General features: G+C 53.6%; 3 protein-coding genes and 1 pseudogene across 7 annotated transcripts; 3 read left to right on the top strand and 1 right to left on the bottom strand.

Moving 5' to 3' along the window:
• Window positions 1–8,222: 8,222 nt before the first annotated feature.
• Window positions 8,223–33,350, top strand: GLIS2 (GLIS family zinc finger 2). The gene is made up of 7 exons (XM_066275064.1): window positions 8,223–8,710; window positions 26,560–26,796; window positions 28,039–28,211; window positions 28,709–28,885; window positions 28,967–29,100; window positions 29,193–29,311; window positions 30,528–33,350. The coding sequence occupies exons 2-7, from the start codon at window positions 26,625–26,627 to the stop codon at window positions 31,325–31,327; spliced, it is 1,575 nt and encodes a 524-aa protein (XP_066131161.1). The 5' UTR covers window positions 8,223–8,710; window positions 26,560–26,624; the 3' UTR covers window positions 31,328–33,350.
• A 736-nt stretch (window positions 33,351–34,086) lies between these two features.
• LOC136334611 (mitochondrial import inner membrane translocase subunit TIM16) lies at window positions 34,087–117,511 on the bottom strand. Of its 5 annotated transcripts, none has more exons than XM_066275061.1 (31): window positions 117,315–117,501; window positions 113,378–113,474; window positions 111,709–111,783; window positions 106,248–106,318; window positions 105,601–105,784; window positions 103,309–103,385; window positions 91,929–91,979; window positions 82,198–82,284; window positions 81,658–81,740; window positions 60,139–60,193; window positions 59,564–59,621; window positions 59,311–59,456; window positions 59,140–59,232; window positions 58,844–58,984; window positions 57,510–57,636; window positions 56,993–57,168; window positions 56,415–56,523; window positions 56,217–56,303; window positions 55,990–56,132; window positions 55,812–55,916; window positions 55,649–55,734; window positions 54,717–54,858; window positions 54,523–54,612; window positions 52,955–53,071; window positions 52,570–52,705; window positions 52,086–52,177; window positions 51,515–51,601; window positions 36,361–36,445; window positions 35,389–35,525; window positions 34,947–35,071; window positions 34,087–34,236 (listed from the first exon to the last, which is right to left on the bottom strand). In XM_066275061.1, the coding sequence occupies exons 1-30, from the start codon at window positions 117,372–117,374 to the stop codon at window positions 34,988–34,990; spliced, it is 3,081 nt and encodes a 1,026-aa protein (XP_066131158.1). In that variant the 5' UTR covers window positions 117,375–117,501; the 3' UTR covers window positions 34,087–34,236; window positions 34,947–34,987. The 5 variants fall into 5 exon arrangements, with proteins under 5 accessions (XP_066131158.1, XP_066131156.1, XP_066131157.1 ...); XM_066275059.1 differs by having other exon boundaries at window positions 34,947–35,012; window positions 117,315–117,500; XM_066275060.1 differs by having other exon boundaries at window positions 34,947–35,012; window positions 58,853–58,984; window positions 117,315–117,500.
• VASN (vasorin) lies at window positions 65,971–77,367 on the top strand. Its single transcript, XM_066275058.1, has 2 exons — window positions 65,971–66,098; window positions 74,298–77,367. The coding sequence occupies exon 2, from the start codon at window positions 74,308–74,310 to the stop codon at window positions 76,309–76,311; it is 2,004 nt and encodes a 667-aa protein (XP_066131155.1). The 5' UTR covers window positions 65,971–66,098; window positions 74,298–74,307; the 3' UTR covers window positions 76,312–77,367.
• A 1,758-nt stretch (window positions 117,512–119,269) lies between the features above and the next one.
• On the top strand, window positions 119,270–119,357 carry LOC136336857 (small nucleolar RNA U3; annotated as a pseudogene).
• Window positions 119,358–123,091: the final 3,734 nt, after the last annotated feature.

Genomic DNA, 123,091 nt, shown 5'->3' with positions numbered 1-123,091 from the left:
TTGCCTGGTCAAGGCACATATGGGAGTTGATGCTTCCTGCTCCTCCCCCCTTCTCTCTCTCTCTCTCTCTCTCTCTCTCTCCCCTCTCTATAATGAATAAATAAAATCTTTAAAAAAATGGTTAAGAATTTAAGTCCTGGCCAGGTAGCTCATTAGAACATCCTTCCAGTGGGTTCCATCCTTGTTCAGGCACATACAAGAATCAACCAATGAATGTATAAGTAAGTGGAACAACACATCGATGTATGTCCCCCACATCCTCTCTCTTTAAAATCAATAAAAGAAAAAGAATAAATAGAGTTTAAAAAGGAAGGAATTTCAAGATGATGATGGGAGAACACTGAGCCCCAAAAGTGTGAGTCCTTCTAAGTATACCAGGCAGGTAGGACTGCACAGGTGAGGGTCATGAAGCTGACCCCGATGAAAGCACTCAGGGGCTCTTCTAGGGGCAGAGAAGCCAGAACCCCACCTCCAATGACACCCACCCCCACCACTCAGCCCAGGAGCTTCACCTCCATACTCACAACAAGGGCTGGCCTCCAGAACTTCAGGCCCTCCAGGACCAGTCTCTTGAGGGTCAGGTGAGTCTCATAGGGAGAGTGTGTCCCAAACCTGAATGACCCAGCTGGCCCCTGGGTCTGTGCCTCCTGGGCACTCTCAGTCCTGGGCCCTTCAGGCAGATGGGCAGGATCTTAAGGGGTAGGCCAGGCCCAGAAGGGGCCTCACACTGACTTGAGCTCTCCTTCCTACTGGTGCAGGGTATGAGGAGCAGCCAGGGCTGCTTCCCAGAATAAACAACACCCCACCCTTAGTCTGCCCCAGCCCTGCAGGCATGGCAAGCCAGCAGGCACCACTAGACAACATCAACTGGAGAGACACTCACCAGGCCACCAGCTCAAGGTTAATAAGTCATCCTGATCTCACTCCCTCCACATGCTGGCCCCACTCACAGTGGGTTGCAGGCTTCCTTAATAACAGTAGCTACTGTTTGTTGTACTGCTCTTTCTTCCCCACCAGGTGTTGGTGGAAGTGCTTTGTGTACCCTCTCCACTGAGCCTCACATAGCCTATGATAGCCATGAGGATCACATAGCCTGTAATAGGCATGAGGGAAACTAAGGTTCAGAGAGATCTAATGGCTGGGCTAAGTTCAAAGGTTAGAGTTTAGGGTCTGCTGCCATTCATTTATCCTGGTTTGTCATCTCTACTATGTGTGCAATGTACGTTTTAAGGCTCACTTCTTCATGTTTACTCTCAGCTCCTCGAATAGAATAAAGGCTCTGGAAAGACAGAAACTGTGCTATACTGCCGAGTTTCCTGCTGGAGCTAGCATTGTACACACAAGAGCCGAGTGTGTGTGAATGAGTAAGACACTCCCCTTCTGAATACTAACAGGCAAGGGATCCCCACTAGACTGAGAGATCTCTTTGAGGACATGGATGGGGTTGCCTAACCCTAGGCACACAGTAGACACTTAGTAAATGTTGTTGAATGAACATATAACAGCTTAATAAGCATCTGTTGAATAAATGAGAATCTAGGAAATGTTCAATAAATTAGGGGACACGATTCAGTCCCCAAAATACGTCTATCAGCAGTTTTCTTTTTCTTTTTTGAGAGAGAGAGAAAAAAAGAGACAGACAGACTGACTGACAAACAAGGACAGACAGGAAGGGAGAGAGATAAAAAGTATCAATGTATAGTTGCAGCAGTTAGTTGTTCATTGATTGGTTTCTCATATGTGCCTAGACTAGGGAGCTCCAGCTGAGCCAGTGACTTCTTTTTTTTTTTTTATAAGTTTATTTATTTATTTATTTTTAATTTATTTATTCATTTTTAGAGAGGAGAGAGAGAGGGAGAGACAGAGAGAGAAGGGGGGAGGAGCTGGAAGCATCAACTCCCATATGTGCCTTGACCAGGCGAGCCCAGGGTTTCGAACTGGCGACCTCAGCATTCCCAGGTCGATGCTTTATCCACTGCACCACCACAGGTCAGGCGAGCCAGTGACTTCTTGCTCAAGCCAGCAACCTTGAGCTCAAGCCAGCAACCTTGAACTTCAAGCCAGTGACCTTTGGGCTCCAAGTCAGCAACCTTTGGGCTCAAGCCAGCAACCATAGATATGATCCCATGCCTAAGCTGGCGACACACACTCAGGCTGGTGAGCCTACACTCAAGCCAGCAACCTTGGGGTTTCAAACCTGGGTCCTCAGCGTCCTAGGCCAGTGGTTCTCAAACTTTTTGAAGTTGGGGCACACTTAAAATCCTACAAATAATTGTAGGCACACTATATACTAATTTCTGTGAAATGTTATAATAATTAAGTCAAATATTAAAGAAAAAATATATAAAGTCCAAGCATGCTTTTATGGTAAGTAAAAGAAATAAATACGACAAAATTAAATTTATTCTGACATTAAAATACATTTTTTTTTTCAGAGACAGAGAGAGAGTCAGAGAGAGGAATAGACAGGGAGAGACAGACAGGAATGGAAAGATGAGAAGCATCAATCATTAGTTGTTGTTTTTTTTTTTAGATTTTTTTTTTTATTTATTCATTATAGAGAGGAGAGAGAGAGAGAGAGAGAAGGGGGGAGGAGCAGGAAGCATCAACTCCCATATGTGCCTTGACCAGGCAAGCCCAGGGCTTTGAACCGGCGACCTCAGCGTTTCCAGGTTGACGCTTTATCCACTGCGCCACCACAGGTCAGGCACAAAAAACATTTTTATGTTACATTTTTTGAATTATGCTTCTTAGAATTTGTAAAAAAGAGGGGTTCAAAAATAAAATAACGACAAAAAAGTTATCTTTTTATATATATATAGATACATTCTTAGTAAGATTTAGTAAATTCAGCAGGTCCTGGTGCAAATGTGTTAAGTTTTTTCGTTCTTGTGTTTCTGAGAAACATGAGCCTGATGTGTTCTAGTGATTTCTTCAATGTTTGGGCATATATTTGAAAGGCAAACTCTCATTTCCTCATTAATACATTGAAGAATTCCTCTCTTTTTACTCTTAATTGTGTTGAGTGCAGAAAACCCCCACCATACATATCATCTTAACGTTACACCAAACAAAGGATAGAAAAAACTTGCCTCCAGTCTTTCCAGGGAACATAGGGGGTAGTGTAAACAATCCAGCACCACAGCTTAACAGCCTTTTGCAACCTAATCAGGCAAGTGAGGTGGGGGGTTGGGCAGACTGTTAGCTTACAGCCAATTCCCCACACCTCTGTCCCCCCAAAATCTAAACTCCAAAAACCCTGTTGGTTTTTTGGTCCCCAGCAGGCACATATTTCTCTGGAATACCATAGGGTGCACCTAGAAATCTTCTAGGGTGTGCCAGTGCGCCCTGGCACACACTTTGAGAACCACTGTCCTAGGCCAACGCTCTATCCACTGTGCCACCACCTGGTCAGGCTATCAGCAATTTTCTTAGCTCAGGCTACTATAACAGAACACCATAGCGTGGAGGGCTTAACTAACACACAATTACTTCTCACAGTTCTGGAGGCTGGAAAGTCCAAGTTCAAAGTGCTGGCATAGCCACTTCCTTGTGAAGGCTTCTTTCTTGCTTACATTGGCCACCTCGCTGTGTCACATCTGAGAAAGAGAGAGAGAGAGAGAGCCTAGCTCTTCTCCTCTTCTAGGGTACTGATTCTATCATGGGGACTCTATGCTCATGACCTCTTTTAAACCTAATTGCTCCTGAAGGCTCCACATGCAAATAGTTACATTGGGGGAATAGGGCTTCAACCTATGAATTTGGAGAGGACACAAACATTCAGTTCATAACAGCAATATTTTTTTATAACAGCAATATTATGAAGCATATATTATATTCCAGATCCCAGGCAGAACTCTGCAAGGGGAGTGACAAGGCAGATAATGTTGTATTCTACTTCTTAGGGAATTTAGGGTCTAACAGGAGAGGCAGTCCCTAACACATAGGAAGGAGCAGGTAGCAAAGATGGCTGCTCAGAGGAAGAACTCTGAAGAGAGGGAACTCAGCATGATGGTGGGAAAGGAGGACATCTCTCTTCATCCACCTTTTACTAAAAAGGAGGAAGTCACACCTGGGCTGACTGCTATAGTAGATGTTGCCTCCTGGAAAAGCCAAGGCCCCTGAAGTCCTCTCTCAAAGCCTGGGCCTCTTGGATGTCCTGCAACCCCACCCTGCCAGTTATCTGATGCCAAGGGACATAGCAGATTATAACACAAACTTTGGAATCAGGCTGACTGCGATTGCAGTATGGACAATGACTCTTAGTAGCTTCTAAGAACTTGACCAAATTACTTAAGCTCTGTGCCTCAGTATCCTGCTCTGTAAAATAGCAATAATAATAGGACCCATCCTCAGGGTTGTTATGGATATAATGAGAGTAAAACATCTGCCCCGGAATGGTTGGCTGAGCAGTAGAGCATGGGCCAGCATGTGGAAGTCCCAGGTTCAATTCCCTGTCAGGGCGCAGAGGAGAAGCGGCCATCTGTTTCTTCACTCCTTTCCCTCCCTGTTTACTCTCTCCCCCTTCCTCCAGCAGCCATGGCTCAAATGGTTTGAGCAAGTTGGCCCCAGGCACTGAGGATGGCATCATGGCCTCACCTCAGGCAGTAAAATAGCTTGGTTGCCAAGCAACCAAGCAGCAGCCCCAGATGGGCAGAGCATCGCCTGGTGGAGGGCAGGCCAGGTGGATCTCAGTTGGGGTGCTTGCAGGAGTCTGTCTCCCTGCCTCCCCAGTTCTCACTTAATTTTAAAAAAAAGAAAATAATGTAAAACATCTGGCCTGACCTGTGATGGTGTAGTAGATAAAGCTTTGACTTGGAATGCTGAGGTCACAGGTTCAAAACCCTGGGCTTGCCTGGTCAGGGCACATATGGGAGTTGGTGCTTCCTGCTCCTTCTCGACTCTACTCTCTAAAATGAATAAATAAATAAATAATTTTTTTTTCTTCTGAATTGAGAAGCAGGGGAGGCAGAGAGATAGACTCCCGCATGTGCCATACTGGGATCTACCAGGCAAGCCCACTAGGGGGTGATGCTCCATTGCAATCGGAGCCATTCTAGCACCTGAGGTAGAGGCCATGGAGCCATCCTCAGCGCCCAGTGAGCTCTAATGGAGCCTTGGCTGCGGGAGGGGAAGTGAGAGACAGAGAGGAAGGAGAGGGGGAAGGCTGGAGAAACAGATGGGCGCTTCTCCTGTGTGCCTTGGCTGGGAATCGAACCCAGGACCTACCTACACTGGGTTGATGCTCTACCACTGAGCAAACCGGCCAAGGCCGAATAAATAAAATCTTAAAAAAAAATGTTTTTTTTAAAGAAAGCAGAACATCTGGTACAGATAAAGAACTGGTCCGGCTGAGAATTGGGGGTTTCTGGTTAGGTCAACTCCAGCAAGATTATAGCATTCTTCACTCTTGTTGGATTTGCAGGATCCAATTTAGAAGTTTATTTACAGCTAAGGGAACACTAGCTGGGTCCTGGAATTGACCAGTTTAGGATCGGGATTGACACCTGGTAGTGATCACTAATATAAATTGAGTATGAACCTCATTTAATCTTCAAAGCAACCTCAGAAAAAAGATGCTATTCACCATCCCAGCAGGGGAATGCCAAGTCAGATTTCTCACTGCAAACAACCTGCTTGTGCATGAAAACAAGTGTCTATAGAAAACAATGAGAAAGGTCCTCAAGGGTGAGAGGTTCCTTATGGTCAAGTCCCCTTTATGGCTCAGAAATTATTAGATTCCCTGGTTACTGGATTTAGCCCCATGAGAGCAAGGTCAACTTAAGTTGTCACTCTTTGTCTCACTGTAGCACAGTACCTGGCATCCTGCAAACACTTGGTAAGCACTTTTTTTTTTTTTTTTGTGGGAGAGACAGAGAGTCAGAGAGAGGGACAGATAGGGACAGACAGACAGGAAGGGAGAGAGATGAGAAACATCAGTTCTTTGTTGTGGTTCCTTAGTTGTTCATCGATTGATTCCTCATATGTGCCTTGACCCCGAGTAACCTTGGGCTCAAGCTGGTGAATCTTGCTCAAACCACATGAGCTCACGCTCAAGCTGGCGACCTCTGGGTCTCAAACCTGGGTCTTGACATCCCAGTCCTACGCTCTATCCACTGCGCCACCGCCTGGTCAGGCGGTAAGCACTTTTACTTATTTATTTATTACAGAGACAGAGAGTGAGTCAGAGAGAGGGATAGACAGGGACGGAGAGAGATGAGAAGCATCAATCATTAGTTTTTCATTGTGCGTTGCAATACCTTAGTTGTTCATTGATTGCTTTCTCATATGTGCCTTGACCATGGGCCTTCAGCAGACCGAGTAACCCCTTGCTGGAGCCAGCGACCTTGGGTTCAAGCTGGTGGGCTTTTCCTCAAACCAGATGAACCCGCACTCAAGCTGGCGACCTCGGGGTCTCGAACCTGGGTCCTCTGCATCCCAGTCCAATGCTCTATCCACTGCGCCACCGCCTGGTTAGGCCGGTAAGCACTTTTAATGGATATAAAATTAGCCATCCTAGCCCGATAACTGGGTTGGTTACAGCATCCTCCATATACGTAAGGGGTTCCATCCCTGGTTAGGGCACATACAGGAATTGATCGATATTTCTGTCTCTCGCCCATTCTCTCTCTCTAAAAATCAATAAATAACCTTAAAAAAATTAGCCCCTGTGTACCTTTTCCATACACCTGGATTCCCCGGTGACTGCAGCCTGGCCTGGCAGAGATCAATCAGACTTTGAGACATCGTGGGCTGAATTTCTGCGATCCGGGACGCCGGGAGGGGGCGCTCTACGTCGCTCAGCCTCTGCCCCTCCCCAGGCACCGGATGGTCAGTGGACCCGCAGTGTCGGCCCTTAACAGTCCCCTCATGGGAGGCGCTAGGTCGTGAAGCTAGCCTTCCCGCGGGGCCCATCTGCCGGGTAATGTTTAACCCGACCTCACTCCACATTATCCACAGGAGGGAAACCCGGGTGGGGGTAGGGTCACTTCCAAATCACCTTCCAGGCCTAGGGGCTTTTCATGTATCATCCAACAGTTGATGAAGACCTACTCTGTGTCCCGCAACAGTCATGAGCACCTACTAAGTACCTATTTGCCCAAAATATAATGAGCATGTACTGCGCGTCCGTTCAACAGTTCATGAGCACCTACTATGTCCCAAGCACTGTGCCAGGCGCTGGGGATGTTGAGTGCTCCGTCGAGGATGCGCCATTAAATAAGCGAATGAAGGCAAGAAGGCGGAATTATTCCCGAAGGCAGATAGATGCCTTACCTATAGAAGGTGCTTTTTGTCTGCTGGACTCCTTAAGACCAACTGCGTAGCAGCAGGGTTGGCCAAAAGCAGCAAGGCTCTTTTTGAACCAAGGGTTGCCACCAGATAGCAAGCAACAAGACGATAACTGGGCGGGAGGTCCAGATTGGCCCAAAACAAAACACTCAAAAACGCCGATCGGGTTTCAACATCAGGAGGTAAAATCTGCTTAGTGGGAGCAGGTTACGGGCTTTCTCACTCACGTCTATCCACTCATTCTATTTTCTAACCCGCACTGCGCTGGGCGCTGAGTGGTCAGGTGCAATCAAAGACCTCACGGCGCATCAGCTTGAGGACGCAGGTTGCCCCAAAAGCTGGGACCAAGACCGGTGCCGAGCGGAAGCCCGGACTGCTCCAGGCCGGACCTGGTCTTTATTCTACTGTGAGAGAAACTGAGGCCGACGGAAAGGTGGGGGGACCAACCCAGCGTCGGACGAGAGGCGCTGAGCCGGGCCTCGAACCGCGGACTCCACTGCCCCGAATCGGGAGCTGCCCGCGCGTTCCTGGAATAGGGCTGGGCGGAGAAATCAGGGCGGGTAGAGAGGCATTCTTGCCGCGCTCCCCGCCACGCGGGACTGCGGGGGCCTGCCCAAGGTGACCCCGCGGGAGGGAGGCGATGGGCCCCGCCCCCTCCTTCATCTTCCTGGTTTTCGGGGCTTATCCTCCAGGCCCGCACGTCTTCCCTCAGTCCACTGCGAGCCCGCCCCCTCCCCGGGCTTCCCCGAAGGCGGGACGTCCCTCCTCCCCTCGCCAGCACCGGGCCACCTCCAGGCCGTGTCCTAGCGCTGCCCTCGGACTGGGGGCGGGGCCCCGAGGGGGTGGGGGATCCAAGGATGGGGCTGAGCAGGACGCGAACTGCCCGGCTGCGGCCCCGCGCCCCTACCCTCCCTCCGGGCGCCCGCTCCCCGCCGCCTCGCTGCCCTCTGTCCTCCCCTCCCCCGGCCCAGCGCCCGCGAGCGGCCGCCCCCTCCCCCAGACGCTCACGCCCCGCCTGGCAGCTGGCGCCCCGGGCCTGGGGCCGCGGCGGCGAGAGGGGTTTGCTGGGAGGGCTGGAGGGAAGCAGCAGTGGAGGGAGGAGGGAGGGCGGCCGCCCCCCGCGCCCCTCCTCCTCCCCCTCCTCCGCAACCCGCGGGTCCCTCCTCCCGCCGCCTCCCTCCGCCCTCCTCCCTCCCTCTGTAAGACATCCCGGCCCGGCCCGGCCGCCGCGGCCACCTTCCCCGCCGGAGCTGCAGATGTGGCGGAGCGGCCGGGTGCCGGGCGGCCGTGCCAGGGGAGCCCGCGCCCCGTGAGCCTCGCGCCCCGGCCCCCGCCCGCCCCGGCCCCTCCCCCGCTCACCCCTACCGCCCCCCGACCGCCGGAGCCCGCAGCCGGGAGCCCGACCGCCCCCGCCGCCGAGGTAGGAAACCTCTGGGCGTCACGTCTTGGAGACGGGGACCGGGCGGGGGGACTGGTCTGTCGCGCGGGGGCTGCGGGGCTCGAGGGTCGCCTCCCCCTACCGTGTCCGTGCCTCGCCCCGGGCCATTGTGAGCCCTCGCCGGGGCCCCTGCGCTCGCTCCCTCGCTCGCTGGCTTGCGCGCTCCCTCCCTCGCCGGCTCCCTGGCCCCCCGGTCCCGTTCCTCCGTCTCTCAGTCTTTCCCCCCTCCTACCCTCTCTCCGTTCCGAGGCCGGGCCGAGCCGCGGCCGGGCCCGGGGCGGGATCAAACTTCGGCGGGGAAGTTGGGCGGCCGCAGTGGGGGCGCGCTGCAGGGTGAGAGGGGGCCCCTCGGAGCCTGGGCAAGAAGTTGCCTGGGGCTGCTGTGGAGCCATCCCTTCCCACGGCTGCGATCGGGCTGTTTCTAAAACGGGGTTTGAAAGGTGTCTCCTCCCTTGTCCCTGAAAGTCTCCCCCACTGCTGCCCCTGGTTAGACCCGGCCCTTCCTTGAGCAAGGGAGGGAGGCGTTCCTGAGGTTCAGGACCGGGGTGCTGCTGCGTTTGGACTGGTAACAGAGTCCTGTCCAGCACTTGTTCCTCCCCTGCTGTCTGGGTGCAAGTGGAGGAAGAGTAGGGAGGGTAGGGGTACCCAACCAGCCTAGGAAAGGTCTGGAGGGGCTGAGGCAGGTGCATCTGGAAGGAGGGAAATGCCTGTGCCTTGCTTCCCCCCCTGTCCCCTGGGATGGGGCTGGAATCCAGGCTGGCACCTGGAGGCCTTGGCATACTGCCCTGCCAGCCGGGTACTCAGGCCACAGCAGGGCAGCATGCCGCCTGTCGCCTGTCCAGGAGGGCCTGCCTGGCCTGGCTGCCCAGGGCAGCTATGGTTGCAGGGAGCTACCCGGCCCTGCCCTGGGGCCTGGGAAGCGGGAAGGGATCCTGGGAGGAGCCCTGGGCCCCCAGCCATCTCAACCCAGGATCTTGGCTCTGAAGGGAATGCTTGACACTGAAGGGGCAGCCAGGCAGCCCCAGACCTGGCCAAGGCTTGGGCTCCCGTGGTTCTCGGTCTGGGCTAGAGACAGGGCCTGAGCTGCGGTCGTGGGAGGCAGCCATCCTGAGGGTCCTACATGCCTGGCCCTGGCATCCTGGAGGGAAGGTGGAGCTTAACAGGCAGCTAGGGAAGACAACTCCCCAGCGTGTCCCCCAGGGCCTTTCTCAGCCCCCAGGCTCAGGAGAGGGGACACCACCTCCTTAAGTCGGCCCACCTGCCCAGCCCTCCCCCAGCCCCATGCCAGGGGCCACAGTGCCACAGCTGTTACAGCCCAGCACATATGTCCCTCCCCTTGACCTCCTCGCCTTCCCTCTTTCCTCCTTCCCCCTCTGGGCCACAGCTGGGCCTCCCAGCTGGCCTCTCCTGTCCTGGAGAAGGGGCTGCACCTGAGGGTCCTTTTCAGGACATCCCCTTCTGAGCTTCAGCCCACCCCATTTCACAGCCTACCCCGAGCTCACTTGGCCCTGTCAATAGCCACCAAGCAGGAAGCAATGCCAGGGGTTTGGGGCACCATTTATGGGGGGTTGGGGATCCCTTGGAAGCAGCCCTGTTTTCCTCAGCCTCTTCTCCTCCCCCTCTTTTCCGGAGCTGCCATTAGTACTGACCCTCTGACCCCCCATGCCTGCCCACCATTCCCTGTCTGTGACCTTTAACCTTCAGTGTTAAATCCCTCCAGCTGGGGCTCTTCGGCCCCTGAGTGACCCTGGCGCAGGCCTCCTGGGGGGGGTTCTCCCTCCTGGCTCTCTACATAGGGACACCTGCCAGTCCCTCCCTCACTGATGGGGAAGGGTGCCCCAGGAAGCCAGACAGTGAGTCACCCCACTTCTAGGCACCACCACTTTAGGGTCAGTGGCTTTGGGGGATACACTGTAACTGGGCCACAGCCTGGAGGCTGAGTAGGAAAAGCCCCCACCTAGGAGTCTGACTAACTGGAATTGAGCCCTGGCTGAGCCACCAACTCCCAGGAGTCGTTAAGCCAGGCTCCTCCCCTTTCTGGGCCTCAGTTTCCTCATCTGTCAAACCAAGGGGTCAGACAAGGTGAACTTCCTGAGCTCCAGAGTCCATGAGAAGACTTGGAGGGGGGTGTTGAGAGGGAGGTAAGGCCAACAAAAGCTAACTCTCAATTGTCCGTGGGTGGAGCCAGTATGAATAACTGGATGCCGCAGACATCCAAAAACCTCATTTTAAACAATCGTGTGAACCGCATTCCCCCCCCCCCCCCCAAGCTTTTGTTGTTTCTAAAAAGCCCAGCTGCAAGTGAGTAGCCACAGCCGTGTCTTCTCCTGCCTGGGCTCCCCTGGCCGCCTCACTGGGAGTGCCCATGAAGGGTGAGAGGTGAACTGACCTGAACGAGACAGAGCTGGCCAGGGCCTCACCTGGGGCCTGTAAGGAGGCCCAGATCCCTCTCAGGCCCACCATGGGGCCACCACTTTTCTCTACCACACTCCCCCTTCCCTTCCCTGGCCTGGCCTTGGCCCTGGCCCTGGGTGGTGGGAGTGTCTTCTGCCACATAATCCTCCCAGGGTCTGAGCTGCGGTGTAGAAGGAAGAATGTGTTTTCTTGATATTTTCCCATGTGGGTTTCCATCTACCAAGACTGGCCTGGAATCCCAGTTTCCCACTTAGGCAGGGGGGCTGGGATGGGTGCTGGGCAGAGTTTGGGGGAATCCCAGGATGAGCGAGGGTGGTGGAAGCTGTGACAGGGTGACCAGATGTGGGATGTGGGAGGTGTTTGGGGGGGGGTGCCCCTGATGCCAGAGGCGGGGTGGGTAGGGTGGGGTGGGGCAGGGAAGACTGCTGCTTCCCCCTCCTCTCCAGTGGGGGATGCTTCCCAGGTTCCTGTGTCCCGGGGAAACAAGCTGAAGAGGCCCCTTACCCAAGGGGGAAATTTGGGTTATAGTGGAGAGGCCCAAGCTAGGTGGAATCTATTCAGGGTTATTATTGTCATTGTATATATATTTCACATAGATGGCTAAGGCCAGAAGGGTGACCCCTGGAGGGCACTGGATGATACTCCCTTAACCCAGACAAGCACCCTTCTCAGAGGTGGAGCATCACTGGCTGGTGAGGGGCTCTCCGGGTGGATTCCCCCTCACCAGCCCCACCAGAGTTGCTGCCCCATCCAAGGCCCCTGAAAAGGTCCTAGGAGAGGCTGAGGCCCAGACATGTGTCTGAAGGCTTGCCTCTGTGAGAATGCCAGGACACCTTGCCCCAGCCTGCTGCCAGCTCGGGTATGAGGGACCACAGTTCCTTCAAGGCTTTTGGGACACATCTGCCCAGAATTTCCCAGGTAGATACCTCAGCCCCACCCTGGAGAATTCTAATTCAGGTGTGGCCAAGGAGGGACTCCTATTGTCCACCAGGACCGCTAGTGCTTGATGGTCAGCCAGGGTTGGGGCAACTGTTTGATGCTCCTATGTAGCTCCCTAAACCTCTGCTGTCTCTGCAACTAATAAAAATGCCATCTTAGGTCCCCAGGGAGGGGGGTGGGGGTGAAGTGGCTCAGGGAGAGAGCAGCATGGGTGGAATGCCCAGTAACAACTCTCTGAAAAAATCAACAAGGCTTTTCAATTATTTGTCACTTGAAATTGCTACCTTAATCCTGTGAGAGAAATCCGTTCATCCATCCCTAATAGACAAATGAAGAAACTGAAGCTCAGGATGGAAAAGGGCCAGTGGCATCGGGAGGCCCTTGTTCCCTGGGGTCTGCTATGGCTGGGGTGGTGGCGTCTGATGGCCAGTTCCCCAGCCTGGGATGAGAAGGGAGGTGGGGTGGGTAGGGTGGGGTGGGGGACCCTGAGCTGGCCCCAGCAGCTGTGCACACCAGGCCCCAAGCATCCATCTTTTCCCTGCTCTGACCCTCTGGCCTCCACTCCAGACCTGTTTAGGGGAGAGGCAAGGCCTGGCCCTTTTTCCCCTTCTAGCTCTGGGAGCTTCCATATATCTGGTCCCTGCGGCGCCCCAGAGATCTGACTGTCTGTCCTAGCTGGGATATTTCTCCCCGCTCCCTTAGGCTGGGTAGCATGGAGGGCGTGGCTCTAGGCATCTTGACTGGGGGAGCTCTGGCCTCCCGTGCCCCCTCCCAGATAGGTTGAAGGGTTCTGATTACTTGCTGGCTAGGCTGGGAGGGGTTTGATTCTTTTTGTTGTTGAATTTATTAGGGTGACACTAGTTATTATATAGGCTTCAGGGGCTTGATTCTATAGCACATCTCTGTGCACCATATTGTGCGAGAAGTGATTCTAATGGGGGGAGGGGAGCTTCCGGTCTGTTCCAGATGCCCCTGGTGGGGAATAGGAAGGGACTGAGGATCTTCTAGGCCGTAACTGAGGGGTTGGCTGGGCCTGTCTCCTCAGGCCCTTTGTCTGCACTGCCTAAGAAGCCAGGTGGTACTTGCCACAGGGAGGACCTGATGTTCAAGTATGGGACGTGCGCACATGAACTCCCACCTTGGCAGATGACTGCCTGGGGTGAGGACTCAGACCCAGCTCTTGGCCCCCTCCTCCAATCATGGCAGAAGGGGGTCCCAGGCGATTGCTGTGCTGCGTGAGTCAGCCCTGGGTGCCCCCAGGAAAACAGTCCTGCCAGCTGGTAGAGGGTTGCCACCATTTGCACAGTGTGCTCACAGGCTGGCACCCCCCTGGGACCCTGGGGGCAAGGAGGCTGCCTGTAGGCACTGGTGGAGGGAAACGGAGGCTCAGAGGTTTGAGAGGTTTTCCCAGGGCCACTTAGGGTCAGGAAGGGAAAGAGGGGGACTAGAGCCTAGAGCTGTCTGGCCCTGACCCCTGAAATGTCAGTTCAGCCTGGGAATCCCCCCAGCTCCACTCCTGCCCCCCCATCCACTGCCTGGGCGTGACATGGGGGACAGCTGTGTCTGGAGAAAGCCTCCCTCTCCTACTCCCAAGTCCACTTGGGTCTGGCTGGGAAGTCCCAGCCTGCCTTAGCCATTTCTCTTCTGGGGACACTTCCTCCTTACATCCAGAGCCCCCTACCCCCACTCCAACCCTTCCAGGCCGACTGACCCCAGCTCTGATGTCCTCCTCCCCCACGGTTGTGGGCTCTCCATTGTTCTGTCTGTTCTAAAGTCCTTCCACCCCAGTACTGCTGGCTGTCTGCCTTTCAGCCCCATGCTCCTCCAGGTCAAGCGCCCAGAGCTACCTCAGGATCCCTAGTAGTCACCCTGTGTGGTCCTGTGGACCCTGGGTCCCAAGAGCCCGAAGCAGGCCTGGCACGGCATGCTGTTTCCTTTTGGGTTTGGAGGCTGCCCCCAGCTTCTGGACTTGCTTTGCTGCCTGGAGTGGACAAGCAGAGGAGGGTGGGGCGGCTGATAAGAAGGGCATGGCGTAGAGTCCCTGCCCGTCCAGCTGTCCTAGGGTAGGCTCCGCCATTGCTCGGTAGGAGCGGCAGGAGATGTGGCTGGGGGAACTGGGCCCTTCTGGTTGTCCCAACTGATCAGGGCGAATCTGGCAGCCCCACCCTATCCTCTGCTAGGTCCCTAGCCCTGGATGGGGAGGAGGAAGCATCTGTGTCAGGGCACAGGCCCTGTCTCTCACCTTGACCTTGGGCAGGCCACTGCCTTCTTTGGGCTTTAAGTCCCTCCAGACCTGCCCATCTCACCTGGCTGGTGGTACCACAGATAGATTCAGTCACTCAGCCAACATTCACTCAGGGCCACGTCCCCGGGAAAAGTAAAGGGCAGTGGTGCTGTTAGGGGCGTGGTCGGGAAGCTTGAGCTCCAGCCCTGCTCTAAGCCAGCTCCCTCCTTTCATCACGCTGGGGGAGGCCCGGTTTGTGGTCCTGCCGCCAGCACTTTGTATCGCTGCCAGGTCATGCTGGTGAGAGGAGTGGGCTGTGTGGGGGCTGTGGGAGAGCAGGTGGTGGTCTGTTCGAGGCCTTCTTTTCAACACCCCCAGAAGACTCAGAGCTGCCTGGGGCCCCAGAGATATCCCTGTCTGCTCTGGGTCTCCCTCCTTGGAAAGAGGTTCTGAATGCCCGGTGCAGGGGGTGAAAACCAGGGGCTGAAGGTTGGGGGCAGTGAATGTGACTGTGTGCAGCACTGGGCACGCAGGGCATGCTCATGTGCTGGTGACATTAGTGATATATTAGTGAGGACCTGGACCCAAGGTGAGTAGCAGGCAGCACTGGGCTGTTTGTTGCAAGACTAGGGATGCTGCCCTCAGCGTGTAGAAACAGTGCCAGGTGCCCTGCTCAGCTCTCAGGCTCCTGGAAGAACAGCTCACGTACAGCTGCAAGAGGCTGAATCAGGGAAGACTTGCTAAAGGAGGGCGTATTGGGGGGTGACAGCTGGAGGAGATTCTGGGGGCCTGGAAAGGAATAAAGCAGGAGCTGGCACCTAAGAGGTGAGCCCCAGGCTCTTGGGAGGCAGGGAATCTTGAGAAAGAAGTGTTGCAGAGGAGAGTCTGGGCTGAAAGGATGTGGCACTTTCTGTGCAGAACACTCCGTGGCTCCCGAGTGCTCCCAAGTCTTGGCCCAGCCTCCCCCTTGGGCCTCCTCTTCTGCATGACAGACAGCTTCGCTGTGGGTTAGTTGGGGCCATACCCCCAGGTCTCTGTAGCATTGAGCCTAGAAAGAGGGTGGGCTTTGGACCTGGAGGTGAATCCCAATTGGCTACTTAAAGCTCTGTGACCTTGGCAGATGCTTGACTACCCCGAGCCTCGGTGTCCTCATCTGGAAGATGGGGAGAATTGCACCTAATTGGCAGGGTGGTGAGGATGAATGGAGATGGTGAACGGGAGGCAGGCTGGCCAGTACAGCCTGCAGAACTTGTTAGGACCCAACACTCCCTCTTGCTTCACCCCATGTCCATGTGGCTGACTTGGATCTGCACCCCCACTCAGCAGGAGCAGCTCACCCCTAACACGATTTCTCTGTTGCCAGTGGCTCCCCCTCTGAAGTTGATGTCCTTCATTCTCACTCATCTATGCCCCCCCTCCCAGAACTGAGTGGAGGGCCTGGCGTTGGAATGCATGACTGCAGGATGGGGTAAATGAGGCTGGGAAGGAAAGGCCAAAGTCCAGAGCCTCCCTTGCCTGCATCCCCTCCCGCTGGGACTTGGCAGGTGCTGCTGTTCAGTAGGCCTGGTGCCTGTCTTGTGGTGATGAGGGGGTGTCAAAGGCCTCATGCCGGCTCCCCACCATAAGCTAAGACTCCTGGGTTCTGGGTTCCAGACTCTGACTTTGATTGCCTGCCATGTCCTGTGAGTCCCGTGTATGTCTGTGCACAGGTGTGACACATACGCATGTGCCTGTATGTCTGGGGGTGCTGGGGTGCTGTCCATGTCCTGTGGCACACTGACCAGCCTGTGCTGGCCCCAGAGAGCTCTGGAGGAGGGCCCAGCCCTGCTGCCCACTGAGAGTGGCCGTGCTGCCTGTGTCCAGGCCTGGCTGGGTGTGTGTCCTCTCCGGCTACCCAGTGCGGGCCCCTCCCAGGGATTTGGGCAGCCTGGGCCCAGCCCTTCCCTCCCAACCCGCTGGTCGGTGGGTGGGTTGGTGGGCGGGCTGGCGTGGGGGCTGCTTGGCTGCTCCCCACTGGCTGAGGCCCAGGTGCAGGCAGTGCTCACAACCCCGCATACCACCTCCCCCCAAGCTGGGCAGACAGGAAAATACCAGACATAGTTGTGCAAAGGTGGCTGCAGGCGGGCAGGCGGCAAGGGGTGGGGGCTGCACGAGGGCCCTAGAGCCACCAGGTCCAGAGGAGACTCGGTGCCAGGCCACACACATCTGTGTGAGTGGGCAACTGTGGGCCAGGGCCCATGTGAAGCACAGCCCCCAGCTTGGTGTCACCCTGCTGGTGGTGGGGAAGGAAGTGCATCTGCGAAGCTAGTGCTGGTGTGGGGGGGCAGCCGCATGCCTTCCAGCGTCAGTGCTGCCTGAACTCTCTGGGAGACTTTGGCAGGCCACGTTACTGTGTGGGGCACCCCCAGCCTGGAGCCAGGAACAAGAATCCTCAGGGCTACCAGCTGCTGGCACCTCCGGTGTGCCAGGCACCTGGCCAGGCAAGTCCTGCTGGATGCCCTGAAGCCCGACTGTGCCTGGTGAGCCTGCCTCTTATTGTGGTGCCTGTTCTGGTTAAGGAAACCAAGGCTCAGAGTGGGTGATAGGGTCCCGTCTAAGACCCCCACAGCCAGGGACGGGGGCACAGAGGACTGGAACCAGGTAGCCTGGCTCTGCGTAGCACAGTCTTGGGTGCTGGCCAGCTGGGGCCTTTCCCGAGACCCTCATAAACCTAGAGCAGAGAGCTTAGCCCTGGCTGCGTCAGCTGGGGGTGCTTGCACGCCCCCCAGGGCCCAGGTCTGCCCTCCCACAGGATCTGGGAAGGCCCAGGGTGCTGGCTGAGCACCCATCTTATGATGGGGGTGGGGCCTGTCTTTGGAGCAAGAGGTTCCCAGGGAAGGTGAACCCTATACTCTTCCAGGAAGTGCTGCCTGTGCTGGCCCCTCTCCTGGGACCTGCTGGGCAGAGGCCTCAGGATAAGCCCCGCCCCTTCATCCTGGGAGGAGGCCTGCTTCTTCCAGAGCTGCTCAGAACCTCTCCAGGGCCTCCTGGTGTTCTTTCTTTGATGCAGTCAGGCTCTGGAAGGTGACTGTGGTATCCGTGGTCATTCCACGGGACAACAGAGGCCTGAGGCTCTCTGAGGGGCACACAGTTGTTTAGTTACACTCTAAACCGAAGCCCAGATGGATGTAAGACTATATAGTATCTGTGGGTACAGGGGGAGGACCAGCCCCCCCCCGCTCAGCTGTCCTTACAGCTCTAGACTGCCAAGGAGAACTTAGCAGTGGTAATAGTTCATTCAACAAGTTTATGCCTGACTGCTGGAGGCACAGTGATAGAGCGTCAACCTGGGATGCTGAGGTCCCAGGTTCAAAACCCCAAGGTTGCTGGCTTGAGCGTGGTATCACCAACATGATCCCATGATTGCTGACTTGAGCCCAAAAGTCACTGGCTTGAAGCCCAAGGTTGCTGGCTTGAGCAAGGAGTCACTGGCTCAGCTGGAGCCCCCATGGCCCCCCATCAAGGCATGTATGAGAGGCAAATGAACAACTAAAGTACTGCAACAATGAGTTGATGCTTCTCATCTCTCTGTTCCTCTCTCTCCCTCTGTCTCTCTCTAAAAAAGAAAAAAACCATGGCCCTGGCCGGTTTACTCAGTGGATAGAGCGTCGGCCCAGCATGCAGTCATTCTGTGTTCAATCCCAGTCAGGGCACACATGAGAAGTGACCATCTGCATCTCTTCCCCTCCCTCTCTCCCTTCTCTCTCCCTCTCTTGCAGCCAGTGGCTCGATTGGTTCCAGCACTGGTCCCAGACAGGGGTTGCCGGGTGGATCCTGTCAGGCGCACACAGTAGTCTGTCTGTCTCCCCTCCTCTCATTTAAAAAAAACAAAACACAAAAAAACACAACCCCACACGGTTGATGAAGTACCTACTATGCACCTGGTACTGTTCTAGGTTCTGAATATTGCGAAGAGTGGGAAACGATAAGTAATCATTGGATGTGCATTGTTGCATTGGTTTCTCCCCAAACCCAATGGGAATGGCTTATTACTATCATTATCATCCCATTTTAGAGATGAGGACCCTGAGGTGACTTGCAGTAAGTCCCGTGGGCAGGAAGCGGGCAGAGCCATATTGGAGACCCGTGGGCAGGAAGCGGCAGAGCCGTGTTGGAGACCCAGGTGGTCTACCCCATACTTAGAGCCCTCCATGTGCCCTGCTGCCTGGTCTGGAAGGGGGGCCCCTGCCCCTTGCCCTGCTGCTTGGCTGCCGTGGAGGGCGGAGCTCTTAGAGCAGGGTGGAGCTGCAGTGGTTCCCAGGAATGCAGGGCTGTGGGCCCTTTGCTTTGGCAGCAGATCTGCCTACAGTTCTCCAAGCCTCCCTGTGGCCACCCCCCAGCCAGCCTCTGCAGCGCCCACCCACTGCCTGCCGCCCCTCCTGGGCTCTGTACCGAGCTCCAGCAAAGCTCTGCGTAGGAAGTGGGTGCCAAGGCAGAGCCCTCAGCGGCCGCTCCCCAAGTCCCCGGGCACAAGAGAGGCTAATGTTGAACACAGCTTTTGGAATCACCTGCCTTGAAACCCAGCTCTGCCACAGACAGACTGTGTGACCCTGACAGGTTGTTTGATCTCCTTGAGCTTCAGTTTTTGCATCTGTAAAACGGAGACGAAAGAGCATCTGCCGTAACAAGTGCTAGCACATTCCCTGGTTATTAACAACAGGCTGTTGGTACTGTTATCCTATTAATATTCACCCGTGGCTTTAGTCCTGGGCTTGCTACCCACTGTGAACCTGGGGCAGTGGTCTCCCTCTCTGGGCCTCAGTTTCCCCATTTGTAAGAACAGTGTGTTGACAGTGATGGCCCCAGTCACCAGGCATGGGGGCACCCGTGGAACATAGGGGAGGCCAGGGACTTGCTCCTTTTCAGTCTCTATCACAAAAGCCACATATGTTTTTGAGAGTTGTATCTTGGGCCCTTGTCCCTAAGTCCTAAACTGGATGAGCCATAGCTGACCACAGTGTAGTTCAGGGCTACTCTGGGATTAAGAGGTGTCATTCATGTTGCCCTTGACAACACTGCTGCACCGGTGGTCAGGCAGCTGGCTCTGTGCTGTGGTGGGGTGGGCAGGGAAAGCCCCCACCTGACAGGGCCCCACCCTCCATGCTTCTGCTAAGGAGACCCTGAGTGCTTCTCAGGGTGGGTGTGTGGAGCTCCCCTCTACCCACACAGGTACCCGTCCAGGCTGAGGGCCAGCTTGCTGTCCTCCCCCAAGCAGGGAAGGCGGGACTTTATCTAGAGGAGATTCCAGCCTGCTCCTGTTAGCCTGGTGACCTCAAGCCTTAGTTTCTCCATCTGAACAACAGGGGAAGTGATACATCTCACAACAGGGGTTTCAGAGCTCAGAGGATTCATGGACACACAGTTCATGAACAGTAGGTGTTTAGTGGATGTCGACCCCCCTTTCTGTGTGCCATCCACCCCAGCCATAGGGCCCTGGCGGAGACTGCCTTTTGGGGGGCTCAGTTGCCCATGTGTCAGCCTGCATGGTGCTTGTTTGCTTGTGGGGTGGGGGGCGTTGCCAGGTAGGCCAGGCCAAGGGTGGGTGAGGGGGGGTACTTGGTGGGCCCTGCAGCTGGGGGCCCGTTGCTGGCCACAGGCAGCATACAATAGCAGCCATTGTCTTGGCCCCGGCGGCAGGGAGGGTGCAGTGGGGCGGGGTGCAATGTGAGGGCCAGCAGAGCCCACCCCCGGGTGACCCCCGCCCCACCCCCGCCACCTCGGTGGTCCCCTGCACCGCCTTGCCCTCCCCTCCCTCCACTCTAATTAGTTCCTTTCATAGCTGGATCCCCAGCTCTGTACCCAGCAGTACGACCACCTCAGCGGCCTCCCAGCCTAGCATCCCACCCACCAGGAGCCTCACAACCCGGCACCAGCAGGGCCAAGTTGTGTCCCCTCGGAGCCAGCCAGCCTGAACTGAGCCAGGCATTCCACAGCCTGGCTCCTGGGGGACGGACTCCCCGCTGCACCCAAGGGGTGCCTGCTGGTGCCCGCACTGGGCTGTAGGAGACTTGTGGCCCCCACCTATTGCAGGCCCCACCACCGGTTAAGAAACTTACCTGCACCCTCAGAGCAAAATAGTTCTCCACCGTCTAAATCGGGTGATGGCTGGCTGGCCGGCCTCTGGGGGTTATCCCAGCTCCAGGCCCAGGGTTCCAGGCCCAGTTGTCCTCTTGGCCTCCAGACAGCATAACTCTGGCTCTCACCCACCCCCCTTCACCTGCCTAGGAACAAAGAGCAGAGCCTGAGCCCAGGACTGGCCTCTGCCTGGGGGATGGGGGTTAGGGGGGTGAAAGAGGACACTGAGGTTGGCCAAGGAGTGGGGTCACAGGTGTTTTCCCCTTGGAGTGGGGCCACCATTGGGAGGGAAATCGGGGTGAGGCCAGCCTGGAGGTGGGGGTGCTGGGAGCTGAGGGCCTTGGGGGTGGCTCCTCCTCCCTTTCCCAGGAATGGGGAGGCTGGGCCTCTAGCTCAGCTCTGGTTTCCATCAGAATGGACCCCTGGGCAGAACCCAAGGGCCGGAAGTGGGGGGAACTCTAGGGGGTAGGGTGCTGGAATCCCCCCTCCCCTGTGCCCAGCCCCACCCAGGGAAACAGGTTTCTCGTAGGGGCCCTCCCTTGTTCTGGATTGAGGCACTATCTCCTTCAGGTCTTCAGAACCAGGTGACCCAGGGCCCAGGGCTCCCCTTTCCCCCTCTGGCCTGGGGGAGGGTAGTGGGGCAGGTGCCAAAGAATGTCACTTGGGCATTGACACCAATGAGAGTCAGTGTCACTTTGAATTCTCAGTTCCAAACTATTGTGCTTTCATGGTCCCCTTCTCTGGAAGGTTGGGTTGGGGGTGGGGGGTGGTGGCTGGGGAGGTTTGTGGCCCTAGGCCAGCCAAGGACCAGGCCACCAGCCCTTCCTGGCTCCTGAATTCTTAATCAGCATAAATATTTACTTCCTTCCTCTCCTTCCAGGCTCCTAGCACAGAGGAGCTTCAGGGAGGTTGGAAGGGGCCTGTGTCTAAAAATAAACAGGTGGAGGGACAAGCAGACGCACAGACAGACAGAGGTAACTGGGGGGTGGGTCAGGCAGAGGGCTGCCCCTCCCCAGCCAGGAGGACAGTGGAGGGGGCCCAGGTCTCTCCATCACTGTCATTCACTCACCTGCCCGCTTGGATCTGGAGCTCCAGGACAGGGTGGCAGCCTGGCCTCAGCCCCCCTTGCATCGCTGGGAGCTCTTGGCCCATGCACGGCCTGGGGTGCAAATCCAAACAGATCTGCTGACTCTCACCTGATAGAGTTTAACAGGGACAGGTAAAATCACAGACTTGGGTCCCGTGGCCAAGTGCAGCCAACTGTGCTCTGATAATGTAGTCCCCCTCCTTAGGCTCAGACTAATGTAAGCCACGTGCTGCTGGTGGGGTCTTAGGATATGTTCCCAGAGGCTGAGGGTCCTAAATGAGGGAGGGGACCGCCTTATTTCTTGTGTGCTTGGAGGGTCTTGGCAAAAGTGGAGCTTGTTCAGGGATACACATGAACCAAGACTGTTTAAAGTTGCTGAGGGGCGGCACTGACCAGATAGCTGGTTGTAGAGCATTGTTCCAGTACGCGAAGGTTGCAGGTTCAATCCCCGGTCAGGGCACATACAGGAACAGATTAGTGTTTCTGCCTCTCTAAAATCAACCAATAAATTTAAAAGATATATCTGGCTCAGTGGATAGAACGTCAGTCTGGCATATGGACGTTCTGGGTTCAGTTCCCAGTCAGGGCGCACAGGAAAAGCAACCATCTGCTTCTTCCCCGTTCCCTTTCCCCTTTCTCTCCCTCTGCCCCTCCCACAGCCAGTGGCTAGATTGGTTTGAGAGTGGCCCTGAGGACAGCTCCACTGGAGTGTCAGCCTCGGGTGCTAAAAATAGCTTGGTACTAGAGCATCAGCCCATAATGGGGTTGCTAGGTGGGTCCCAGGAGGGGCGCATGTGGGAGTCTGCCTCACTATCTTGCCTTCCTTTCACCTTAGAAAAAAATTATACATCTATCCATATGTTAAAGCAGTGGTTCTCAAACTTTTTGAAGTTGGGGTGCATTTAAAATTTTACAAATAATTGTAGGCGCACTATATACAGATTTCTGAGAAATGTTTTTTTTTTTTTTTTTTTATTCATTATAGAGAGGAGAGAGAAGGGGGAGAGAGAGAGAGACAGAGAGGGAGGGAGAGAGGAGAGAGAGAAGGGGGGAGGAGCTGGAAGCATCAACTCCCATATGTGCCTTGACCAGGCAAGCCCAGGGTTTCGAACCGGTGACCTCAGCATTTCCAGGTCGATGCTTTACCCACTGCGCCACCACAGGTCAGGCTGAGAAATATGTTTTAATAATTAAGTCAAATATTTAAAAAGTCCAAGCATGCTTTTATGGTAAGTAAACAAAATAAATACAAAATTAAATTTATTCTGACATTAAAAAACATTTTTATGTTACATTTTTTGAGTTATGCTTTTTAGAATTCGTAAAAAAGAGGGGTTCAAAAATAAAATAACAACAAAAAAGTTATCTTTATATATATATATATATATATATATATATATATATATATATAGATACATTCTTAGTAAAATTAGTAAATCTGGCAGGTCTCGGTGTGAATGTGTTAAGTTTTTTCATTCTTGTGTTTCTGAGAAACATGAGCCTGATGTGTCTTAGCAATTTCTTCAATGTTTGGGCATATATGTGAAAGGCAAACTCTCATTTCCTCATCAATACATTGAAGAATTCCTCTCTTTTTACTCTTAATTGTGTTGAGTGCAGAAAACCCCCACCATACCTATCATCTTAACTTTACACCAAACAAAGGATAGAAGAAACTTGCCTCTAGCCTTTTCGGGGAACATGGAGGGTAGTGTAAACAAGTCAGCACCACAACCTAACAGCCTTTTGCAACTTAGTCAGGCAAGTGAGGTGGGGGGTTTGGGCAGACTATCAGCTTACAGCCAATTCCCCACAACTCTGTCCCCCAAAAATCTAAACTCAAAAAACCCTGTTGGTTTTTTGGTCCCCAACAGGCACATATTTCTCTGGAATACCATAGAGCAGTGGTCCCCAACCTTTTTTGGGCCACAGACCGGTTTAATGTCAGAAAATATTTTCACGGACTGGCCTTTAGGGTGGGACAGATCAGGTGTCCCCAAACTACGGCCCGCGGGCCGCATGTGGCCCCCTGAGGCCATTTATCCTGCCCCCCTCCGCATTTCCGGAAGGGGCACCTCTTTCATTGTTGGTCAGTGAGAGGAGCACTGTATGTGGCGGCCCTCCAACGGTCTGAGGGACAGTGAACTGGCCCCCTGTGTAAAAAGTTTGGGGACCCCTGAATGTGACTGAGACAAGCGTCAAGAGTGAGTCTTAGCCTGACCTGTGGTGGCGCAGTGGATAAAGCGTCGACCTGGAAATGCTGAGGTCGCTGGTTCGAAACCCTGGGCTTGCCTGGTCAAGGCACATATGGGAGTTGATGCTTCTAGCTCCTCCCCACCTTCTCTCTCTGTCTCTCTCTCCTCTCCCTCTTCCTTTCTCTCTCCTCTCTAAAATGAATAAATAAAATAAAATAAAAAATAAAAAAAGATTAAAAAAAAAAAGTGAGTCTTAGGTGGATGTAACAGAGGGAATCTGGTAATTAAAAAAAAATAAAACATTGTTTAGACTTAAATATAAATAAAACGGAAATAATGTAAGTTATTCTTTTTCTGCAGACCACTACCAAATGGCCCTCGGACTGGTACCGGTCCGTACCCCGGGGGTTGGAGACCACTGCCATAGGACACACCTGGAAATCTTCTAGGGCGTACCAGTGTACCCTGGCATGCACTTTGAGAACCACGGTGTTACAGGCTCTGGCCATATAGCTTAGTTAGTTAGAGCGTTGTCCTACCCAAAGGTTGCTTGTTCAATCCCCAGTCAGGGCACATACAGGAACAGATCATTGTTTCTCTCTGTCTCTCTCTCCCCCTTCCTCTCTCTCTAAAATCAGTAAGTTAAAAAAAAGTAAAAATATGTTAAATAAATAAAGTTGCTGAGGGGCTTGACGTGGAGAAAACATGAGTGGGGAATAGAGGCTGTCCTCCTATGTCCTGTTTCATGGAGAGAGCTCCAGACATCTCTCTATGTATCTGGTCAACACTGCCACCCAAGGAGACACACCAGTCCAGTGAAACAAAGTCTTTTACCAAGTGGTGGTTATGGGGATATTCTTTTTTTCTTTTTTTTTTTTTTTACAGAGACAGAGAGAGTCAGAGAGAGGGATAGACAGGGACAGACAGACAAGAATGGAGAGATGAGAAGCATCAATCATCAGTTTTTTGTTGTGACATCTTAGTTGCTCATTGATTGCTTTCTCATATGTGACTTGCCTGGGGGCTACAGCAGACCGAGTAACCCCTTGCTCGAGCCAGTAACCTTGGGTCCAAGCTGGTGAGCCTTGCTCAAGCCAGATGAGCCCGCACTCAAGCTGGCAACCTCGGGGTCTCGAACCTGGGTCCTCCACATCCCAGCCCAACGCTCTATCCACCGCACCACTGCCTGTCAAGTGGGGGTATTCTTATTATTTTGTTTTTAATTTATTGATTGATTTAGAGAGATAGAGAAACATCTATTTGTTGTTATACTTAAGCATTCATTGGTTGATTCCTGTATGTGCCTTGACCAGGGATTGAACCTGCAATCTTGGTGTAGCGGGATGATGCTATAATCAACTGAGCTACCTGGCAGGGCGTTCTAGGGATGTTATTAAATTGTGAGAACCTGGATTTGGTGAATGGAAGGGTGTAACTCAATGTTGGCCTGTTTAGTAGATTGATGTTCGGGATATAATCCTCTCAATTAACAAATGCAAGGAAACAGCCTGACCTGTGGTGGTGCAGTGGACAAATGCAAGGAAACGGTGTGACTGACCCTCCAACGTGGAAAGATTGCTGTAGTAAGAAAAGTTTGAAATTGAAATGAAGAGTTAACCGTGCTCTTGGGTCTTTTTTTCTTTTTTATAGGGACAGAGAGAGAGTCAGAGAGAGGGATAGATAGGGACAGACAGACAGGAACAGAGAGAGATGAGAAGCATCAATCATCAGTTTTTCATTGCGACACCTTAGTTGTTCATTGATTGCTTTCTCATTTCTCATATGTGCCTTGACCGTGGGACTACAGCAGACGGAGCGACCCCTTGCTCGAGCCAGCGACCTTGGGCTCAAGCTGGTGAGCTTTGCTCAAACCAGATGAGCCTGCGCTCAAGCTGGCGACCCTGGGGTCTTGAACCTGGGTCCTCCGCATCCCAGTCCAATGCTCTATCCACTGCGCCACCGCCTGGTTAGGCTCTTGGGTCATTTTTATATGAAGAAAACTACACCATTGAGAGATTCTAAGAAAATGGTGAAAATTCCAGCATAAGAACTCATAATAATATAATATCATCACCAATAGAAAATGACATATGCATATATTTTACTAACCACCTGAGCTGGAGCTGCTCCAATTTCCTCCAGCCCTGCCCCTGGCTGGCCTGGCTGGGCCACAGCCCCCAGCTGCCCCCTGGTGGTTGCACAGAGCCCTCTGGCTCCCCACTTCTAAGGGCACCTCCTCTCCTCCTGACCTTACCTGAGAGGCAAGGCCACCTGTCTGCACCCCCGCACCTTGGGGTCAGGCTTTGCTCGGCTTTGCCTAGCAAGCTATCAGCCTGTGTCCTCAGCTGACCACAGATTCCTATGGGGCCCAGCACAGTGGGCGCTGGGCAGTCAGTAGCTGAGGACTACTAATGGCCACGAGAATAGTTATAGCTCCTCTGGCCTGGTTTTGGGTCTTTTGGCTCAAACCAGGCATGACTTGCCACTCAGTCAGAAATGACCTTTCAGACTTGGCTGGTTATTTCCAGGGAGATCTGGCCTTGAATCTGGTAGTTCTACCACTTCCTAGCTCTGTGACCTTAGTCAGGGTTTCTAAAACTCAGTGTCACGGCAAACAGACTCTTTGAGCTTTGCCTCCCAGAAAAGCTTGTGGGAAGTGGACATAGAAGCTCTGAGTAGGTGGTTGGCTGTCTTCATGATACACTTCACCAGGCCACTCAGAGGGTCTCCTCACTTGGGGAGGCAGCCTTCACACTGCTAGACACCCACTGCCTACCTCCCCCGTTGGCTGTAATGAGTGCCACCTAAGGAGGGCCTGGGGTCGCAGTGTCACAGCACAGCTCCTGTCCTCCCCTAGGTTCTTGCCTGAGACCCAGCTTGGGAGTTCCCACTACCTGCCGCCAGCCCCAGCCCCCCATCACTATGCACTCCTTGGACGAGCCGCTCGACCTGAAGCTGAGCATCACCAAGCTCCGCGCGGCGAGAGAAAAGCGGGAGAGGACGCTGAGTGTCGTCCGGCACCGAGCTCTACACAGGGAGCTTGGTGTGGTGGACGACAGCCCCACCCCGGGCTCCCCGGGCTCCCCACCCTCAGGTATGACACTGGGGCTGGGCAACCGGTCCCAGGCCCAGATGGAGCCGTGGTAGCATCCTGTCCAAGGTGTGTTCACCAGGACATGGCTGCAGCCCTTCACAGCTTCCGGCTTAGGGTGCTCCCACACTCTGGCCATTCATCCTTCCAGTCGTTTATTTTTGGGGTTGGTCCCCAGGAGGAGGGAAATGACCTGTCCATTTACAAAGCTGGAACAGCAGAGCCAGGATTTTTTTTTTTTTTTAACTTTTCTGAAGTTGGAAATGGGGAGGCAGTCAGATAGACTCCCGGCATGCGCCTGACCGGGATCCACCCGGCATGCCCACCAGGGGGCGATGCTCTGCCCATCTGGGGCGTCGCTCTGTTGCAACCAGAACCATTCTGGCGCCTGAGGCAGAGGCCATAGAGCCATCCCCAGTGCGGGGCCAACTTTGCTCCAATGGAGCCTTGGCTGCGGGAGGAGAAGAGAGAGAGAGAGAGGAAGGAGAGGGGGAGGGGTGGAGAAGCAGATGGGCGCTTCTCCTGTGTGCCCTGGCCGGGAATCGAACCTGGGACTCCTGCACGCCAGGCCGACGCTCTACTACTGAGCCAACCGGCCAGGGCCCAGAGCCAGGATTTAAATTGAGGCCTCTGGGGAAATTTGGAGTGGCTGATAAGGGGGAGCAGGGTTTACATGTAATAACAAAAGGCCCTGAGACCCAACTCCTGGGCTTTGAGGCAGTGTGGGCAGCTGGCCTGGTCAGTTGTGATTGGGGTCCCCGCCCAGCAAGTGTTTCTCAGGATGCTCAGGGCCCAGGTACTCTCCTCTCCCTCTAGTGCACCTGAAAACCAGATCTGCCACTCTGAGCTGGAAGGCTTTAGAAGTAGCCCAGTCCAGACCTCCCATTTTATAGAAGGGATCACTAAGGCAGAAGGGGCTTGCCAATGTGATGGGAAGCTGGGGCCCTGGCTTCAGGCTCCTAGTCAGTTACTCATGTGTACTAGGTCATTCCATCTGTAAAATGGGAACTTGGCACTTCTCATGTCAACTGATGGCCAAGTTCCCATGATGGCAGAGGTCACACCTGTCACTTGGACAGGCTGTTGCTCAGATCTGTTCAGCTGAGATCACCGGAGGCCCTGGGGTGGTTAGGGAGGTGGTGTGGCTGGGTCCACTGCCAGGGTCATGAATTAGGGTTCAGAGGTCAGAGGGCTGGGCCACCAGGACTCCTAGCTTAGCTCTCCTGAATTGTGCCTCTCTTTTAGGCTTCCTGCTGAACCCTAAGTTCCCCGAGAAGGTGGAGGGACGCTTTTCAGCAGCCCCTCTGGTAGACCTCAGCTTGTCACCATCATCAGGGCTGGACTCTCCCAATGGCAGCAGCTCGCTGTCCCCTGAGCGCCAAGGCAACGGTGACCTGTCCACAGTCCCCACTGCCCCGGTAAGGAGAGGATGTGGGTTCTGGAGAGAGAAGGTGTATTAGTTTCCTGGGGCTACTGTAACAGAACCCCAAATTGCGTGGCTTAAAACAATAGAAATGTTTTATTTTCACTCTTCTGGAAGCTGAAGTCCGAAATCAAGGTGTCGACAGGGTTGGTTTTTCTGAAGGCTCTAGAAAAGAATGCATTCTTGCCTTGTAACTACATCACTTCAATCTTTGCCTGTTGTCACATGGCCTCTTTCTCTCTGTGTGTCTCTGTGTCCCAGTCTCCTTTCTTTTATGAAAACTGGTTACTGGATTTAGGGCCGCCCTATGTAGACCACCCTCCTAAATTTATCACATCTGCAAAGACCTTATTTTCAATTAAGGTCACACGCACAGGCACCGAGGGTTAGGACTAGGACATAACACTGGGGGGACACAACCCACAGACGGAGTCTGGGCCTGCTGGCCCCGCAGGGCACTGACCAGCTCTGCCCCTCGCCCTCTCCTCCCAGGATTTCCAGCCGCTGCGCTATCTGGACAGCGTCCCCAGCTCCTTCCAATTCTTCCTGCCTCTGGGCTCCGGGGGGGCCCTGCACCTACCTGCTTCCTCCTTCCTCACCCCCGCCAAGGACAAGTGCCTCTCGCCAGAGCTACCCCTGCCTAAGCAGCTTGTTTGTCGCTGGGCCAAGGTGAGTGGGGGCCAGGAAGAGTGGGGAAGGACCTGGGGCAGGTGGCCCCACATGGGCTCAGAACCCTCCCCGGCCCCACAGTGTAACCAGCTCTTCGAGCTCCTGCAAGATTTGGTGGATCACGTCAACGACTACCACGTCAAACCCGAGAAGGATGCGGGGTACTGCTGCCACTGGGAAGGCTGCGCCCGTCACGGCCGGGGCTTCAACGCCAGGTGAGGGAGGGCGAGAGCCAGCGGGAGGGCAGGCGGGAGGGGGCCGGGGTGTCCAGCGAGCTGAGCCGTGCTCCGTGCCCTCCCTGGAGCAGGTACAAGATGCTCATCCACATCCGCACACACACCAACGAGAAGCCGCACCGCTGCCCCACCTGTAGCAAGAGCTTCTCCCGCCTGGAGAACCTGAAGATCCACAACCGGTCGCACACAGGTGAGCAGTGCAGCTGGAGGGCCGCGGTGGAGCGCCCGGCCATCCGCAGGCATCCGCGAGATGAGGGACGCACCCCGTTGTGGGCTGGTCCCTCTGAGCGCCACCTGCGGGAGAAGCCTCTCCTGTGGCTCAGACCCCAGTGTACGGGAGCACAGACAGGTCCCTCCGCCCTCGGCGTGACGTTTGTGAGACTGCCTGACTGATGCCACCAGGGTCTGTGGCCAGGGTGTCTGTTTCACTTTCACCATACCCCAGCACACAGTAGGGCCAGCACTGGCCCACAGAGCCACACAACTGATTTTAAATTTCCTAATTGCCGCATTGAAGTACAAAGAAACAGGTGAAATGAACTGTAATCATACATTTTCTTGAGCCCAGTAAATTCAAGGTGTTACCATTTCAAATTTAAAATGTATATCAATAAGACTTTGAAATTCTTCATTTCATATGGAGTCTGCAGAATCACAGTGCATCTCTTTTTTTTTTTTTTTTTTAATATATATTTTTTTTTTTTTATTTATTCATTTTAGAGAGGAGAGGGAGAGAGAGAGAGAGAGAGAGAGAGAGAGAGAGGGAGGGAGAGAGAGAGAAGGGGGGAGGAGCTGGAAGCATCAACTCCCATATGTGCCTTGACCAGGCAAGCCCAGGGTTTTGAACTGGCGACCTCAGCATTTCCAGGTCGACGCTTTATCCACTGCGCCACCACAGGTCAGGCCACAGTGCATCTCAGTTTGGACTAGCCACACTTCAAAGGCCCCCATTCTCAAGCGGCTCCATCCTAGTCAGCGCAGGAGCAGGTGGTTAGTGAATCTGGAGCCATTCTGCTGAGTAAGATTTGCAACATAATGGGCAGTCAGCATCCATGCAATGCTCACTGTCGGCTTGCCCCTAGTAGGGGCTTTAAGGAAGTCTATAATTACGTCGACCGGTCGGGCTGGTTGCCGTGCAATTTGAGCCGTAGTACTAAGGCCAAGGGCACAGTCAGTTCCCAGGGGTTCTGGGGATGACCAGCTGGCTTCTTAGTGGCTGTGCTCTGCTGCCCCCACCTGGGGTTAGATCTCATGCCAGGTGCTGAGGCCACTGAGCTGCAAATGGGACCATCTGTATTTTCAAGGAGATCTTGGTCTGGGATGAGGGGTCTGGGTGCTGCCAAGTAGCTGGTGGGTAAGGGCAGGACACTGGGCTGAAAGACCCCTCACACCAGCCCCTCCCACAGGTGAGAAGCCCTACGTGTGCCCGTATGAAGGCTGCAACAAGCGCTACTCCAACTCAAGTGACCGCTTCAAGCACACTCGAACCCACTACGTGGACAAGCCCTACTACTGCAAGATGCCCGGCTGCCACAAGCGCTACACGGACCCCAGCTCACTGCGCAAGCACATCAAGGCCCACGGCCACTTCGTGTCCCATGAGCAGCAAGAGCTCCTGCAACTGCGCCCGCCCCCCAAACCGCCACTGCCTGCCCCTGACGGCAGCCCCTACGTCAGTGGGGCCCAGATCATCATCCCCAACCCGGCTGCCCTCTTTGGAGGCCCTGGCCTGCCCGGCCTGCCCCTGCCCCTGGCCCCCGGCCCCCTTGACCTCAGTGCCCTGGCCTGTGGCAGTGGTGGGGGTGGTGCAAGTAGGGCGGGCATGGGCCATGGGCTACCAGGCCCTGTCCTGCCCCTCAATCTGGCCAAGAGCCCGCTGCTGCCCTCACCTTTTGGGGCTGGTGGACTAGGCCTGCCTGTGGTTTCCCTTCTGGCTGGCTCCACAGGGAGCAAGGCCGAGGGGGAGAAAGGGCGTGGGGCAGTGCCAGCCAGGGCCCTGGGCCTGGAGGGACACAAGACCCCCCTGGAGAGGACTGAGAGTGGCCGCGCCCGGCCCAGCCCTGAAGGACTGCCCCTGCTGCCAGGCACCGTGCTGGACCTGTCCACAGGCATCAATTCAGCAGCCAGCAGCCCAGAAGCACTGACCCCTGGCTGGGTGGTCATCCCACCGGGCTCTGTGCTGCTCAAACCAGCTGTGGTGAACTGAACCCACCCCAGGGACAGCTACCTGAAGCTCCTGGCCCTGCCCTGACGAACGGAAACTATTCTGCGAAATAGCAATAATGTCCTCCTGCCCCCGGAGCCTGGTTGGCTGTATCCCCTTGGCAGCCCCACCCCAGACAAGCTGGGCGGTAAGGATGGTGCTAGGTCATCGCTGGTGTCCCAGGCTCCCAGTGGCCAGAGAGACCTGAGTTTCTGGGTGCTGAGGCCTTGCTTACCTCTAGCCCTCAGTGTCCCTGCCCTGTTCTCCACCCTGGTGCCTCCCTTGTCTAGTGGCCAATCTGGGCAGGTCACCCTCCTTCCCTTCCTTGTCTACTTGCCAGCCACATCCTAGCAGTGGGGGCAGGTGGGGTGGCATCTGCCTTCTGCTGACCCAGGGCTCCTGCACCCCTTCATGTGGTGAGCTGTGATGAGGAGCCCCGGGACTGTTGCTCTACTCCTCCCCTCCTGCCTAGCCTCGCCAGGCCCCTGCTCTGGGGGCCCTTGGACCCCCTTCCCTCTGAGCCACCCCCTCAGAGGGCAAACCAGACAGACGCTGGCCCCCACAAAGCCACAGGAAGAGCCACCTTCTCCTTATGACAAGGTGCCTCCTGATCAGAGAGGGAGGCCTGCTCCACCCACTGCCCTCTGCCCCCTCACCACCTACCTACCCGTCCAAGCAGCCAGCACTGTCCCAGGGTCAGCCCCTTCTCTGGGTTGGACGATGCTCTCCAAAGTGAGGGGACAGCTGACTCAGCTGCCCCTTTACCACTGGCCTCCTCCCTCTACCTTTCACTCCCCTGGAGTGTGGGGAGGGGAGGTGCCAAGACCTCTGGCCCACCTGGCTCAGGGAACAGGTGGGGTGGGCCTGGCCTGGGGCAGTATCTGCCCTGCACTAGGGGCTGCAAAAACCTGTAGGCCCGCAGGAGGCTGGCTCGGGGATGACCCCAGGTTGGGACACAACTCTTGTTCTGAGGGTGCCAAGTCAGTACCAGCACAACACAGGCTAGGGAGGGCTACAGGGCAGTGCTAGGTACAGGTTTCCAGAGGGCGTGGACTGAGGCACTGGGCTTGGAGGGCAGTGGAGCAGTGGCGAGTGGCCGCGGGAGGCCCAGCCCCTCCACCTGGGAGGGGGAGTTTGTTGGAAGGAGCCTGGACTTGAGATGTGCTGTTTCCTCTGGCTTTTCCCCAGTCCTAGAGGGGCTCCCCCACCCCCAAACACACACCTCTCCCCTCGCCTCCCAGGGCCCAGAATAAGCCAAGGGTGTTGGTGCTCCACATGCCCCCTGCTTGACCCTGGGGAGTGGGCTCTCCCACAGGTCCCTGGGGGTGCAGCATGTGCTTCCCCTCCCCTGAGCCCTCACTGTGCCCTGAGGTGGCCAGGTGCAGTCTGGGAGGCTCTAGCCTAGCTTTCCGGAGCGGTGGCTCCTAGGCCTGCCCTGTTCCTGGCCTCAGTGAGCAAGCCTGCCCTTTTCCTGGCGGTAAAACAAGGGAGCTGCAGGGCAGCAGTGGGGTTCTTAGCAGCTCTGTAGTTCCAGAGTACCCCCTTGCTGTTCCTCTGAGCAGCTCTGCTGACACCTCCCCCTTTCCTGGACTGCCCTTCTGTCCCAGAGGGGTCACCCTGACCCAGACCGCCCTAACGGGGCCCGGCAATGCTGGCTCTGCCTCTCGCAGGGGCTGTGAGCAAAGCAGGAAGGAGCTGGTCTCCTTTCTTCGGGCCCCATTCAGGACCCAGGCACCCGCCCCATGAAGGGCCTCAGGCCTAAGTCCCCTGTTGGGGAATAAAGGGTTTGAGATTCAAGCCCAGGGAGCAGAGGAACAGGGCACTGGAAGGTGACATTAGCTCAGCATGTGACTCAGTGATAGACCAGGCTCAAGAGGGCTGGTGTACGTGTTGTTGGTTTGTTGTTGCACATTCCAGGATATCAGTATTTTAACAGGTTCTAAGTGCCTTTCTATCGTAGCTTATGTTTTTCCTCCTCTTGGCTCCACTGCTGTTAGCATAGAGTAAAAAAAAAAAAAAGAGATAAGCTAATGACTATAACAATATATTCCTCCATGTGAGAGGAAGTTTATAAAGAAACAATAAAAGTGAGTTGCAAAGATGGTTTCTGCCTTGGACATGCCAGAAACTGGGCCACCCAACAAGAAACTGCTTCCGACCGCCCTGTGTCTGGCTCTGGGGTCACCCGCCCAGTCTGCAGCACCCAGGGCTTTCTCCCAACCCTGTGGGTGCCACCACCTCTCCACCTGCTGCTGAAAGGGAAGGGTGGGAGGGGCAGGTGCTGAGGGAGCAGGCGTGCCGGGAGCTGAAGCACAAGATTTTGGACAAGGGTCAGACAGGCACAGGTCCTTGTCCTGCCAGTGCCCTGCTGAGTGGCTTTCCCTTGGGAAGACACGGCTCCCAGGCCTCGGTGAAGGGAGAGGCTTCTCTTCCCAGCCACACACAGCATTTTGCCCAAATCACTGACATGCTCAAGTCAAAACCAGCTGTGGAGGAGCAACCTGTGACAGCTTGGAGGCTCAGGGCTCCATCACCTGGTGGTAAGGGAAGGGGCAGGCCTGAGGCTGGTGATGCCAAAGGAGGGCCTGGTACTGTGCTGTGACCAGGAGTGGCCATGTCTGGTACATGACAGAACTTGGCCAGTTCTCCATGGGCAGGCAGGGCCCATGCGGGCTGGCTGGCTTCTCGCCAAACTTACACCCCAGCCCAGCCCCCAGCTGGCAGGAAGAGCAGCTGGAATCTGGATGTGCACACTTGGGAAATGCGGAAAAGACATTTATTGCCGAGCTATAAATTAGAGGCAGGGGGTGGGAGGAGTCAAGTGGTCACGTTTGGGGCCTCTGCTCTTTCTCTCTGTTTTCCTGGGCCTGGATTCGGAGCTCTTCTTCGAGGCGCTCCTTCGCTCGGACCACCTGGGGAAGGAGTTACAAACAGCTAGGTTGGGCGGCCTGCACAAGATAGTCCAGTTCCAAGCTGTGAGTCCTGGACGACTGTGCCGGTCTAGCGCCCGGGGTGGGAAGGGTGGCTTGGCAGCTTCCCCCGCGGGAGGGGGGGCAGAGCCCAGGGCACATATGGACTGTCGTCCAGAATCTCAGAACTGCTTCTGGCAATCCACCAGCTAATAATGGTCCTCTTCCCTCAAAGCCAGGCTGCCGCAGGGCTCGGGCTGATGGCCCAACAGTGACAGTTTAGGGGGGCCAACCTGAGGTTGGGGAACTAGGAAAAGGCTCACACACCTTTCTTTTTCTTCTTTCCCAAGTGAGAGGAGGGGAGACAGACAGACTGGGATCCACCCCGCAACCCCCATCTGGGGCCATGCTCACAACTGAGCTATTTTTAGAACCTGAGGTGCAGGCTCCACAGAGCCATCCTCAGTGCCCAGGGCCAAGGCGCTTGAATCTATCTGAGGGGGAAGCCGTGTCTGAAGTGGAGTGGGGGGTGAAGGAGGAGGAGGGCTGGAGAAGTAGATGACCGTTTCTCCTGTGTGCCCTGACTAGGGTTGAACCCAAGACATCCACACACTGGGCTACCCAGCCAGGGCCACTGCACACCTTTCTACCTGCCAAGCTCTGAACTGCCTGGAACATGGCTTGCCCTCCTCCCAGCAGCAAAGACCACTCACCTTTGACTGCAGGTAGAAGGAGCCGCCCACAGATTTATCGTTCACCTTGAACAGGTGTTGGTAGTTCTGCAGAGGAGGGGAGACGGTGAGAGGTGTGCAGTCTCGGGATTACAGAGGCGGGGGAGCTAGGAGATGACAAGGAAGGAAAGCGAAAGGGCTCGACTCCTCCACCCTGCGAGCCTGCAACTCAACACAGGCAGCCACTGCAACTGCTAAGGGGCAGAGGGGTGGACAGGCACGCCCGGAGAGGGGTTTGGCTATGCCACCAACTGCTCTATGCCTCTGCTACTGCCTGCCCTGGGCCTAACACTACCAAGGGACACTGGCTCCCACAAGTCAGAATCCCAGCTGGATGTAGCCAAAGCCTCACCCCAGCCCTTCCTGCCAGGCCTCCCTCCCTCTTGCCCATGCTGTCGGCCTGCCTCCCTACTTGTGGCCTCACCTTCTGGATCTCCTCGGGGTTCAGCTTGGAGACATTGAGAATCTGCTGGGCCTCCTGGAGGCTGAGGCCAGAGAGGTTAGAGGCGGCTGCAGACTGGTGTCCGGCACGTCCCCGGGCGTCAGCTGCTGCCCGGCTGGCTGTGTGGACACGCGGATTAGTGCTCGGCCCTCAGCAGCCCAGAACTCCCTTGCCCTCCTGTGGGTGGCTCACCCCTGACGGGCAGGACAGGAGGAAGGACACACGGAGGCAGCGGCGGCTAGAGGACGCTTCTCCAGCAGTGCTTTCTTTGGGAAGGGGGGCAGTACGAGGACAGATACGCTCCATGGGGGCAGGTTCTGGTCCCCAAACCTGGAGCCTAGACCACGAGATTACCTGTCCCTCTTCTCTCCACTGCCCTCTCACTGGGCACACAGGAAGCTGAGCATCTTTGGGCTACCAAGGGGAGCAGAGTGGAGTTGTGGACAGGGAGTGACAGCAATAGCTCTGTCAAGGCTTGCTGCTCACTGGTCACTTAGGCCACCAAAGCAGGCTGCCTTGGGTGACCACTTCCCTGTCAATGACCCTAGAATCAGAAGCTAGTATACTTTTTCTTAAAGGATCAGAGAGTAAGCGGTTTAGGGTTTGCAGGCCAATTAGTCCATGCTGAATTACTAAACTCTGCCTTATAAACAGCCAGAGGGCATAGCTGCGTTCCAATGAAACTTTCCACCTACAGACACAGATGGCCAGGTAGGCCAGTTTGCCAACCCTTGCCTGGATGCTTCTGTCAACCAGGTTGCTCTTTTATGGGAATGCCCCCAAGTCTAGTACTGCTCCCCACCATGGGAAGTGACATAAGCCACCCAAGCTGCCAGAGCCCCAGCCCAGAGTTCCTGCATTCACAACTGCCCAGCATGAGGGGCCCATGGCTATGGGGGAAATCCGACATGGGCAGGAACTCCCATGCCAGGGGGAGACAGGGGCCAAGCTTACCTGCAAACTCCTGCCGCAGCGCCCGGGCAAAGGCCCTGCCCACCACCTGTGCCCCCATCACAATGATCTGGGCCAGGTACTTGGCCTATGGGCAAAGCAGGCATCTGGTTAGCAGGCGTCGGCCCCTAGAGATGGACCCTGGAAACGGCTGCTGAGGGTAACGCCTCGGAGAGTTAAGGTTATGAAGCACAGAGCAGCAGCCACCAGCCTCTTCAATGAAAAGCGGCTCTGGGACGCTTCAGGGAATCGCGAGGTAGAGGGTAAAGGATAAACCAGCTTGAATCCACACAGGCAGATGGGGCTCTCCCCTGGCCTCTGAAAGAGGCAAACGAGCCAAGGCAAAGTGGCAGCTACAGAGCACAGAAGCCAACGGCTTCAGGAATAATACTGTGGCCTAGAGCCAGAACTGGGGACCAGTCCCAGACTCACCACTAACTCACTCTGCCACCCGAACCAATGAGGGCACTTTCTGTGCTTCTGAGATCAGCTGATCCAACCTTCATTCTACTGATGAGGAAACGGAGCCATTCTAATTCTTGCAACACTATTTAAGTGTGCTCCGTTCAACACAACAAAACAGCAGAACCACTCTGCACCTCCCGAGAGTGAGAGCCCACAGGGCAGGCATTTAGCCAAAACGTATCAAGGGCCAAGTGGTGAGAGAGAGGACTGGTCACCTGTTCCTCCACCGGCTTGCTCCTTCATTCACTCACGCACTGAGAGGGAACACTCACAGACTACAGAGACACGTGGGCCCCTGCCCTCAGAGATCTGGTGGGGAAACCCTCCACGGCAGTGCCGTGTGGTAGTTTTCTACACCGAGAGCAGCTGGTCATATACCACAGAGGCAAGCAAGGAGTCAGTCTACTAAGCGTATGACCAGAGGTGTGGAGAGGCCACAGACAGAGACCAGGAGTGAAATGGAGACACTGGGAGACAATGGCATTTCTACTGGGACAGGTTTTGAAGGGCAGACAGAATTATGATGGGAATACTAGGGATTCTTAGGCAGAGGGACCAGGGGGAGCCAAAACTGGGAGAAAGCGCAAGAAATGTCTGGGTAGCAGCCAGGAATCTAGAGGACTTGAGTGGTTAGAGACCAGGAAGGCGGCTGGGATGGGCAAAGGAGCAGAGGTCCCATATAGCCAGCACATGTGAAAACGACCATGCATGTGAGACGGTACACAGGTGGGCGCGTGGAGGATGCCAGGAGAATGCTCACTGCGGGCCAACGCTGTTCACGGGGCACATCCAGCAGTTCCCTTGTTCTCTGTACTTTTCTGTCACTAGATTTCCTATATGTCAATAAGTACCAACTGAGCCAGGGTGCCAGGCACCATGCCAAATACATTCTATTTCTTGTGTCATTTAACCACAACTTAAGACTCTGAGGCACGCCTGATCAGGCGGTGGCGCAGTGGATAGAGCGTCAAACTGGGACGTGGAGGATCCCGGTTCGAGACCTCGAGGTCTCCAGCTTGAGCGCAGGCTCATCTGGTTTTTTTTTTTTTAATTTTTATTTTTATTTATTCATTTTAGAGAGGAGAGACAGAGAGAGAGAGGAGAGACAGAGAGAGAGAAGGGGGAGGAGCTGGAAGCATCAACTCCCATATGTGCCTTGACCAGGCAAGCCCAGGGTTTCGAACCGGCGACCTCAGCATTTCCAGGTCGATGCTTTATCCACTGCGCCACCACAGGTCAGGCAGGCCCATCTGGTTTGAGCAAAGCTCACCAGCTTGAGCCCAAGGTCAGTGGCTTGAGCAAGGGGTCACTCGGTCTACTGTAGCCCCACGGTCAAGGCACATATGAGAAATCAATGAACAACTAAGGAGCAGCAACGAAGAATTGATGTTTCTCATCTCTCTCCCTTCCTATCTGTCTGTCCCTCTAACTCTCTCTCTCTCTGTCTCTGCCACAAAAATAAAATAAATTAAAAAATTAAAAAAAAAAGATTCTGAGGCACAAAAAACAAAAACAAAACAAAACAAAGACACTGAGGTACAGAGGTGTTCGTGATCATCCCCAGACACAGAGATGGTACTCGAGGAAGGTGGGCGGGGATCACAAAGCCAGTGCTACATGCCATGGCATCCCTAAGCTGCCCACCTTACACAGGGTTCTGGAGTCTGGATTCCACTGGAATTTGACAAGACCCTCTTTGGCCTCTGGGTTGGAACCCAGACTCCAGAACTGGCTTTGTTAGGCCTCCAACGACCCTGCTCTTCCCTAATGGGTGTGGCAGGACATGATTCTGGGCCATTAGTTGGGAATTAATAAATGGAAGTGGGTTTGGATTTCACAAGTGGGTGGAAATTTCAAAGTCCCGTGTTTCACACTAGAAACCAAAGCTCGGTAAAGATTCCTGTAATCACAGAAAGGGCAGGGCTGCAGCCAGCTGCCTCATGGAGTAAAGATGAATAATGGACAAAATGCTGATTGGGAAGCCTCAACGGACCCCCCAACCCTGCCTAAAGCCACTCACAAGTGGGGCAGGAAGCTCTGGGCTAAATTGCTGGTGGTGTCTGAGCAATGGAGTGGCTGGCAGGCCACAAGGTGACTCCAGAGGGTTCCCTAAGCTTGGCACACCCTCAACCCTCTCAACACACCTTCCTCTGCTGCCACATGCCCTAGTGCAGGGGTTGGGAAACTTTTTGGCTGAGAGAGCCATGAATGCCACATATTTTAAAATGTAATTCCAGCCCTGGCCGGTTGGCTCAGCGGTGGAGCGTCGGCCTGGAGTGCGGGGGACCCGGGTTTGATTCCCGGCCAGGGCACATAGGAGAAATGCCCATTTGCTTCTCCACCCCCCCTCCTTCCTCTCTGTCTCTCTCTTCCCCTCCCGCAGCCAAGGCTCCATTGGACAAAGATGGCCCGGACGCTGGGGATGGCTCCTTGGCCTCTGCCCCAGGCGCTGGAGTGGCTCTGGTCTCGGCAGAGCGAAGCCCCAGAGGGGCAGAGCATTGCCCCCTGGTGGGCAGAGCGTCGCCCCCTGGTGGGTAGAGCGTCGCCCCCTGGTGGGTGTGCCAGGTGGATCCTGGTTGGGCGCATGCAGGAGTCTGTCTCTCCCTGTTTCCAGCTTCAGAAAAAAAAAAAATACAAAAAAATATATAATTCCATGAGAGCCATACAATGACCCATGTACGTTACACATTATCCAATAAAAATTTGATGTTGTCCCAGAGGACAGCTGTGATTAGCTCCAGCCACCCACAACCATGAGCAGTAGGAAACGAATGGATTGTAATACATGAGAATGTTCATATATATATATATATATATATATATATATATATATATGGGTTTTTTTTTGTATTTTTCCGAAGCTGGAAACGGGGAGGCAGTCAGACAGACTTCCGCATGCGCCCGACCGGGATCCACCCGGCATGTCCACCAGGGGGTGATGCTCTGCCCATCTTGGGGCGTTGCTCTGCCGCAATCAGAGCCATTCTAGCGCCTGAGGCAGAGGCCACAGAGCCATCCTCAGTGCCCGGGCAAACTTTGCTCCAGTGGAGCCTTGGCTGCAGGAGAGGAAGAGAGAGAGAGGAAGGAGAGGGGGAGGGGTAGAGAAGCAGATGGGCGCTTCTCCTGTGTGCCCTGGCCGAGAATCGAACCCAGGACTCCTGCATGCCAGGCTGACACTTTACCACTGAGCCAACCGGCCAGGGCCTGTTTTATATTTTTAACATTATTATTATTTTTTTTTTCTGAAGTTGGAAACAGGGAGGCAGTCAGACAGACTCCTGCATGCGCCCAACCGGGATCCACCTGGCATTCCCACCAGGGGGCGATGCTCTGCCCATCAGGGGCGTTGCTCTGTTGCAACCACAGAGCCATCCTCAGTGCCCAGGCCAACTTTGCTCCAATGGAGCCTTGGCTGCGGGAGGGGAAGAGAGAGACAGAGAGGAAGGAGAGGGGGAGGGGTGGAGAAGCAGATGGGCGCTTCTGTGTGCCCTGGCCGGGAATCAAACCCAGGACTCCTGCATGCCAGGCCAATGCTCTACCACTGAGCCAACCGGCCAGGGCCCGTTATTATTATTATTATTTTTTAAATTTTATTTATTCATTTTAGAGAGGAGAGATAAAGGGAGAGAGACAGAGAGGGAGAGAGAGAGAAGAGAGAGAGAAGGTGGGGAGGAGCTGGAAGCATCAACTCCCATATGTGCCTTGACCAGGCAAGCCCAGGGTTTCGAACCGGCGACCTCAGCATTTCCAGGTCGATGCTTTATCCACTGCACCACCACAGGTCAGGCTCCGTTATTATTTTTTTATTTTATTTTTTTCTTTTTCTTTTTTCTGAAGCTGGAAACAGGGAGAGACAGTCAGACAGACTCCCGCATGCGCCCGACCGGGATCCACCCGGCACGCCCACCAGGGGCGACGCTCTGCCCATCCTGGGCGTCGCCATGTTGCGACCAGAGCCACTCTAGCGCCTGAGGCAGAGGCCACAGAGCCATCCCCAGCGCCCGGGCCATCTTTGCTCCAATGGAGCCTTGGCTGCGGGAGGGGAAGAGAGAGACAGAGAGGAAAGCGCGGCGGAGGGGTGGAGAAGCAAATGGGCGCTTCTCCTGTGTGCCCTGGCCGGGAATCGAACCCGGGTCCTCCGCACGCTAGGCCGACGCTCTACCGCTGAGCCAACCGGCCAGGGCTCGTTATTATTTTTTTAATTAAAGATTTGTCTGCGAGCCAGATGCAGTCATCAAAAGAGCCACATCTGGCTCGCTCACGAGCCATAGGTTCCCAACCCCTGCCCTAGTGCAACCCATCATACCACCTTGAACTCACCAGTTAACTTCTCTGCCTACGGTGGTAATTGTTGCTAAATAATGAATGTTAAGAAAAAGGCTGGGCCCTGGCCAGTTGGCTCAGCGGTAGAGCATTGGCCTGGTGAGTGGAAATCTCAGGTTCGATTCCTGGTGAGGGCACACAGAAGTGCCCATTTGCTTCTCCACCTTTCCCCCTCTCCTTCCTCTCTATCTCTCTCTTTCCCTCCAGCAGCCAAGGCTCCACTGGAGCAAAGTTGGCCAGGGCACTGAGGATGGCTCCACGGCCTCCACCTCAGGCACTAGAATGGCTCTGGTTGCAGCGGAGCAACGCCCCCTGGTGGGCATGCCAGGTGGATCCCAGTCGGGTGCATGCGGGAGTCTTGTCTATCTGCCACCCTCGGCTTCTCACTTCAAAAAATACAAAAAGAAAAAGATAAAAGAAAAAGGCTGTAACCTGACCAGGCAGTGGCACAGTGTATAGAGCGTCAGACTGGGATGCAGAGGACCCCGGTTCGAAACCCCAACGTTGCGAGCTTGAGCGTGGGATCATAGATATGACCCCATGGTTGCAAGCCCAAGGGTCACTGGCTTGAAGCCCAAGGCTTGAGGTCGCTGCCTTGAGCAAGGGGTCACTGGCTCATCTGGAGCCTTCCAGTCAAGGCACATATGAGAAAGCAATCAATGAACAACTAAGGTACCGCAACTATGAGTTGAAGCTTCTCCTCTCTCTCCCTTCCTGTCTCTCTGTCCATCTGTCTCTCTCACAAAAAAAAAAAAAAAAGGCAGCTATAACTGGGCAACTCCCCCAACCATCTCTCCCTAACCATCCCTGCAGGCTTCAAACCAAAGTGGCATGGTAGCCCCACAGTTCTAGTTATCAGAACTCCATGGATGCGGGAAGGCCAGACTGGCCTGCAAAGTTTCAGGGGCCACACCCCTGGCCAAGGTAGCTGCCTGGTTAGCTGATTGAGGGTATCAAGGTTCCTGTGACAGTCATCTTCCAGGGTAGGCAGTATGGTATAGTGGTCATACAGGCAAGCTCTGGGATCACCTGCGTACAAATCCCAGCGGAGTGTCCTGGACAAGTTCTCGATCTCCCTGAGCCTCTGGTTCCTCCCCTACAATGGGGCTGCCAGACGAATGAAATGAAGTCATGTTTGTAAAGTGCCTGGCACAGAGCCTGATCGCACAGTAGATGCTCAATAAATGTTGGTTTTCACTTATTACTATTTTTTGTTTCACAAAACTTGACAATGGCCAGTCACTATGGAGCAACCAAGCTTCTCTCAACAAAGCAGTTCATTTGACAGAGGCTTACTCAGGGGAGAAGGCTGCAAAAAGCTGGGCCACACTTGCAACGTGCAATAAAAAACTAATGATTGATGCTTCTCATCTCTCTCCATTCCTGTCTGTCTGTCCCTGTCTATCCCTCTCTCTGACTCTCTCTCTGTCTCTGTAAGAAATAAAAAAAACAAAAAAAAAAACAAAGCCTGACCAGGCGGTGGCGCAGTGGATAGAGCGTTGGACTGGGATGCAGAGGATCCAGGTTCGAGACTCCGAGGTTGCCAGCTTGAGCGCGGGCTCGTCTGGTTTGAGCAGAAGCTCACCAGCTTGAACCCAAGGTCGCTGGCTCAAGCAAGGGGTTACTCGGTCTGCTGAAGGCCCGTGGTCAAGGCACATATGAGAAAGCAATCAATGAACAACTAAGGTGTTGCAACGCGCAATGAAAAACTAATGATTGATGCTTCTCATCTGTCTCCATTCCTGTCTGTCTGTCCCTGTCTATCCCTCTCTCTGACTCACTCTCTGTCTCTGTAAAATAAATAGCCTGACCTGTGGTGGCGCAGTGGATAAAGCGTCGACCTGGAAATGCTGAGGTCGCTGGTTCGAAACCCTGGGCTTGCCTGGTCAAGGCACATATGAGTTGATGCTTCCAGCTCCTCCCCCCCTTCTCTCTCTCCGTCTCTTCTCTCTCTCCCCTCTCTAAAATGAATAAAAAATAATAATAATAAAAAAATAAATAGAAAAAAAAAAAAAAGCTGGGCCACACTCCCAGGGGTCTCAGAAGCAGTGAGAAGAGTGAGAATGCAGTTTTAGAACTGGGCTCACGTAACCTGGAATCCCTGCTCTGCTGCTGCCTTTTTTTTTTTTTTCCAAGAGAGACACAGACAGGAAGGGAGGGAGATGACAAGCATCAACTCGTAGTTACTCCACTTTAGTTGTTCTTTGATTGTTTTCTTATACATGCCTTGACTGGGGGGCTCCAGCCGAGCCAGTGACCCCTTGCTCAAGCCAGTGACCTTGGTCTCAAGCCAGCAATCTTTGGACTCAAGCCAGCGACCATGGGGTCATGTCTGTGATCCCACGCTCAGGCTGGTGACCTCGGGGTTTCGAACCAGGTTCTTCAGCATCCCGGGTCAACACTCTATCCAACGCACCACCACCTGGTCAGGCCCAGCTTTGCTTCTTGTTAGCTGTGTGGACCTAGGCAAATTACTCGACCTCTCTGAATTTCTTATCTGCAAAATGGGGAAAATAATACCCTCCTTACAGGAGAGCTGTAAGGCTCTCAGCAGACAATACATGTAAGACCAAGAGGACACAGACAGTGGCAAGTGGCCGATCCAGAGCAGCTCAACAGCTGCCTGTGCTTCTGAACCAGATCCTGCTTGGTGTTAAATGGTCTGGAGATCAGGAGTGTAGCCAAGCCTCTCATCCACCTATTCAGAACCCAGACACCTGCTGAGCATCACCTGTGGGTCAACTATGCTCAGAGTAGAGGACTGACAGAAAGCAGAGTTCTGCCAGCTACAGCCACCACAGGTGATAAAGACAGCCACCACTGGCTGAGGCCTCTACCAGAAAGCCCTGAAACATCCCATAGTCCATGGACTGACGCTTGGGCCTAAAGACCCTGGGCTAGAGCAACTGGCTGACACAGCATCCAACTTCAGGCCTAGCTGACAAGGAGCACAGGTCAGAGCCACAGGACTCTGAGTCTGGGACCCATGCGGATAGTACACATGCTTTCTCATCTGGGAAGCACTGTGCCCTAATGCAGGACCAAAGCTCCATGGCTGGCGCAAAGGGAGACATGCTGGGGGCCAGGGAGCACTCAGGAATGTGGTTTATCCCACATCAAAAGCAACAAGAAGGGAGCCTGGCTTTCAGACAGACGGATGTGCAATGCTTCCTTCAAGGAATAGTTACAGGCCCTCAGGCTGGTGGGCAGCAAAAGCCACTGAGATTCACCCTCTTCTCAAGGACACACGGAGGTAGGAAGGGAGCTCTGTTCATGCAGGGCCCCTGTAAACAGCTGTTGGTATCACAATGAGGCAGGAGGGAGGTCAGGACCACAACTACAGTGGTACCTTGAGATACGATCAGACCAACATACAATTTTTTTTTAAAGATACGAGCTGCAGCCCTAGCCGGTTGGCTCAGTGGTAGAGCGTCGGCCTGGCATGCAGAAGTCCTGGGTTTGATTCCCGGCCAAGGCACACAGAAGAAGCGCCCATCAGCTTCTCCACCCCTCCCCCTCTCCTTCCTCTCTGTCTCTCTCTTCCCCTCCCACAGCGAGGCTCCATTGGAGCAAAGATGGCCCGGGAGCTGGGGATGGCTCCTTGGCCTATGCCCCAGGCGCAACAGAGCCACGCCCCAGAGGGGCAGAGTGTCGCCCCCTGGTGGGCGTGCCAGGTGGATCCCAGTTGGGCGCACGCGGGATTCTGTCTGACTCTCCCCGTTTCCAGCTTCAGAAAAAAAAAAAAAAAAAAAAATTAAAGATACGAGCTGCGACTCCGTATTTTTGTTCAAGATCTGAGCGAAATTCTGAGATACAAGTCGTGATTCGGGAAGCTGATGCTAGTTTTTGTGGTTTAATTTTAGGTAAAGAAAGTGCAGTTTTAGTTTTTTTGTTTGTTTTTGTTTTTTACAGAGACAAAGAGAGTCAGATAGAGGGATAGATAGGGACAGACAGGAACGAAGAGAGATGAGAAGCATCAATCATTAGTTTTTCATTGCGAAACCTTAGTTGTTCATTAATTGCTTTCTCATATGTGCCTTAACTGTGGGGCTACAGCAGACCGAGTAACTTCTTGCTCAAGCCAGCAACCTTGGGTCCAAGCTGGCGAGCTTTGCTCAAACCGCGCTCAAGCTAGCAACCTTGGGGTCTCAAACTTGGGTCCTCCGCATCCCAGTCCGACGCTCTATCCACTGTACCACCCCCTGGTCAGGGTTTTAGTTTTGTTTAAAGTAAAGAAAATGCAGCCTGACCTGTGGTGGTGCAGAGGATAAATCTTCAGCCTGGAACGCCTAAGGTTGCTGGTTCGAAACCCTGGGCTTCCCTGGTCAAGGCACATACAATAAGCAATGAACAACTAAGATTAAGCAACTATGAGTTGATACTTCCCATTCCATGCTCCCCTCTCTCTCCTGTCTCTGTAAAATCAATAAATAAAGTATTAAAAAAAAAGAAAAGAAAATGCAGTTTTAGATAACATTTAGCGTTAAGAAAGTGCAGTTTTAGTTTCCGTGTCTACAGTGCCTGCATCCCTTCCTCCCTCCCTCCTCTTCCGCCATTCACCTCCGTTAGCCACACTCGTCTGTCTCCAAGGTAAGAATACAGTACTAAATAACACTTTTTTCTTTTATTTCATATATTTTGTTATGCATTGGTAAAGTATACATGTGTGTTTCTTAATTAAAAACGTCTTTTTTCATAATTTAGGATGGTTTGGGGATGTTTCACAGGGCTGGAACGGAGTAAATCTATTTAGGTTTTTTAAATGGGAGAAATTTGTTTGATATACAAATTGACTGACTTACAAGCTCGGTTACGGAACAAATTAAAGTCGTATCTCAAGGTACCACTGTATTACATTTGCCATGGTTATGGGTGGGCTAGGCCTGTGGCTGGTGCAGCAGGAGCCTGATATGTATTTGAATGAATGTTACACTTAACCAAGTCCCCATCAGCTCTGCTTTAGCCAAACTGAAGTCTCATCATCTCTAAGCCCCTGGACAGAATTTCCAAATGCCTCCCATTCCTTCTGCTGAAGGAGGGCTCTAGTCCAGCGGTTTTTAACTGCTGCTATGCAAACCAGTGGTTAAAAACCACTGCTCTAGCCATCCCCCAAAATATACATAATTCTCCATCTCCATCGCCTCCAAATTCAATCTATTCCCCAGCTCTGCCCAGCTACAAATGAGAGGTTCCTTTTCTCGTCACCTCTCTCAACCATCTACTCCTAGATCAGCTCCCCTACTTCTTTACCTGAAATGTCTGCATCTCTGAATTCACACACCGTATAAGTCATTCTTCTAAAGTGCAAAATTAAGTGCTTTCTAGTGTATTTACAGAGCTTTGCAACTAGTTCCAGAACATTTTCATCACCCTGCCAAATATACTCTATACTCATTAACCTTGAATTATCCTCCCTTCTACTCCAACAGTGTCAAAATCCAACATCTTCAAGACTAAGTCATCCCCCAAATGAAACATATCCAGACTCCTCACATTTCTACTCTCTCTTAGTACTCTTTCTTTTCCTAATAATATACTGTCATATTGCCTTAATTTACAGTCTGGCCTGCCTTCTCCTATAGCAGTGCTCCCCAACCTTTTTTGGGCCACGGACCGGTTTAATGTCAGAAAATATTTTCACTGACCGGCCTTTAGGGTGGGATGGATAAATGCACAAAATAAAATGATGCGACCGGCGTAAAAACTGTGGTATTTTAAATATAATTGTCGAACTTATGAGACAAGCGTCAAGAGTGAGTCTTAGACGGATGTAACAGAGGAAATCTGGTCATTTTTTAAAAATAAAACACTGTTCAGCCCTGGCCGGTTGGCTCAGTGGTAGAGCATCGGCCTGGCATGTGGGAGTCCTGGGTTCGATTCCCAGCTAGGGCACACAGGAGAGGCACCCATCTGCTCCTCCCCCCCTCCCCCTCTCCTTCCTCTCTGTCTCTCTCTTCCCCTCCCGCAGGCAAGGCTCCATTGGAGCCAAAGTTGGCCCAGGCGCTGAGGATGGCTCCATGGCCTCTGCCTCAGGCCCTAGAGTGGCTCTGGTTGCAACAGAGAGACGCCCCAGATGGGCAGAGCATTGCCCCCTGGTAGGCGTGCCGGGTGGATCCCGGTCGGGCGCATGCAGGAGTCTGTCTGACTGCCTCTCCATTTCCAACTTCAGAAAAATACAAAAAAATAAAAAATAAAAAACCAAAACATTATTCAGACTTAAATATAAATAAAATGGAAATAATGTAAGTTATTTATTCTTTCTCTGCGTACTGGTACCAAATGGCCCAAGGACCGATACCGGTCTGCGGCCCGGGGGTTGGGGACCACTGTCCTATAGGACACAAATTCCTCCAGCAGGCGTCACCAAACTACGGCCCTCGGGCCGCAATGTGGACCCCTGAGGCCATTTATCCAGCCCCCATTGCACTTCTGGAAGGGGCACCTCTTTCACTGGTGGTCAGTGAGAGGACCACTGTATTTGGCAGCCCTCCAATGGTCTGAGGGACAGTGAACTGGCCCCCTGTGTAAAAAGTTTGGAGACCCCTGCTTCAGAGTCACTTTTACTCAACCCTTAAGGGTAGCTCAGAGTCACATGTGGGAGTATGTGTGAAGGACCTAGTACAGGGAGGGATCATCATAGACTTCAACCTATTACAAGACAGGAATAACGCGATGGGAAACATTGAGTCTCAGGACATAGAAGGAGCTGGGCTCAAGACTTCTCTGACACTTGTGGGATGCGTGACCCCGGAGGAGTCAAAATCTCAGAGCTTCAGGTTCCTTCTCTGTGAGATGGGGCGGTGAGAGCACTGACTTTATAAGTACTAAATGAAAATCTACATAAAATCTCAGCTCTGGCTCTTATGTTATCTTTACCATTGTCAGTTAGGAAGCGGCTCCCTGAACCTTGCATCGATCACTTGGGGAACTTACATATACAGAACCTCCGGGGTAGAGCTCCAAGTGAACTGACACAGCCAGTATGGACTGACTCTAGGTGCCAATGGTACCGCAGAAACGCTCAGTTTTCAGTGTCGCAGGGCCTGGTCCAAGCCCCAGCCAGTTCTGCCATTTTAGTGAGAAAGTCTCAGAGCCCATTTCGCCAGCTTTCAAATGGGGGCAATAGGGTGACACCATCAACTACCCCCGGGCCAGAGCAGGGGCTCATGGGTCGGGCCAGTCTCCACCTCAGGCTGTTCGCACATGGACTAGCGCACACGGCGATCACATCTGCTGGGCATTTTCCGGCCGACCAGATCCGCCTTGCCATCCAGCCAGTAGGCTCTCCCTCACTCGAGGCCGCCAGCGGCTACCTTGCCCTCGCCCGCTTCCCGTCGGGCATGTAAGGGGAATGGGGCGCCAGCAGCCCGGCCGAAACCCGCCGCTCCCACCCGGAACGGCCTCCCTTCCCCGGGCAGCTCGACTCAGGCCTCACCATTGCGGCCGCTCTGCCTCGGGGTACTCACTGCTGCTTCCAGGTCCCGCGGCCCCGGCTCAAGGGCGGCCGGTGGGTCAAAGGTCAAGGGAGGCTACCGAGAGCGCGTGCGCTATGCCGCGCTGGGCATGCGCACAGCCTCGATCCAGAGGGGCGGAGCGCCAGTGGTTATGCACAAGACATGGGCGGAGTTGGAGGCGGTTCCGCCTCGGAAGATAACCAGAGGCGGGCGCGGGTGATGGGCGGTCCCAGGACCCTCTAGCCTTCTAGCTAAACCTGGTGCGCTGGTTTTATTTTATTTTATTTATAGAAATAGAGAGCCAGAGAGAAGGATAGACAGAGAGAGACGAGAAGCATCAGTCATCAGTTTTTCGTTCGGATACCTTAGTTGTTCATTGATTGCTCTCCCGTATGTGTTGACCGTGGGCCTTCAGCAGACAGAGTAACCCCTTGCTTGAGCCAGCGACCTTGGGTCCAAGCTGGTAAGCTTTTGCTCAAACCAGATGAGCCCGCGCTCAAGCTGGCGACCTCGGGGTCTCGAACCTGGGTCCTCCGCGTCCCAGTCCAACGCTCTATCCACTGAGCCACCACCTGGTCAGGTGAGCCAATTTATTCCTTTGATTTTGATATTTTCAAACTATGTGAGGCTAAAAATATGCCATATACATACAACACCTCACAAACATGAGCACCATACCAAATTCTCACAAATATTTAAGAAAAGAGAAAACTTCAAAACAGGCTTTATTCCAGGTTCCTTCTGCCTGGGAAGGAGGCTCATTCCCTCCTTTGTCTTTGCTCAAGTGTCACCTTCTTAATGAAGCCCACCTGGGTACCAACTGTTTTTAATAACAAATTTACTGAGATACAATTCACACACCATACAATTCACCTTTTAAGTGTACATTTCAGTGCTTTTTATTTTATTTTATTTTTGTAAAAGAGACAGAGTCAGAGAGAGGGGTAGATAGGGCCAGACAGACAGGAAGAGAGAGAGATGAAAAACATCAATTCTTCATTGAGGTTCCTTAGTTGTTCATTGATTGATTTCTCATATGTGCCTTGACCCGGGGGCTACAGCAAACCATGTGACCCCTTGCTCGAGCCAGCGACCTTGGGTCCAAGCTGGTAAGCTTTGCTCAAACCAGATGAGCCCGCACTCAAGCTGGAAACCTCAGGGTCTCAAACCTGGGTCCTCGGCAACCCAGTCCAGCGTTCTATCCACTGTGCCACCACCTGGTCAGGCTCAGTGCTTTTTAGTATATTCATAATCACTAGTTCCAGAACATTTTCATCACATCACCCTCCAAAAAACCTTTGCTATCCAAGAGTAGTGACTGCCCACTTCCCTCTCCCTCTGGAGACCATGAATCCATTCTACCTCTATGGAGTTACCTGTTTTGGAAGTTTCACATGAATAGAATCATACTCTATGTGGCTTTTGTGTCTGGCGTAAATCTCCATTCAAATTCCCCTTTTTCCCAAAGCTATTATCATCTTCTACCATATTATATCACTCATCTATTTTTATGTTTATTGTTTATAATCTTTTCCCTCCTGCTAGGATGTGGATTCCTGGTGGATACCTTTTATCTCTTTTCTCCACTCTTGGAGGTCAGCACCTGGAAGACTGGCTGACCTATGAAAGGCACTTACCAAATGTTTGTTGAATGAATGAAAATCAGGCTGTTTTGCACTGTTATGGACCACTGCCTTTCTTTCCTTTCCTCCAACTTTCCAAATTCTTTCCTCCCTCAGCACCCAGGCCATCCTACCCTTTGAAATGTTCTCACAGCTCTCTCAGTTTCCAGGTCTTACCTCTCAGTTTAAATATCACCTTCTCGGACCCTGAATGCTATTTCCCCCTGCATCCCAGTTGCTCCCTTCCACCTAATTTGTCTTCTTTACAGCTATTTCTTTATTTGCACATGGTCTGGCTCCCTGCATAAGACTATAACAAGTACCTTGAGAGGCTCACATCACCCCCATCTGCTTTATAGTATTTACCATCTAGAGCAGTGCTGAATACCTTCATGTTGAATGAATGAATGAGCTCTCAGGAGCATGCAGCCGGAATGGCCCCTAGAGCAAAGTAGAACCTGGGACCAGAGGGAACCCTCACCTATACTCCTTTTCCCTTCCCGTCCCAGCCTGCCCAGAGACCACAGCAGCACAAGAGGTGGCCAGCTTAGGAAAGTTTAATTGCTGAAAATATCCCAGGCACATGCAGGCAAGTCCCTGCAGGGCTCATACTCCCTTAATCGGGCCACCAGCCTGTGATGGCCCCTTCTCCTGGCTTCAAGCCTGGGGAGCAGGATGAGTGGTCCCAGACCCGAGGCCAGTGCTGCTCCAAATGGCCTGGTAGGGGGCCGACCCCCAAGTCCCTTGACCAGAATTGGGGCAGCAGGCAAGATGAGGTGGCAAGTAGTAACTGAAGGTGCTGGGTGAAGGTAGCCCAGGTCAGAGTAGGGAGAGAGGGAGCCCAGGGCCTGCCCAGGTTATTGCCATGCTACTAACCCCCATCCTCATCCCACCCCCATGCCTCTAGTTCCACATGCCAGCAGGTGGCTGAGGAGAAGTGGGCAATACCAGAGAAAGCAGAGGTGCAGAAAATCCATGGGTGTTTTAGCAGGGCCCAGAGGGTGTGGAAGTGCCCAAGGCCCAAAGAAAGCCAGGAATTCTGGGATGAGCTGTGCCAAAGCCAAGAGGTGCTTTCCAGTTTGAGGGTAAGGTATGCAGTATGCAGGGGTACTAGGTGGTTCTAGGAGGTGGCAACAGCAGGTGAGGCGAGAAGTGGCTTCGTGGACAGACTAGTCCTGGGGAGATAAACCAAGAAATGGGAGGGAACTGAGATGACATACAAGAAGGGAAGTGGCATGTGCTGTAGGGGTGAGTAGGGGAGAGAGAGGCTGCCAGGCCCACTCGTTCACTCACCCATTCGTCCTCATCCACACCTTCGAAGGAGTCCTGGGGGAGTGGGTCCTCCCGATTCCCCAGCTTTGCTACCATGGCGTTCAGCAGCTGGGAGAGTAGGCAGGAGAAGAGGTGGGAATGTCAGACCCCACTTTGAACCCCATCAAGGTTATGAAAGAGCCATTTTCGTTAGAGCCCCAACAAAGTTGATGGTTTTCACTGAAAGAGACAGCTCTACAGGGATGGGGGAGCCAGAGACAGACACACTGTGACATGCAGCATCGGAGTCACAGGGCAGCTGTCACCACACACCATCTCAGAGGTTCAAGGGTCCGAAACACACTTGGGTTCAAAACCTCCAGTTCTGGATAGGTTGGGACAGGCTGGGGCATGGCCTCTCTCCGCTATTCCCTGGCTTCCTGAGTCCTGTGTCCCCTGGGAAGCAGCAGTCAACCTCAGGGCTCTGGAAGGTCTCCCCATCAAGCTCTCCAAATGAGAGGGGTGTGGCAGTGGCTCTGGTCCCAATTAGGGTCAGGCTAGACAACTGAAGGGACCCATGCCCTCCCCACAGCCAGCCCTCTCCTGTGCATACCTCTTCTTTTTTCTGCTCGTCTGACTTCTCTTCCAGGTAGTGTGCTGAGGACAGGGCCTTCTGGGTAGGGGCTTCACGGGGGGCCTGGCTCACTGGGCAGGGCAAGGACAAGTGTCAGGCATAAGTCCCTTCAGTGGGGGCTCTCTGCCCAACCCTTTGGAACCAGTCTCCTAGGGGATTCTGTGGCAGAGACTCCCAGAGGTGGCATGAACAGCTACTCAACCCTCTGCTCACAAGGCCTGCTGTGAGCACCAGGCTGCATACATGGGTGAGTGTGTGAGTGTGCATGTGTCTGGGCCGGGGACTTGGGATGGCAATATAAACAGACCCGGGCCTACCCTACAGTGGCTTAGAGACTAAGCCTGGAAATGCAGCCACCTCACCCTCAGGAGAACCACAGGTGTCTGCACACTAGCAGGGACAGAGGATCTGCCTGCTACCCCTTCACTCCCTGCTTCCTACCCACCCCATTCCCTCTTCCTACCTGGGATCATGCCCGGGGGCTGCAGGCTGAGAAGCCGGGGCTGTCTGTTAGCGCCCCCCAGCCAGGCTTTGGCACTGACCACCGGCTCCCAACTCACAGCCGTGTCTGGGAACACATCATCCTGGAAGAACTCTTTCTGCAGGGAAGGAGGGAGGGAGGGAGGGGCTGTCCTGCGGATCAGGCGGCCAAGGCACACCGGCATGCATTGGGAGGGGCGCACGGCAAGACCTGGACCCCCGCCTGGAGTTTGCATGAGTTTTAGAATCTCAGTAGGAAGGGAACAGGTACCCCAAAAAGCAGTGAGGGAGGCAGTTTGGGACAGGGACAGTCAGGCCCCAAAGCCCCAAAAGGAGGTAGGCATTGGCATACTGGGCCCCATCCTCACCCTGACTCGGGGCAACCGGAAGGCAACAGGCTCCAGGGAGGTCTGGCGAAGCCGCAAGCACCGGGCAAACTCGACTTGGCGCACATCACACTCGGTCTTGGGCAGGAGGACGAAGCCCTGAGAGGGTAGGGGAGTCATGCTGGGGCTGGAGCCCAAAGCTCACAGCTGGGCGGGCACCTGGGCTCCCAGGGTACCAGACCCCTCACTTAAGACGAAGGCCTATCCCTGGACAGAAGTGTGTTGGCACATGTTCAACAACTGGCTCTCAGGAGGAAAACCCTGATTTGTAGTATTTGCTGTTTCCATGGTTTGAAAATGACTACGTGGCTGATTTCACTGACTTGTTGCGTTCAGATGTGGGCAGGAATGTGCGTTCAGATGTGGGCAGGAATGTGCGTAGCATGCCACCAATATAGTATTTTCCACTGGACAGATCTGATAGATGTAAGTAACCTCAATGGCACAAAAGGTAATAAAACTGGGTAAAATACTTAGGAAATAATAAATGATTTATTGCCTTCTTTTAAAATATTTGCAGGTTCATATAACTTAACATATATAGTTTAACTTTTTAAAAAAACTATATTCACTTTAGAGAACAGAGAGAGAGAGAGAGAGAGAGAGAAGGGGGGAGGAGCAGGAAGCATTAACTCCCATATGTGTCTTTTTTTTTTTTCCCTGTATTTTTCTGAAGCCGGAAATGGGGAGACAGTCAGACAGACTCCTGCATGCGCCCAACCGGGATCCACCTGGCACGCCCACCAGGAGCCATCCCCAGCACCCAGGCCATCTTTGCTCCAATGGAGCTTTGGCTGCGGGAGGGGAAGAGAGAGACAGAGAGGAAGGAGAGGGGGAGAGGTGGAGAAGCAGATGGGCGCTTCTCCTGTGTGCCCTGGCCGGGAATCAAACCCGGGACTTCTGCACGCCAGGCCAACGCTCTACCACTGAGCCAGTTGGCCAGGGCCTTCCATATGTGTCTTGACCAGACAAACCCAGGGTTTTGAACTGGTGACCTGTGGTGGCACAATGGATAAAGCACCGACCTGGAAGTCTGAGGCTGCTAGTTAGAAACCCTGGTCTTGCCTGGTCGAGGCACACACAATCAACAGCCAGTGAACAGCTAGAGTGAAACAACTACTTCTCGTCCCTGCCCACTCCTCTCTCTGTCAAATAAATAAATAAATAACCTTAAAAAAAATTAGCTGAGTTTGGCCCTGGCCAGGTAGCTCCGTTGGTTAGAGTATCATCCGATATACCAAGGTTGTGGGTTTGATCCCTACTCAAGGCACATGTAAGAATCAACCAATGAATGCATAAATAAGTAGAACAAGTTAATGTTTCTCTTTCTCTCCATTTCTGTCTCTCTCAAATCAATAAATCTTTTAAAAACTTTACTTAAAAAATACTAATAAGGATTGAGTTTAACAACCAGCTCCTGAGAGAGGCTGAGCCCACCCCACAGGCCCCAACACTTTCCCATATGGCCACAAGAGGGCGGGGGAGCCATGCAGTGCCACCTAGGGAAGAAGGATGGGGCGGTGGGGGTGGGACAGGATTTGAAGGCTCACCTTGTGGGGGTCAGGTGAAGTGAAGCTGTTGCACTCCAGGAAGAAAGGAGCCTCAGGCAGCAGCTCGTACAGAAACACGCGGGTGTCACCCTGGCAGGCGTGGGCACGTGGGAGAGAGAGGTAGCTAGCTAAAGCTGCCTTTGCTGAACATCCTCTCATCTGCTCGCCACCCCCACAAGTGCACCCCAGCCTACCTTGCCCGTGAGTAGCACCAGGCTGGTATCTGGGTCATAGCTGGGTAACAAGGTGGAAGGAGCCACATCCAGCCCCAGCACTGCCAAGGGGCCGCCGGCCAGGGCCTCAGCTGAGTATAGGAGTAGCTGGCGCTCACTTTGGCTGTGGTGAGGTGAGGGAGGGGGGGACTGAAACAGGTGTATACGGCTGGAGGGACATGGGACAGGACAAGGACTCCAGCAAGAACCCTGATCTTGTTGAGAGGGGGCCTCAGGGCCTCTGGGCCAGAGAAGAGGCCCTGCCCATTCTTTCATGATCTAGCCCTCAGAACTTCTGGCCTCACCCAATACAGCAACAGTGTACTAACCTGCAGCCCCACCTCCAATCCTCCTATCGCCACTCTCTGCCACCCTCCAACCCTCCTCAGCACAGTCTGGGCCCCAGCACCTGTCCCGTGGCCGCTGTGGCCCACTAAGCCTGGACTTTCCTCCCCAGGTCTGCTTCCCACCCTCTGAACCAGCTAGGCTGGTCAGCTTCATGGCCTTGCCACCACAGTTGATACCCGCTGGTTTTTAGCCTCTTTGTGGCACAGTTCAGATGAGGTCAGATGACACCTCCCTTAGGAGCCCTCTCTGACCCCTCCTCCAAAGTGAAAAATGCCCAATCCTTAGCTTGCGTCTGTTTCATGAGCTTTACTGGATTCCCACCAGGCATGAGCTCCTCGCAGCTGGCACAGCCTTCATTCTTCTGGGCCCCCAGTTGACTCATTCTCCTCTCCCATCCCCTCTCCCTCCTCCCCTCCCTCCCTCCCAGCCATCCACCCACTCACCCACTCACCCACCCATCCATCCAGTAAGTGATGGCTGAAGACAGTTTCTGCATATATTATCTAAGGGGGACTTAAGTGGCTCCTGAAGTCTGGGAATAGGGATGGTAGTTCCTCGGTCCTCACCTGTCAAAGCCAGACACCAGCAGACATCGACCATCACATACCCAAACAATGCGGGCTCCACGGGCCCCCTCGGGCCCTGGGCCTTCCTGTTGGAATACAGTACATGAGGCCTAGCCAGGCTCCCCGCTGTGCCTGAGGACTGCCCCCAGCCTATCTTACTTACCTGCAGGGGCTCAGGCCCACTCCGAGGCTCATAGATCCGCAAGCATCCATCCTTGCAGACTGTGGCCAGCTGTTGCCCATTGGGACTCCAGGCCAGGCCAAAGATCTGGGGACAGGTGAAGAGGTAAGAAGTGGTCTCTCATCCTATGGCTAAGTACTTGCCCCCAAAGCTGTCCTACCTGGTCCCGGTGGCCCTGCAGCCTCAACCGCTCGACTCCAGCCTGAAGGTCCCAGATTCGAACGGTAAGGTCATAGGAAGAGGAGGCCAGGAGGTCGGCCGCCAGTGGGTGGAAGCACAGAGAGTAGATCTTCTCTGTGTGCCCTGGGGATGAGGCACAGGGTGACACTGAACTCCTCAGGAGCTAGGCTCGCCCTGCCCGCCTACCCCTACCAGGGCCCACCTGACCTGTGAGCACAGCCTCTGGTGTGGTAAGCACTTCCTTCAGGCCCTCTGGGGGCACTCGCCACAGACGAATCCTGGCATCCTCCCCGGCTGCACAGAGCAAAGGGACTCCTCACTGCTCAGCCTAAGATCCCCAGGCTGCCCCTGCTCCTACTCAAGACCTTGGGACCCTCCCTCAAGTCCAGCACCCATCATCCTTACCCACAGCAAGGCGGTGGGGGTCAAAAGGGTCCCAGGCTAGGTCGGTCACAGCTGTCCCATTCTGAAGCGTAGGTAGCGCTGTGTCAGGCAGGCGGCCAGGCTTCTGCAGCTGTGAGAGGTGCCCCCGTCCCAAGTCCCATTAGTAACAGGGAGGACTGCAGGTCAAGCAGCATGTCTGGGCTCCCACCCTCTGTAGCAGAAGCCCCATTGCCGGGTGGTCCAAGCTTTCTGCTTCAGCTACCACATGCTCTGAGCTATAAGTGCCAACCATAAGGTCCCAAAAATGGGGGGGGGGGCGTAGCGTAGAGTGCTGGAAAAAGCTCTGGCTTGGGGCTCAGGTGGTCTGTGTTCAAATCCCCAGCTCCACCATTTACATAGCTGAGTGACCCAGTAGGTCACTAAACCTCTCTGTGCCTCACTGCTATCATCTGTAAAGTGAGGATAAGAGTAGCACCCCCACATGGGGATGAGTGCCTAGCACATGGTTTGTACTCAGAGAATGGGGGTTGGTGTGGTACCCAATGCCTTTAGTGTCCTACAGGGGCTTGAGGGCAGTTGTAGCAAGGTGGGGCCCTCACCTCAAGCACAGCCACCTGCCCACCACTGCTGAGCAGGGGCACGGCCACACGCAGCTGGTTGGCACAGAAGCCATTGCTCTCACCGGGCGTGGTGAGGTTGAGCCCCTTGAGATTGGTGATGTGGCTGTCTCGGTGTAGGACGGTTCCCTGAGCATGGCGGAACTTGGAACTGGGGCCTAGTGGGTGGCAAAGACACTCTTGTGAGAGGATGTCCTGTCTGACCAGCCAGTGCTGCCCTTTGTCCCGGCTGCCCACTCCTCTCACTGCAGGATTATGCCGGGCATGTGCCCAGGCCCAGTCCTCTGCTGGTCTAGCCAACACAACTCGCCCAGAAGGGTGCCTGGAAATGAAACTTGGGGTATCTCGGTGGAAGCAAACGGTTTCAGGAAGCATCCAGGTTGCCCTCTTCCGATGAGACCGACTTCACACCACAGGACATGGGACTCCACCAGGAGGGGAGGCAGGGCTGGGGTACAGAGGATGACTGGGCTGGTCCGCCACCTGACTACCCACTTACCCAGAAGGCTCTGCAGTGACCTCTGGCTGGGACTGGTGCCGATGCCGCTAGTGCTGGAGAGTGAGGGCCCCAGGCTAGATGGCGTGGAGGGTGAGATAAGAGAGCTGGAAGGGGAAGAGAAGCCCTCCTGGGGGCAAAGACCCAGGGTCACCACAGATACCTGGGCATGTTGGCCAAAGAGAGGAGACACTGGCATCATCACTCTGGGTCCCTCTTCTGACCTGTGTGACACTGTGCTGGGCATAAAGCCCCGCTCTGGGACACGGGGAAGTAGCAAAATTACAGATGTTGATGGACTGGGGATAACATGGGGGTAAAGTGAACTTCAGACCATGGGGACAGCAGGTGACAGCTCCTGGCTTCCAGTATTTGGGGGAAGGCAGGCCCAGGTGGTTAAGGTCTGCTGATATGCCTGACCAGGAGGTGGCACAGTGGATAGAGCATTGGCCTGGGACGCCAAGGACCCAGGTTCAAAACCCTGAGATCACTGGCTTGAGTGTGGGCTAAACAGCTTGAGTGTGGGGTTGCTGGCTTAAGTGTGGGATCATAGACATGACCCCATGGTCTCTGGCTTGAGCAAGGGGTCAGTGGCTTGACTGGAGCTCCTCAGTGAAGGCACACATGAGAAAGCAATCAATGAACTACGAAGGTGCCACAACTATGAGTTGATGCTTTTCATCTCTTTTCCTGTCTGTCTGTCCCCCACCTTGCTAAAAAAAATAAAATAATAGACTACATGGAAAAAAACAAAAGACCTGCCAATACTTCAAGAGAAGCCAGAGAAGCCAGAAATTTAGATTTTATGTGACAGTCTCACTTTCCACTAAATGTTCAATTTAGAGAACACTGTGAGGTTCTCTCTGTTACGCCTGACAGCTAAAAAAGGGTTAAAAGACAAATGGGGCCCTGGCCGGTTGGCTCAGTGGTAGAGCGTTGGCCCAGTGTGTGGAAGTCCTGGGTTCGATTCCCGGTCAGGGCACACAGGAGAAGTGCCCATCTACTTCTCCACCCTTCCCCTTCTCTTTTCTCTCTATTTCTCTCTTTCTGTCCCGCAGCCAAGGCTCCACTGGAGCAAAGTTGGCCTGGGCACTGAGGATGGCTCCATGGTTTCCACCTCAGGCGCTAGAATGGCTCCAGCCACAACAGAGCAACACTCCAGATGGGCAGAGCACCGTCCCCTGGTGGGCATGCCGGGTGGATCCCAGTCGGGCACATGCGGGAGTCTGTCTCTCTGCCTCCCTATTTCTCACTTCAGAAAAATTAAAAAATTAAAGAAGAAAAGACCAATGGGGTTCCCACTCTGACACTGACAAGCAGGCGGCGCTGGCACTCACACTACTCACACTGGGGTCCTTGTCGCCTGTGGGCAGCTCCACAGGCCGAGCTGCGTTCGGGGAGGGCTCTGCAGGCGGCACCAGGTGGGAGGTGAAGCTGGGGTGGGGCCGGCAGGTCGGGTTGAGGCTGATCCTCTGCACCTGTGGGGACAGGCAGAGTTGAGGGGTAGGGAGGGCTGGGGGACACAGGGCAGCTGAGTTAGTGCTTGGCTGTGGGGCCATGGATGGGAATGCTGTGAGGAGGGAGTCCAGGGGCCGGGGGAGACTAGGAGCGGCCAGCCAGGCCTTGGCCCTACCTGCCGGTTGCTCCCCGCCCACCAAGCATGAGGTTCAGAGGTGGGCACGCAGCCTGCAGCGTCGGGGAAGAGGTCCTCGTAGAACTCCACAGCCTGGTGGTAGACAAGGCATGTGGCCAGTGAGACACAAATCCCCCAAGCCCTCCCAGCCCCTCACTGGGTCCTCCTCACCTTGCGGGGCACATGGTAACTGATGGGCATGATGGCTGTGTCACTCAGCTGAAGGACTCGGAGAACCTCACAGCCCATGACAGCCAGCATCCTCCGGGGCACAAGGGCAGCCCCGCGAAGCACACTGTCCAGGAAGCACTGGGTCACTGTTGGGGACACCATGAGAGGAGCATCAGGGTGGTCAGTGGAGGGGAGGGAAGAAAAATAAAACAAGAAAGGAGAAGGAGAGGGGAGCGTGGAGGGCAGGGCTTACCTGGGCTCAGTGCCAGCTGCTGGGGGGCCACCTCGTAGCAGTACAGCTGACTCCCGCCCTGAAACAAGCCTGGCCTGAGTACCCTCGTTGACTGAGCCCTGGTGGCCTAGGGCAGCCCCAGGCCCAGCACCAGCCCTCCCTTCCTCTCAAGGACCTGAGCTACCGAAGCATGGCAGACATCAAACTGGGCACCAAAATGCACTGGGCAATGAGCTGAGCCCTTGGCAGACTTGACCTCACCTATTCGTCATCAGTGCAGATGGAGTGAGCACCAGGAGTGTGTTCAGTATTTACAGAGTGCCTACTGTGTGCCAACCCTGCTCCATTTTCAGCCTGTCCGCATGAAGCTGACAAGCCCGGATGCTGGCAGGAAGCCACTCAGCCTGGCACTGGTGGAGCCTGGGTGGCACTGTTCTGTTTCCTTCTTTCTGGGTTCGGTACCATCCTGTACGCCCCACTCTCCCAGCTGTCTGCTGGGAGGTCAGGGCCAGGCCTGGAAAGTGAGGGTACTAGCCCTTAGGTGGGGGTCCGATGTGGGCGGACATGGGTAAGGTGGGTTTCTGCCTCTCCCTCACCTTTCCCGCCAGGACCAGGAGCCCGGAGTCTGGGTCCAGCAGAGGCATCAGAGACCTGGGGGAGAGAAGTTCTCAGTGGGTGGAACCAGCCACCCACGGGTGAGGGGCAGTAAGAGGGCTGTCAGCCTTGTAACCCCAGGTAAGGGCTCAGACCAAGCACCACAGTGGCTGGGGAGACGTGGCCCCTCCAGGTAGTTCCAGCTGGTCCCCCAGGGTATTCTGCTTCATCTCCCTGTGCGACCAATACACCAAGCACGTCCCCACATCCCAGACTTTCTTCTCCTTGTCTTCCATCCGCCTACCTGATTCACTCACGAATTGTGCTGGGTCCTGGGCACAGGGGAGCCATGCCCTTTCTGCACCTCAGCCCCAATCTCACCCCAGGCAGACCCCAAATACATTCTGTCCCTGGTTCTACCTTAGCCAGCCGTGACATCTGGCCAGCATTAGCATCACCACCGCAGGTGAGGTGTTGGGAGTTGAAGTTTCCTCCATCCCCCTCCGGTGCAGTTGGGTGGGTTTGGGACCATCTCCTCAGTCATCCCAGCATCTTTGGGCCTTGATTACATCTTAGAGACTCAGAAACCCCTCAGCACTGACCTTGAGACCATGTGCCCAAGCCTGAGCCATGGGCCAGAGCACAGTCTCCTTTGTTGCCAAGCTTCCCTGTTCTCCATCCCCTATTCCCAAGGGTGCCTGGGGAGGGTGGTGGCTGGAAACACGGAGGGCAGGCTTGAAGCCTTCAGCACGCCTGCTGCTCTGTGCCCTGTTGCTGCCTAGGGATTTACAATGCCCCTCCCTAGATTCTGTGGAGGCCCCTCTGGAGCCCCCAGCCCTGTAAGTGCTGCCTTCCAGCCCAGGGTATCAGGGGGAGGGGCCCAGCAGAACTCTGACAAGTGTCTTCATCCATTTGTTTGCTTCCAGTCTTGGTTTCACGTCCTTGGGGTCCCATGGGACTGGATCCCCCCTTGACACTTGTCCCCACACAGAACCCTGTCCTCACTGTGGTCCCAGTGGCCAGAGGTCACCCAGCAGTGGCAGCTGCCTTCATCCCTCACCCAGGCAACAGAAGGCCCAGTCCTCTCTTCCCCTGCCTGTCTACACCCCTCTCTTTTTTAAAAGATTTTTAAAAATTATTGATTATAGGAAGAAGAGAGTGAAAGGCAGAGAGGGAGGAATGGGAAGCACCAGCACACAGTTGCCAGGGATCCCGAACCAGCAACCTTAGCATTCTAGGTCATCACTTTATCCAGTGTGCCACCACAGGACAGGCCTCTCTACCTCCTCGATCAGCTTCCCGAAGCTCGCCTGCTGCCCATTTCCCCCTACCCTGCTGAGAGCTACAGAGTGAGCTGAGAAGCTGGGTGGGGCCCTGGGTGTCTCTACAGCTTCCTGGAGAGCCCTGGACTGGTCACCTGTGAGTAACACAGCCTATAATTACCTCGGGCAGGGCAGGGTAAGCTGGGCTAAGAACTGCCTTTCTTGACCTGATCTGACCACTGCCTGCTTGGGGGAGGAGGTAGGCAGGAGGGCCCCCCACACTGATGCTGGCTCCAGAGGAGGCTAAATGTAGGTCCCTTTCGGAGCTCTAACAGGGCTTTCACTAAATTCATTCTCAACCATTCATTCCTTAGGCAAGTTGGTCTGAACCCAGTCCTCGACTCCGCCGCCTCCAAGTATGACTGGAGGTGGGTACAAAAGACCCCACCTCTGATCTCAAGAGAGAGGGGGAGACAGTCGCACAGATCAACATGTGAAGAAGTTCTCTGAGGACACATGGCAGAGGATAGAGGGGATGATCCCGATGACCCAAAGGTGAAAAAGGAATCAACCATGTGTAGGAAAGAGTCCAAGCAGAAAGAGCAGCATAAGCAAAGGGCATGTGGCAGGTAGGTGCATGGCCTGTTTGAGGAATATGGAGGACAAAGTGGCTGGTGGCCAGGGCAATGAGGGTGAGGGGCTGAGGCTTTGATAAGGATAGAGGCAAGGTAAGACCGGGTCTGGTGCATCAGGAGGAGTGTTCTGCCTTCATCAGACAAGCAATGAAAAGCTGATGGTACACCTTAAGTGAAGAGAGAATAGAGATAGGAGTAGATGTGCACTGTGCAGAGATCACTATGTGGAAATGGGTGGGAGGAATGGAAACAAGAGGTGATGGGTTCAGGGTAGAGTCTGAAGGCAAGTGGGCTAGGGCGACTCCAGCTGCCTTGATGAAAACTGCTGGGACTGTGGGTTCCACCGCAGCATCAGTGGCTCACCTGTGTTCTAAACCAACCTCCTTACGAGGTCTGACCCGGCCTCGCTACACCTCCGCCCCATCAGTCCCAGCTGGCTGGCCTACTGACTCAGGTGCTGGGGGCGTGGGGGCAGGAAGTCACAGAAGGCCGGGAAGGCTCCTCAGACAAGTCCAGCCAGTTTTCCTTGCCTCAGGCAGAGAACCTACCTGCCAAGGCACTGGCCAGGAAATGGGGTCATGGTACCAGGCCCAAGGGCTGGTCAACAGCTGGCATAGGCCTGACCTTTTAAAGACAGCCAAGTTCCCTGGTTGGGTAGCTCAACTGATTAGACATCTTCCCGATACACCAAGGTTGAAGGTTCACTCTCCCATCAGGGCACATAAAAGAATCAACCAACAAATGCATCAGTAAGTGTACCAATAAATAAATGTTTCTCTCCTTCTCCCCCACTTCCTCTCTCTCTAAAATAAATAAATAAATAAATAAATAAATAAAAAAGAAAGCCAAGCCTGGTCTGGGTTGAATGCCAAACCAAGCCCCAGCCTGGCAGAGGGCCAGAGGTGGTAAGAGCTGGCTCGGGTCACAGGCACCTCTCCTGCTGCCATAGCGCAGGGGGAAGGCTAACATCTGGGTGTGACACTGAAGAGAGCTCCGACTTAGAGGTCTGTTCAGGGCCCAGATTTGCCCCCTAGCCCTGAGCCCAGTTCCCAGAAGATGCAGGGTGATGGTGGTACAGAGTGGATCACGTGAAGGAGGGGTCAGCCCTTGATAATTCTATCAGCTCTCCCACTATCATGGTGTACTTGCTGGGAAAGGCAGCTTCAATAGGCCTTCTCTGGTCCTACCCACCAGCCCACCCATCTACACGTCCCGGCATCGCCACTGGTCCAAAGCAGTCCAAGTCCTTTGAATTTGTCTCTGCCACCTTGGCCAAGCTCTGCCTCACATTCCTTAGCTCTCTCCCTCAGAGACTCCAGGTAACCGGAGTCTAAAAGGAGGTGGTATCCTTTTTTTTTTTTTTTTTTTTTTATTTTATTTACTCATTTTTAGAGAGAGAGGAGAGATAGAAAGAAAAAGAGAAAGAGAAAGGGGGAGGAGCAGGAAGCACCAACTCCCATATGGGCCTTAACCAGGCAAGCCCATAGTTTCAAGCCAGCAACCTCAGTGTTCCAGGTCGAAGCTTTAGCCACTGCACCACCACAGGGCATGTGGGGGGTGGTATCTTGAAGCCATATGAGGAACAGATGAACAAACTGGAGAATGGTCTCCTGGAAGCTACGTTTGAACCTCTGGGGGGATGAGAGCATGGCCTGTTTGAGTCCAGGGCGCAAGACCATGGCAGGGAATGAACCATTTAGGCAGGTGGGGGGGATCATTGAGAACTGGCTGCAGAGGTGAGAGGCTTTGGGGCCTGTCAGGAAGATCTGTTATTTGGGGAAAGTTAGGCTGGAGGTTCTCCCAGCACTCTCTCCCTCCTACAGCATCTGAGGACACTCCTGAGGGTGTCAGGGAAACAGGACCCAAAGGCAGAGGCATACAGACAGTCTGACCAGAGCCACATGGTACCAACTGTAAACTCAAATGCTTCAGGAAACTGAGTGTGTGAAGCTTCGTGTGAGACAACTGGGAGTGGTGGGGACTGGGGTGACTTGTGAGCCTGAGGCTTGGTCAGAGGGGGCAGCTACCACTTGGCTCCAGCTGAGAGTTCCTATTCAAGGCAAGCTGGGAAATCCCATTTTAATGTGAAACCACCAGATTTTTTTTTTTAATTTTTATTTTTTTACAGAGACAGAGAGGGAGTCAGAGGGATAGACAGGGACAGACAGACAGGAATGGAGACAGATGAGAAGCATCAATCATTAGTTTTTCATTGTATGTTGCTACTTCTTAGTTGTTCATTGATTGCTTTCTCATATGTGCCTTGACTGCGGGCCTTCAGCAGACTGAGTAACCCCTTGCTGGAGCCAGCGACCCTGGGTCCAAGCTGGTGAGCTTTTTGCTCAAGCCAGATGAGCCCACGCTCAAGTTAGCGACCTTGGGGTCTCGAACCTGGGTCCTTCCACATCCCAGTCCAACACTCTAACCACTGCGCCACCACCTGGTCAGGCTAACCACCAGATTTTTAATGTTTGCAATGGCGTCAAAGTTTTAAAAAGTCCCATATAGGCCGAATGAAACACACCCAAGGGCCAGCTTTGGTCCAGGGACAGTTTCACAAATTATGTTACATATCCACAAATACCAAGATAAGCAAAGGGTCCAGGTGTGGGGTCCAGACCTCTGCCTACCCTGGAAAGGAGCAAAGGAGCCCTATGGGGGAGAGGTCCTAAGGAGACTAGAGGCTGAGAGGGGAAGTCTGGGAGGAGTGTTGCAGTTGGACCCTGCTTAGCTCAGTAGCAACTGGACATGGAGTCTGTTCCGCCTCCTGGAGATGGTCATGTCCTCCAAAGACTACTCCCCAACCCCCACTGGTATAGCCCAGCCTTATGGGACAAGTCCCTCAAGCCCCCTGGGACTCAAGTTGGCTCAGGCAAAGACCTTGGCTGCAGGTTGCGCTAGAAGAGGAGGTGGGTGTCCTGGGGCCCTCTGGAACTCAGGAGCTGAGCTGGGTCCCAAAGCTCTGTGGCATGCCTCTGACCACAAACATGGAGGGGGAGGAGGGCAGAGCCTTTTCCTGGAATCATCCAAGGCAGGGGATTTTTCAGGACTTGGCCAGCCCCTGGCACTGGTCCCTCCTGCCCCATCAAGGGCCACTATCAGCTAGCTGCACCCAGGCTCCACCCACAGACGGTGAGGCCCAACTTCCCACCCTATCACAGTCCCTTACTCCTACATGCACACTGTTTGGGAGCTGCCTGTAACTGTGGGGCTTTGGTCAGAGAATCCCTTCCTCTTCCTGTGTCTCAATCCCTTCATCTAAGACACGGGAAAGGTGGTGTTGGGATGCTCACAGCTCTTAAAGTTTTCATGGTAAAAGAACCCCGGAACTCAGATCTGGTGTTAGAGTTTGCATCTAGGAGGCCCTCAGAAGGGCTCTGCAGAACCTGCCTAGGGGTTTCTGAAATTGGTATTAGCTACCAACAATGGCATATTGAGAGATTTCACCTTAAAAAAAAAAATCCAGATTTTCAGTTTCTCTTGAAAAACCCAAAGCTCTGACAGCCTGAGGCAGGTCATAGAGCTTGAGTCCTCACACCAGGCTCCACTCCCTTTCTCCCCTGCCTTTCCAGGTCTGCTTCTCGAGTTCATGTCAGCGGTCTGTTGTGTCACAGGCATCGGATTTGGGGCGCTTCGCATTCAAACTAGCTTGCTTTCTACACGAAAAACGGACCATAAAGCAAACAAGTGGTAGACCTGCCTGGATCGTAGGACTCCTGACTCTGGACAGGGCGGGGCGGGGTCTCTCCCACTCGCCAGGTTGGGAGGCAGCAGAGTAAGGACTAGGACTAACAGCCAAAAACCCCCTTCAGTGGAGAAGGGAGGCGGGTCCCCCTTGGTTTCGCTCCGCCCCGACCAATGGGGAGTGACTCCGCCCCCCCCACAGCGGTCCCTCCCCTGTCTTAAATGCGCGACCCGCCTCCCGCAAGCTGACTCCGCAGACCGAGCCCGCGGCGGGGGCAAGCGGACGCGGCTGCCTCAGGACGCAGTGAACCCTCTGGTCCGGCCGGCGGGGAAGAACTGAGGCCGCGGCTCGCCCCGCCCGGCTCCCGCCGCCACTGTCCGGTGAGTGTCTGAGGGGCTGGGGGGCTGCGGACGGGAACCGGAGCACCCCAGAGGCAGATTATGCACATGCGCCAATATAGCGCGCAGACCCCCCGCTGCGTGCACACTCACTCAAGGGCGGGCATGGGCCCTCAGCCCCCCACCATCATCACCTGGGCCAACCGAGTGCGGACAGTCCCATGGCCGGGTGCACACGCGGGTGTATATGGCTCACCGGTTGACCGGCGGGGCTGCAGCAGACAAAATAAACACCCCCTCCCTCGCTTCCTCCTCCCACGACTGGGCCCTTGGCATGGCCAGTTTTATGAATCAAACCCCTTTGAGGAATGGCCACGCCATAGTCTTGGGTTACTTTTACCTACTAAAGTGGGGCAATCTGGTTCTGGGCCTGAAGCCCCGGGTGCCTGTAGGCATATCGGCTGGCCAGGGTCCTTAGGGCCCTTGTCACTCAGGTCTGGGGGCACAGGCATGCAGCCCTGGGGAGGTGTAAGTGGGTGGCTGGCAAGTACCAATGCACCATCTTACCTCTCACCCCTCGGTCTCCACATCACTGCAGACCTTGGCTGTCCTAGGGGAGCCAGGCATTAATCGTGCTTCATCTCTGCCTCTGCCAGAGAAGGGGCTTTGCTTGGGCTATGAACCCAATGGCCTGGAGCCAGCCTAGTCCTTTGTGTCCCAGGGTTGGCAGTGCTGGGGCCTGAGGGCTGCTGAGGTCCCCCTGTGGTCACTGGCAGATCAGCTGACTGGTGCCAACTATTCCTTAACTGTTACCCCACCAGGGTAGCTGACCACATCTGCCCCTGGGGCCTAGAGGTGGAGTCTGCAAGGTGGGAAGGGAGAAGAGACCCTGACAGTTCCAGTGTCCCCTGCTTGTCTTTCGCACTAAGAGCAGGTGAGGCTCTGGAGACAGGCACCAGAGCCTACTGCTCCTCTCCCCAGCCACAAGCATCTGGGGCCAGGGGACTGGACTGAATCTCAAAGGTCCCTTCCCACTAGGCTGGACTTTTGGGTATTGGGGGCATAAAGGAGTGGCTGGGCAGGTACCCTCCAAGTAGGTTCCATTGGAGTTGGTCCAGCAGGCAGTGAAGTCCAGTTAGAGCCCAGCTGTTGACAAGGCCCAACAGCATTAAGGCAAGTGGGTGGGGGGATGGGAGAGTAGTCCCCTGAGTTTGCTGTCTTCTCCCAAGGGAATCAGGCCCCAGAGCTTCTGTAAACAGAATGTCAGAAGCAGGAAGAGGGCTCTGGTAATGAGCAGCCCAGCTGGATTCCCTCCAGACCATTATTTGGCTTCTCCTGGACCTGGGCAGGGACAACGAGCATACTCGTGCCAGGCTGGGAGCCTGGGCATGGCCTACCTCTACCTCCCTGGCCTCATGCAGCTGCAGAATGAAACAGCTACCCTGAGACCTGTGGGTTCAAAGAGTCAGATGGGATCAGTGGGGGTCCGTATTCCAGGGCATTTACTGAAATGGCACCACTCCTGAGAATTTGGAAATAGGGGCAGGGTTCAACATAAGACCCTTAGACACTGACCAGACCTCTCCTTTCCCCAGGAAGGCCCTTCTGGCAGGCAGCCCCAAGGCCAGGGAGATTATCTGGGCAGGAGATGGGACCACAGTTTCTGGCTCCCATTCCTGACACGCCCACTATAGTCTCGAGGGACCTGGGACAAGTACCAGGTAAAGAGCATTGAATCCTCACCTGACCAGGCAGGCGATGGCATAGTGGATAGAGCATCAGACTGGGATGCGAAGGACCCAGATTCAAACCCTGAGGTTGCCGGCTTGAGCGCAGGCTCATCTGCTTTGAGCGCAGGGTCGCTGGCTTGAGTAAGAGGTCACTCACTCTGCTGTAGACCCCTGGTCAAGGCACATATGAGAAAGCAATCAATGAACGAAGGTGCCACAACGAAGAATTGATGCTTCTCATCTCTTTCCCTTCCTGTCTGTCCCTCTCTCTGACTCTCTGTCAAAAAAAAAAAAAAAAAAGCATTGAGTCCTCATCTAGGCAGCTCCTGGGGACAGAAAATTGGGGTCCCAGTTGGGCCCAGGAGGCACATTCCATCTCAGTGCACTAGCCAGCCAGTATGCCCTGGTGGCAGAGAAGGCTGCGTGAACCTCTGCCCATAGAAACATCCCTGACCATTGGCAAACCCTGAGCTCATGGAAGGGCAGCAATGCTACCTAAATGGGTTAGTGACTCCTTCTGGAGCTCCCCTCTGCTCTCCTTAGAGTCCCCCTCCCTGGGCTGGGGAGCCCAAGGCTCTGTACTGCCAAGAAAACCAGCTCCCCTCACTGCTGTGGAATTTGTGAGAGTTCTTAGAGAAGGGGGAGGGTGTGTGTGTGTGTGTGTGTGTGAGAGAGAGAGAGAGAGAGACAGAGAACACGGCCCACTGGGCGTGTTTCTGGCGTGGGCGTGTGTCTGTGTGCGCGTGACTGGAGCAGGGCTATGTTTGGGGGCGGGCAGGGGTGCTGCGGTGTCTGCATGCACCACCGGCGGGCGGGCTCAGCCTTCTCCCTTTTATCGGTTTCCACATTCCAGAGTCAGCCGGATTGCTTTCCCTTAGCTAGCTGGGCCGCCTGGCCAGCCGGGCCTGCAGGCCTCCCCCGCTTTTCCTCATTCCAGCTTCCCTGGGTATGAAGAGGCTGGAGCAGGCTCCCTTGGACCACCTTGGGTTTAGGGGGTGGGGGCAGGCGAGGAGCCAGTTCTTTTCCAAGGTTGAGAAGTCTCCTCCAGGGAAATGCAATAAGGCTCTGACATTCCTCTGAGGCTGCCTGAGAGATTTAATTAAAGCGGGAGGAGAGAGCTGGCTTGCACTGAGAAGGGGCTGGGCTGGGGTGGTCACTGGGGCCTGGATAGGCAGCAGTGGTAAGTAAGGAGGGCAGGGTGGTGGCTCCCTATATAAATCCCACCTGCACGCTGATCAGCTCATAGATCCCAGAAAGGGACACTTCTGCCACAGGGTGACCTAGATTCTGCCACTTCCTTCTCAGACCCTGTCTAGGCCCCACACAGCTTGAGCCCAGCTGGCTTGGAGGTGGTGGCCTGACTTCGTAAGGCCTTCCTCTGGCAAATTTAGGGTTAATTGCAGGGTTAGGACCTTACTTGATGGGTACCTGGCCCTGGGTGTGGACAGGGCAGTATGAGGAGGCCCTGTGTCTGAGCCCAGCCCTGGTGGCATCACACTTGCGTGTGCTGGCAGTGGCATCTTGACTGGCCCATTTCTGGTTGGGCCGCAGCCACTGAATAGCTCCTGGGGCAGCAGGTGTCCTCTCCCAACAGAGGCAGCTCTCCTGACAGAGACACATCCACCACCCCGAGGGCCCATGTGAGCCACAGATTGGCCTTAGTCACTGATCTTCCTGCCCTGGGCTGACAGGTCTGGTTGCTCCCCAGTCACCCACAGTGCCATAGAAGGTCCCCACCAGGGGCGTGGCAGGTTCCTGCTCTTCTCCCAGTGCCAGCAGCTGGCCACACCTGCTCAGGGATCTTCCCCTGACTAGGAGAAACAAGCTTCTGTCCAGACTGTCCCTTCTGCAGTCTCTCCCAGGGTCTGAGCCCCGGGTGGAGGGGAGACTTAGCCAAGGAGTGTCTCCAAAACACAGCCCTGCCAGGCCTCACCCCAGACATTTTTATTTCGTTAGCCTTGGGATGGGGTCCAGGCACCAGGACTTTTCAGAGCTGCCAGGGTGATTCTGATGAGAAGCTGGGGTTGAGGAGCCCCTGGGGTTCCAGGTGGGAGATGGGAACCCAGAAAGGGAAGGGAACTGGATGAGGTCACAAACTGAGTGTCAGGGTCTTACCTATAGAATGAGCAGAGCCAGTCGGAGTGGTAAAGGAGAGATGCCAAGACTGGTGGGGACCTCCAGTATAATCACAGGGCCAGGCTCTGCCCCCCCCCCCCCACCTGGAGAGAGGGCAATCTCTGAGGAACCTACAGCTCTGCCCTCTTGACCCTTTCCATGAGGGCCCAGAAGGGAGACCTCAACCTCTACCCTGCTGGGCCAAGGGCTGCTTTGTCCAGGGATGGGGAGATGGGTGGACCCAACCTGGGCCCTGAGCCTCCTCAGACACGTCAGCAGAACTGGAGCCAGCTGTCCTGGCCGCCGGCACAGTCCCGCCTGCCTGGGGGGTTGGCAGACTCCTGGGCTGGGCTGCTGCCAGGCCTGGCCGGCAGCAGCCCAGCCCAGGCGGGCCAGTACTGGAAGCCAGAGGCCCAGGGCCTCAGGGTCAGCTCTGTAGTACTCGACCCTGCACCCTGGCCCGTCTTTCCCCAGGAGCAGTGAGATGCTTCAACCTCAGATCTGATGCCCAGGTTCCACCCACTTGCCAGCCCCTGCCTTACCCAGGGCCTTTGTGTGAGTGGGTACCTCCATGTATCCTACTCTTGGGAGTAGGTAGGGCACTCTGGGTCCCCCTGAGCACTGAGATGATGAATGTCCTTACTCATAGAGCCCTCCCTCTGCTCTCCTCACACTCTGAGGTCAATATGCTGAAGGGGGCTGGCCAAAGGACAGCTCACCCCTTATCCCCTCTAAAACTCAAGGCGCTCCCCCGTCAGGCTGCTCTCCCACGCCCACACGCAAGGGTGGAGGCTGCGGGCAGCCGCTGCACAGAGGCCGCAGCCTCGTCTCAGGGGGCCTCCTATCTGGGCTGAAAGGAGCACAAAGCACCTCTCACACCGTGGCACTGTCCCCACGCATGCAGAAGGCAAGGCTCAGGTCTTATGGATTAACACCCTTAGGAATGAATGCAGACAGACCACTCAGAATGTCTTCCAGATACAGACTAAGAGCCCTGAAAACCATGTACTATGACCAGTTCCCTAGCGGGAGCCGAGGTGAAAACCCACAGAGCCAGGGTGCAAACCCCAGCAGTCGGCCTGCAGCACTATCCCAGCACTATTCCTTGGACTTCACCAAGGCCAGCGACAGAGCCCAGGCCTCTGAGCCTGCCACCCCACTCCTACCCCCCACCAAGCCATGGCAGGGCCAAGCCAGGGTGAGGCTGTGTTGAACCCAGGTGGAAGATGGATGCCCTGAACCCTCTTGCCCTCTCCTCTACCCTCCGAATGCCAGGGCTGCCTCCCGAAACTGCCAACACCCTTTGCAGAGGGAAAGGTCCCACCTCCCTGCCTCTGGTCAGCAGATCAGATATCAAAGCCCAGGCTTCTGGTCCTTCAGGGCTGCTGAAATTGTAACTGGCTGGTGAAGGGCAGCTGTGACCCAACCCCCCCACGAGATGCCCTCACCCCCAATGCACACACACATACCAGCATGCACCCAGACTAGCAGAATTGCTTCCAGAACTTGTTAAAGAACTTCCCCATTTGAAAACAAACAATACTGGGTGCTCAGAACAACTCTGGAGCGTGAGGGAGGGCTACTAAGAAACCGAGGCCCATGGGTGGGAAGGGACTTGGGAAGCTATTTAGGAGCAGAACTTGGGCCCAAGTTGAGGCCAAGGTCTCCTACCCTCTGATGCCTATATTTCCTGCCCGCCCATGGCCCTCTGGGTCCTCTCTGGGGTGCTGTCTGATCTGCTCTTGGTGCCAGGCACCTTTTGGCAGAGCCCCTGGAATCATCGGTCCCCATTGCTGTTTTCCAAAGCCCCAGTGCCAACTCCTTGCTTGGGTGGTGGACCGGGGCCCAGGCCAAGGCACTCACCACCGCCCCCTACGGAGTGGGAAACAGGGTCACTGCTGCCTGTTGGGGTCTCCTGGATGCACTCTTCCTGGTGCAGCCTCCACTCCCAGCCACTCAGCCACATTGCCGCTCCGGGTCCAGACAGACCCATAGCAGTCGCTACTTTTCTCCCCTGTGATGACTTCACTGATTAAAGGGAGCAAAGCCCAGAGCCCATGCTGGTCCCCCTCCTCAATGCAGAACAGGGAGCACCCCCAGCAGTGACCCAGTCTTGGGAGGTGCCTACTCTGAAATGTCCTGCGGCACAGTTGGAGAAACTTCGGTGCTGAGAGGAACTGATGATGTCTACACCTTACAGCTCGGACACTCCTGGCCCAAGGTTGCCTGATTGGAGCTTGAGCTCACAACTGTGACCTTATACAAGTCCTATGGGAAGCCAACGTCACAGGGGTGGTCAAGCTGGCCACGCGTAGGGTCCCCTCCCACCCCAAGTCTGGCTGATCCCTTCCTGACCCCAGCCTGTTCCACCAGGAGAGCTGATTCAGTGGGAGGTGGCTCACCCCCCACATGGACATGGGGGTGGGGGATGTTCATAGCCCACATCTGGAGGCCAGGCTGAACCCGTTCACTTCTGAGTCAGTGAGGGTGGAGTAAGTCCTCACAGGGAAGGAGGTTGGGTAGGGTGCAAGAGCCCCCCTGAGATGGCAATGGCAGGTCCAGGGGTGCATGAGGCAGCCAGGACCCTAGAGAGCAGGGAAGGGAGCACTGGCTAGGGCTCAAGGAAGGCCTCCCTGGCTAGCCTCTGAAGGGCGTTCGTGTTAACTAGTGACAGAGGCCAATGGCCCCACTTCCCAGGCAGAGGGGACCCTGCAAGTGGTCGAGACATAGGTGGGCCCAAACAGGGTGACAGGCCTTTACCTAGAACTGGTCTGAGACCACAGTGTCCTCCCCACATGCCCCTCCTCCACTTCATATTCCAGGAGTCTCCTTTCCTGGAGGAGAGGCACCCAATGGATGGCGGCAGGGCAGAAGGCATCCTGGGTGGGGGGCCATGTTACCTGCCTTAGACTGACAGCTGGCTGGCGTGGGGGAAGGGGAGGCTGAGCTTCAGCACAAAAGGCCCTTGTGTGAACAGAGGTGCCTGGAAGGGAGGGGTGCTGGCCTCTCTGAGCTGGGCCCAGAGTAGAGGGACTGCTGCTGGGGCTGGTCCCTGGGTTTCCCCCCGGAGCCTGAATGAAGGGGGCCCATGCTGTGGCCCCATCCTGTCTCGGTCAGGTCAAGCTACAAACCGGAGCCTGGAGTAGCTAGGGGAGCCACGACCCCCTCAGCAGGACTGGGCCCCGCGCAGGCAGCGGGCCCAGCCACACCTGGACCTGCTTAAGGACCTGGGCTCTGGCTCAGATTTCACAGCAGTGTAATGGCAGCAAGTCATTGCACCTCCAGGAGCCCCCCTTTTTCTGTCATCTGGGAGTGGTGAGAATAGTTTCCACCTGGAATGGCTGGCGGGGGCACTACAAGAGGTGGCTGTGAACGCTCAGAGGCGCTGGCACGTGGGTAGGGCTGCAGCTCTGCTTCAGTGCCCGGCCCATAGTGGAGCCCAAGAAATGGGACATGAAGGAATCTGGGGGGGTGTTTCCAGACCTGGCACTGCCTCTGGGGCCACCATGCCACCAGTGTCCCCCAACTCAGGGAGGCTTGGAGCCCCTCACATCTAGTTCTATCACTGTGCCTGTGTGGGGATATGAAGACCGGGGTTCCCTCCCTACACCCCCCCCCCAAGGGTCACCTGCCAATTGCTCCAGCTCCTCTGCTCTCTTTCCTAGGAACTATCCCACTGGCCACATCCTGACCAGCCCACAGCTCCCGTCCTGGGCAGGTCTGACTTCACAAGTGGAAAAACACCGATCCCATAGTTTCCATGTGAAGTCTTCCTGCTGCGGTCTCCTCACTTGGAGGATGTAGAGCGTGGCGGCAGGGGCTGGTGGCCTGGGGCAGCCAGCTTCTCCACTTACGCACTGGGCTGACTGCCCACCAATCCCTCCGAGAAGCTTTGGGGAAGGGCTGTTGCTCCCGGAGCCACCATTTTTCCTGCTTCCCTGTCCACCTCAGCAGAGATCTGGGGGTGGCGGGGTGGGGGGAGGGCACAGAACCTGATCCTTTTTGTCCACGTGTTCTCTCTGAGCCACAGAGGGGTGGGAGGGCTGGGATTAAGGTAAAGGTATTATTGTTCGTGGTCATTGAGTATTTGGGGGCTGGGCCCCATTCTGGTTGCATCAACCCACTAAACCCTGGTGACAGTGCAGGAAGTATCAACTGATAGCATAGTGAGGTCATGTGATTGTTCAAAGTCATATAGTGAGGAAGTGATGGGGCTGGGACAAGAATTGGGCCCAAGCACTAGAGACCTGACTCATAACTTCATAACTCCTTTGTGCTGTTGGATTTGGGGGCAGGGAATGGTGAGAAGGGCTCGGAATTCCCTTCTTGGTCCTTCCTGGAATGGCTGTTTACTGGGCCCCTGACTCAGATTCTCCTCTTTCCTCTCTGTCTCCAGGGACCAAAAGATGCGCTCCAGGGTCCTTCTGCCCCTGCTGCTGCTGCTGCTGGCCTCAGGGCCTGGGGTGTGGGGCTGCCCATCTGGCTGCCAGTGCAACCAGCCACAGACAGTGTTCTGCACTGCCCGCCAGGGGACAACGGTGCCTCGAGACGTGCCGCCCGACACAGCAGGCCTGTACGTCTTCAGCAACGGCATCATAACGCTCGACACAGACACCTTTGCCAGTCTGCCAGGTCTGCAGCTCCTGGACCTGTCACAGAATCACATCACTAGCCTGCCCAGTGGGGTCTTCCGGCCACTTGCCAACCTCAGTAACCTAGACCTCACCGCCAACAGGCTGCGTGAGATCACCAATGAGACCTTCCGGGGCCTGCGGCGCCTGGAGCGCCTCTACTTGGGCAAGAACCGCATCCACCACATCCAGCCTGGCGCCTTCGACGCCCTTGACCACCTCCTGGAGCTCAAGCTGCAGGACAACGAGCTGCGAGCACTGCCCCCACTGCGCCTACCAAGCCTGCTGCTGCTGGACCTCAGCCACAACAGCCTCCTGGCCCTGGAGCCCGGCACCCTGGACACTGCCAACGTGGAGGCGCTGAGGCTGGCTGGCCTGGGGCTGCAGCAACTGGACGAGGGGCTCTTAGGTCGCCTGCGCAACCTCCACGACCTGGACGTGTCAGACAACCAGCTGGACCGTGTGCCGCCTGCCATCCGGGGCCTACAGGGACTGACGCGCCTGCGACTGGCCGGCAACACCCGCATTGCCCAGCTGCGGCCTGAGGACCTGGCTGGCCTCACAGCTCTGCAGGAGCTGGACCTGAGCAACCTGAGCCTGCAGGCCCTGCCACACGAGCTTTCAGGCCTCTTCCCCCGCCTACGGCTCCTGGCAGCTGCCCGCAACCCTTTCAACTGCGTGTGCCCTCTGAGCTGGTTCAGCCCTTGGGTACGGGAGAACCGCGTGGCACTGGCCAGCCCAGAGGAGACGCGTTGCCACTTCCCGCCCAAGAACGCTGGTCAGATGCTCCTGGACCTCGACTATGCTGACTTTGGCTGCCCGGCCACCACGACCACAGCTACAGTGCCCACCACGAGGTCTTCTGCATGGGAACCCACACCCTTGTCTTCCAGCCCAGCCCCCACCTGGCGAAACCCCACGGAGCCTGCTGCCAAAGCCCCTAGCCTGCTCCCTGCTACCCCACCCACCGTGGGACCTGATCCCCAGCCCCAGGACTGCCCGGCATCCATCTGCCTCAACGGGGGCACCTGCCACCTCGGGGCTCAGGGCCACCTAGCCTGCCTGTGCCCTGAGGGCCTCACTGGCCTGTACTGTGAAAGCCTGGTGAGGCTGGGCCCACGGCCCACTCCCACAGCAGCTACACTGCGGCCCCCCGGGCCCCTGCCGCTCAGCATCGAACCGGTGAGCCCCACCTCCCTGAGGGTAGGGCTGCAGCGCTACCTGCAGGGAAGCGCCGTGCAGCTCCGCCTCACCTACCGCAACCTGTCAGGCCCTGACAAGCGGCCGGTGACGCTCCGGCTGCCTGCCTCACTGGCTGAGTACACGGTCACCCAGCTCCAGCCCAATGCCACCTATTCCATCTGTGTCAGGCCCCTGGGGGCTGGGCGGGTGCCTGAAGGTGAGGAGGCCTGTGGGGAGGCCCGCACCCCCCCAGCTGTCCGCTCCAATCATGCCCCAGTCACGCAGGCCCGCGAGAGCAACCTGCCGCTTCTCATCGCGCCGGCCCTGGCTGCCGTGCTCCTGGCTGTGCTAGCCGCCGTGGGGACGGCCTACTTCGTGCGGCGGGGTAGGGCCGCAGCAGCTGCAGCTCAGGGCAAAGGGCAGGTGGGGCCTGGGCCCCTAGAGCTGGAGGGGGTGAAGGCCCCCTTAGAGCCAGGCCCCAAGGCAACAGAGGGTGGTGGGGAAGCCCCACCTGGTGGGCCTGAGTGTGAAGTGCCACTCATGGGCTACCCAGGGCCTGGGCTCCAAGGGCCCCTTCCTACTAAGCCCTACATCTAAGCTGGGAGTAATGGACCACTGGGCTGGGCTCTCAGCCCTGCTGGAACTGGCCAGCGCCCTCTTGCTGCCAGGCCAAGAAGTTCTCAGATCCATGTGATGAGGAAGACGTGACAGGGCAGGGGCTGTGTGAGTGCAGCAAGTCCCTGTCCCCCTCTTGACCTTGCTCTCCTCATCTAAGATGCTAGGACCTAGGTGAAGACCTCTAAGGACCGCCTCCAGAGCCCACGTGCCTCTGAGGATGGTGTCTGCTCCATCCTGTGCAAAGTGCAGCCTCTGGGTTGTAGGGCAGGGCGGGCAGGCTCTGCCGTGTGCTGGTTACACGGGCCTAGGGCTGCCAGGCCCCCAACCCAAGGAGACTCGGGCCAGTGAAGGAAGCCCCCAGAAAGGGAGCAGAGGGAGAGTGGGTAAGGATGGGTGTGTATGTAACCCAGTCTTGGCTCCAGGGAGCGAAGCAACAAAAGAAACTGGAAAGAAAAGACACTTTAGGAACAAGTTTTGCTTTGTTTTTTTAAAATATATTTATAAGAGATCTTTTCCCATTTATTCTGGGAAAATGTTTTTCAAACTCAGAGACAAGGACTTTGGTTTTTGTAAGACAAATGATGATATGAAGGCTTTTTATAAGAAAAATAAAAGATAAAATGAAATGAGTGTTTTTCTGGCATGGCCCTAGGGCTCCTGGTCTGGGTAGAGGGAAGATGGGGGTACAGACAGCCCTCTCTGTGGGGAACTTGGGTCAGGACCCCTCTTTCTAGCAGATGTCAGACTCTGGCCAGCATCCCCTGGGCTTGGGAGGACTCCTGTTGAGAGCCATGGGGGGAAAGGCAGCCTCACCACGAATCCTGCCCTGGGCTGTGCCTACACCTTCCCTGCACTCCCTTTGCCCCTCGGCACAGGCTCCTGTTCCGGCTGCAGAGAATGGCCTTAGTCAAGGGCATCACAGATCATGAATGGCAGCTGCCCTCTGGTGGGTAGGGAGGCTGCAAGAAACTGTTAGGAGTGAGTGGTCCAGGAACAGGATAAGATTTGAGTGTGGCCTGTGGAGCCCTGGTGGCCCTGTGATGTCCCTTTACTCTCCAGTTGGGATGTGCCTGGTTTTCCAAAACCCCAGAAGTGGGAATATTTTCAAGGAAGACCAGAGGCAGGAGCAGGGCCAGGGCCAGAGATAGTGCTGGGACCTTGGGGACAGTGATGTAGATACAGAGCATCTTTTCCTAATACCCTTCAGATGGTAGGGGAGGTGGCCCCAGAGAAGCTGGAACAAGCCACCCTGAGGCCCCATGCCTGTGTCCATCTGTGGGTCACAGCCCCTGGCCCCTAGCCTCACCCTGGCAGGGAGGAGGCAGCCCAGTCAGGCCTGGGGAACAGGCCCTGTGGCTTGGGGCGTTGATGTCAGCACCGAGTCACGCCCAGCCACGCGAGGCTCTGGATTCAATTAGTGGCTGCTGAGGGTTCTGGCATGAGAAGGGAGGAGGCAAGCAGGGGGCTGGGGCAGAGGGTGGTGGCAGTGTGCCTGGGTGGGGCCCCATCTTCCCGAGGCAGCAGCGGCAGCCCAGGTGGATTTCCTGTGGGTCTGGGTCTCATTACTGGAGTGGCTATGCTGCGTCTGCCCTCCCACCTTGGGTAGGCCAGTCAATGGGGCTATTGTGGGCCCATGAGCTGCTGCTGAATAAATGTTTTCCCTGCAAAGCCAGACCTGGCCTCATGGGCCAGCAGGCGGTGGGTGGGACATAAAGAAAGGAGGCTGGCATGAGCCCTAGAAAAGGCACTTGGAGCCCTGGCCGGTTGGTTCAGTGGATAGAGCATCGGCCTGGCAGCAGAGATCCCGGGTTCGATCCCCAGTCAGGGCACACATGAAAAGCAACCATCTGTGTCTCTTCCCTCTTCTCCTAGACAGGCTGGGAGAGGTGAGATAGCAGCTTGCTCACAGCAGAGGGGCAGGGGACAGGGCCCAACACTCAACCCCCACTCCCTGGCCCAGGAGGGCATTGCAAACCATGGTGGCTTATGTTTCCAAAAGGGGGGTTGGGCCATTGTGAGCAAAATCTCAGATGGGGAGGGAGTGCCCAATCTTCAAGGAACATGCTGGGTATGGGACCTGTGGACAAAAAAGGGGCCACATCCCAAACCTGACAAACTCAGGGAGCCCTGCATGGCGAGCCTTACAGACCCAGAAACCAAAAGTGATCACAGGATGATCTGAAATGAAAACTTTCTAACTAAAAGCAGGTCTTGACAGGTAAGTCACTTCTTGCCTTTTGCATCCAAAATAACGTACCTTCAGAATGTCAAGAGTAATCTCCTTCCCCAGACCCGCAGGGCAGACCCATGGCAGCAGAGCGGCACACACCCCCTTGCTGTTATCTTATTCCCTGACTGCCATCTCTACGTGCTATAAATGTTAACTGTTAACTCTCGACCCACCAACGTAGCGGAAGTATGGCTCTCTGTTTTACTCTTTAGATAATCTTAGAGATTTCCCCCTTTGCTTTTTCCTGCCTTCCTAACCTACCACCAGTTAATTTCACAAACCCCTTACGACTTCTTTGATTGTAATGTATAAAATAAGCTGCAAAACTGCCGCTCTCTAGAGCATATTCTCAATCTGATGAGATTTTGCATTCTAGCAATTATTGTCAGTTTGGCTCCAATAAACTCACAAAAATTTTCTACAGATGCCTGACCTGTGGTGGCGCAGTGGATAAAGCATCGACCCGGAATGCTGAGGTCACCGGTTCAAAACCCTGGGCTTGCCCAGTTAAGGCACATACAAAAAGCAACTACTATGAGTTGATGTTTCCCTCTCCTTCCTGCCTTTTCTCTCTCTAAAATCAGTAATAAAATATCTCTACCTGCCCGAGGCCCAGGAAGCTGACCATTCACCTAGCGCAGAAGAATGAACCTGAGACCAGTGGTGTCTGTATCTCCTGGACGGAACACAAGCTGCTCCTCCAGCACTGGGCCCTACGAGACCACCCCCACCTCCACCCTACACCGAACCCGTGGCCTGGTACCCAGGAGAGCAGGGCAGCCATCTGTGGACCTGCCACCTGAGTCTGGCTTTGGCTTTGCAGATAGGACCCAGATGTCCTGCTCTTCCCGCCATGACACATCTCCTCTTAGTGAGGTACACTCCACATATGACATGGATGACAAAAGGAAGGCATAGGTGGAGGCTGAGACAGAGGTCCCTGGGAAGGTGGGGCCCTGGGTTCTCCCTGGAAGAGGCCTGGGACGGCTGTGTGCCTGACTCTGGGCCCCTCTGGCTTTCACAAGAACACAGTGTTCTGCCTAAACTGAGATGGAAAATATGCGAACAGAGAAGAAATCGAGGGGGTGCAGTGAAGGCCCATGGTCGTGCCCACCCCACACTTTTCACCTTTAGTCTAATTTACTCAGCAGCTCCCATATCTCAGGGAGCCAGTGTAGGGACCCACCACCTCTCAGGCCAGCCTGGAGGCTGGCATGTATCCCTGGTGCCCACCACCACTGTAGAGGACTGGAGTCCCTACTACTCTGCCAAGGGTGTGGGCCTGGTGTCGAGGCAGGGGCTGGGCCTGGGGGATGGAGTGGGAAGAACACTGGCCTAGAGGGCCCATCTGGGAGTGATTTGAGAAATTCCAGGCCTCACTGGCCCTACAAGGCTATTCTTAACTGCTATAATTACAGGGTCAGCCTTGGCCAGTGGCACTGTGCAGTCTGGGCATCGGTTAACTCCTCCAGGGGCCATGATGGGGCACAGTGGGTGGGGGGGCTGCTCATCCAGGGGAGGGGGACCCATTGCAGGCATGGTGGGGAGCCTGAAAGGCAGGAACTGGTGAGTGGGGAACTTCTGATGGCTAGTGCTGGTCCCTTGCCCAGGTTCAGTCACTTCCCTCCCTCTGCTGAGGAGCCCTGCAGGGAAGGGGCTGTCTGGCCTGCAGAGGCACAGGGACAAGATACCAACACAGCATCTGGGCCAGGAGTGGGAGATACTAGACGTGGACCCAGGTGGCCCTGGAGCTCCAACTCCTCCAGCCCAGGGGGGTTCCTAGTGACTCCCCTGAATCCCCAGGGCCCAGAGCAGGCCGAAGCCTCACAACCAACTGTAATTCTGAGGAAGGCACTGGCGCTCGAGCAGCCTTATGTTCCTCATTTGTGAAACAGACCTTGCCAGCTCCCCACCCTCTCCCTGGACTGTGAGAGAGGATGGGAGCGGAGGGTCCTACCAACCTTTTACCCCTTCCTAGGCACTCAGCCAGGGGACACCCTAGTAGTTCTTACGGCGTTTAGTTTTCCCTGCCCCCAGACACAGCCCTTGATGCTCTTAGAACTTGGACAGGTCATAGCACCCTCTGTGACTCAGTTTCCCCAGTTGTAAAATAGAAGAAGCAGCTAAAGGGATATCCAAGGACCAAGGCCCTTTTGTTTACTCTGACCTTTGCATGCCCCTGCCTGGTGGTGGTGGTAGGAGTCCCAGCAAGCCCCTCCAAGAGTAATAGCTAAGTAGGGATAAGGCTTTGGAACAGGGGCCAGGTCCCTGCCTCCTTCTGTCCCAGCCAGAACTCTTTCCTCAGCTGGGACATGAGGTCCCAGTGGACTGAATGGACAAGTCACTCCTCAGCACTATGAGCCACAGTGATTCTGGGCCATCTCTGCCCAGAGCCCCAAGGGCACCACCGCAAATCTTCCCACTCACTTCTGGGGAGGAAGGATGAAGTGCATTTGCACTCCGTGCTGCCTCCGTACCCCCCACAAGGACAAGCAGGGACAGGCATCTGGCCAGGGCTGAGAGGGTCTCACAGAGTCCACTAAGTTCAAGGCCTGCCTCCCTCTGCTACTTACACTTCCAAACCTGCCAGCCCATCTGTCCCTACATCACCCCACGCCCTCCCTAAGTCCACCTTGCTATAATAGCCTCAGATCTCCTTGGCCCTCAGCCCCACCAGAACACCCACAGCAAAATCAAGTGCATGCTCTTGCTGGCCACCCATGCATCTGCCGGGTCACAGTCCCCTCCCCAAACACTAAAATACACCAACCTGAGTCTCCAGGCCAGGACCAACGGGCTGCCTATTCCGAGCGGCCTCACCACCACTGCAGGTGACGCTCCAGGCCCCCAGGCAGGGCCAGGTCTGCCAGCACAGGCACCTGGCTGCTCCAGTGACGAGCCACCTCCCTGATGGTCTGAGCTGGGGAGAGCCCTCTCACTGGACTGAGCCCCTGTCCTCTGCAGATGGCCCTGCCACCACACGCACATCAGGGGCCTTAGCAGGGGTACCTCTCCACAGACCTGTAAGCCAGACACCGTCTGGGCCCCTGCCCCAGCCTAGCCCCAGCCCATCCCAGCATGCCAGCCGCTCCTACCCAGGTGAAGTGTCCAAGGTGAGAGAGGTGAGGGCGCTGGAGAAGTGCCGGGTGTCCCACAGCTTCACTTCGTGTTCACGCATCTACGGGGAGGGGCAGAGAGGTCAGGGGGCTCAGAGGGCCGTCTATCAGCCCCTGGGGCTCCCTGGGAACCTAGTGCCCAAGGACACAGCCTGGCAAAGTGGCACTTGCCCCAGTACAGAGCCTGGAAGGCAGTGGGAGGAGGGGGATTATGCCAGGAAGAGAGATTTTGGGTTTTCATATCCTGCCCCTTTAAGAACCCTTAGGTGACAAGGGACAAGGGGCGTTTCCCTCCATGGACTCTGGTCCCTGGGGGTGCAGCCACGGTTCCCAGGGTCAGGCTTAGCTATTGAGAATGGAATCTGCCAGTTTTCAGCCACAGTTGGTCTCCCGGGGCTCTGAGACCAGGCTGCACTCAGGGCCGTATATGGACAGGCCTGGAGCGAGCCTCCAGTCCTAGCTTGCCAGTGGGCCTCACCTCTGCTCTCTAGGTCCCTGTTCACCTTCAAGGAGCCCTACCTGGTTGAATCCGGTGGACACAAGGTGCTCCTGGGTGCCTGTCCACGCCAGCCGGCTATCCTTGCTGTTCTCGTGGGCTTGTGTGCTCTGCAGGGGGCAGGAGAGAGCGCTGAGCCACTGCAGGCCCACTGGCCAGTCACACAGAAAGCAGCAGGGGCCAGGTCAGGGCCCCGGGGGCTGACTGCGGACGGAGGGGCCTCATGCCACTACAGGATGGACCTGGGCTAAAGGCAGTGCTGCACCTGGAGGGCAGACCCGGCTACCCAGTGTGGGCTCAGTCTCCTCCTTGTTAGGGACTGTCAGGCTATCTTGCTCACTACCAGGCCCTTTGCAATAGCATGTCACTACCCTGGCAGGTGTCCTAGAGGCAGCACTCAGCTGCTGGCCACCATTTCCAGGCTCTGGGGACCTGAGTGCCCTTTCAGAATTTCATTTTTCTCGCTTGTGCATAGGGCTCATGTTGCCCCAGCCACCTACTTCCCAGGACTGTTGAGAGGATCAACTGAGACTATATGTGAGAGGAATGGGCCCGCTGCAAAGCACTGTGCAAATCAAGGGATTACTAGAATTACTTCTGCCTCCTGATGCTGCCAGGGGGCTGGGGAGAGGGCCTGGTGCCAAGCTCTGGGCAATGTCCCGGAGAGGGCAGAGCACTGCCCCTCTCCGCCCTCCTGTGGTGCTGGAGCTGCCTGCCAGCTGGAAGGCTTCCTGGGACCCAGGGAGGAGAGGCAAGTTCATACCACAGGCGACCCTGTCCCCTGGGCCCAGGCAGGGGGGAGTCACGGCAGCCAGAGGAAATGCAAACAGCTCCCTCCCAGTCACCCTGGCCTCTAGAGCCTGAGACAAAAGACCCTGTTACCAAAAATAGCTCACCCCAAACTGTGGCCAGCTTCCTCTAAGCTTCCCACGATCTCCTTGGGAATGAATGAGGGAGGGAGGCAGCCTGTGATGAGCTGGCCCAGCGCCCCCTCCCCAGCCCACAGAGGCAGACCCCAGCGTGGGAGACCATCGGAAACAGCTCAGTGTCGTTCAAGGGGCTTTTCTCACTGCTTACTTCCCACCCAGCCACAGCCTGCACAGGAAGTCAGGGCCAGAGCCTGAGAACCAGGAACCTACACTCCTCTCTCCATATACAAGGGTCAGGGTGAAGGTCAGCTCCACTCCTAACACCCCATAGTAGGTCAGAAGTGTCACATGGGCTCTCACCCTCTCATCAGTGTGCAAATACCCCCAGTGTAAACAGCAAACCGGATGCCTCACAATGCATCTGTGCACCATTTATTCATCTATCCTCTCAAGGAAGCCTCCCAAGGGCCAGGCACTGTGCTAGGAGCTGGTTGTGGGGTCAAACAGATCTCAGACAGAGGGTCATATACTTGGGTGAAGGAGAGCTGCTCATTCATTTTCTCAATACAAGAATCTGAGCTGCACATTATGCTAGGTGTTGGACACAGTGAACAAAAAAGGTCTCCAAACTCATAGAACAGGCAAGTCAGGAGGCAGATGTGAACCAAAGAGAAACAACGGTATCACCACATGTCATTACTAATGCCATGAAAGGGTCAAGTGGAGGTTAAGAGAGCAAGCTTTGGGCTCAGACTACCTGGGTAAAAGCCTGTCCTGCCACTGAGGGCCTCGTCCCAGGATGAGCTACTCAATGACTTTGTGCCTCAGTTCCTTTCTCTGTAAAAAGAGCTCCACAGTGGGACCTACACTGGATGGCAGTTTCAAGGGTGTTAACAGTAGTGAACGGTGCTCAGGGTTCATCTGCATTTTTAAAGCATAACAGAGTAGAGTATAACTGAGAAGTAGATGTAAGGTAGCATCTGAGTTAAGACGTGAAGGATAGCAGGTGTGGGCCAAGCCAGCAGTGCAGAGGCCTGGGAGAGCACAGGGCCCAGTGCAGAGGCTGAGTGGGGCCAGGGAGAGGGCGCAACACCCAGCCTGCAGGGCCTCCAGGCAGCGACAGAGCGGTTCTTCATTCAGAGGCACAAGTTGGGGTTGGAATATACCTGGGCCCATATCTCCCACCTCCCTATTTTATACATGGAGAAACTAAAGGCCCAGAGAAAGAAAGCCATTTTCCCCAAGTCACCCAGCAAGAGAGCTGTTGGCTATTTGAGACTCCTGCCCACTGTGGGCTGAGCCCACAGTTACTGTTCTCTATCTATGCAAAAGGAACCTGAGGCGAGGGCAGGCAAGGAAATGGAGCCACAGCTGGAAAGCAGCAGAGCCTGGGCCACAAAACGTCCAGGGTCCTGGCTGTGCCTTGGCCACCTCAGGTTTCCAACAAACATCTCTGCGTGAGCTCACACTGAGAACCAGGCCCCTGTGCTCAGGCAGTTGCAGTGAGGGTGGGTGTGGACTAGCGAGTCCTACTTGCCCTGCGGCTTTCCACTTCCATCGTCTGGTCTCTGAACCAAGAAGTGAAGACAAGGTAAGAACAGAGGCTGAACCCACTGTGCCCACTCCAGGTAAACTCAGCTCAGCCTTCCTAGGGGCCACAGGAAGCCCCACGAACAGGAAAGGGATAGCCACGGAATCCCTCCCCTCTCCTCAATCTCCAGATTACTGGAGTGACTTTCATTTTCAGAAATGGCAAATTCTTTTTCGCTGACCTCAGTGGGACTCAGGGAGGAGGAGCCCTCTTTAAAGATCCCCAGATTCTTCCTCTCCTGGGGCAGCAGGAAGGCTGCATCTGGGACCCAGGCATCCTGCTAACCCAAGTCCCAGCCCCTGGAGGAACCGCTGCTGGTTCCAGGGCCACACACAGGCAGCACTCCAGGCCCACTGCCCTCACGCCTCCCAAACCTGCAGGCCAGGCCTTGGGGGTTTCCCTCTCACAGGGACAGGCAGCAGGGTGTCCTGCTTGTGGAGAAGCCCCTGTCCCCATGTCTCCCCCACACCTGGCTCTGTAAGAGAACAGGAGAGGCTGAGACCAGGCAATACCTGCCCAGTACAGGGGCACCAGGAGCAGACGCATACCTGGCATTCCAGCTCCAGTGCAGCCAAATCCCCTCTCTGTTGCCATGGCAACACTTCCTGTGTGGGGCAGGGCAGCTGGAGGAGCTGACTTGGGTTCCCAACTAGAGCAAGAGGACCTCCTGCAGTGGTAAGAAACCCACCCACCCCATCCACCCACGCCCCTCCTTGGCTAGGCTCAGCGCTGGTGTCCAGATGCCTGACACCCCGGCAGGCCTGTCCATCAAACAGGAGTGGTCAGAAGGGACAGGTCCACCTGCACACACCAGAGGTCAGAGGGCTTGTCCCAGACCCCCTCCTGCCCCTCACAGGGTACTCACTACCTGGACACCCCTCAGCTGTGGGCAGATACTTCCGTAGCACACCCCTAGTTTCAGGGCCTCGGACAACCCCACCTGGGTGCTGGTACAGGGAAGGGGCACCAGAGTGGCCCAGCTCCTACACCAAACCTGCCTCTGCTACTCAGCTGTGTGACGGGGAAGAAGCGGTCCGAGGGCAGACTGTATAGGCCAGTCATGGGGGCGGAAGGAGCTCCTGCGTGCCAAGGGCCTTGGACATAGTAAATGATCATAAATACCAACTAAAAACAAAGTAGGGGTGCGAACAGGAGGAAGCTGCCCAACTATCCCCTGCTCCAAGCTCAGGTTGCCTGAGACAAGGTCCAAAAAAGGAGCAAAGGGAGCAGAGGGAGGCCCCCTCGGGCCTCTCCACCCAACCTCAGGCAACAGGGACAGCCACTGGAGCAGGGGGGCAGAGGCTGGACCAGGGCAACATTTCCTTCCTTGCCACCCCCCAAACAATGCTCCCCTCTGGTGGGAAGGAGGATCTCAGGAGAAGGTGCTCCCAAAAGGCCTATCACTGGAGCTGGCCCCTCAGCTCACACCAGCCCTGGCCGCCAGCAGTAGTTTTCCTAATAGAAGCCAGGTGTGGGCCAGATGCCCCGGGCGGAAGTGGGGGGCAGGGCCACGCACAGGCAGCATTCCAGGCCCACTGCCCCCACACCAGCACAGGCACTGACCCAGCAGCACGGAGTGGGTGGAGCAACCCACGCTCTTCCCAGGTCTCCTGGACCAGAAGCCTCTTTTGGGGGGGGACTCCCTCCAAAACCAGATCATCTCTCTCCCTCTTCTAGGAATTTGGAGCCCCTTGGACCACAGCCATTGCATCTCTACCTCAGCCCCATTTCTGTCCCTCCTTGCTGGAGGACATGAGGAGGCAATGAGGAAGAGGAGGAGATAAAGAGGAGGAGGAGGAGGGGGGGAGGAGGAGGAGGAGGATGAGGAGGAGGAAGGTGAGGAAGAGGAGGAGGGGAGGAGGAGGAGGAGGAAGGTGAGGAAGAAGAAGAGGGGAGGAGGAAGAGGGGATGAGGAAGAGGAGGAAGGGAGAGGAGGGTGAGAAGGAAGAAGAGGAGGAGGAAGGTGAGGAAGAGGAGGAGGGTAAGGAAGAGGAGATGAGGAGGAAGAGGAAGAGGGTGAGGAGGAGGAAAGTGAGGAAGAGGAGGAGGGTGAGGAAGAGGAGAAGGTGAGGAAGAGGAGGAGGGTGAGGAAGAGGAGATGAGGAGGAAGAAGAGGAAGAGGGTGAGGAAGAGGAAGAGGGTAAGAAGGAGGAGGAAGATGAAGGTGAGGAAGAGGAGGAGGGTGAGGAGGAGGAAAGGGTGAGAAGGAGGAGGAAGATGAAGGTGAGGAAGAGGAGGGTGAGGAAGAGGAGGGTGAGGAGGAGGAGGGGATGAGGAGGAAGAGGAAGAGGAGGGAGGGAGAGGAAGGTGAAGAGTATGAGGAGGGGAGATGAGGAGGAAGAGGGAAAGGATGAAAACGTTCAGGCCAGGAGAAGCTTGCAATGCCCAGTGGGGCAGGAATGGGGGTGCTCTGTCTGCACTATGCCAAGTCCCTGGGCAAGAGAGGGCACCCTGAGAAAGCTGGAGCAACAGAGCCTCAGTCTTCCTCCTTCCTGAACCTGGGCCCCTTTTCCAGGCAAAGGCTTGAAGATCAGCCACACAAAGATCCAGTGGAGCTCACTGCTTACCCCACACTGCCTGAGGCTCAGGCTCAGCTACCCCCAGCTGCCACAGGCACACAGCCTGGCGGGGGAAGCACTAAACACACTGCTGGCCAGCTGGGTTCACCTGTCAGGAGGGAGCCTTCTTCTGGTCTTCAGCCAGCCTTGGACTATCTTCGGCAAAAAGGTACAACTACAGGAGGGGAGTGCAGGGGAGGGGGTGGAGCAACAAGGCCCCAGCTACTGCTGGTGGATTGATTATCCTTGACCTCAGGTAGGGAAAAAGGGGTCTAGAAATAGAGACCAGAGTATTTATGATGGGACTGGGGCTTTGCTGGGGAGCTCCTCTCCTGACCTGGCAACAGGACCTGAACTTCATCTTTCTTAGGGAAAAGGCTCATCAGCTTTTAGAAAAATCTTTTTTAAAATGTAAATCTGGGCCCTGGCCGGTTGGCTCAGTGGTACAGCGTTGGCCTGGCGTGCAGGAGTCCCAGGTTCGATTCCCAGCCAGGGCACACAGGAGAAGTGCCCATCTGCTTCTCCACCCCTCCCCCTCTCCTTCCTCTCTGTCTCTCTCTTCCCCTCTCACAGCCGAGGCTCCATTGGAGCAAAGATGACCCGGGCGCTGGGGATGGCTCTGTGGCCTCTGCCTCAGGCGCTAGAATGGCTCTGGATGCAACAGAGCGATGCCCCAGAGGGGCAGAACATTGCCCCCTGGTGGGCATGCCGGGTGGATTCCGGTCGGGTGTATGCAGGAGTCTGTCTGACTGCCTCCGTTTCCAGCTTCGGGGAAAAAAAAGAAAGAAAGAAAGAAAGAAAGAAAAACAAAGCTAAAAAAAAAAAAAATGTAAATCTGGCCTGACCTGTGGTGTTGCAGTGGATAAAGCATCAACTTAGAATGCTGGGGTTGCTGGTTCAAAACCCCAGGCTTGCCTGGTCAAGGCACATATAGGATGCTTCCTCCTCCTCCTCCCTACTTTCGCTCTCTCTCTCTCTCTCAAATCAATAAATAAAACCTTAAAAAGAAAACATAAATCCAGCAAGACCTGTGGTGGCGCAGTGGATAAAGCACTGACCGAGAATGCTGAGGTCACCAGTTCAAAACCCTGGGCTTGCCCAGTCATGGCACATATGAGAGTTGATGCTTCCCACTCCTCACCACCTCCATTCTTTCTTTCTCTTTCTCTCAATCTCTTACCTCTCTAAAATCAATAAACAAAACCTTAAAAAATGAAAGTACAGTAAATCTGCTTGCCTGAACAGTGGTGGCACAGTGGATAGAGCATCAATCTGGGACTAAGGACCCAGGTTCAAAAATCCAAGGTCGCTGGCTTGAGCATGGGATCATCCGGCTTGAGCACAGGCTCACTAGCTTAAACACGGGGTTGCTGGCTTGAAGCTCAAGGTTGCTGGCTTGAACAAAGGGTCACGGGCTCAGCCTGAGCCCTCCTAGCCCTCTTACCCAACTCTCAAGTCATAATGAGAAGCAACCAATGAACAACTAAAGTGACACAACTATGAGTTGATATTTCTCATCTCTCTCCCTTCCTGATCCTTTATTAAAAAAAAGGTAAATCTGCTATCCATTTCTTTCTTTCTTTTTTTATTTTTTCTGAAGCTGGAAACGGGGAGAGACAGACAGACTCTCACATGCGACCGACCGGGATCCACCCGGCACGCCCACCAGGGGGCTACGCTCTGCCCACCAGGGGGCGATGCTCTGCCCCTCCGGGGCGTCGCTCTGCCGAGACCAGAGCCACTCTAGCACCTGGGGCAGAGGCCAAGGAGCCATCCCCAGCGCCCGGGCCATCTTTGCTCCAATGGAGCCTCGGCTGCGGGAGGGGAAGAGAGAGACAGAGAGGAAGGAGGGGGTGGGGGTGGAGAAGCAAATGGGTGCTTCTCCTATGTGCCCTGGCCGGGAATCGAACCCAGGTTCCCCGCACGCCAGGCCGACGCTCTACCGCTGAGCCAACCGGCCAGGGCCAGCTATCCATTTCTTAAAAAATATTCTTAAAAATGTAAATCTGGCCCTGACCAATTGGCTCAGTGGTAGAGCCACTGACCCAATGTGTATAAATCCTGGGTTCGATTCCCAGTCAGGGAACACAGTAGAGGTGACCATCTGCTTCCTCTCTCTTCCCCCTTCCCCTCCCACAGCCATGGCTTTACTGATTCAAGCACATCTGCCCCAGGCTCTGAGGATGGCTCTGTGGAGCCTCCACCTCAGGCTTTGCTAAAGATAGCTCAGTTGCAAGTGGCCCCACACAGGCAGAGCATCGGCCCCAGATGGGGATTGCCAGGTGGATCACAGTCAGAGCGCATGCAGGGGTCTGTCTCTGTATCTCCCTTACTCTCATTAAAAAAGAAAAGAAAAAAAAGTAAATCCAGCCCTAGCTGGGTAGTTCAGTAGTTAGAACATAGTCCCGCCCTGGCCGGTTGGCTCAGCGATAGAGCGTCGGCCTAGCATGCAGAGGACCCGGGTTCGATTCCTGGCCAGGGCACATAGGAGAAGCGCCCATTTGCTTCTCCACCCCTCCGCCGCGCCTTCCTCTCTGTCTCTCTCTTCCCCTCCCGCAGCCAAGGCTCCATTGGAGCAAAGATGGCCCGAGCGCTGGGGATGGCTCCTTGGCCTCTGCCCCAGGCGCTAGAGTGGCTCTGGTCGCAACATGGCGACGCCCAGAATGGGCAGAGCGTCGCCCCATGGTGGGCGTGCCGGGTTGATCCCGGTCGGGCGCATGCGGGAGTCTGACTGTCTCTCCCTGTTTCTAGCTTCAGAAAAATGCAAAAAAAAAAAAAAACAAAAAAAACAACATAGTCCCAATATGACAGGGTTGTGGGTTTGATCCCTGGTCAGGGCACATACAGAGATCAACCAATGAATGCATACATAAGTGTAACAACAAATAGATGTTTTCCTCCCTCCCTTTCTTTCCCTTTCCCTCTTTCTAAATCAATAAATCAATTAAAAAAAACACTTTTAAATGTATATAAATCTGCTTGTTCCTGCTCAAAACTCTCTAATGGGCCCAGACTAAGTAGCTCAGTTGGTTAGAGTGTCGTCCTGAAAGACTGAAGTTACAGGTTTGATCCCCAATCAGAGCACATATAAGAATCAACCAATGACGGCATGAATAAGTGGAACAAGTTGATGTTTCTCTCTCTTTCTTGCTCTCTCTAAAAATTAGTAAGTAAAAAATTAAATAAAAAAACCTTTTCGCCTGACCAGGTGGTGGTGTACTGGATAGAACATGGGCCTGAGACACCAAGAACCCAAGTTCGAAACTCTGAAGTCACAGGCTTGAATGTGGGTTCACCAGCTTGAGAGCAGGGGTCAATGGCTTGAGCACGGGATCATAGACATGACCCCATGGTCACAGGCTTGAAGGCCAAGGTTGCTGGCTTAAGCAAGGGGTCACTGGCTCGGCTGGAGCCCCCGGTCAAAGCACATGTGAGAAAGCAATCAGTGAACAACTAAGGTGCTAGAACTATGAGTTGATGATGCATCTTATCCTGTTTGTCCCTCTCTTTCTCTCTTGCTAAAAATAAATAAATAAAAATAAAAAATAAATAAAAAAAGAAACTTCTCGCCTGACCAGGCAGTGGCACAGCGGATAGAGCATGGGACTGGGATGCAGAAGACCCAGGTTCGAGACCCCGAGGTCGCCAGCTTGAGTGCGGGCTCATTTGGTTTGAGCAAAGCTCACCAGCTTGGATCCAAGGTCGCTGGCTCGAGCAAGGGGTTACTCGGTCTGCTGAAGGCCTACGGTCAAGGCACATATGAGAAAGCAATCAATGAGCAACTAAAGTGCCGCAACGAAACACTGATGATTGATGCTTCTCATCTCACTCTGTTCCTGTCTGTCCCTGTCTATCCCTCTCTCTGATTCTTTCTCTGTCAAAAAAAAAAAAAAAGAAAGAAAGAAAGAAAAAAACCTTCTCCAATGGCTTCCCACAGCACAGGTGACCGGCCCTTCACCATAGGTCCTGCCTCTCCTTTGTGGTCCTCACTCCTAGAAAAAGCTCACCCCACCTCTGGCTGGCTGTGTGTGTCCTCTTTTTACCCAAGCCATTTCCTCAGAGAAGCACTAAGCTGTCCCAGCAAGAGAAGCCCCTCAGCAAGTACCCTGTATGTCTGCTCGCTCACTATAAAACATTCTGTGCCTGGCATCAAGCTACTGTTGAATGAATGAATGACTCCGAAGTGAGTGAATGCCAATAACATGAACCCACTCAGAAATCATAGGGCCACATACCCCGTGCACACCCACAGACAAAACCAAACACATTCACTGCCTGTGTCCTGCAAATCTGGCAGGACCCCCAGAACAGCCCACAGACCCTGGGCACAGACAGAGGTCTGCTGCTGAGACTAGAGAGGTGCAGAAGATAGGGACTGCATCTTTTCGTTCCTTTGTGGCTAGCCTCTGCTGACCACACCAGGAAGGGAAGGTGGGGATAAAAGTCTCAAAGAAGAAAAGGAAGTTGGAGTCTCAAATTAGCTTCCTGAAGCCACGGGACGCCTCTATTGAAGGCATGTGGGCAGCCTGGCTGTGCCTCACCCTGTGATCAATGCCAGACCCTCCCAGGACCCAGAATATGCTTCCCAGAAAGAGCTGGAGCCCACCTTTTTGGTGACCCCCCAGACACCCACCGGGCCTTGGCCAGGGGTACGGGATGTGGCAGAATCTGTCTGCCAGGAGGCTAAGCCTGCCCCTACAGGCACCTCCTGGAGCCACTGGGGCCTCACAACTCACCTGGGAGGCCTCAGGCTTTGCTCTGGGGTCAAAGATCCTCAGCTGCTTGTCCTGGAAAAACAAAGAGGAGGCAACAAGAGGGCAGTTAGGGCAGGCTGGGTCCCTGGGGGCCAGCCTTCCTCCCAATCGCAGGCTCTGGTAGTTCCCACCGCCCAGTATACAGGGCTGGCATTCACCACCTACAGACCGTCCCCAGACTGGGTCCTCCTTCTCACAACAAGGGGCTGGCCCCTTTCCCTGTCCCAGTCACTTGCAATAGAGAACTCACTGACAAGAGCTCCCATCTCCTAAGTACCTATCACATGCCAGGCATGTTACCTGTAAGATCTCTCCCCATCTCTCCAACGACCGTATGCCTCTTCACAGATAGAGAAACTGAAACCCAGTACCAAACTCTAGGCTACCAACTGCTACACGAATGTCCAACCCTGTGCTTGGCACAGACCAGAGGTGCTCACACGACATCATTCCTACGCTTAAAAAATTTGGTGTCTAATCAGGATAACCATTACTCATCACACAATTCCTGATTCATATTACCCCACGGTGGCAATGGGAACAGACAAAAAAAAGGTAAAGATAAAATGCCTACACCTGTCTAAAAACTTTATATATGTGGAATAATCTGTGTGTATGTACAGTGGTACCTTGAGATACGAACAGACCAACATATGAATTTGTAAGATACAAGCTGCGACTCGGTCCGTATTTTTGTTCGAAATCCAAGCGAAACTGAGATACGAGTCATGATTCAGGAAGCTGCCACTAGTTGGCACATTGGCGCACAGGTCCAGTATCAGCAGTTTGATATACGATTTGACTGACTTTCGAGCTCTGTTACAGAATGAATTAAATTCGTATCTCAAGGTACCACTGTATGTGTGTACACACAAACATATGTATATAAAGCATTGAGAGAGAGGGGACAGAAACTACATCCACTATTTATAGGCTAGGTCATGATCAGTTCCTTTTATTTTTAATTTTTATTGATTTGAGAGAGAGAAAAAGAAAGAAAAGGAGGAAGGGAAGAGACAGATGAGAAGCATCAACTTGTAGTTACTTTACTTTAGTTGTTCACTGATCGTTTCTCATACATGCCTTGATCAAGTTGCGCCAGTGACCCCTTGCTCAACTCAGTGACCTTGGGCTTCAAGCCAGTGACTTTGGGATCATGTTGATGATCCTGCCCTCAATCCAAGTGACCTCACGCCCAAGCTGGCAACCCATACTCAAGCCAGTGACCTAGGGGTTTCAAACACGGGACCTCAGCCTTCCAAGTTGATATTCTATCCACTACGCCACCACAGGTCAGGCAGCCACGATAAATTCTTTAAGTGCTAAAAGAAAGACAGAGAATAATATGGCATGGTATAATCCTACTGTGGTAAAAATGAAAAATCCCTATTTGTCTAATCATAGTTTTGTAGGTTTTGCAAGTTTGCTGAGCAAGGAGAAAGGTGTTGACCAGCACAAGCCATGTGTTAAAAGTTGGGTACGCCTGACCAGGCGGTGGCGCAATGGATAGAGCGTCGGACTGGGATGCAGAAGACCCAGGTTCGAGACCCCGAGGTCACCAGCTTGAGCGTGGGCTCATCTGGTTTGAGCAAAAATTCACCAGCTTGGACCCAAGGTCGCTGGCTCAAGCAAGGGGTTACTCGGTCCACTGAAGGCCCATGGTCAAGGCACATATGAGAAAGCAATCAATGAACAACTAAGGTGTCGCAACGAAAAACTAATGATTGATGCTTCTCATCTCTCCACTCCTGTCTGTCTGTCCCTGTCTATCCCTCACTCTGACTCTCTCTCTCTGTCTCTGTAAAAAATAAAATAAAATAAATAAAAAAGTTGGGTACCAAATCTGGGGGAAATGGAGGTTGATTAGCTCTTCCTTTTTACATCTTAAATAGTTCCACTTTGTTTCAATCAGCATGGATTCATATTTTCATATTTTGGAAAACAATGAACCCACAATGAACTGGAATTTGAAATTAAAAACACTATACCATTTATATTAGCACCAAAAATTCTGAAATACTATTTGTTAGTTATTAATCTAACAAAATATGTACAGAATCTATATGAGGAATAATATAAAACTCTCATGAAAGAAATGAAAGAATGAAATAAACAGAGAGAAAGATAGCCCATGTTCACGGAAAGGATGACTCAATATTATCAAAATGTCAGTTTTTCCCAACCTGACCTATGGATTCGATGTATTCCCAATGAAAATTCCAGCAAATTATTACATAGATAGTGACAAACTGATTCTAAAGTTTATATGAACAAGCAAAAGACTCAGAGTAGTCAATTTGATATTAAAGAAGAGCCCTGGCCAGATGGCTCAGTTGGTAAGGGCATCGTCCTGAAGCAGACGTTGCTTGGTCAATCCCCAGTCACGGCATGTACAGAACAGATCGATGTTCCTATCTCTCTCTCTCCTCCCCTCTCTCCCTCTCTCCCTCCCTTCCTCTCTAAAATCAATAGAAATAAACACTAAAAATGGATCACAGACCTAAATGTAAAAGACAAACCTATAAAACCTCTAGAAGATAACACTGGAGGAAATCTAGGTGACCTTGCATTTGGTAATGACTAACTTTTAAAAGTTTTTATTTGTTTGTTTGGTTGTTTGTTCTTGAGAGGCAGGGAGAGAAAGAGAAAGAGAGAGAGAGAGAGAGAGAGAGACAGGAACACTGAGCTGTTCGAACCAGCAACCTCTGTGTTTAAGGACAATGCCCAACCAACCAAACTATCTGGCCCAGGTGGCAATGACTATTTAGATACAACACCAAAAGCATGATCTATGAAAGAAAAATAAATAAGCTGGACTTGATTAAAATGACAAACTTCTGCTCTACAAAAAGTACTAAGAAAATGAAAAGACAAGCCACCAACTAGGAGAAAATATTTGCAAAGCACATATCTGAGAAAGGGCTTGCATCCAAAATATTCAAAGAACACTTAAAACTCAAAAATAAAAAAACAAACAACCAGTTAAAAAAGAGCAAAGTTTCAAGAAAAAAAAGGGGGGCAAGAACTCAAACACCTCACCAGAAAAGATACACAGATGGAAAATAAATATATGAAAAAATGCTTAATACTACATCTCATTAGAAAACTGTAAATTAAAACAACAATAAGCTACCACTACACACCTGCCAGAATGGCTAAAATCCAAACAAATGAAGACACGAAATGCTAGTGAGGATGTGGAGCAACAGGAATTCTTTCACTGCTGATGGAAATATAAAATGGTACAGCCACTTAGGAAGACAGTTTGGCGGTTTCTTACAAAGCAAACAAAAATTTTTACCATATGATCCAGCAATTGTGCTCTTAAAAGTATTTAGGCAGATGAGTTAAAACTTAAGTCCGGGCCCTGGCAGGTTGGCTCAGTGGTAGAGCGTCGGCCTGGCGTGCAGGAGTCCCGGGTTCGATTCCCGGCCAGGGCACACAGGAGAAGCGCCCATCTGCTTCTCCACCCCTTCCCCTCTCCTTCCTCTCTGTCTCTCTCTTCCCCTCCCGCAGCCAAGGCTCCACTGGAGCAAAGTTGGCCCAGGTGCTGAGGATGGCTCTGTGGCCTCTGCCTCAGGCGCTAGAATGGCTCTGATGGCGGCAGAGCAATGCTCCAGATGGGCAGAGCATTGCCCCCTGGTTGGCATGCCAGGTGGATCCTGGTCGGGCGCATGCGGGAGTCTGTCTGACTGCCTCCCCGTTTCTAACCTCAAAAAAATTAAAAAAAAACAAAAACAACTTAAGTCCGCACAAATGCTTATAGCAATTTAATCATAACTGCAAAAAAAATTGGAAGCAACCGAGATGTCCCCCAATAGGTGAATGAACAAATACACTATGGTACATTCACACAATGGAATATTTATTATTCAGTGATAAAAAAAACCAGCTGAGACCCCAAACCATAAAACTCCTAGAAGAAAACATAAGGAAAAAGCTTCATGATATCAGATTTAGTAACAGTTTTTGGATATAACACCAAAGCATAGAGAACAAAAGCAAACAAAATAAAACAAGAAAAACAAAAACCAAAAATGAATGGGACTAACCACATCAAGCTTAACTTTTGTTAATCAAAGAACACAACAGAGTAGAAAGACAACCTATGCAATGAAAGAAATCATTTGCAAATCATACATCTGATAAAAGGTTAACCTCCAGAAACATTATCAAATGACCAGATTAAAAAATAAGCAAAAGATTTGAACAGACATTTCTCCAAAGAAAATGGCCAAGAAGCATATGGAAAGATATTCAACATCATTATTTTCATAGAAATGCATATTAAAACCATAATAAAAAAAACAAAACAAAACCGTAATGAGCTATTACCTCATACCCGTTAGATGACTACTATCAAAAACCTAGAAATGCCCTGGCTGGTTGGCTCAGTGGTAGAGCGTCGGCCTGGCATGCAGGAGTCCCGGGTTTGATTCCCAGCCAGGGCACACAGGAGAAGCGCCCATCTGCTTCTCCACCTCTCCTCTTCTCCTTCCTCTCTGTCTCTCTCTTCCCCTCCTGCAGCCAAGGCTCCACTGGAGCAAAGTTGGCCCGGGCGCTGAGGATGGCTCTGTGGCCTCTGCTTCAGGTGCTAGAATGGCTCTGGTTGCAGCAGAGCATCGCCCCCTGGTGGGCATGCCGGGTGGATCCTGGTCGGGCGCATGTGGGAGTCTGACTGTCTCCCCATTTCCAACTTCAGAAAAATACAAAAACAAACAAACAAACAAACAAAAACACTCAGAAAATGCACCCTGACCATTTATCTCAGTTGGTTAGAGCGTTGTCCTGAAACATCAGGTCTGATCCCCAATCAGGGCACACATGGGAAGCAACCAATGTATGCACAACTAAACTGAACAAATGAATGCTTCTCTCTCTCACCCTCCCTCTCTCTCCTTCTCTCTCTCTCTCTCCACTCCTCCTTCCTCTCTAAGACCAATCAATTAAAAACAAAACAGAAATAACCCTGGCCAGATGGCTCAGCTGGTCAGTATTGTCCCAACATGCCGAAGTTGCATGTTCCATTCCCGGTCAGGGCACATACAAGAGTCCAACAATGGACCTGTGGTGGCGCAGTGGATAAAGCGTCGACCTGGAAATGCTGAGGTCACCGGTTCAAAACCCTGGGCTTGCCTAGTCAAGGCACATATGGGAGTTGATGCTTCCACCTCCTCCCCCTTCTCTCTCTCTCTCTGTCTCTCCTCTCTGTCTCTCTCTCCTCTCTAAAAATGAATAAATAAATAAATAATTCATTTAAAAAAAAACAAAAAACAGAAGGCCCTGGCCAGTTGGCTCAGTGGTAGAGCGTCGGCCTGGTGTGCAGGAGTCCCGGGTTCGATTCCCAGCCAGGGCACACAGGAGAAACGCCCATCTGCTTCTCCACCCCTTCCCCTCTCCTTCCTCTCTGTCTCTCTCTTCTCCTCCTGCAGCCAAGGCTCCATTGGAGCAAAGTTGGCCCGGGCACTGAGGATGGCTCTGTGGCTTCTGCCTCAGGCACTAGAATGGCTCTGGTTGCAACAGAGCGACGCCCCAGATGGGCAGAGCATCACCCCCTGGTGGGCGTGCCGGGTGGATCCTGGTTGGGCGCATGCAGAGGTCTGACTGCCTCCCCGTTTCCAACTTCAGAAATAAATAAATAAATAAAAATGTTTAAAAATTAAAAAAAAAAAAAAAAGAGTCCACCAATGACAGCATGAATGAATGGAACAAATCAATGTTACTCTCTCTCTGTCTCTCTCCCTTTCTCTCTCTAAAAATCCATAAGTAAAAAAAATTAAACCCAGAAAATAACCAGTGTTGGTGGGAATGTGGATAAATGGGAAGCCTTGTGTACTGTTGATAGGATGTAAAATAGTAAAGCCACTTAGGAAAAGCGTGGACATTCCTCAAACAATTAAAAATAGAATTACCATACAATCCAGCAATTCCACTTTGTAGTATGTACCAAAAGAACTGAAAACATGCCTGACCAGTGGTGGCACAGTGGATAGAGCATCGAACTGGGATGCTGAGACCCAGGTCCGCAACCCTGAAGTAATCAGCTTGAGCAAAGATTGGGTGCCGGCTCACCAGCTTGAACATGGGGTTGCCAGCTTGAACGTGGGATCACAGACATGATCCCATAGTCGCTGGCTTGAGTCCAAAGGTCACTGGCTTGAAGCCCAGGGTTGCTGGCTTGAGCAATGGGTCCTGGCTCAGCTTCAGCCCCCTGGTCAAGGTAGGTATGAGAAACAATCAACAAACAACTAAAGTGATACAACTATGAGTGGATGCTTCTAATCTCTCTCCTTTTCTGCCTGCCTCTCTCTCACAAAAAATGAATTTAAAAAAATTGAAAACAAGGTCACAAAGAGATATTCGCACACCCATATTCAAAGCAGCATTATTCACAGTAGCTAAAATGTAAAAGCAGCCCAAGTGTCCATCGGATGGATGGATAAGCAAAGTGTGGTTGGTATATACATACAATGGAATATTATTCAGTCTCAAAAAGAAAGGAAATCCTGTCACATACTACATGGATGAAACTTGAGGACATTATGCTAGATGAAATAAGCCAGTCACAATGGGATAAATACTATAAGATTCCACTCACACGCAGGAGCTAAAGCAAATTCATAGACAGAAAGGAGAAAGGTGGTTGCCAGGGCTGGGGGAGGGGCAAAGGAAGTTGTTTAATGGGTGTAGAGCTGCAGTTCTACAGAGGAAAAAGTTCTGGAGACCCGTTTCACAAAAATGTAAATATACTCAACATTACTGAACTGTATACTTAAGTATGCTTAAGTTGGTAAGTTTTATGACGCATTTTTATCACAATGAAAAAAACAGCTATCAGTCCACAATAGACATGGAAGAACCAAAAATGCATATTACTAAGTGAAAGAAGCTAATTTGGAAAGGTTGACTGACCATTGTATGACTGACTATATGGCATCTGGGAAAAGGCAAATCTTACAGAGAGAACAAAAGACCAGTGGCTGCCAGTGGTTTGGGGACAGGGAGGAAGGAAGGGACGACCAGGTGAAGCACAGGGCACTTTGAGGGTGGTAAAACTATATGCTGTATGATGCTGCAGTGATAAATACACGGCAGTATGCACTTGTCAAAACCCACGGAATGTACACCAGGAATGAACCCTATGGGCTTTCCTTAGTAATAACGTAGCAATTTTGGTTTAATTGTAACAAATGCACACCTGAGCCACATGGGAAGGGGGGAGAAGGGATATGGGAACTCTCAGTACTATCTGCTCAAGGTTCTGCGGGGTCCCCCACCTGGGTGCCTGGGATGGAGGGAAAGCAAACAGTCCTCACTGAGTGCTGGCCTGTGAAACACTTCAGGTAGTCTCGGGAAACTTCGGAGAGGAACGTGGACCTAAGCTGAACCTTAAAGAACAAACACAACTTGCGCTGGGAAGGGAAAGGTATTTGAGGAGGTAGAAAAGCATGAGCAAAGATGCGGAGACATGAGCTTGCTGGCATGTGAAGTGGAGAGGAAGAGATGGCCATGCAAGGAAAGCAGGTGGCAGGAACAGTGGCAGTGGAGGAGCAGAGCTGGACAAGGGAAGGGACCAGCCCAGAGATGGCCTTGACAGCCACATCTCCCTGGAAGACCTGTCCCAGGCTTTCCTGACACACCTCAGCAGGATCTGAGGCTTCTTGGGTCCCTCCTGGCAAAGTCTTCCCTGCTACAATTTAGTGAGCACTTGCTAGGTGTCAGGCGGACACCAGGCACAGTCTAGGGATTAGCTCTGAAGCACTCCACCACTCCGCAGCCTCGGGTTCAGAATGCCATTTAGAGACAGAGATCAGACAGCCAAGGAGGACAGCAAGGGACAGAGAAATGCAGAAAAAACAGTGACAGAGACAGAGAGAAAGAGAAAGAAGATAGAGAGAGGCAGAGAGACAAGACACAAAGAGAAATATAAAGTGGGGGCGGGGGACGGACAGAGAGACAGACAGAAGACAGAAAGGACAACTGCAGACAGAACAAGGGAAAGACAGGGCAGCTAGAGACAGAGGATAGGGAGAGACAGGGATAGAAGACAGGGAGAAACAGAGATGCAGGACAAGAGAGAGAGACCCACTCCTGGCAGCAAGGGCAACGCATATCGGAGTGGCAGAGCCACCACTGGAGAGCCAGCTGCCTGGATTCAAACACAACTCTACCACTCAGGTGCTCTGTGATGTGGGCAACCCAGAGCCCTTGGCAGGATGAGAATGCTGGCGGAGCTTCTCGAGGGTATGAACAGTCTCGGTACGTAAGCAGTCCCTAAAGTCAGCTGGGCCATCTAACCAGGGTTCAGATTGGGCACTGGAGGCTGGTCTGGCACTGATGGGGGTTTACAGGGCCTGGACAGAAGAAGTGGCATAGGCTATGAGGGACCACATGTCCCTGCCAGGCTCACAGGGGTACCAGTAGGAAGCTCAGCAGGAGGCCGGCTATCCACGAAGCTGGCGCACCCCCTAGTGGCCGCCTGGAGGAGATGGAAGAACAGCAGGAAGGGACTTGAATGCGATTGGGCCCAGGCCTTGCAGGGGAATCACTGGACCGTGAAAGAAGAGCTGCTCCAAGGCAGGATGGGAGTCAGGCTAGGCACCAGCGAGATCTCCCCAGCAGTGGAGAGATGGAGCTGAGAGGAGGGAGGCTTTGATGGGAAGCACCTTTCAGCTTCCTCCCTCTCTCCCTTCCCCTCCCCAGTGAGCGGCCCTGACCTCACTGTCCCTTGGAAGTCATGCTCACCAGCCTTTAGCCTGAGCAATAGCCATGTGACCACCTTGGCCTCAAGCAGCAGCTTCTTGGGGGCCAGCTGGCTAGTCTTACTTACCTCTCTATTCCCAAAGCTTAGGCCAATGTCTGGAACTTACTGTTTAATGAACCAAATGGGGGAAAAAAAGTTAAAGACTAGGAAGTGGGTAAATAAAATAAGCCTGTCAGAGAAAAACAAGTACCATATGACTTCACTTATATGTGAAATCTAATGAACAAAATAAAGTAACAAACAGAAGAGACTCATAGATACAGAGAACAGACCAATAGGTGTCAGAGGGGTGGGGGTTGAGGGGCTGGGTAAGAAAGGTAAAGGTTGATTAAGCAAAAACAAGTAAACAAACAAAAAATACCCTGAAACAAAACAAAACTCATCGACACAGACAACAGTTTGGTTATTATCAGAGGGAAAGGGGGTGGTGGGAGGTCCAAGAGGGTAAAGGGGGATAAATGAGGATGGAAGGGGACGTAAGTGAACACACAATACAATATAAAGATGATCTAGAACTGTACACCTGGAACTTATATAATTTTATTAATCAATACCACCCAATTCAGTAAATTTTTTTTCAAAAATTTAAAAAACACTAGAAAATGGGGATTCCAAGGCAGAAAAAAATAAGAGTTGGGCCTGACCAGGCGGTGGCACAGTGGATAGAGCATTGGACTGGGATATGGAGGACCCAGATTCAAAACCCTGGGGTCACCAGCTTGAGCGCAGGCTAATCTGGCTTGAGCAAGGGCTCATCAGCCTGAGCGCAGGCTCATCCAGTTTGAGTGTGGGATCATAGACTTGAGCCCAAAGGTTGCTGGATTGAAGCCCAAGGCTGCTGGCTTGAGCCCAAGGTCACTGGCTTGAGCAAGGGGTCACTCGCTCTGCTGTAGTCCTGGTTAAGGCACATATGAGAAAGCAATCAATAAACAACTAAGGAGCTGCAACAAAGAACTGATGCTTCTTATCTCTTTCCCTTCCTGTCTGTCTGTCCTTATCTGTCCTTCTCTCTGTCTGTCTCACACAAAAATGGTAGGAAATAGGATCCCACCAAGTATGCAGATGGTACATTTTCTCCTGCAGAGGAGTCCTCACCCCACATCCCTTCTGGACCAGCTCCTGTCCCCCATTCCCTCTCCCAGCCCCTGCATTTCCCAGAAGGGCCCCTGCAGCCTCTTTCCTTACCTTCCACTACTTTTCACAAGTGGCTCAGGCCACAATATAACCCAAAAGGTCCTGAAGGCTGCTCACATCCCGCAGCTGGGCAGACTCTCCCCAGGATTCCCTGCCACCTCTCAGGTGGCATCCCTGGCTTGGCTTCCTTCCTCCCACCAGGCAGCTCCTTCTGTTTCCCTTGCAGGTTCTGATCCTCCCTCCCCGTTCACTCTGCCACCTTATTCTCATTTCCTTCTCTTCCACTTAGGAGCACTCCAGTCATTCTGCAGGTACCACAGAAACAGACAATGCCCACGCTTCCACCTTGAGCTCAGCAAGCTGCCCAGAGCCCCTGTCCGTGGATTCAAATACTTCCACTTCATGTCTCAGGTACCTCCAACCGAACAGGCCTACAGCTATCCCTGGGAGCATCCCATCCCAGAGGCAGGCTTCTCCTCCAGCCTATATAACCCAGGAGTCAGCCTCCCAACCCCTCACTCCTCTCATCCAGCCCACCACCAGCCTGCAGCTCTCATCCCCAAGTCCACTCCTCTGCACCACCCCGGCTGAGGACTTCTCCTCAGAAGCTGTCCCACCTTCACTTTCAGATTTGGGCGCCTTGCAACACTCTGTCCACAAGGCAGCTGTGGGGCTTTCAAAATGCAAATCTGCTCAACTCATACCACAGCCTGCCCCTCTTCTGGCTTTAAACACTCTAGTACTTCTATAGAAACAAGCACAACGCTTGTGCACTTGACTCTGATTTCTGTACCCAGCCCTGCCCGGCCTCTGCACCCAAAGCTGCAGCTCCCAGCACCTCTCTCTGCCTCATGACATGAACCCTTCCTTCAGAGTCCCTACCAGAGGCCACTGCCTGAGGCCCAGCCCGGCTCCTCTGACCAGCTCAAGGCACTTCATGTCTCTCACTCAGATCCTGTTCCACAGGTCACGATTACTGTCCATCTGTATGACCCCTTGACCCACACTGGCCTCCCCCACCCACAGGATTGGGTGAGCATGGGCCCTGGCGTCAGTGAGGACCACGAGGTCTGCTGACTGGGTGCGGAAATTGGCACAATGCCCTGAGTCTGGACCCTCCGCACAGTTTGGACAAAGCGGCAAGGCAGGGTAGTGAGGCTGCCCAAACTTGGTGATGGGAGCCAAATGGCACAGACCAGGGCCCAGCATGGGGGGCTTTCCTTGGGCCCTCATCTGATAGGGACCCCAGGCCCTGGTATCAAGGGGCTTTGCATATGTAGATGTGAGCCAGAAGGTGGGAAGGCAACTGAGGGCGGGGAGGGGCTCAAGAGTGTCCATCCTTGGTACTCTAGTACTCTACTACTGCATAAAAGCCGCCCAGCCTCAGTCCAGCCCGGCCCCGAGAAGAGCAGGGCACTCAGGACCCCACGGGCACTTACATGAGCCTCACCACCGCCTGCTTACCTTGCATGTGGTGCTCACCAGGGCTCCGTCCCGGCTCCAAACAGCACCCTGTACCACGTCCCCGTGGGCTACCAGCTCTGCAGAGAAGCAGCCAAGGTCAAGAGGAGCACCAGGGTCCCCACACCCTGCCCTGGGCAATGAGAACACAGGGAAGTAGGTGGGGCCAGCTGGGCTAAGTCCCCAGGGCAGAAGCAGCAGCTGCGAGGGTCTCGTCTCCAGTGGGAAGAGCAAGGGCAGCAGCTTTTCTAGATTCGCTGTCCTATAACCCTATAACAAGAGGCTTCCTCAGGCCCACCATTCTCAGGCCGGGCTCCTACTCTCATACCTTCCAAGGCTCCCTGCTCCTCACCCCCATGGAACTGCTGTGCTGTGTCGAGGAGTCATGAAGCCCTCAGCACAGTGCTGAGCACATGGTAAGAGCCTGAGATGACAATTACAGCTGGGGTGACTCCCTAATGACATCTGCCTGGTGACCACCTCTGCTTCAAGGGTCAGGCTTGTCTCTTTGTGCTAGGAGTAAGGGGCACTGTACCTTATACTTCCCACTCCTTATGGTACAAGATGCCTTCACGGTAGGAACTGGCTTATGCTGTTAGGAGGGGATCCCTGAGACACCTAGTTGTGCTACTAATAGCCCTTGGCTCCAGCCCCAGAGGTGGGAACATCACCGCAGTAAGTTTGGCCCACCCAGGATATTGCATAGCCCTGGGGTGAAGTCTGTCCTTCAACTCTCTGACCCTTGTGTCTTTACCCTAAAAAGGAGACGAGCACGTCAGGGAGAATCTGCAGAACAGACTCAGCGACACTACCCCAGAAAACCTCGGCTCAGCTGTGTTTCACACGGCAGTCATAACCAGCCAAATACTGAGAAGTCTGGCCCAAAGTTGTCATCCTCTATGCATGTTCTGGATATCTGTGCTCCCCCAAATTCCACATGGTGAAACCTTATGCCCACTGTGTTGGAATCTAGAGGTGGAGGCTTTGGGAAGTAATTAGCTCATGTGGGGAAAGCACCTATGAATGGGATTAGTGCCCTTATAAGAGACCCAGAGAGGCCCTGGCTGGTTGGCTCAGTGGTAGAGCGTCAGCCTGGCGTGCAGGAGTCCTGGGTTCGATTCCCGGCCAGGGCACACAGGAGAAGCGCCCATCTGCTTCTCCACCCCTCCCTCTCCTTCCTCTTTGTCTCCCTCTTCCCCTCCCGCAGCCAGGGAAGGCGGCTGAGGGCGGGGAGGGGCTCAAGAGTGTCCATCCTTGGTACTCTAGTACTCTTCTACCGCATAAAAGCCGCCCAGCCTCAGTCCAGCCGGCCCCATTGGAGCAAAGTTGGCCTGGGCGCTAAGGATGGCTCCATGGCCTCTACCTCAGGCACTAGAATGGCTCTGGTTGCAACAGAGCAACGCCCCAGATGGGCAGAGCATGCTGGGTGGACCCCAGTCGGGCACATGCGGGAGTCTGTCTGACTGCCTCCCTGTTTCCAACTTCAGAAAAATACAAAAAAAAAAAGAGAGACCCAGAGAGCTGCCTGCTCTTCCAGCATGTGAGAACACAGGGTGAAGATGACTGGCCATGAATCAGGAAGCAGGTTCTCACCAGCACCAAATCAGCTAGCACCTTGATCTCAGACTTCCAGCCTCCAGCACATGAGAAATACATTCCTATCATTTATAAGAAACCCAGTCTATGGGATTTTGTTATAGCAGCCCGAACAAACTAGGACCCTGGTTGGCAAACTGCAGCGCGCAAGCCACATGTGGCTCTTTGGCCCCTTGAGTGTGGCTCTTCCACAAAATACCACGTGCGGGCGCTACCTATATAGTTTAAGTTAAAAAAAAAGTTGGCTCTCAAAAGAAATTTCATTCATTGTACTATTGATATTTGGCTTTGTTGACTAATGAGTTTGCCGACCACTGAACTAAGACAATCTATACTGGGAAAATGGGCGAAGCATGGTGAGGTGGGGATGGGATGGGGCTAGAAGAGAGCAAACCCTCATCTCCCAGGTAGTCAATAGCTTGTTTCCAAAACTGAAACAACTCAACAATTTAAGAAACAACAGTATGATGAAAAATAACTATTCAGACATATGGAGGAAAAGCAGGAAAACAGTTAAGTCAGATGAAAACAGATGCTACAAAAAATGGAGAGGGTGGGGTGTTTATAACTAAGACTTGATTTTATACTGAGTCCACATGAGTTTTTGATACTTTACAACTTATGATATCAAACACCTAAAGAAACAGAGGCCTCTCCAGAGGGCTGCCCGGAAAGCGACGAGGCTCGTGCAGTCCGCACCTGTCAGGGGCTGCTGCTGGGCCACATCCCAGACCTTCACAGCCGTGCCTGCTGTGCTCACTAGGATGCCGTCCACGGTGGGGTGGAACTGCAGCACCTCCACCTTGGTGTCTTCAGGGCCCAGCACCAGCCCAGGCCCCGAAGGCAGCGCCTGGCCGGGGGCTGGCAGTCGCCATATTTTTATCTGTGGGAAAGAAGAGCATGTCTGTGAGCCCAGGACAGGGAGGGACCTCACTGCCTCCAGCCTGCCTTGCCTGCAGCTGTCCCAGGGGTCATGTTTGGGCACGAGACTGTGGGTCCATGTATGCTGGGAGAAAGGAGCAGGACCGGGTCAGCATCACAGGTGTGGTTAAAGGATAGATTACGGGAGCGAGTGAGCCTGGGCTCCGATCCCTCTCCTCCAGGCCTCCCATGCCAATCCAGCCCTGCTGTCCTTAGGCAGTCGAGCAGCAGGACAGCAGATCACAGGCAGGGCTCTGTCACGTGCACAGGAGTACCTGGGAGCTGGTGCAGTCTGTGGAGGAGCTGAAGGGGTAGTGGCGGGACTGGACTGGAAGGAAGCAGGGCCCCAAAGGCTCAGGGGGCTCAGAAGGCCCCAACTAGGAGTGAGTGAGAAATCAAGCAGCTCTTCCAGTGGCTCCACTCACCGTCCTATCAGCTGAGCCTGTGGCCAGGAGGAAGTCATCAAAGGGAGAGAAGTCCAAGTCTGTGACCAGGTCTGCGGGGAGAGGAATGGCTGACTCAGGCCTAATAAGAACCCACCAGAACATCCTGTTTCCAGCCCTAACTGCTCAAGCCCAGGATTTCAGAGGTAATAATACCTCTGCTCTGCACATGGCAGTAGGCTCAAAGTCCCAAAAGGAGAGCGCCTGTGCAAACCATGGGCAAACGCCACAGGCCTGCAACATATTTCCCCAAGAGCCTTTAGACAAGGTGGCCAAGGGCCTGGCACGGAGAGGTCAGCAGGGCAATGGGCAGGAAACTCCTTAGATTACCAGGCACGTGCACTCACCGAAAATCCAGAGTCCAGCACAGGGCCTGGCTCGAGAATGTGTGAGCGAACGCAGTGCTGGCCCCTCTCCAATCATACAAGATTCACAACCCACCCAGCCCGACTGGCCCTCACCACCTTCTCAAGGAGACACACAGGTCATGCAGACACAACGAGGGGTGAGTTGTGCACACAGGGATGACCCCAAGGTCAGGGGCAGAGAAGACTTTGATGAGGAACATGGTGAGCCATGGAGGAGGTGGCGGGGGACGGGAGGAAGGTCGTTCCCACATGCCTGACCTAGGAATTCTCCGCCCCATTACTCCCACCGGGGCCAGGGCTGACTGGTCCAAGCACGGGAGTGCACCTGACCTGCACCCCAGGAGCCAGCTTCTCTCTTAGGGGAATTAAACCTGGAGTGCACCTGGAATGTACCCAGCGACAGGGTACATGAGAGACTGGCCTAGGTGGAGGGCCACCAGCTTGGAGGGAGCTGACAACTCCCATGCCAGGACCCCCTCAGACCTGTGCACCCAGCTGCTCCTTCGGTTCTGGAAGTTCCCCAGGAATCTCCCAATAAATCTCTTTTTGGCCTAAGCAAGCTGGAATTGGTTTCTGTCCTTTGGAACCAAAGAGCCTGAACTGGCCAGCTCTGTGGGGGGTCAGGGAGGCACAAAGTGAGCTGGAGCCCAGAGGGGAAATGGGGCTAGGGGCAGAGACGAGGCCAGGGCCTGGGTGTTGGGGGGATGTCAGCAGGACGGCCAGGCCTGCATCACCATGGCAAAGAGCAGAGTGGCCACCCTATTCCTGCCTTGCCACAGGGCCGAGCACTGCATTTTCCTCCCAGCCAGAGGTGAAGAAGAGGGGCTGTATGAGGACAGGCACCTTCTGGGACAGCCTGGACTCCCAGCGAGCCAGGCCCAGGCAGCAGCCAACGTCGGCAGCACGGCACACCAAGGCAATAAGCAGCAGTCCTGTGGCCGATCTGAGCACCTGGCTGTGCTGGAAGCCTGAGTCCTTCACGTGCATTTATCTCCCCAAATCCACAGTGACCCACCAGGATGGCACTGTGGCATCATCACCCACGTGGAGGACAAGGACACAAAGAGAGAGCTTAAGTAACGTGCCCAGAGCTACCCGGCTAAGAAAGGGTAAAGCCAAGAGCCAGGCCAGGCAGCCCGGCCTCAGAACTTACATCCTCAGCACGTCATCTCACTGCCTTTCCCGAACGGGAGAGGACCCCTGGCCCACCCCACAGCCTAGACATGCAGGAAGTCCCTCTAGAGCAGCGGTTCCCAACCTGTGGGTCGTGACCCCGGCGGGGGTCGAACGACCAAAACACAGGGGTCGCCTAAAACCATCGGAAAATACATATTTATTATACTTTTTTTATACAATACATTTTAAAATAAAATATTATTTCCAATGGCTTTAGGCAACCCCTGTGTTTTGGTCGTTCGACCCCCGCCAGGGTCGCGACCCACAGGTTGAGAACCGCTGCTCTAGAGGTTTCCCTGCCCTCCGCTCCACTGGGCTGCCGGGCTGAAGGGCCACTTGGCCTTGAGGAAAGAGGTAGAAGGAGCTCCAAAGGCTGGGCATCTGAAGACAGAGCAGTAACCAGACTCATCACCACTAGCACCTTAGAGGGCACATAGCCCCTGGTGCCCTGAGGGAGCTAGAGCTCAGTTACTCCTACAGCAACTTCCCAGCAAGGCTGCTCCTGCAGGGAGAGGCTCTGAGCAGCTGGAGCCACAGTGAGGCTATAACCTGCCAACAGAAGTGTGGTCCAGCTCCCATTTGGAGCCCCCGAGCCACAGGACATCACCACCTCACAAACATCACTAACGTGGGGCAACTCCCCCGTGAGTAAAAAGCATCTAGAAGCAGGCAGCACAGTGCCTGAGAACACACGGTCAGACAGACCTGTGTTCTGGCTATGCCAAAGCAGCAGTACCAACACTGGCAAGTTCCTAACCTCTCTGAGTCTCAGTTTTCCTAACTGAGAGATGAGTTATTTTACAATATACTTCAAAAAGGTGTGAGAGATGAGCCTGACCAGGTGGTGGCACAGTGGATAGAGCGTCGGACTGGGATGCGGAAGGACCCAGGTTCGAGACCCCGAGGTCGCCAGCTTGAGCGCCGGCTCATCTGGCTTGAGCAAAGAGCTCACCAGCTTGGACCCAAGGTCGCTGGCTCCAGCAGGGGGTTACTCGGTCTGCTGAAGGCCCATGATCAAGGCACATGTGAGAAAGCAATCAATGAACAACTAAGAAGTCGCAACGCGCAACGAGAAACTGATGATTGATGCTTCTCATCTCTCTCCGTTCCTGTCTGTCTGTCCCTGTCTATCCCTCTCTCTGACTTACTCTCTGTCTCTGTAAAATAAATAAAAAGGTGTGAGAGATGAGAAAGTAGTATTCTCATACCCACTACAACACAGGTAGCTCTCAAAGCATTACACTAAGTGAAAGAGTTCAGATTCGTAAGACTATGTATGGTGTTTTCCATTTATGTGAAATGTTCAAAAAACACGAATCTATAGAGCAGAGACTGGAAAACATTTTCTGGAAAGGGATGGGTAGTAAATATTTCAGCCTCTGAGGGCCATTCGGTCTCTGCTCAATGCGGCAGTTGTTGTTGTTGTTGTTGTTGTTTTTACAGAGGCAGAGATAGACAGGGACAGACAGACAGGAACGGAGAGAGATGAGAAGCATTAATCATTAGTTTTTCGTTGCGCGTTGCAACTTCTTAGTTGTTCATTCATTGCTTTCTCACATGTGCCTTGACCGCGGGCCTTCAGCAGACTGAGTAACCCCTGCTCAAGCCAGCGACCTGGTCCAAGCTGGTGAGCTTTTTTTGCTCAAGCCAGATGAGCCCACGCTCAAGCTGGCAACCTCAGGGTCTCGAACCTGGGTCCTTCCGAATCCCAGTCCGACGCTCTATCCACTGCGCCACCACCTGGTCAGGCTCAATGCGGCAGCTGTTGGGGAGAAAGTGGCTCCAGACTAACCACCGATGAAGAGGCACAGCAGCGTCCCAAAACAACAGTTTACCAAGACAGGCAGTAAGCCAGGTTTGCCCACACATAGCCTACAGACTCTCGATCGCAGCGGCAAAGTAGATCAAAGGCTGCCTGAGGTGGCAGTGCCCAAAGTGGAAATGGTTTAAGTGCAAGGGGCATGAGGAATCTTCTAGTGAAATGTTCTAAAACTGCATGATAGTATATACAACCCTGTAACTTTAATAAAAGTCATTGAATTCTTCACTTAAAATAGGTAATGTTAATGATACGTAAATGAGGCCCTGGCCAGGTTACTTGGCTGGTTGGAGCATCGTTTGATATGCCAAGTTTGCAGATCAGATACCCAGTCAAGGCACACAGAAGAATCGACCAATGATCACATAAATAAGTGGAACAACAAATTCAATATTTCTCTCTCAGTCTCTCCCTTTCTCTTAAAAAAATATGTATACAGTATCCTGATAAAGTTGTAAAAAGCTTTAAAAAAGGATTAGAGGACAACTGAAGAAAAAGGACACAGAGAGGTCTCCATCAATCTTCATTACTGTTATATTTTATTAACTGCCATCATCATCACCAGGATTTCTACATTGAGCTGCACACCCAGAACAGGTCAAAGATCAGCCCGTTCTCTTACCTGAGGCCACCCAACAGACAGCCAGGAATGCAGGCCGGAGGGGCTGGGCCCACAGCTGCCAAAGCTAGACAGGGAAAGAGGAGGCAGCAGACTCTACCCCAGGACAATGAACTATTTCCTAAAAGCAGGCAGGCTGCCAGCAAATTGCTGGGAGCCCCCAGAACTTGCAGTAGCAGACAAAAGCTCCTTGTGAAGGTCCATCTCTGGCCCTGCAGCCCAGCCCGCCTCCTCCTTTGAGGGCACTGAGAAGCCTAGCTGGGGAGGAGGCCTGGTGGCAAGGGACGGTCTCCCAGCATCCAGGAGAGGACACAGGGCTGAGAACCACATAGGGCCTCATCTGTGGTTACACAGAGAGAAATATTGAATTTGTTGTTCCACTTCTTTATGTGATCATTGGTCGATTCTTCTGTGTGCCCTGACTGGGTATCTGATGGATCCGGAATGCTAAGGTTGCTAGTTCAAAACCCAGGGCTTGCCCAGGCAAGGCACGTATTAGAAGCAACTAACTACTCAGAGCTGATACTTCCCACTCCTCCCCCCTTTTCTCTCTCCCCTCTCTAAAATCAATAAAATAAACTTTTCTTTTCTTTTTTTTTTTTTAGAGAGGAGAGAGACAGAGAGGGAGAGAGAGAGAGAAAGAGAGAGGGGGGAGGAACTGGAAGCATCAACTCCCATATGTGCCTTGACCAGGCAAGCCCAGGGTTTCGAACCGGCGACTTCAGCATTTCCAGGTCGACGCTTTATCCACTGCGCCACCACAGGTCAGGCCAAAATAAACTCTTAAAAAAAGAACCACACAGGCTGACCAGGCAGTGGCGCAGTGGACAGAGTGTCAGACTGGGGTGCCGAGGACCCAGGTTCGAGACACCAAGGTCGCCAGCTTGAGCGCGGGTTCATCTGGTTTTAGCAAAAAGCTCACCAGCTTGGACCCAAGGTCGCCAGCTTGAGCGCGGGTTCATCTGGTTTTAGCAAAAAGCTCACCAGCTTGGACCCAAGGTCGCTGGCTCTAGCAAGGGGTTACTCGGTCTGCTGAAGGCCTGCGATCAAGGCACATATAAGAAAGCAATCAATGAACAACTAAGGTGTTGCAATGCACAACAAAAAACTAATGATTGATGCTCTCATCTCTCCGTTCCTATCTGTCTGTCCCTATCTGTCCCTCTTTCTGACTCTCTCTCTGTCTCTGTAAAAAAAAAAAAAAAAAAGAACCACATAGAGTTGAGTTCTCTGCAGTAACAGGGAGCCAGCATTAGCAATGAAGACTGGTGTAGGCTGGCCCTTCCTGCCCCAGATTCTCTACCTAGCCTTCCAAGCTGGACCCCACCTGTCACAAGGCACAGTGAGGACAACAGGAGAAACCTGGCAAACCACAGGCCTGTAAGACCACGTGAGTATGAATCCCTAGCCCCAGAAAAGGAGGGACAAGTTCCAGGCTTCCCGGGTCCATCCCCCACTTACCAGAATGGCAGCCCAGGTAGGTCACGTGTCTCTTGTCTTCTCCCTGGCCTTCCAGAGGCACGATGCCCAGCACACCTGCCAAATAAACACAGGGCTCTACTTTGGTCTAATGGGGACCATACTTCCCAGCCTATGACTCCCAAGGACACAAGCCCCAAAAGCTCAGCCCTGGACACAGTCATTGGCCCAGGTACTTGCCTCACATAAGAACCTTCTGTGAACTAGAGGGTGTAAAAGACACTGGGTTGGCTCACTGGTAGAGCACTGGCCCGGTGTGTGGATGTCTCGGTTTCGATTCCCAGTCAGGGCACATGGGAGAAGTATGCATCTGCTTCTCTACCCCTCCCTCTCTCGTTTCTCTCTCTCTCTATATATATATACATATATCATATATATATACATATATATTTATACATATACATACATATACACACACATTTATATATGTATATATATCTTCTCCTCCTCTCCCGCAGCCATGACTCGACTTGATGGAGCAAGTTGGCCCCAGGCACTAAGGATGGCACCATGGCCTCCGCCTCAGGCAGTAAAAAAAATGGCTCCAGTTGCAATGCAGCAAGGACCCCAGATGGGCAGAGCATCGTCCCCTAGTGGGCTTGCTGGGTGGATCCCAGTCTGGGCATGCAGGAGTCTGTCTCTCTGCCTTCCCGTCTCTCACTTAAAAAAAAAAGACTGGGGAAAGAGACTCTTTCTGGCACTGTGGGTCATAAGGTGCCAGCAGCTGCCACTTTACTAGATTTACCTGAAAAAAAAAGCCATCACCTTAAGGCAGGAGAGAGAAAAGCCAGGGCCAACAGCATGTATGAGCCTCTGAATATAGCTCAGCCTGAAACCCCTGGACTTCTTAGATATACGAGCCAAAAAGATGCTATCTTTGGCCTGACCAGGCAGTGGCACAGTGTATATAGCATCAGCCTGGGATGCTGAGGATCCAGGTTTGAAACCACAAGGTCGCTGGCTTGAGTGTGGGATCAAAGACATGACCCCCATGGTCGCTGGCTTAACCCACAAAGGTTGCTAGCTTGAAGCCCAAGGTCGCTGGCTTGAGCAAGGGGTTACTCGGTCAGCTATAGCCCCCTGGTCAAGGCACATGTGGGAAATTAATCAATGAACAACTAAGGAGACTAAGCAGCCGCAAGGAAGAATTGATGCTTCTCATCTCTCTCCCTTCTTGTCTGTCTCTCTCTGTTTTGCTAAAAAAAAAAAAAAAAAAAAAAGATATTTTTGCTTAAGTCTGTTTGAGGTTTGTGTTATCACTGGCAACCAAGAGTCCCAACTAACACATAGGAGCTTTATAAATTTTTGTATTTCTATTGATCCCAGCTACCCCTAAGCCCCCAGACAAGGAGTGAATAGCATATGGGGACAACTGAAAACAAAGGTGACAGCCTCCTCCCCACCCTCCTGACCATGCTCTTTAAGACCTCAGCTAACGAGGTTTATACAAAGTATACACTGACATTCTAACCAAAACCAACCTGATTAAGGCATGGTGACCAGTTTGCAGGGGTCTGAGGCCCTGCAAGGTGCTGACCTCTGAGCTCCAAGAGGCCCCTCCAAACCTCTAGTCTGCAATGAGTCTACCCTTCTGTCCAACCTTATTTGGATGACAATGTTTGAATCTTCACACCTAAGTCCACTTCCCTACCTGTACGGTCAGAGTTGAATGCAATCAAGCTGCAGCTGGATTTGATATGGTTCCCATAAGAGGGGATTGTTCCTGCTCGAATGTCAATGATCCAGGCCTAAAAATAAAGAAAAAGAACCCTTAAGACCAGGGCTTTGCAAGTGCCTAAAACAAGACGCATCCCTTAAAAAAAATTTTTATTGCCCTGGCCGGTTGGCTCAGTGGTAGAGCGTCAGCCTGGAGTACAGAAGTCCCGGGTTCAATTCCTGGCCAGGGCACACAGGAGAAGCGCCCATCTGCTTCTCCACCCCTCCCCCTCTCCTTCTTCTCTGTCTCTCTCTTCCCTTCCCGCAGCCGAGGCTCCATTGGAGCAAAGATGGCCTGGGCGCTGAGGATGGCTCCATGGCCTCTACCTTAGGCACTAGAATGGCTCTGGTTGCAACAGAGCAACGCCCCCCGGTGGGCAGAGCGTAGCCCCCTGGTGGGCGTGCCGGGTGGATCCCGGTCGGGCGCATGTGGGAGTCTGTCTGACTGTCTCTCCCCGTTTCCAGTTTCAGAAAAATACAAAAAAAAAATATTTTTTTTTTTAATTTATTCATTTTAAGAGGAGAGAGAGAGAGAGAGAAAGAGAAGGGGGGGAGGAGCAGGAAGCATCAACTCCCATATGTGTCTTGACTGAGCAGGCACAGGGTTTTGAACCGGCAACCTCAGCATTCCAGGTCGACGCTTTATCCACTGCGCCACCACAGGTCAGGCCAAGACGCATTCCTTTAGATCAGGGGTCCCCAAACTACAGGCCGCGGGCCGCATGCGGCCCCCTGAGGCCATTTATCTGGCCCCGCCGCACTTCCGGAAGGGGCATCTCTTTCATTGGTGGTCAGTGAAAGGCCCATAGTTCCCATTGAAATACTGTTCAGTTTGTTGATTTAAATTTACTTGTTCTTTATTTTAAATACTGTATTTGTTCCTGTTTTGTTTTTTTACTTTAAAATAAGATATGTGCAGTGTGCATAGGGATTTGTTCATGGTTTTTTTTATAGTCCGGCCCTCCAACGGTCTGAGGGGCAGTGAACTGGCCCCCTGTGTAAGAAGTTTGGGGATCCCTGCTTCAGATCAAGCCCTGACCTATTCGTGTAGTTCCTTATAAAATGTTAGTGTTCTTGAAAGGATAGTCTAAGTCATAAAACGTCCAGATTTGCTTATTAAATCAGTTCTCCAATAAGGGAGAGGAGGCTGTCAAATGAAAACTCAGCCTGAATGAAGTCAAAGGGCTAGTTGGGCAGCTGTTCACCCACTTGTGTACATTCTTTTTTGTGTGTGTATGTGACAGAGAGGAAAAGAGGGGAAAAGATAGGGACAGACAGGAAGGGAAAGAGATGAGAAGTATCAATTCTTCGTTGCAGCTCCTTCGTTGTTCATTGATTGCTTTCTCATATGTGGCTTGACTAAGAGGCTACAGCAGAGCAGAGTGACACCTTGCTCAAGCCAGCAACCTTGGACTCAAGCCAGTGACCTTGGACTCAAGCCAGTGACCTTGGGCTCAAGCCAGTGACCTTGGGCTTCAAGCCAGAGACCTTTGGGCTCAAGCCAACAACCGTAGGGTCCCATCTGTGATCCCACGCTCAAGCTGGCAAGCCTGCACTCAAGCCAGCAACCTCAGGGTTTTGAACCTGGGTCCTCTGTGTCCCAGTCCAATGCTTTATCCACTATGCCACAGCCTAGTCAGTCTACATTGTGTCTTTTAAAAATGATAGAAGCATATCTGACCTGTGGTAGCACAGTGGATAAAGCATCGACCTAGAATTGCTAAGGTCGCTGATTCGAAACCCTGGGCTTGCCTGGTCAGGGCACATATGGGAGTTGATATTTCCAGCTCCTCCCCCTTCTCTCTCTCTGTCTCGTCTCTCTCCTCTCTCTCTCTCTCTCTGTCTCTCCCTCTCCTCTCTAAAATGAATAAATAAAAAATAAAAATAAATAAAAGTGAAAGAAGCATAGAAAGGAGAAAACACATTGAGAGAAGACAGATTCAACTTCCTCAACCGTACTACTGCTTAAGACCTCCACCTGAGTCCCGGGGTCTCCTCCAAACACCAGGAGAAACCCAAGCCCAAAGAAGGGTAAAATCAAGGCCTTTCCAAGAAACCCCACAGATGGGTGAATGACACACAGCCATGAAAAGACAATAATGTTAACATCCCCCATATCTGGAGAAGCAGAAGAGCACTTTTTCTGAAACTAAGATCAGCAAGGTCTACATGTTGTTTTCTGTTACTATCAAAGCATATTTCCTGCCACCCAACAATTAAGCACTCACATTTCCCAGCCCACCCACTCACACTGATGAAGGAACCACCTCCACCACTTAAGTTTCATTCTCTGTGTTCACTTATCTCGGATAGAACCTTATCATCATCATTTTCCCTTCCTGATTCATGTTTATGGTACAACAGTAACAGGAAATAGCTTTAAAAGAAGAAGAGATCACCTGTTCTCCCATCTCCCTAACATAAACGATTTTAAATTCTCTCTGTAATCCATGTTTCTATGCCTGTCTATTTACCTTGCTGGACTGAGAACCACATGGAAACAAACCTCAGGTCCTCTCAAGGACACTTCAACCACTCCAACCACTCGAAGCATACTTACTGCACACAGAGAAACGATCTCAATGCAAATATGAGCAACTCTCCTCCCACCCCACCCCATCTCCTTTCCTCGCTGCTCACTGCACTCAGAATTAAAGCCAACTTCTTCCTGTGGCCGTGGGATTCTGCAAGATCACTACGGACTCATTGGACACTGTGCTTCCCCATCACTACCTTTCATCCACATGGCCCACTTTCTGTTCCTCCACCAGGCACTTTCCCACCCCGCTCTTCTTCTAGCTGGCTGCTTCTCACCCTTCTGGCCTCAGCTTAAATGCCACTTCCTTCCAGCAGCCTGCCCTGACCACCCTGGTGAGGTTAATCCCACCTCACTATCCATCTCCATCCCAGCACCTTGTCCCGGATATTGAGGGCATTTATTAAAACTTGCAATGCCCATGCATGCCTATCTGCTTGCAATGCCCGTGCATGCCTCCCTCGTAAAGCTGCAAGTACCACAAAGGAAGGAAAGTACTGTTCGCTTCACTATTGTGGCTGTAGCAGCTGGACACAGCACATGGGAAGTGCATGCAGAGAGAACACCGTCCAGAGGATGAAAACAGGGCTTCTTCCCCAGGCTGCACCGATGTGCGTTGGCCCCTGATAAAATCACTAGACAGGGTCAGTTCCTAGGCTCACTTATTGGAGGACACTCCCAGGCCCTCCAAATCACACGGGGAGCGGCTGACCAGGGGTAGCACACTCCTCTTCAGGCCGGCTGCCTTTCAGGGGCCCGAAGAGCCCCCCATTACTCTGGGCTCCACTTCCTCAGGCTTCCCCAGGCCCCACCCAGCCCCTACAGCATCTCCCCGAGTAAGGGAAGAGCTTGCGCCAGCCGCGAGAGGAAGTGCCGGCGGAAACCCGGGGGAGAGGCGCGCTTCTGGACGAGCGGCTCCCCCACGCCAGCTGACACAGCCGGACTCGCCAAGGCCCGGGGCAGAAAGCGGCATCTTCTCCCACACCCCAGCCCCGGGCAAGAGCGATCGGAGCAGCAGGGAGAAGGAGCCGGCGCCCGCAGCGGTGGAGCCGCGGCTCCCCTGCGAGGCCGACCGGAAGCAGGCAGCCTCGCGGGCTCCAGGCCTCGGCGGGCCGGGTGGGCTGCGCCACCTCAGGGGTCCTGGAGCCAGACGGGCGGGCCGACCAACCGCGGGGCTAAGCGCGCGGCCAGAGAGCGTCGCCTGCCGGACGGCGACGGGGCGGCCCGAACGTCGATCCCGGACCTGAAGGGGTCGCCCTGGGACAGACGGACTCCGGGATCCGCGCGTGGGGTCCGGGGAGGGGAAAGGAAAGCGGGACCCACGGGCCGAGCTCACCTCACGGCGGGGCAGCCGGACCTCTGTGTGCCTGAACTTGGACACCTTGAAGCGGCTCATGGCGGCTAGGACGGCGGCGAGCCCGTCTTCCAAGACCAGGGCGTAGGCTCTCAGGTGCACCGCGAACAGCCGCGACGCCCGCAATCTCCGGCTCCTCCCGCGGGCTCCAGCCCCTCCCGCGGGCTCCAGCCCCACCCGCGGCCCACCGCCCTCGACCACGCCCCGACACACCCTGGCCAATCGCAGGCCGCTCCGGCCCTCTGGGAGCAGACCCTGGCTCCTCTCCCTCCGCGCGCTCGCCGTCGGCCCCGCCCCCCAACCAATCGCTGCTCCATCGCCCTGCGAAGCCAGGCGGGGTTGGCGAAGGAGCCAGCGACGCGAGTGAGGGGGTCACGTGCAGTGTGCTGTCCGCCAGCGGCCGAGCGGTCCGTGCGTGGGGGCTAGGGGCATCCGCTGAGATTTTGTATGCAGGGATTTACCCGGCTGCCCGAGGCTTTCCGGGAGTGGGGGGGCGCTGCGCCCTTCCTGAGGAGGAGAGGTGAACGGGAATGAGCCAGCTCTCTTTTAGGGACAGGGAACGCAGTCGTGGAGAGAGGGGCCACTGGTCCAGGTCGCAATAGTGCATGGCATATTGAATGCACTATGCATAGTGCATGCATAGTGAATGGCAGCGGGGGAACGCAAGCCCAGGTCTGACGCAAATCCTTGTCCGTGAGGTCTACTCCAAAGTCTCTAGTACATCTCACCCACCCTGCTTGGGCCAGGTGGTGTCTGCGGGAAGGGTGGAGCTTTCAGCATCCCGTTACTTGGCTATATCTTGGCTGCAGGACTTGGGCACGCCGTGAGGCAGGACTCCTCTGAGGAAATAAATTTATCATTTACAGTAAGCTGAAAGGGCGAAAGATAAGGGCCATGGAGAATGCATTAAATAGCAAATATGCCCTGCCTGCGCTGCTTGCTTAGTCCAGGGGCAACTCAGCAGAAAAGAGAGTGGGTTCATTTCACTTGGGGCCTTTGCTTGCACAAGAATTTCTTGTCCTTTAAAAATTGACTCCCTGAGGCCTAACCTGTGGTGGTGCAGTGGATAAAGCGTCGACCTGGAATGCTAAGGTCACCGGTTCAAAACCCTGGGCTTGCCTGGTCAAGGCACATATGGGAGTTGATGCTTCCTGCTCCTCCCCCTGTTCTCTCTCTATCTCTCCCTCTCTCTCTCTCTCTCCTCTCTCTCTAATAAAAATAAATAAGTAAAATCTAAAAAAGTAAATAAATAAAAATTGACTCCCTGAGCCTGCCAGGCGGTTACTCAATGGATAGAGCTTCAGACTGGGATGCAGAGGACCCAGGTTCAAAATCCTGAGATAGCCAGCTTGAGCGCAGGCTAATCTGGCTTGAGTGTGGGATCATAGACATGACCCCATGGTTGCTGGCTTGAAGATCAAGGTCGCTGGCTTGAGCATGGGGTCACTTGTTCTGCTGTAGCCCCCCATCAAGGCACATATGAGAAAGCAATCAATGAACAACTAAAGAGCTACCACAACAAAAAATTAATGCTTGTCATCCTCCTTTCCTGTCTGTCTGTACCTATTTGTCCCTCTCTCTGTCTCTGTCACTAAAAAAAAAAAAAAAAAAAAAAAAATTGACTCCGTGATCCCATATTTCTGTCCGAAAACAGACGAAACACCTGTTCAAGCGTGTCTGAAAAATGGACTTTGATCTGAGGAATGTGAATAATTGGTTGGAAGCACCATTCCTTGAAAATCTTCTTTGCATGGCCTGCCACAGGCAAAGAAAGCTTCAGAGAGGTAGGCTGTGCACAGGGTGATTCTGAAAGCTTGGCCTGGCGACGGGCACAGATGGAGACCAAAATGCAAATTCTCTTTTCAGTTGAGTGAGGACAAAGAGGCAATTTACCAGTGAGTTAAGAGTAATGTTCTCCATAAACTAAAAATAAGTCAAAGACTATACTTTCAGGGATCATTTCTAGAGTTTGTTACTAAAAATAGGTCAGTATTGTTGATTAAAGCCTAGGATTTGGAATTCTGAGCAGCCTGGTAGCCACTAGAGTACAGCTTTATACTGGTACATACTCTTCAGACTTGAATTCCAGCAGCTTTGGAAAAGGCACCATTTTAAAAAGACTTTATTCATTTTACAAGAGAGAGAGAGAGGTGGGGAGAAGCAGGAAGCACCAACTCCCGTATGTGCCTTGACCAGGCAAGCCCAGGGTTTTAAACCGTCTACTGCGTTCCACCTCAATGATTTATCCACTGTGCCACCACAGGTCAGGCTGAAAAGGCACCATTTTTCTTTTCCTTCTTTTTTTCTTTTTCTTTCTTTCTTTCTTTTTTTATTTATTTATTTTGGACAGAGACAGAGTCAGAGGGATAGATAGGGACAGACAGGAGGAGAGAGAGATGAGAAGCATCAGTTTTTCGTTGTGGCACTTTAGTTCATTGATTGCTTTCTCATATGTGCCTTGACCAGGGAGCTACAGCAGACCGAGTAGCCCCTTGCTTAAGCCAGCGACCTTGGGTCCAAGCTGGTGAGCTTTGCTCAAGCCAGATGAGCTTGTGCTCAAGCTGGCGACCTCGAAGTTTCGAACCTGGGTCCTTGGCATCCCAGTCCGACGTTCTATCCACTGTGCCACTTACCTAGTCAGGCTGACAAGGCACCATTTAAAAAATATATTTGTTGCCTGACCAGGCAGTGGCGCAGTGGATAGAGCGTTGGACTGGGATACAGAGGACCCAGGTTCGAGACCCCGAGGTCGCCAGCTTGAGCGCGGGCTCATCTGGTTTGAGAAAAAAAAAAAAGCCCACCAGCTTGAACCCAAGGTCGCTGGCTCCAGCAAGTGGTTACTCAGTCTGCTGAAGGCCCACAGTCAAGGCACGTATGAGAAAGCAATCAAAGCAATCAATGAACAACTAAGGTGTTGCAACATGCAATGAAAAACTGATGACTGATGCTTCTCATCTCTTTCCATTCTTGCCTGTCTGTCCCTATCTATCCCTCTCTCTGACGACTCTCTCTCTGTCTCTGTAATATATATATATTGATTTTAGAGAGAGGATAAAGAGAGAAAATCAGGGAGGAGTGGAAAGCATCAACTCATAGTAGTTGCTTCTTGCATGTGCCTTGACCATTTAAGCCCAGGGTTTCAAACTGGCAACCTCAGCGTTCCAGGTTGACTCTTTATCCACTGCACCACCACATATCAGTCAAAAAGGCACCATTAATGCAGTCTTGAATTGGTTGTGGTGTTCAATTACTGCAGATATTGCTTATTTATTTTTTTACCTGTAGTAAAAACATGTAACAAACTTCACCCTTTTAAAGTGCACAGTTCAGCCCTAGCCAGGCAGTTTGGTTGGTTAGCATAGTCTGGAACCTGAAGACTGCAGGTTTGATCCCCAGTCAGGGCACACAGAGGAACAGACTGATATTCCTGCCTGTCTCTCTCTCTCCCCCTCCCTTCCTGTCTCACTAAAATCGATAAAGTATGCTTTTTAAAAAAATAAGCCTGACCTGTGGTGGTGCAGTGAATAAAGTATCGATCTAGAACACTGAGGTTACTGGTTCGAAACCCTGGGCTTGCCTGGTCAAGGCACATATGGGAGTTGATGCTTCCTGCTCCTCCCCCCTTCTCTCTCTCTTCTCTCTAAAATATATAAATAAAGTCTTAAAAATTTTTTAAAAATAAAGTATACAGTTCAGTAGTGTTGACAGTGACAGTGCTTTGCAACAGATATATATATTTATTTATTTTAATTTTAATTATTGAGCCTGACTGGTGGGGCACAGTGGATAGAGTGTTGACCTGGGACGCTAAGGACACAGGTTTGAAAACTTGAGGTTGCTGGCTTGAGTGTGGGCTCATCCAGCTTGAGCGCAGGCTCGCCGGCTTGAATGTGGGATCATCTACATCAGGGGTAGTCAACCTTTTTATACCTACCGCCCACTTTTGTATCTCTGTTAGTAGTAAAATTTTCTAACTGCCCACCGGTTCCACAGTAATGGTGATTTATAAAGTAGGGAAATAACTTTACTTTATAAAATTTATAAAGCAGAGTTACAGCAAGTTAACGCATATAATAATAATTATTTACCAAGTACTTTATGTTGGATTTTCGCTAAGTTTGGCAGAATAAATCTTTATAAAACAACTTCCTATAGTTAAATCTATCTTTCTAGTTATACTTTGGTTGCTCCGCTACCGCCCACCATGAAAACTGGAACACCCACTAGTGGGCAGTAGGGACCAGGTTGACTACCACTGATCTACATGATCCCAAGGTTGCTGGCTTGAGCCGAAGGTCGCTGGCATGAGCTAGGTGTCACTGGCTCAGCTTGAGCCCCCTGGTCAAGGCATGTATGAGAAGCAATCAATGAACAACTAAGGTGACACAACTACGTGTTAATGCTTTTCCTCTTCCTCTCTCTCTCTCTCTCTCTCTCCCTGCCCCTCTCACTAAAATCAACAAAAAAAATTTTTTTTAAATGGAGACATTTCCTAAAAGTTTGGATTTCAGCTTTTTCTGAACCACAAAGATTTTGGCAATGGTGGATCCATAGCCCCACATGACTAAAATGGGGAGAGCTGAGAAGCACCTATCACCTTTAAAGTATGCTTTCCCAATTACTGCAGTCCCACTGGTACCTCTTATTTATTTATTTTTTTTACACAGAGACAGAGAGAGAGTCAGACAGGGACAAACAGAAACGGAGAGATGAGAAGCATCAATCATTAGTTTTTGGTTGCGCATTGCGACACCTTAGTTGTTCATTGATTGCTTTCTCATATGTGCCTTGACCGCGGCCTTCAACAGACTGAGTAACCTCTTGCTCGAGCCAGCGACCTTGGGTCCAAGCTGGTGAGCTTTTTGCTCAAACCAGATGAGCCCGCGCTCAAGCTGGTGACCTCGGGGTCTCGAATCTGGGTCCTTGGCATCCAAGTCCTACGCTCTATCCACTGCGCCACCGCCTGGTCAAACCCCTCTTATCTTATACATGGTCACTCCACCCTTATGCTTTTTTATCTGCCTGGCCCTGGCACCTAGGTTTGTGACCCCTGGCCTTCTCTCCCAGAAGAGGGAGAAGCCATGACCTGGCTGCGCTGGGTCATGTGACTGTGTTTCTACAAAGTGGAGGCTGGCATAAGCATAGTTGGAGAGTATCATCTTCCCATTTCCACAGTGACCAATGTGAGCTCTATAGCTCTACAGCAAGGGAAAAGGAAGGGCCAAAAGGACATGGAGACCCAGAGAGTGACCACTCACCTGTTCCCATTCTGGTTGGAGAGAGTGATTCTAGTAGAGAGTTCAGAGCTCTAAGGCCGCAGCAAACTTAAGCAGAATAAATCACTTCATGAATTACAAAGTTGCACTGACATTATCTAAGATTCCTTCCATTCCATGAGCCTAAGAGTTACCAGTTTTGTTTCTTTTATTATTTTTTTTATTTTAATTTTTTTATTTTTTACAGGGACAGAGAGAGAGTCAGAGAGAGGGATAGACAGGGACAGATAGAAAGGAACGGAGAGAGATGAGAAGCATCAATCATCAGTTTTTCGTTGTGAGACCTAGTTGCTCATTGATTGCTTTCTCATATGTGCCTTGACCGTGGGCCTTCAGCAGACCGAGTAACCCCTTGCTTGAGCCAGCGACCTTGAGCTTTTGCTCAAACCAGATGAGCCCACGCTGAAGCTGGCGACCTCGGGGTCTTGAACCTGGGTCCTCTGCATCCCAGTCCGATGCTCTGTCCACTGCGCCACCTCCTGG

The sequence above is a fragment of the Saccopteryx bilineata genome, chromosome 4 (genome assembly GCF_036850765.1).
Source record: "Saccopteryx bilineata isolate mSacBil1 chromosome 4, mSacBil1_pri_phased_curated, whole genome shotgun sequence".
Taxonomy (NCBI): domain Eukaryota; kingdom Metazoa; phylum Chordata; class Mammalia; order Chiroptera; family Emballonuridae; genus Saccopteryx; species Saccopteryx bilineata.
This window is presented reverse-complemented; position numbering and strand designations above follow the sequence as displayed.

Bases quoted from the DNA above. Each gene is read 5' to 3' on its own strand.
- GLIS2 (XM_066275064.1), top strand. From the start codon at position 26,625: ATGCACTCCTTGGACGAGCCGCTCGACCTGAAGCTGAGCATCACCAAG. The intron at 29,101-29,192 runs GTGAGGGAGGGC...TCCCTGGAGCAG, and splicing joins GGCCGGGGCTTCAACGCCAG to GTACAAGATGCTCATCCACA. The intron at 29,312-30,527 runs GTGAGCAGTGCA...CCCCTCCCACAG, and splicing joins CCACAACCGGTCGCACACAG to GTGAGAAGCCCTACGTGTGC.
- VASN (XM_066275058.1), top strand. From the start codon at position 74,308: ATGCGCTCCAGGGTCCTTCTGCCCCTGCTGCTGCTGCTGCTGGCCTCA.
- LOC136334611 (XM_066275059.1), bottom strand. From the start codon at position 117,374: ATGAGCCGCTTCAAGGTGTCCAAGTTCAGGCACACAGAGGTCCGGCTG. The intron at 113,475-117,314 runs GTGAGCTCGGCC...CTTTATTTTTAG, and splicing joins TCCGGCTGCCCCGCCGTGAG to GCCTGGATCATTGACATTCG. The intron at 56,133-56,216 runs GTCAGGTGGGCC...CCTCATCCCCAG, and splicing joins ACCAGAGGCTGTGCTCACAG to GGCACACAGAGAAGATCTAC.